This window comes from Phaseolus vulgaris, chromosome 10 (genome assembly GCF_000499845.2).
Source record: "Phaseolus vulgaris cultivar G19833 chromosome 10, P. vulgaris v2.0, whole genome shotgun sequence".
In the NCBI taxonomy this organism is placed as follows: domain Eukaryota; kingdom Viridiplantae; phylum Streptophyta; class Magnoliopsida; order Fabales; family Fabaceae; genus Phaseolus; species Phaseolus vulgaris.
The window spans coordinates 3,593,478-3,723,906 of record NC_023750.2 but is presented as its reverse complement, the minus strand read 5'-3'; the positions used below and the strand labels follow the sequence as shown (position 1 = coordinate 3,723,906).

The window sequence follows — 130,429 nt, the reverse complement described above, 5'->3', positions numbered from 1 at the left end:
TTATCCTCCTCTCCCTTGCAAACTCATGGTTCGGATGGTACCTGCAAAAGACACTTCGACGCTCAAGTAAGATCTCGGTATTCGGTGTTCGGTGCAATTAATGCGTGATGATGACGTACCCTTTTCTTGAAATCTGTGACTATTTATATGATTATCATGAGCCATTTTTTATTGTCAGATTAGGGTTTTGGATCATAATTAAGAGTGTATTACCTATTACTTAATCATTGTTTGGTCTTGTTAACCTTCCGACCGATACACTTGCCCTCAAGGCTCGAGGGGTTTGAACCCGAAGAGTCTATTTGTGACGGTTATGCTTTCCGATGCGAGATGTGACGTTGGCGGAGCCGAATGCTTGACGTGATGTGCGTAATCATTACTTAGGTTTTTTGGCGCCAATCGATGGGGACCGTTTGATCAAGGAACGTTCATTATTCCTCTCTCCTCGAAGGCTATAAATAGTGGTTCCCCCTGCCTCTTGCTTGCACTGACTTCCGAAACCTTATCATCCTGGCAAGGTGTTTTCCATTTATTCGAAGAGGTTAGTTATGTCTTCTTCTAGCTCTTCCACTTCTACTTCGTCTCCCTCTTCTTCCTCTTCTTCTAGCTCGTCCTCGACCAAGACTTTTTCGGTCGGGGCGCTTCAAACCTTTCCCCCATGACTCATGAGGTGGTTTCTCCCATATCCAACTCGGTTATGGGTAATGATCCGGCCACAGTTGTCGACCGATCAAACCCTGCCGAGGAGTCATCCCACCGTGTGGGATTTGACTAGGTTGACCCTAAAGTAGCCAGGTACACTTCTTTGTTTATAGATTTTGCTTCTATATCCTATTTTATAGATAAGTTTAGCCTTTTGAAACCTGATGTCGCCGATGGTATTCTAGCCATCCACTCGTGTCACCCTGCCGATACCATATGTATTAGTCAGGCTCCTTCCGAGACCCTTTTTCTTTGCCTACTCTTGCTTCTTTTCTGATTTGCAGATAGCCCTTCCTTTCGATGATTTCACCATTGGCATCCTTCGGCCGCTCAATGTATCCATTTCCCAGCTTCATCGTAATACATGGGCCTCTCTCCAAGCCTTTCGACTTGTGTGTGATATGTTTCGTCTTTCACCATCCCCTACAACTTTTCTTCATTACTACATGTCACACGTGGCCAACCATGTGAGTTGGCTATCACTCATTACTCGATCGGGTAACGTCATTTTCGCCGTTATACCACCTCGTACAAAAACATCAAGGGAAAATATTTTAAGATTTTCATCGAGTCTGAGGGTATGGAGTTCTTCAATGATGGAAATGGTTGGTCCAAATTTTCTCTGTATTGGACTAAGATCCCCATCGATTTAAATAGTGGCCTCGTTCGGCCTCGAACGTCGAGGAGTTATAGGTATATGCTGTTTTTGATAACCTACTCAGAAGGCTCCCTACCTGAAAGCTTTTAAACGTATATAAATTGTCCCATCAATTGAGTGATTTTCATGGTATGTCTGCTTTGTTCTTTATCTCAGTGGGCCTATACTTTCTGATTAACTTGTTTTTATTTGGTATAGGTATAATGACTCAAGCAGCTCCCCAATCTAGTGACATTCAGGTTGCATTTCGTGCCAAGGCCCTTCCTAAGGGCAAGGGGCAACTTCGAAATGGTTGTCGCGGGAAAACCCTCTGTCATCGGGGCACCTGATCCTGGGCTTGTTGAACCAAGTGGTGTTCAAGCTTTGAAGAATCCAAACCCTTTGAAGGATGTTGAAGGCTAGGCTGTGCTTGCTGTTGCTAAGCTGTCTTAGATAGGATCTGGGGTAGATTGAGTTTTGTAATCCACTCATTGATTGAATCCAAAGCATAGGCATTCTCAATCTTTTAACAAAGAAAAGTGTTTTTCAAACTAAGTGAAAAACAACCGATTGTTTTATACTTAGGAGATTTTAGAAAAGGTTGAAAACTGTTTTTCAAATGGTTGAGCTGTTAAAACCAAAACAACCGATTGATTCGAAGAAACAACCGATTGTTTGTTTTGGTACCATAACGGAAAAATGGTTTGTGCTTTGACTGAGCATTAAATGATTTTCTAACTGTTTACGCTCCAGTTTTTAATGCTTTGACCAATCTTTAAAGGCAATGAATAGTTTGTTAAGATTTGATAAGAAAAAACAAATTTGATATATACAGAAAAACAGATTTTGAGTTTTGAAAGAGTTGAGATTGCTTAAAGATTGAGATTGATAAAAGAGTGTGAGCTAGGATTTTCTCTTGTATTGATTTCAGATTTGCTTCTGTAACAAGTGTAATCCTTGTATCTGTTGAAAGAAACCTTTGTGTGTTTGCTGAGAAGTGTTGTGTGTTCTTAAGGGGATCAAGATCAACATTCTTAGTGTTGGTGTGTTGACCAAGAGAAGTGTGTGTCTTGAGGGGATTAAGGTCACTATCTTGGTTGTGTTGTAAGTGATCTAGGTTTGATTGCTTAGTGGAATTCCTCAGTGGTTTCTGAGAATACTGGATGTAGCTCTGGCTTTAGAGTGAACCAGTATAAACTTCTGTGTGCATTCTTGGCTTAAAAGTTTACGAAAACCCTCTTTAAACAATTCACCCCCCCCCCTCTAGTTTAAAGCCATCCATTCTAACAATTGACATCAAGAGCTTGGTTCTTGAAATTTATTCAAGTGTGATCCTAAAATTTTTTTAATGGCTGATAGACTACCTTTTGGGGAAAGTGCTTCAATCAACAGACCACCTCTGTTTTGTGGTTTGAACTACCAATTTTGGAAAGTGAGAATGAAAATCTTTGTAGAATCACTTGACAAAGGAATTTGGGATGCAATTGAAAATGGTCCTTTTGTCCCAAAGTTTGAAAAAGATGGATCTTCCATTGAAAAGCCTTGGTCTCAATGGATTGATTCAGAAAGAAAGAAGGCTAAATTTGATTGCGTTGCTAAAAACATAATAACCTCTGCTTTGAATTCAGATGAGTTTTTCAGGGTCTCTCAATGCAAATCTGCAAAAGAAATGTGGGATACCTTGAAGGTAACTCATGAAGGTAAAAATGAGGTAAAAAGAGCTAGGAAGCATACTAATCCAAGAGTATGAGATGTTCAGAATGCTCAAAGGTGAAACAATTGCTGAAGTGCAGAAAAGATTCACACACTTCATCAATCATCTCATGAGCCTTGACAAGACCTTTGAAAAGGAAGAGCTAAACATCAAGATTTAAAAATGTCTTGATAGAGTATGGCAACCTAAGGTAACTGCTATATCCGAATCTAAAGACCTAACATCCTTGAGTATGGCTTCTTTGTTTGGCAAGCTTAAGGAACATGAGTTAGGGATGAATCGACTCAATGTTCAAGAAAGCGAAGACAAGCACATAAGGAGCATAGCCTTAAAAGCTTCCAAGCACAAAGGCAAACAAGAATCCAACGATGAGTGATGAGGAAAACCTTAGCTTGCTGTCAAGAAAGTTTAGCAAATTCTTGAAGAGGAACCGCAACAAGGACAACAACAAAGATAGGTATGGAAACAAGAAATCTAATGATTTTAATTCAAATAACTATACTTGTTTTGGTTGTGGTGAGCAAGGTCACATAAAGGCAGATTGCCCAAACAAAAGCAAGGAGAAGAAGTCTAGCAACAAGGAAAAGAAGAACAAGACAAAGAGAGCCTACATAGCTTGGGATGAAAATGAAGTATCATCATCAAGCTCTTCATCAAGTGAAGATGAGAAAGCAAACATCTGTTTGATTGCAGAAGATGATGATGAATCTTGCAGCTCAAGTGAAGTAAGTTCTTGTGCTTCTTTAAATGAACAAAATTATAGTGAATTGCTTGGAGCTTTTCAAGAAACTCACGATGAAGCTAATCGATTGGTGCTTTCAAACAACCGATTAAAAGAACTTAACAGCTGGCTGGAAAAGAGAGTGAAATCACTTGAAGATGAGATTGAAAAATCTAAAAATAATTTCAAAAATTCTTCTTGCAAGTGTGACACTCTCATTTGCGAAAATTGTGAAAATCTTGAGAAAAATGTGCATTATCTTGTTAACACTGTGGACAAGCTTTCAAAAGGAAAATCTAACTTTGAGAATGTCTTGGCATCTCAAAGTTGTGTTTTTGGAAAGGCTGGTTTAGGCTTTAATCCACAAAACAAACAAGATAATTTTTCAAAAAAAAAATTAAGAAAGCCAGTAAAACAACCGATTGTTAAGTCGAAACAACCGGTTGTTACATGCTTTTATTGCATGAAAAAGGGTCATTCAGTTAGATTCTGTAAAATAAGAAAGTTTTTTGTTCCCAGGGGCTACATGAAATGGATTCCTAAAGGATGTGAGGTTCCAAATAAGAAAAAGAAATCAATTGGACCCACATTTGTGAAAGGGCCAAATCTTGTTGCTTGAACTCATGTTTATGTAGGAAATCTAAAGAAGTATGAAGGACTGAGTCATCTGATCAAGTTTTTGGAAGAAAAAGACTAACACTGAAGCTGAATCAATGTTCTGCATCTGTCCAAAAGCCCTCAACAGTTAAAATAAGGCTTCTTGATCACAAAGCACATGGCTCATTGAAAGAACAACACAAAGGATAAGACTTTCCTTATCTCTGTTCTTAATTCATGTTTTTAAGTTCATTTTCATGGTTAAATATCCTCTTTAAAATGTTTATCTTCATCTGCTTTGAACCCTTTCTGCTCATGGTTAAAATTCAAAATCAGTTTTTAACTGCTGTAGAAAAACAACCGATTGTTTTGAGTCTGACAGCACCGTGAAGAAATCAATTTAATTTCTATTTTGAATTTCTATTCGTTGCAGATCAAATTAAAGAGAGAATCCTTGGTCAATGAATTTGTGTTGAAAGCTGATCATGCTCAAAAGGAAGTTACAACAGTCATAAAGGAATATATTCCACAATCTTGGAAATTCAAGAGCTTTTAATGACTAGTCAAAGATCACATGTGAAGACCATGTGATTTTCTGCTTTTTCTGACATTTTCAGTGCAGGACATGGTCAAGTCCTCTCTCTCTGAAAATCTGATACCCACTCATGTCATAGAATGCTTTATGGTTCTGTTTATGCTATAAAATCTGTTGCAGCTGATCTCTTCCACAAGAACAACCAATTGCAACATCTCTTGCAAAATCTGTGAGTGAGCTTTTCTCTATTTTCTTCTCTGCCATCATGGACTCAACTCCTCCCACCTCAAGAAGAGTCAAATCCAGAGCAGTAAGGTCTGGAGGAAGGCTTGAAGGATGGTTTTCTGGTGATAATGATCTTATTGAGAGATATAAATTTGAGACTAGCACCAAAGTGATAAACAACCCTAAAGTTGTTTGCTTTGATTGGCTGAAAAGCCAAAAGCTGGACAATGTCAAAAGGCTCCTCAAAGATCATTCCCTTAGAAAGTTCTTGGAGATGAAAGGGAATATCTATCCAGATTTGATAATAGTTTCTACACAAATCTCAAGTTTTAGGGAAACAACCTTGTTTCTCATGTAAAAGGTGTAGATATGGAGATTACACATGCAGTGTGGGCTGTTGTAGCTGGTCTAAAGTACTCAGGCCTCAGAATTAACAAGGGGAACCTTGGAGTAGTGGAGGACTTCAACAAAGTTCAATACTACAAGAGCTGCTTGAAGAACCAAAATGCACAAGTTAGGACTTGCTCGGTTGGTGGCTTAAAGCTTGATGAAAGGTTGCTAGCCCTCATTGTGACTTAGATTCTAACTCCAAGGGGGAGCAATCATTCTGTTCTTACAGAGGAGGATCTAGTGTACATCTTCTGCATTATGAAGAAGATCAGAATTAATTGGATCCACATCATCAAAGAGCACATGCAAAAGGCAATGAGGTTAAGTGACTATCACTATCCATATGCTGTTTTGGTTTCTAAATTTCTACTCTATTTTGAAGTGAACCTAGAGGATGAAACATCTGAGTTGGTCAAGTCAACTCAAGAGTTGAACAATGGATCTCTCAGCAAAATGGGTTTCACCAAAGTAGGTGGGAAATGGATTAGCAAAGATGGTGACTTTGGAGCCTTATCTAGTGCTATTGTTGATCATGAACAAGATGAACCTGCTGCAGATATGGATTTTCAACATGAAGATCTACCTGAAGTACATCAAGATGTTGGACCTAGTGTTGGTGCTGGAAATCAAGAAGAAGGAATGCAAACCATGTCTCCTTTTGAGAGACTCATGGTTAATAGGCTTGATAGCTTTGCGGAGAATCAAAGAAATCTCCATAATCTTTGTGTCAGCAATTTCCAGAAGATTGATAACAGGTTTGACAGCATGGATGCACATTTCATGACTCTAGATGAACAGATTGAGGCAATACATAACCAAATCTTTGATCTTCGATATGCCGATGATGATGAATGAAGACAAAAACAACCGGTTGATGTATCGAAACAACCGATTGTTTTTTGTGGTTGTATCAGTTTTTCTATTTTTCTGCTTTTGTTGTTTTAAATCTGATGTATTAAGAACATTTATCTTTTTAATATCTTCTCTTTGTCTATTTATGTAGACAAATAGGGGGAGATGTATGTATGTTGTGTTTGGTTTTAGTTTTTATTTTCTGCAAAACAGTTTATATGAGTGAAACCTCATAGGTTTTTGCTCGAATATTTGTTTGTTGTTTGCTCTGATATTATGTTCTGAAGTTCTATATTTGTTTCTGTGCTAACCAAATATCAGAAGTTCTATGTTTTGCTTAAAACTGTGCTTTGCAGGAACTGCTTCAGATTCAATCAGGTACAACACAAGCATCAGGGATTTGTCTTCATCAAATAGGGGGAGATTGTTGAACCAAGTGGTGTTCAAGCTTTGAAGAATCCAAACCCTTTGAAGGATGTTGAAGGCTAAGCTGTGCTTGCTGTTGCTGAGCTGTCTTAGATAGGATCTGGGGTAGATTGAGTTTTGTAATCCACTCATTGATTGAATCCAAAGCATAGGCATTCTCAATCTTTTTAAAAAGAAAAGTGTTTTTCAAACTAAGTGAAAAACAACCGATTGTTTTGCCAAAACAACTGATTGTTTTATACTTAGGAGTTTTTAGAAAAGGTTGAAAACTGTTTTTCAAATGGTTGAGCTGTTAAAACCAAAACAACCGATTGATTCGAGGAAACAACCGATTGTTTGTTTTGGTACCATAACAGAAAAATGGTTTGTGCTTTGACTGAGCATTAAATGATTTTCTAACTGTTTACGCTCCAGTTTTTAATGCTTTGACCAATCTTTAAAAGCAATGAATAGTTTGTTAAGATTTGATAACAAACAACAACTTTAATATATACAGAAAAACAGATTTGAGTTTTTCATTGATTTTGAGTTTTGAAAGAGTTGAGATTGCTTAGAGATTGAGATTGATAAAAGAGTGTGAGCTAGAATTTTCTCTTGTATTGATTTCAGATTTGCTTCTGTAACAAGTGTAATCCTTGTATATGTTGAAAGAAACCTTTGTGTGTTTGCTGAGAAGTGTTGTGTGTTCTTGAGGGGATCAAGATCAGCATTCTTAGTGTTGGTGTGTTGACCAAGAGAAGTGTGTGTCTTGAGGGGATTAAGGTCACTATCTTGGTTGTGTTGTAAGTGATCTAGGTTTGATTGCTTAGTGGAATTCCTCAGTGGTTTCTGAGAATACTGGATGTAGCTCTGGGTTTAGAGTGAACTAGTATAAACTTCTGTGTGCATTCTCTCTCTCCTTAATCTCTTTAAATTCAGTTTTAATATTTGTAAACTGGTATAAACAGCCGATTGTTTCTACGAAACAACCGATTGTTTTTCTGGTGCTGTTGTTTTTGCTTTGTGTTTTGGCAAACTGAATTTCTTATCATTTGTTTCTTGAAGAAATTTCATTCTTGGCTTAAAAGTTTGTGAAAATCCTCTTTAAACAATTCACCCCCCCTCTAGTTTAAAGCCATCCATTCTAACAGGGCTTGCTTCTGCTGAATGGAGCAAAAAGAAAAAGAGGAAGACGACTGCTCGAAACACCATCTATGGTCGGTACTACCAGTGCCCTTCTATCACTTATTGGGGGAAACGCCCAATTTTCCAAAGGCGTGCAGGTCTTTCTGACGTTGAGTAAGGAAAACATGTTGACGACCATCCCTTGCCATGATTTGTTATCGGCTGCGGTCGAAATGCAGGCTCGAGCCCTGGTATTGACCAGGCTTGCTGCCGATGAGGGCAACCAACAATTGGCCAAAGAAATTTCCCGACTCAAGCATGAGCTGGGCGAGGCTTCTAGCTCTCTAAAGTCATCGCTGGAAGTGGTGTCGACTTTTGAGTCTTGAATGGCCAAAGCTAATGCTGAGCTCAAGTTGAGCAACATGTGACGCGCCGAGCTCGAGGTAGGGGAGAGGAAAAAGGTGGCCGAGAAAGAGGGTTGGATGGAGAAGCAGATGAAGGAGATTGGGGAGTTGAAGGGAAGAACACAAGGCCTTGGAGGCGAAGAAGACTTCGGTTGGATTCGAGCTTGACCAACTCCAAGACAATGTCTTGGTGATGTGTGGTGAAAGCTTCAACCAGGCCGTTCGGAAACCACACCTACTCTACAATGGGCCATCCGTTGAAGGTGACTTCGACGTCAATAAAGACGTGTACGAGGGCCTCATAGTGGCCTTTGACAAGGTTGTGGCTCTTCGGAACTCAACACCAAGGGCTTACTTGTATGCCATTGAAGAGGAAGACGATTAGGTTTTACATTTTAATGTTTTTTGTTCCCTCGAGGCCAGGGTGTGGCCTCCCCTTTTTTTTTTATCAATGAATCATTCAATTTTCTACATTCCTGTTTTAATAAAAATGAACAAGTAATGATAAAGAAGATACGTCGAGAGTATAATACCAGTCTTTGGTCGGTTATAACTGCGAATTTTTTACTTAGTTGCTCTACGTCTGTGGGTCTCAGGAGGGATTACTAGTTAAGGTAAACGTCCTTGGTCGAGCTGAATCTTCGGGTCTTGAGAGGGATTACCGGTTATGGTAAGCGTTCTTAGTCGAGCCGAATCTTTGGGTCTCGGGAAGGATTATCGGTTAAGGTAAGCCTCCTTATCCGAGTTTAGTCTTTGGGTCTCTGAGGGATTGCCGGTTAAGGTAAGGGTACTTAGTCGAGTTGAGTCTTTGGGTCTTGGGAGGGATAACGTATTTAGGTAAGCACCCTTAGCAGAGCTAAGTCTTGAGATTTAAGCATTGTGCGTTTAAGCTTTAACTTGTATTTAAATGAACAATTTAAAAATTGCCTCGTTAAAACCTTCCTGACCGAAAACCCTCCTTAGGGATAAAGCGGTCGGGTGAGGAAAGAATGCATAAATTTATTTATTCATCTGTAATAAAATTTGAGGTGCGTGACATTCAACGTCCTCCATACAAATTTGTCTGACAACAATTCTATGTAATATGCCCGCCCAACCACTACGTCTCAGAATCAAAAGGAGCCTGATAAATGTCTAATTTCAGTAATATTTCATATTAAAATATAAACATTTATGAGTATTAATTGCTAATTTACATATATAATAATCCCTAATTTATGAATTTATACTTTTTCACATTTTTTATGATCTTTATTTGAATAAGAGTATTTTATTACAAAAATTAGTGTTAATTGCAGGTTTTTAGGGAATAATGGAGATTTGGATTAAAGAGGAATGATTTGAGCTAAGAAGAGGTAGCTTGATGGTCTCAAAATGCATAAAAACGCTGAAAAAGCCAACTTTGCAACAAGGATTCTCGCTCAAGCGAGAATGCTCCAATAACATTTTTGGAAATCACCGCCTTTCTCGCTTCATTGAGATATTCTCGCTCAAGCGAAAACGCGTCAGACAAATTGGGTTATTTTTCTGTTTTATCAAGACCAATTAGCACGACGCAGGAAGTCACCTAACCCTAGTAAATTAGGTTAAATAGGGTGCTAGAGGCACAAACATTGAGTGAAATGTAACCCAATTGGGAGAATGAAAGGTGCTAGAAGTATGCGTGACTAATTTTACCTTTTAGGATTGGGAGTGATCTGCTCGAACTCTTATGTATTAAAGTGATATTTAATATGATATAATATTATGTTCTTGATTGATTATTGGTATTGTTGTTTTATTTCTAAATTTCTGTGACAAATTAAGAATCTTAAATCTAACTGAGAGGTATTTTTAGGGTTGTGACGTAAACAACAATACTTAACATATTTGAGTGCTAGAGATAGACTTGAAATGTTAATTTCCATTAACGTCTGAGTGTGCTTCTAAGTTGTTTTTATAAGTATGCGAGAGATCAATATTTAGGAAACATTTTTAAAAATTTTACATGCGAGAGATCGATATAAATGAATTTTCTACGGGCATCAATTTCAATCAAAGAACTTAATATTGACATGTTAATCAAAATACATAGGAGTGAGGATGATGAAACCTAATCCCTATTTTACCAACTTGAAGCAACCAATTCTTTGTTTGTTTTCTTATTGATCACTGCCAACACAATCACCATCAACACTCTTTTAATTGTTTTGTTTATATTTAGCAAACATTGTACTTGATAATTCATTGTTCCTTGTGGGATCGATATCCGTCCTTAGGGACAAATTATTACTTCTGACAATGCGGTGCACTTGTCGTAGAAAGTCGCCAAGTTTTTTACGCCTTTGCCAGAGACCAGGTTTGATTTATTGAGTATAACTTTCTAAGTATTGTGAATATTTTTATTGTTTTGCTTTGTTTTTAATGTGTTTATTTTATTTTTAGATTGTTACTCTATTTTTATTACTTTCTTAATTATTTTATTTGCTGGATTTGTCTATTTATTTTCTGATTTACTTTGGATTCTCTTTTATTGTTACAATTTAATTTTCTGTTATTTTGTTTTAACTTTTTTCTTTTATTTATTTTATTATTTAAATTTTGGTTTATTTTTAAAATTTTTGAAAAAACAAACAAACTATAAAATAATTTTTTTTTTCGGACTACTTGTGAATTTTTCTTTCTAACCCTTGCATTAGCTGCTTTTATATGATATTGAAAGGTCGTATTCCAAAGATCAATTGTTATTTGAAGCGAAAATTGAGAAGGTAGCTAGAAGGAACCAGAAATCAAAGGCAAAAGAGAAGCAAGAGGACACTAGAGAGGACTCTTCAACAACTTGTCCTTTTTTCATTCATCTTTTTCAGGAGGATAACAACATGGCGGAGGAGGAAACACCACCTCCTAGGAGGACTTTCGGAGACTATGCCATACATCAAGGGCCTAGACACTTTTCTAGCATTGCAATACCTGCTACTAATAGGGCCTTGGAGATGAAGCCAAAATTCATCACCCTCATTAGTACCAATCAACTCACAACAATGGACCATGAGGATCCCCACACACTTGGCTACATTTTAAAAATTGGTGGGAACTATGGGTTTTCAATCATGTAATATTAACAATGTGTATATGCGTTTGTTTCCCTTTTCTTTGGAAAGGAAAGCAAAGGAGTGGCTTAAATCACATTCTAATAAGAGCTTAACTAGATGGAAGGATGTGGAGGAAAAATTTCTACAGAGATTTTTTCCAATTTCTCATTATATTAAAGCTAAGTCTGAAATTTCTATGTTCAGACAAAGAGCAAAGTAATCTTTCTATGAGACATGGGAGAGATTCAAGATGATGCTAAGAAGATGCCCTAATCATGGGTTTGCAAAAATTTCTCAACTTAGCATATTCATTAATGGTCTCAGATCTGATACGAAGATGCTCCTAGATGCCGCAGTTGGTGGCACGATGATGGCCGTTGATGTAGAACAAGCAACGAGAATTATTGATGCTTTGGCCACAACTGATTATGAAGCCCAACATGATAGACTAGGTCATCAAAAGAGGGGATTATTAGAATTGAACACTATAGATGCATTGCTGGCTCAAAATAAGATTCTGACACAGCAGATTGAGCAACTGACCGCACAAATGGCCAAACTACCCCAAAGTTGCATGTGGTTCACTCATCCCAAAGTCAGAATATACCTATCAGGTGTGATTTTGTGTAGGTGAGGTTGTCCGAGATGGCACATGGTAAGACGATCTAAGTTGGAGCATGTGTAGCTACTCGAGTATAGGCGCCCTATGAGACAAGTTAACTTAGAACATGTGTAGCAACCTGAGGTGGCACGTGGTAAGACGACCTAACTCAGAACGAATATAGTTACCCGAGTATGGGCGCACTATGGAATTATTTGACTTGAAAACAGGTGTAGTTATCCGAACTAGCACATGGTAAGATGACCTAGCTCAGAGTAGATACAACTGTCCGAGGAGGCGCCTTGTGAGGTAGGTTAACTTGGAGCAAATGTTATAGTCACGCGGTATGACTTCCCAGCTCGGGGGTGAATACTGTCGAAGTTCATCATCTGGCCAAGCCGGAGTGTGAATTACCCGAACAAAGTTTATGATGTCATACCCTTTGGATGACTCGTGGAATGAACAGTGTTGAAAATGTCCAAACAAACGATGGATTGGTTAGGTCGAAGTGGTATACAACTCAGCCAACCAGAAAGGTATCGATCGTCAAAAGGTTAGCCAATTAGTTAAGAACTAATTTCGTTTATATATTTCATCCCACCCCTATTAGCAAGGTCATATTACGTTAATCTGGCATTAGTATATTAAGGGTGTAAAATTGGGTCAGTTCGATTGGCAAAGTTCGATTCGCTAGAATGTTCGTACATTCGTATACTATAAGTAAAGAACTTTTGATTTCAAAATAATGAACATCTTAGGGTTCAAAATTCTTAATAAATGTCGATGAGGAGTTTAAACGTTAAATAGGTTCAACAATTAAAAGTAAATAGTAAATACAGTCCATAAAAATTTTGAACTAAGGATCCTCACTAGCTTTCCATCAATCACGTTTTTGCTTGGATCTAGCTCTGAGAAGTCAACAATAGGGTGGACAACAGTTGCCTGTTCCAATACAGCTTCAAACCCAACAAGGTAGGATTGGGTGGCGTTCTTCATTGCGCGTCATTTCTTTCTTTAAGTCTTCAATCTCAATTGAGAGTTTGCTTTTCTCTTCGGCCAAGACAAGTCTCTCTTGGGTCTTGTTGGCCAATGCCACGCCCAAATGGTTAACTTCAGGTCGGAGGCGTTCGACTTCTTGATGGAGTTCTATATTCTCTTTAAACCTTTGGTCTTCAGCTCTTTTCCGATCCTTTGCCTTGACGTTGACTAGGAAAACCAGGGAAAATGCTTGGCCAAGAAGTTTCTCGGTGTTGTGACGGAGGTGATCTTCATCATGAGCCATCAATCTGGTCTTATCTTCGTCAAGCAAGTAGCATGACTCGCCATGTGCTGGAATGTCAAATCAGGATTCCATAAGCTTTTCCTTTGAGAACTTTCTGCCTCGCATTCCTGAATAGTTATGACCTCTTAGTTAAGAGCTCGACCATTCGAGTGTGAGTGCTTGATAGGAGGAGCTGCCACTGATCTCTTCCTCTTAAAGACAGGTTCCAAGGTGGTATGCTCGTCTTGATCGGATTGGACTTGAGCGGCATCAGTTGGAGTTTTCCTCTTTTGTAACAAAGAGTCATTGTTCATGCTCGCAGCCACCCTCATTTTCCTGGCACGCTCGGACAACTCAGTTTTGCTAATGTTAGAAAGCATGTTATCTGCAAAAACAAACAAATACTCAGAAGTCATGGATTATGTTCTCCTTTCAAGGATGAGAAAGGAGATATACCGATGTAGGCTTTAAGAGCACCAGGGAGGTATTCTTTATTCAAGAGGGTTGGCATGTCGAAGACGACCTTGAGACCTTCCAGGAATTCACAAATACCTTGTTCCCTTGGGGACAGGTCTTTCAGGCGCCAAGCACACTAAAATCGGAGTTTGGGTGTCCAGTATAAAGGAAAGTCGTCCACTAGGGACGAATCTCCTGCCGAGGCACAAACGTTGATAAATGGATTTTTGAAATTTTTATTGAATGACTAGAAGAGGGTAAGCAGACCTTTCCTAGGGGTACCATTTAGAGAAACCCAAAACTGGCGACTAGAATGTTTGAGTTCGAAGAAATAGTTCCACAGTTGGCGAAATGTCGAGCTGGGAACACAAAATTATGAAACCTCGGATGAATGACCAGCTATTCGGATGTGGCTGGGCGGGTGCCACGTTCAACTCGGTTAATAGCTCTTTTTCTAAGATTGACAAGGGAAGGCGAAGTAGGACCTTGGTGAAAAATGTGGCGTAGAAAAAGCAAAATGGTCTGTTAGGGTCCGAGGACTCGTTACTACATATAGGCTCCCCTTCCCTACACTCTACTACTTTCACTAAACTCTCATACTTTTTGCTTAAACCCCCCGATTTTCTTAGCTTTCTAATTTTTAAACGGGTAGTAAAGACGGAGGTTTCTCTAAGCAGTTCCTTTTTAGCCCAAGGATAAGCAAAACTATAATCCATCTTCAAAGACAACAAAGACATAAACAGAGATAGAATGCAAACGAAGTTCAGGGGAAAGCACATACAGAATGAGTCGAATCAACGTATACCAAGGTGCATTATTGAAATCAATGGAAAGATTATAGTCACCAGATAAAGTTAAACGAATGAAACATACTTGTTTTACCAGTGGAAGATGGCGGTGTGAAGTGGTGCGACGAAGGGAGGGAAGTGCTTGTTGGCATAGAGAAAGAAGCAAAGAGTGTTAGGTTCAAAGAAGAAAAGGGTTATGTATGGAGGAAATGAACTCAAAACGAAAGGATTGCCTCACCGTTGATTTATGTTCCACGTGTACACACCACATTAAGTATGGTGGGATGTCTTTCTGAAAGACGCTTAAGAATCTGTGTCCCAGCTACCCTTTAACAAAAGCGTCGTGTCAACCACCAATACAAGTAAGCCTCTTCGCCTCCTCAAGCTCGGCTTGAACGTGGGGCCAGTGTACTAGTCTGACGTGCTCGGGACCTCGATCCCGAATACTTCAGTGTGATAACTCGGTTGGTCGGACCCATTTGGAAAATACCTAGCTTGATCTGGGATAAAATATAAGCCTCATAATGTCTTATGAGGTCAACCCAAACAGTTGGCAGTCCATGTTAAAATATAATTATAGTAAAATGGCTTAACTAAATTAGTTAGGCGTATATATTTTCAATGTAAATAAAAGCTGATAAAAATAAAAGTTGCATGCACTCGTAAAATGAAGCCAAATCTTAACAGAATATTCTTGTTGATGAAATTGTTGAAGGAAAGTCTATAAAAAGGGTATGAGACCCTGAGCAAAGGTATGTTTTTCTGAGGATTTTACACTAATACAAATTTTTCATTGAGATATCATAGTTTGAATGCTCTCACTGACTTGATTTTCAAAGTGTGATCAAGAAGTGGAGCTTCCCTCGTCACAAAGCACCAGGGTCTAGGTTCAACAACATCAAGCAAAATTGATTGAACTTGGAGTCTACTACCGAGGTCCGACCAAAGTCAGCAGACGAGAACAATTCTCATATAATCTCCCAATTTCCATACAAGATTTTCCTCTTGTCATTGTCAGGACGAATAAGAAAATTTAAGAAAAAAGAGGTAAGGTGGGATGAAAGTATATTCATATTTTTTTAGTGCTAGCAAATGTCAAGTTTGATTTTAAATCTAATCACATTACTTTGATGTTATCATGGTTTGTCACTTCAACAGGTTTGTAACAAAGAATAACAACGAAAACTAAAATATTTTTAAAATTATACGATGAAAAATAAGAATAAACTACATGCATAAAAGTATAAATAAAAAAAGTTAGGGGAAAAAATATTTAACCGTAAATAGGGTTTTAATATAGAGGTGACAAGCGCAATGGTTACGAGTGCAAGATGCATCTGAAATGTATTATAAAATTTTCAGTAATTGCTTTGGCCTCACTGTAAATAATTGTTTACACCAAGTTATGATTAAATTAGTAAAAATCAAGAATTGTTTAGACTTTTTGCTAATGTAATATTTTTTTCTTATCTTCACGTGCGCACGACTATAAAGAACATTAATGTTCCGCCTACTTTGAATGGTTGTGTCTGAACAGATCACCCTTTTGACTGTGTTGCATTATTGCTTCTCTTCTAAACACTTCATCCACTCACCAATTCCTTCCATGGAATTGGAATCTTCATCGCCCAAACTCCCACGGATGTACGATGTGCTCATCCACTTTAATGGAGAAGACATCCAAAGGAAATTTGTTTCTCATCTCGATTCTGCCCTCTCTGCTGTTGGCTTCACCACTTTCCTTCACCACCCCAATGCACTCAACCCAATTCACATCCAACAACCTATTCTCAATCTCTGTCGAGTAGCAATTGTTGTTTTCACCAAAACCTATTCTCAATCTGCTTGGTGTCTTCATCAACTCCAACAAATCCTTAAATGGCACCAAACTTACTGCCGACATGTTCTGCCTGTTTATTACGAAATTGAGCCATCTGATGTACGTCTTCAGAAGGGTGATTTCGGAAAAGCCTTGCAAGCAACTGCACACCAAACGTTTTCAGGACGAGAACTGGAGCATGGCATGTCTAGGTGGAGCCACGCACTCACCAAAGCTGCAAATTTCTTTGGATGGAATGAGAGCAATTACAGGTAAATCACTTACTCAATAAGCATATTTTAAGCTTGTCCTTCAATTTTGGCAACTTGTTCTATAATTGTTATTGAACTTGAAGGAGTGATGCAGAACTAGTGGACAAAATTGTTAAGAGCGTTCTTAATTTACCAGTCTTGTCTGCTACTAAATTTCCAGTTGGATTACAATCCCGTGTGGAAGATGTGATTCTAACCATAAAAAACAAATCCACGCAAGTTTGTACCATAGGGATATGTGGAATGGATGGATCTGGTAAAACCACCCTTGCCAAAGCCATCTACCGTCAAATTCATGGTTTATTCACGGAGAAAAGTTTCGTCGAAGATATTGCACAAGTTAGTCGAACGAGAGGGGAAGTCCATTTACAAGGACAACTTCTTTCAGATGTCCTGAAAACAAAGGTCGAGATAGATAGCGTTGAGATGGGAAGAAGTATGATTTTGGAAAGACTTTCTGGGAAAAGGGTGCTCATTGTACTTGACGAAGTGGATCTCTATTGTCCATTATTATTAGACCTATGGGAAAGTCGAGCATGGTTCGGTGAAGGAACTGTAATAATCATTACAACCAGAGATGAAGGCCTACTGAAGATACATCAAGTTGATTCTGTTGTTCGTATAAAGCTGAACGAGAACGAGTCCCTTGAGCTTCTTAGTTGGCACGCATTTAGAGAACCAAAACCAAAAGAAGAATACAATTTCCTTGCAAGAAGAGTAGTTGCTTATTGTGGAGAACTACCTCTTGCTCTTGAAGTCATTGGAACTTATTTATATGAAAGGACGGAAAAAGAATGGAACATAGTATTGTCAAGATTAGAGAAAATTCCCCGCTATGAATTTAGACTGATGTTGAAAATAAGCTTCGACGGTTTAGATAGACAAATGGAAAAAGATTTATTCCTTGATGTATGTTGTTTCTTTGTTGGCAAAGACAGAGACTATGTTACCAATATCCTAAATGACCGTGGAGTAGACGCTGATAGTGGAATAAGAGTTCTGATAGAGCGTAGCTTCATACAAGTTAAAAAGAGCAACAAATTGGGAATACATCCTTTGCTACGAGAATTGGGAAGAGAAATTATTGAAATATCAAGAAAGGAATCTGATGAGAATGGGGAATATGTATTGACAGATAATACAGTAAGAACATTCTCTATATATGGTTTTGAAAGTTCTTTTGGAGTGTTTGCTTCCTCATGTGCAATACATTCATTTGGTTTATTTTGCTCCTTTCATCACAGGGGACAGAAGCCATAGACGGATTGTTTGTGAAACTGCGTTCATCCAGAAGAGATTACTCCGAAGCTTATCCTTTAGAGATAAGAGACGGATCAACACTGGTGCAACCAGATCAAATACAACTCCCTGGGCATTATGAGTATCGTTCTAAGAATCTGAGATGGATGAGTTTGCACGGGTTTCATTCAGAATACCTACCTAACGACTTTTATCCGCATGATGCAATAGCGATCGATTTAAAACACAGTCTTCTTCGATTCGTCTGGAAAGAACCCAAGGTTTTTATTACGTGCCATTTTCTGTTAAAATACAAAGCTTAATAACTGAAACAAAAATAATAACCTGCTACTGCTGTTTCATTTTATTTTGGTATTTAATATTTTTCACAAAAACTATCTCAATGCAGGTTTTGAGGTGGCTAAAAGTTCTTAATCTTAGTCACTCTGTGTACTTGACAGAAACCCCTGACTTTTCCACACTACCAAGTCTTGAACAGCTCATCCTCAAAGATTGTCCAGCATTGGTGGAAGTACACCCATCTATTGGATGTCTCTCCTATCTTACATTGCTAAATTTGAAGAACTGTACAAGTCTAAGCAATCTCCCAAGAGAGATATATAAGTTAGAATCTTTAAATACTCTCATTCTCTCTGGCTGTTTGAAAATTGACCTATTGGAAGAAGATATAATGCAAATGGAAACCTTGATAACACTAATTGCTGAAAACACAGCTGTGAAACAAGTGCCTTTTTCAGTTGTAAGCTCAAAAAGCGTTGGATATATTTCCCTACGTGGATTTAAGGGATTATCTCGTAATCTTTTTCCTTCTATCATTCGGTCTTGGATGTCACCAACAATGAATCCCTTATCTTATATTCATTCATTTTACACGGATATGGAGGATAATAACTGGGGTTATATTGCGCCATTGCTTAGCACCCTTCCAAATCTTCGAAGTGTTTTGGTGCAATGTGACTTCCAGATTCAACTATATAAGCAAGTAGAAACTATTCTGGTCGAATATGATCTAAATACTACAGAACCAGGAATTTTGAAGCATAACTTCAGGTCTTCTTTGATTGGTGTTGGAACATACAATGAATTCTTCAATACTATCAGCAATAACATATCTGAGGTTCTTTTCTAGCTTTCCCTTTATTTATTGTCTTCACCATCATTTAACTATTAATTAAAGGAACATAAAATAATCCTATAGAAGTATCTGACAGAAAGTCAGTACTAAACTTTTAACACCCTTCTCTTCTATTGCCTCACAACTTCATCTAAAAGTTTCTGATTTTAACAATCAGCTAACCAAGTCATTATGCTTATACTTAGTACTAAACAATTGCTTTCCACTTTCTTGTTTTACTTGCTTCATGATTGTTTATTGCCAGTGATCGTAGAAATATAAACTGAAAGAGATGAAAACTGAGATGCATATGATGGTGATTTACAGACAACAAAACTATTAACCAGATTTGCTTAGATTAAAAATGCCCGTTTTGTAATTTTCAGTGATAAAATAATGATTGCAGAAGACAATTGGAAAAGCAAAAATTAGATAAATAATTATTTTTTTTTTATTCCATGGTACAGACATTGGGAAGGAGTGACTCTAGTGATGTTGCACTCCCGGGTGACAATGATCCTTATTGGTTGAGCCATAAGAGTGAGGGGCATTCTGTTTCTTTCACTGTAGCTCAAGATCGTGACATGAAGGGAATGGCTTTGTGGGTTGCTTATTTATCAAATTCTGAAATCATTGAACCTGAATGTCTTGCTAGTGTCTTGATTGTTAATTACACAAAGTGCACATGCCAGATACACAACCGAGGGACAGTAGTTTCCTTTAATGATGAAGATTGGCATGGCATAATGTCAAATTTAGGATATGGAGACAAGGTGGAGATTTTTGTGAGTTTTGGTCATGGATTGGTGGTCAAGAACACAACTCTCTATTTGATATATGGAGAATCAAATGACTTTGAAAGAGAGCCCGCCAAAGAAAAATTACTCCATTAGATTGAAAAAGAAAATTGTAATGTGAATTTTGGTAAGTCATATATCTTCTTTGAAACAGCAGGATCCCTTTAGTTATCGAATTAATCCCTTTCTTTCTCTGTTTTTCCCTGTTTCTAACTCTTCACTGTGCTTCCTGGGCTTTACTTTATCTCTTTATTGGATTTGTTTCTCGTTGTTACTTTGGCAATTCTTTTCATTAAGAAAGTCTCTTGGAAAGAGACATTGCATTATGAAATAAACACAGCTGTTGTTCGATATTTTGTTGTGTTTAGTTTTGCTATCTGCTAGGTAGCCTCTGTTTCAACATACTAAGCACCGTAGCCTCATTCCTTTTATTTAAGACTAAATGCAACGAATTTTAATTATCAATTTCTTTTGCAATTTTCATTTATAGCTTTCATTATAGTTTTCAGTTTAGGTTTCCATTATATGTAATTTTCAAGTTTTCAACTAGGTTTTTCCAAATATGGTCACGATCTTAAAAGAAATATCGAACCATTTGTTTAAAAAAACTTATTTCTGCTTATTTATTGATTCTTTATTTATTGTTGATAAAAAAACATAATAATATAAAATAGCAGCTATCTATATCATAATGAATGTCTTTCTTTAAAGATGATTTCTTAAAGAAATATTATATGCTGAAAGGGAAAAGAATCGACAAAACTAACCACAAGAAAACAAATACAATAAACAGGTAAAGTAATGCCAAGAAGCACAATGTGAGGACTGAGAACAGTGTAAATAAACATTAATTTCTTAACTATAAGTTATACTCCAAAGAGAAACAAGGAAAGGATGGGAAATAAATAGATTGCAATGAAGGACACAAGTATTAATTCCATAACTAAAGGGATCCTGCTGTTCACAAAGAGGTAGATAAATGACTTACCAGAGAAGTCACATTACTAATTTTCTTTATAAATCTAATAAGAGAATTTTTCTTTGACGCAGGCTCCTTTTCTATTTCTAAGTCATTTGATTCACTACATATCAGATAAACAGCTGTGTTCTTGACTACCAATCCATTACCAAAACTTACAAAAATCTCCACCTTGTCTCCTGATCCTAAATTTGACATTATACCTTGCCAATCTACATCATTAAAGGAAATTACTGTCCCATGGTTGTGTATGTGCAATGTGCACTTTGTGTAATTAACAATTAAGACACTTCTAAAACATTCAGTTGCCACGATTTCATGGGTTGATAAATAACCGACACACAAAACCATTCCCTTCATGTCACGATCTGGAGGCACACTGAAAGAAACAGAATGTCCCTCGTCCATATGGGCCAACCAATGAGGATGATTATCACCTGGGAGAGAAACATCACATGTCTCACTGCTTGCCAATACCTGTACCATGCGCTAAAAAGCTTAGTCATTTATCTAATTTTCCTATTCAAATTGTCTTCTGCAAACAATAAATCTGGTTAGTAGTTTTGTTGTGTTATGTCACCAAAGGGATTCAGAATGCATTTCTGTTGTCGTCTCTTTCAGTTTATATTTCTGCCATCATTTGGAATAAAAACAATCAGAAAGCTAGTAAAGCAAGAAAGAGAAAATAATCACTTCGTCAGTTGATTAATAAAATAAGATACTTTTGTATGAAGTTGTGTGGCAGTAGAAGGTAAGGGTGCTAAAAGTTTAGAATTGTAGTTTCTACACTTTTTTTAGATTATTTTTATGTTGGCTTAACTAACAGCTAAAGTGAAGGTTATAAACAAAGGAAAAGATAGAGAAGAACCTTAGATATGTTATCGCTGGCAGCACTTAAGAATTCTTGGTACGCTCCAAAACCAATCAAAGAAGACTTGAAGTGATGCTTTGAACTTCCTGATTCTATAATATATGCAAAATATTGGACCAGAATATTTTTCACTTGCTCAGATAGTTGAAACTCAGTTTCACATTCCACCAGAACACTTCGAAGAATTGCCAGGCTACTAAGCAATGGAGCAATATCATCCCAACTATTATGCTCCATATCCATGCAAAACGAATGATTATAAGATATGGGATTCATTTTTGGAGACATCCAAGACCGAATGATAGAAGGAAAAAGATTAGGTGGCAATCTCTCAAATCCACGTAGGGATATGTATCCAATGCCTTTTGAACTTATAATTGAAAAAGGCACTTGTTCCACAGTTGTATTTTCTGTAATTAGAGTTATGAGGGATTCCATTTGCACTATATCTTTTTCCAATGGATGAATCTTCGAACAAGCAGAGAGAATGAGAGTTTTTAAGGATTTCAACTTATATATCTTTCTCGGCAGATTGCTTAGACTTGTGCAGTCCTTCAAATTTAGCAGTGTAAGATTGGAGAGACATCCAATAGATTGGTGTACTTGGCGCAATCCTGGACAATTTTTGAGAATGAGCTGTTCAAGACTTGGTAGTCCGGAAAAGTCAGGGGTTTCCATTAAATACATGGAGTGACTAAGATTAAGGACTTTCAGCCACCTCAAAACCTACACCGTGAGAGTTTTTTTCACAAGTATCAGAGAAGAAAATCAAAATGAAACAGCAGTATGCATATCACATGGGTTTGAGGGATTTATGCAGGTTTATGGTTATGCTCTTTTTATAGCAACTCAAACTTTTTTGTTGTTATGCCTGTAAATTGCTGTTTGGGTTGTCTATGTCTTGTGAATGTTGGTTCTTGTATAAGATTGGGACACCATAAAGTATCTCCTTTTAATATATTGTTTATTGTTAATAAATAAAAAAATGAAACAGGTTACTGTTTTTGTTTTAGTTTTAGTTTAGCTTTGTGTTTTATTAGAAAATGGCAAGTAATAAAAACCTGGGGTTCTTTCCAGACGAGTCGAAGAAGACTGTGTTTTATGTCAATCGCTATTGCATCATGCAGAGGAAAATTGATATATGGGTATTCTAAAAAAGACCCTTGCAAACTGATCCATCTCAGTTTATTAGAAGTGTACTCAGAATTTCCATCGAGTTTCAGCAGTCTTGATGGTTCTCTTCTGGCTGAACGCAGTTTCACAGGCACTGCCCAAGAGTCTGTCCCCTGTGAAAAGAGCAAAGAAAAACAAATGTACTAAAAATGAGAAAGGAAACACTTCAAAGAGAAGTTTTGAAAACCACATATAAAGAATAATCTTACTGAATTATCTGTCAATACATATTCTCCATCGACAAACCGCACTTGCCTCTCCATCTCTGAAATGTTACGAATAATTTCTCTTCCCATTTCTTGTATCAAAGGATGCATTCCAATTTTGTTGTTCCTTTTAACTTTTATGAGGCTACGTTTTATGAGAACTCTTATTCCACTATCAGCGTCTACCCCACAGCCATTTAGGATATTGGTAACATAGGCTCTGCCTTTACCAACAAAGAAAGAACATACATCAAGGAATAAATCTTGTTCCATTTCACTATGTAAACCGTGGAAGCTTATTTTCAATATCTGTGGAACTTCATTCAGGGCAATACTTTCTAATCTTAACAATATTCTGTTCCATTCTTCTTTCGTCCTTTCATATAAATAAGTTCCAATGACTTCAAGAACAAGAGGTAGTCCTCTACAGTAAGCAACTACTATTCTTGCAAGGACGAAATAGTATTCTTCTTTTAGTCTTGCTTCTCTAAATGCGTGCCAACTAAGAAGCTCAAGGGACTCGTTTTCGTTCAGCTTTATTCGAAAAACAGAATCAACTTGATGTATCTTCAGTAAGCCTTCATCTCTGGTTGTAATGATTATTACAGTTCCTTCACCGAACCATGCTCGACTTTCCCATAGGTCTATTAATAATGGACAATAGAGATCCACTTCGTCAAGTACAATGAGCACCCTTTTCCCAGAAAGTCTTTTCCGAATCATACTTGTTCCCATCTCAACGCTATCTATCTCTACCTTTGTTTTTAGGACATCTGAAAGAAGTTGTTCTTTTAATTGGACACCCCCTCTCGTTCGACTAACTTGTGCAATATCTTCCATGAAACTTTTCTCCGTGAATGAACCATGAATTTGACGGTAGATGGCTTTGGCAAGGGTGGTTTTACCAGAACCATCCATTCCATATATCGCTATGGTACAAACTTGCGAGGATTTATTTTTGATGGTTCGAATCACATCTTCCACACGGGATTGTAATCCAACTGGAAATTTAGTAGCAGTCAAGACTTGTAAATTAAGAACGCTCTTAACAATTTTGTCCACTAGTTCAGCATCACTCCTTCAAAGTCAATAACAATATTATAGAACAAGTCATGTATTACCAAAATTGAAGTACAAGCTTAGTGAGTGAGTGATTTACCTGTAATTGCTCTCATCCCATCCAAAGAAATTTGCAGCTTTGGTGAGTGCGTGGCTCCACCTAGACATACCATGCTCCAGTTTTCGTCCTGAAAACGTTTGGTGTGCAGTTGCTTTGAAGGCTTTTCCAAAATCACCCTTCTGAAGACGTACATCAGATGGCTCAATTTCGTAATAAACGGGCAGAAGATGTCGGCAATAAGTTTCTTGCCATCTAATGATTTGTTGAAGCTGGTGAAGACACCAAGCCGATTGAGAATAGGATTTTGTGAAAACAACAATTGCTACACGAGAGAGATTGAGACTAGGTTGTTGGATGTGAATTGGGTTGTCTGCATTCTGGTGATGAAGGAAGGTGGTGAGGCCAACAGCAGAGAGGGCAGAATCGAGATGAGAAACAAATTTCCTTTGGATGTCTTCTCCATTAAAGTTTATGACCACATCATACATCGGTGGCAGATTTGATGATGAAGAGGCCAATTCCATGGAAGGAATTGATGAGTAGATGAAATGTTTAGAATAGAAAGCATTAATGCAAAAGAGTGAAAGAAATGATTTGTAGAGATACAAACTCATTTAAAGTACTCATTTAATATTGGATGAAGCGCGTTAACACACCATTGCATAACCTTTTTTACTTTAGCCAGTCAACAAATTAGACCAACGGCTACTTAGAATCACAAAATAATCAACTCTCCCGTTCTTAAATATTTCTTTTGACACTTTTAAAGAGAATAACGTTCACCTAACAACCCACTTTAATAATATAATAATGTATATTAAAATTTTAACTTAAAAAATAAAACAAATATTATTAGAATATAATATTTAGGAGTATTAAAGTGGATGATTTTATTCTGTGAATATTATTGTACCGGTGTATGGCCGAGACCGATCCTTGGTCTTCCTGACCGAGATCCACCTGGCTGACCGAGACCTGGTCTACCTGGTTGAGACCTTAAAGACTTAGTCGAGACGACCGAGACCAGGGAAACCTGGCTGAGACCTAAGAGACTTGGCCGAGACGACCAAAACCTGGTCTACCTGTTCGAGACCTTGGAGACTTGGCCGAGACAACCGAGACCAAGAGAACCTGGTCGACGGCCGACCCATACTACCGCTAATGCTCAAGCCAAGGTCAGTGAAGTTAATCCGTTATTAGGAATTAGGTAATACAACCCTAAGCTAGGTCCACTCCGATAAACAGGCCCAACAAGGTAGGCCTATAATAATATAAATAGCACACATCCCAAGGAGAAAGGTACGTCATTTATTATCGTTCACCTACCAAAACACCATCACCCGCTTTACTGACTTGAGCGTCGGAGTGCCTTCGCAAGTACTCCCACCATCCGGTAGTCACCCGAGACCGAGTGCCGAAGGAGAAGCAGGAGGACGAGAAGAATCCCAGTTCATCACCTAGCAACCTGACCAACCGAAGGAAGGAGAAGAAGACTTCAATAGTTCTCTAAGTTCCCTCTCCCTATTAGGAACAATTATAGTATCATCACCCAAAAACATATATTACACTAATAACTACGAAAGTTTTTAAGTTTTTTAAAAATTACATATTAACTTTATACACTTTCATTTTGAAAACATACATAGAGTCTGGTTTTATTTTCTGCAAATATTAAAGTTTTAAAAGCTTATAATATTATCATTTATGCAAATGTTAAAGGATCAATATCTAGAATTTGGGAAGGGGTGTGGATTGCAATTGTTGGTAAAATTTGAAAATATCAGAATAGGTGTGTCTTTAAGAATGCGAGAGTTGATTATTTTGGAGGTGTTTGTCGTGGCACAAAGAAAAGTTTGGACTTGGATTACTAGTAAAGAAAAAGATGCAAAGTTATCTTATTCTGACTGGTGCTTGAAACCTACAATATGTATGAATTTTGTTAATTAGTATTGTCTTCTTTACTTTGGTATGTATTTGTAATTCTTTCTTTTAGGAAGGAAGAACTTGTGTTTTTAGAAGACTGTTATAAGCATGTTGTCTCTCTAGTTGGAGTAAGGGGATATTATGCAATAGGAGCATCTCTTTCTCACATTATAAAAAAGAGACTCCATGCAAAAGTGGCGTGCAAAGGATTACGAGTTTTTTTGTTGTGTTCATGGTATTCTAAGGTGTTGTACTTTTTGTAAAGTTTTTTTTTCTTAAAAAAAGGCTCTAATATTTTTGGAGGTTGGTGTTTGGTGGTTTGTTTATGTCTTTATGTATTTCAGTGTTTGATGTGTTGTTATTTCCTAGTTGTTGCCAAGGGTGGGCTTCTTTGGTTAGTTTTGTTGTAAGGAATAGGTAGTAGTTTTTGTTGAGAGTTTGGAATAAGTTGGTATGTGAGGTCCTATCTTATCTTCTTCTTAATTCTTGTACAAGAGTTTGGTCACCCCTTAAGTGATCCATATTTATTTATTATTTCTTGCTGATAAAAAAAAGTGACAATTACTTGATATCTCTAAATGATCATACTACTACGTGGTTCATTACACAAGAAGTCACTCGTGTATCTGAAGCAAATAGTCAACTAGTAATTAAATTATTAACTTTTTTTTATCGGCAAAAGATTAAATTATTAACTTACATCATTTTATTACTTAAATGTTTCCTAACATGTGTTTTTTATTATGTAGCTCATATAATGGATATAACATTTTGAGAGGTTGACCATGTTTAAAGTCTCAAAAGCTTACATGGTTGCACCTAAAGGTTATTTGTAATTTTTATTAATTAGTTTCCTATCTTCTTCTTTTTTTGAAATAAATAGCATTAATTTTCAATTTAGTGCAATAAACAATCGAGAGGGTATGATTATGGCTATTATATAATACAATAAATGACTACCATTGTACGAGCTGACATTGACAAAGGTTGAGACTAGGTAATCACATTTAACTAATTCTTTATATAAAATAATCTCTACTTTATGGACCAATTTCAACTTATTCTATCTTGCAGTATGTTATGGATGTGTCACCACTCGATTTTGAATTAATGGATTATATGAGGAATTTTTTGGCGACATATTTTCTCCACTTCTACAATTTTACAATTTTAGGATTGATGATGATATTTGATTAATTAAATCTTAGGTTGTATAATATTTGTTTCAATTTATGTTTCAGTGTATAGACATTTTTAGTGTATAATTTTTTTAAAACATAATTGATTACTTTGTGTAAAGAAATTTGATTACTTTAAATATTTTGTTCTTTTATGAGTATTTTATAGTATTTATATTTTTTATTGTCATAATTATGCATCTGGTGTGGTTTACTCAATTACATGTTAATAAAGAGGAAGAAATGAACTAAACAAAATATACTAAAAAAATTCATAATATAAACTATGGTTCAGACCAAAATTGTAGTCTATATCACTGTATAGACAACTATTATAGCAAGAAACCATCATCTATATGGTCTCCTAATTCTTTTTTTTAATCTATGACACATTAGGTAATGATTATATCCACGGTTTATTTTTGTTGCCCAGAGATATAAACTATGATTTCTCTAAAAAGTTAGTTTATAAGTATAACTATAGGCCACGATTGTCAATCATCGTCTATGTGAAAATTGTAATCATCGTCTATGTGAAAATTGTAGACCACGACTTAAGTCGTCGTCTATAACGTGTATGTTTAGACGATGAATCTATAGACGAATGCTCTAAATACGTCATCGTACAGCTCCAATAATCATCGTCTTTGAACCTTTTTACAATACTGGTTAAAGTAGTTTAGCATCGACCAAAATACCGCTAATGCATTTTTTAAATTTTATTTACTTCATCATTTAAATGAAATATTTTTTTTTATTTAGTTTGTGTTGGTGTGACCGAAACTAATAATAATAATTTTGTTTAAAAAAATCTTCCTCGTAAGTGTCTTGTAATCTTTAACAAAAGTAATTTTTTTTTAAAAAAAAAGGTATACAAAACAAAAAAGAAACACATGAATTGCCTGTATTTTAATCTTTAACAAAAGTAAACTTACACACAAAAAGGTATACAAAACAAAAAAAAAAACACATGAATTGAATTTAAAGAGTTTCATGCAAAAAAAAAAAAAAAGAGTAGACAAAACATAAGCACCTTTGCCTTGTTTTTTGTATTGTGATAGACATTGCTTAAATGATAGTGAATAAAAGTTGAGAGAGAAATGAGTTTTATGTAGATAAAAATAAAAGAGATAAGTGTGGATAAAATGATGAGTATGAGGAAATTTGTGTAGAATACTGAGAGAAAAATTCTATGTTTTGATTTAAAACTAAAGTCACATGAATTACCACATTTTTGTCATCTAAGAATTATCTACTCTTTCTATTCTATGCTACAAAGACATACACATAATAAAATCAGTATCAACTTAATTAACACTAACTTAAATAAATATTAAAAATATATTATATTAATATTGACCTAATTAACATTAATTTAAATAAATATTAAAATAAATAAATTTAACACTAATCTAGTTGACTTTACCATAACACTAACTTTATTTATTTTTAATATTTATTTGAATTTTATATCTATAAAAAAAAAATTAAAAAATCATAAAAAAAAATTAATAAAAAAGATATTTCAAAAATACTTTAATCCTTATAAAAAAAACTATAAATAAATCCTACAACAAATGCCCTAAAAAACTAAACAAACTCTAATGTAAACTTGACCTTAAATCCTATAGCAAGGCTCATAAACCCTAAACCCTTAAAAGTGGTATTCTTCCTCACCATGTACCCAGAAATCAACATAGGTTGAACCAATTATGTAGCAAAACAGCAAGGCTCATGTTTGCCCGAATTTGAGCTGCATAAAATAGTGTTGCACTTAAAAAAAATCTTTAAATAAAAATTAATTTTAAAAATCAAAATAATTAGTTATTATTTGACTAAATTAGACATCATCTTATAAACTAAAAAAAAGATAGTATCTAAAGTAGTTTGAATTATTAATAAAAATTTATAAAAGTTTTCAAATTGGTATCTAATCTTTAACTATCAAAATTTTAGGTACTTATTACTTTATTTTTAAATTAGTCTGTACAGATTAATTTAGAATATAAAATATTAGTAGCTAAAATTTTGGTAGTTACTTTAAATATAAATTTAGAAACTATTTTATAAATTTATATTAATAATATAAACAATTTTCGATACTAATAATTTTTTAGTTTATAAAATAGTATCTAATTTAGTCAATATAGTGATTAATTATTTTTAGTCTCTAAATTAATTACTATTTAGTGATTTTCTTGTAGTGTTGGTTAAGCTACACAATTTTTATATGATAAACTTTTTTATTATAATTTTTTAGATTTTTTAACTTCATAAAAATAAATTATTTACTTAGATTCAATTTTATGGCAACACTTTTCTATAGAAGTTAATTCATTATTATTTTATAGTGACATATTTGTTTGTTCATCTTTTACGATCCACATTTGGACGGAAGTTTGTATTTCTTTATTTTATAACATCCATTATTGCGTGATGCAGTGGATATGAGCTTGTTCTATGTAAATTTTCAAGTAAAACTGAAGCTTTGACCATATTTTGTGATAGAAATTAAAATTTTCGTTTTTCTTGTAACTTTTTCTAAGAATATTTTGTATATACTTTAAAAATTCAAAAAATTATTTCTTATACAAAATTTTATATAAAATATAAGATATAACCAATGAACATATAACATTCTATAATAGATTAATTTAAAATATAGTTTAAATTAAAATATATATATATATATATATTTACATGAAAAATAAAATAAAATAAATGAAGTGGAAGTTAAGGATTTGTCGAAAATTAAGTATAATTTTAAAAATAAAAGAAATACAACATAAAATTGTCATGAACAGTTCTATAAAAATCAGAAACTCACCTTTTTTAATAAAAAATAAATTATAAAAATATATTTCTTCATTGTTAGGAATGAAATTTGATTGTAAATTTCTAAATAAAAAGCCAATTTTAGTATGATATTACAGAAACTAATTATTTGAACATTTTTCATATTTTAATTAATATAATAACACGCCACATTAAATTTAGGCAATAGTACTTGAGAGAGAGAAAAAAAGACAGTTTATGAAGAGACATTGTGTGCTTATGTCAAAGACCTAGTTATTTCTTTTTCACTAAGGAACTTTTATTGAAATTTTCTTTTCTTTCCATCCCTTTTTCATTTAGATCTAACATTTCAGGAGTCTGATTATACTACTGTTAACTATAAGTAAAACAAATACAATCAGTGCAAAACGGGAAATGAGATTAAAATTTATTTCATTTAGTCTTTAAGGGATGAGGCTACGGTGCTTGTAATGATGAAACAAAATCAGAGACTGCATATTAGATACCAAAGCAAAACACATAACAATATCGAACCATTTGTTTAAAATAAATTATTTAAGCTTATTTATTGATTCTTTATTGTTGTTGATAAAGAAAACATAACAATATAAAATAGAAGCTATCTATATCATAATGAATGTAAAAAAGATGATTTCTTAAAGAAATAGTATATGCTGAAAGGGAAAAAAATTGACAAAACTAACCACAAGAAAACAAATACAATAAACAGGTGAAGTAAAGCCAAGAAGCACAATGTGAGGACCGAGAACAGGGTAAATAAACATTAATTTCTTAACTATAAACTATATACTCCAAAGAAAAACAAGGAAAGGATGAAAAAATTTTTTTGCAATAAACGACAACAGGATTAATTAATTCCATAACTAAAGGGATCTGCTGTTCACAAAGAAGTAGATAAATAACTTACCAGTGAAGTCACATTACAATTTTCTTTATGAATCTAACGAGGGGATTTTTCTTTAGCGCAGGCTTCTTTTCTAAGTCATTTGATTCACTACATATCAGATAAATAACTGTGTTCTTGACTACCAATCCATGACCAAAACTTATAAAAATCTCCACCTTGTCTCCTGATCCTAAATTTGACATTATACCTTGCCAATCTACATCATTAAAGGAAATTACTGTCCCATGGTTGTGTATGTGCAATGTGCACTTTGTGTAATTAACAATTAAGACACTTCTAAAACATTCAGTTGCCACGATTTCATGGGTTGATAAATAACCGACACACAAAACCATTCCCTTCATGCCACGATCTGGAGGCACACTGAAAGAAACAGAATGTCCCTCATCCATATGGGCCAACCAATGAGGATGATTGTCACCTGGGAGAGAAACATCACATGTCTCACTGCTTGCCAATACCTGTACCATGCGCTAGAAAGCTTAGTCATTTATCTAATTTTGTTATTCAAATTGTCTTCTGCAAACAATAAATCTGGTCAGTAGTTTTGTTGTGTTATATCACCAAGGGATTTAGAATGCATTTCTGTTTTCGTTTCTTTCAGTTTATATTTCTGCGATCATTTGGAATAAAACAACCAAAAAGCTAGTAAAGCAACAAGAAAGAGAAAATAATCACTTAGTCAGTTGATTAATAAAATCAGATACTTTTGTATGAAGTTGTGTGGCTGTAGAAGCTAAGGGTGCTAAAAGTTTAGAATTGTAGTTTCTACACTTTTTTCAGATTATTTTTATGTTGGTTTAATTAACATCTAAACGTGAAGGTTATAAACAAAGGGAAAGATGGAGAAGAACCTTAGATATGTTATCGCTGGCAGCACTTAAGAATTCATGGTACACTCCAGCACCAATGAAAGAAGACCTGAAGTGCTGCTTTGAAATTCCTGATTCTGTAATATGCGCAAAATGGTCGACCAGAATATTTTTCACTTGCTCAGATAGTTGAAACTCGGAGTCACATTGCACCAAAACACTTCGAAGATTTGGAAGGGTGCTAAGCAGTGGCGCAATATAATTCCAATTATTCTCCAACATATCCGTGCAAAATGAATGAGTATAAGATACGGTATTCATTGTTGATGACATCCAAGACCGAATGATAGAAGGAAAAAGATTACGAGACAATCCCTTAAATCCACGTAGGGAAATATATCCAATGCTTTTTGAGCTTACAACTGAAAAAGGCACATGTTTCACAGCTGTGTTTTCAGCAATTAGTGTTATCAAGGTTTCCATTTGCATTATATCTTTTTCCAACAGGTCAATTTTCGAACAGCCAGAGAGAATGAGAGTATTTAAAGATTCTAACTTGTATGTCTTTCTGGGGAGATTGCTTAGACTTATGCAGTTCTTCAGATTTAGCAATGTAAGATAGCAGAGACAACCAATAGATGGGTGTACTTGGACCAATCTTGGACAATCTTTGAGAATGAGCTGTTCAAGACTTGGTAGTGTGGAAAAGTCAGGGGTTTCTGTCAAGTACACGGAGTGACTAAGATTAAGAACTTTTAGCCACCTCAAAACCTGCATACAGATAGTCTTTTTGAGAAATATTAAATACGAAAATCAAAATGAAGCAGTAGTAGTAGGTTACTATTTTTGTTTTAGTTAAGCTTTATATTTTAATAGAAAATGGCACGTAATAAAAACCTTGGGTTCTTTCCAAACGAATCGAAGAAGACTGTGTTTTAAATCGATCGCTATTGCATCATGCAGATAAAAGTCATTAGGTAGGTATTTTGAACAAAACCCGTGCAAACTCATCCATCTCAGATTCTTAGAACGATACTCATAATTTCCAGTGAGCTGTATTTGATCTGGTTGCAGCAGTGTTGATCTGTATCTTTTCTTTAAAAGATAATCTCTTCTGGATGAATGCAGTTTCGCAAACAATCCGTCAATGGCTTCTATCCCCTGTGATGAAAGGAGCAAAGTAAAACAAATGAATGTATTACACATGAGGAAGCAAACACTTCCAAAAGAATTTTCAAAACCATATATAGAGAATGTTCTTACTGTATTATCTGTCAATACATATTCCCCATCCTCATCAATGAACCGTGGACTGCTCTTCACAGATTCCTTTCTTGAAATTTCATCAATAATTTCTCTTCCCATTTCTCGTAACGAAGGATGCATTCCCAATTTGTTGTTCTTTTTAACTTGTATGAGGCTACGCTCTATCAGAACTCTTATTCCACTGTCAGCGTATAATACTCCACCGTTATTTAGGATATTGGTAACATAGTCTCTGGCCTTATCAACAAAGAAACAACATACATCAAGGAATAAATCTTTTTCCATTTGAGTATCTAAACCGTCGAAGCTTATTTTCAATATCTGTGAAACTTCATTCAGGGGAATACTGTTTAATCTTAACACTACTTTGTTCCATTCTTCTTTGGTCCTTTCATATAAATAACTTCCAATGACTTCAAGAGCAAGAGGTAGTCCTCCACAATAAGCTCAAGGAGATGGTATTCTTCTTTGTGTTTTGGTTCTCTAAATGCGTGCCAACTAAGAAGCTCAAGGGACTCATTTTCGTTCATTGGCTTTATACTATAAACAGAATCAACTTGATGTATCCTCAGTAGGTCTTCATCTCTGGTTGTAATGATTATTACAGTTCCTTCACCGGACCATGCACGACTTTCCCTTAGGTCGAATAATAATGGACAATAGAGATCCACTTCGTCAAGTACAATAAGCACCCTTTTCCCAGAAAGTCTTTCCCGAATCATACTTCTTCCCATGTCAACGTTATGTATCTCCACCTTTGTTTTTAGCACATCTGAAAGAAGTTGTCCTTGTAAATGAATGTCCCCTCTCGTTCGACTAATTTGTGCAATATCTTCAATGAAACTCTTATCCTTGAATGAATCATGAATTTGATGGTAGATGGCTTTGGCAAGGGTGGTTTTACCAGATCCTTCCATTCCACATATCGCTATGGTACAAACTTGAGTGGATTTACTTTTTATTGTTTGAATCACATCTTCCACACGGGGTTGTAATCCAACTGGAAATTTAGTAGCAGACAAGACTTGTAAATTAAGAACGGTCTTAACAATTTTGTCCACTAGTTCAGCATCACTCCTTCAAGTTCAATACCAATCATATAGAAGAAATCATGTAGTACCAAAATTAAATGAGAAGCTTAAAATATGGTGATTGAGTGAGTGATTTACCTGTGATTGCTCTCATCCCATCCAAATAAATTTGCAGCTTTGGTGAGTGCGTGGCTCCACCTGGACATGCCATGCTCCAGTTCTTGTCCTGCGGTTGCTTTGAAGGCTTTTCCAAAATCACCCTTCTGAAGACGTACATCAGATGGCAGAATTTCGTAATAAACGGGCAGAAGATGTCGGCAATAAGTTTCTTGCCATCTAATGATTTGTTGAAGCTGATGAAGACACCAAGAAGATTGAGAATAGGATTTGGTGAAAACAACAATTGCTACACGAGAGAGATTGAGAATAGGTTGTTGGATGTGAATTGGGTGGAGTGCATTGGGGTGGTGAAGGAAAGTGGTGAAGCCAACAGCAGAGAGGGCAGAATCGAGATGAGAAACAAATTTCCTTTGAACGTCTTCTCCATTAAAGTTGATGAGCACATCGTACATCCATGGGAGTTTGGATGATGAAGACGCCATTCCATGGAAGGAATTGATGAGGTTAACTGTTAGAAGAAGAGAAAGCAATAATGCAACACAGTGAAAGAGATGATCTGTACAGACACAAAAGCAATGAAAGTACTTCCTTAGTAGTCATGGAAGCGCGTTAACACCATCGCCGAATCTTTTTATTTTATGCAAATATCGCTTAAAGTTTTAAAAGCTTTGATATCATTTCTCACATAAGAGGTTAATGTTGTAATGGAAAAAAGTAAAAGGTATAAATACAGTTTAGAAAAACATCACGACAGCTCAATTTATTTGTAATCAGTTTATAACATTATTTCAATATCATTTTTGTCAAAATCATCGAAAAAACATTAAACAATATTTAATAAGTTTAAAAACGTTTTGTTAAACCTCTATTTTAAACCTTGTTAACTATTTTCCCTCCTAGCTATATTTTTATTTTTGTTCCATGCCTTTTATTCGTATCTCTTCGTTCTGTACTTTTAAAAAGTTGTTTTTTAGTTTCTGTTAAATTTTTTTGAAGTGACTGACGATAATTACATGAAACTAATGTGGTTGGATTTAAAATAAAAATTGACATATACATAAGTACTATATTGGCATGAACTAAAAAATACATGGACTGAAGGTAAAAAAAACTATTGTGTATTGCGGAGGAACAAAAATATTAATAACTTTTCTCTTACACGAGTGAAGATGCTCTTATAATCTTTCTTTTTTATAATTTATGTTTTGTTGGACCTTTAGTTTTCTTATGTACTTTTCTATATGCTTCCTCTTTTATGATGCCAAGTGCTTCTCTCCTTTGTATTTTATATAAAATTTTACTGGTGTGTATTTTATATAAAACTTTATTGGTGTGTATACATGCATAATGACATGAATACAAAGTTTCATGTTGTTTTTCCTTTCTTCTTAAATCCATGAAATCCTTTATGATATCAAAGCGGGTTAAACCCGCTTTGACATGTGTCACTTTGATATCCCTTCTTTTTGTTCTTGTGTCTTCTTGTTTCTATCTTTTACCATGACTACCGATGACTCCCACAAGATGTAGTAAGTCTCTACTATTTTACTTCGGAGAGAATCCGCGAGCCGTGTTGGTTTCGTCTCAACTTGATGGTAGTAACTATTATTTATGGAGTCGTGCGATGAAAAGGGTTCTGCTCTCGAGGAACAAATTCAAATTTGTCAATGGAGAGATTGCAACGTTATCGTGTTTTCTTGGATAACTCGAAGTCTTGTCACTCAAAATCGCTCAAATAACCATTTTTATCGATAACGCAAGAGATATATGGGAAGGAGAGATTTTCCAAAAGCAACCATTTCCGCACATTTTTCCTTCTTCAAGAAATAAACTCGATCAAGTAGGGAGAGAGGAGCATCTCTGAGTATTACACAGTTTCCAAAATATTGTGGGAAGAACTAGATTCACTTTGATCCGTCCCTACGTGCGTTTGTAGTGTCAAGTGTGTCTATAGATAGTCCAAGACCATACTTGAGTTCAAAAAATTAGAGAGAGTTATGTATTTTCTTAAAGTTGATGCAATCCAAGGAGATGCATTGGAGTGGCAGCGAAATGGTTGAAGGTTTGTAACGAGATTGAGAGTGAATTGGTGAAGTTTGCGAGTGATTTAGGTGTGAGGAGGTAGAAAGAGGTAAGGCCAACTTTTTATGGTTTTCACTAGGCCAAGAAGGCTCTCTAGAAAAGGGAGATTTAGGAGAGAAAATGAGTTTCAATTATGAATACTTTGTTCAATTAGTGCAAATCTAAATACGGTGTGCATTTGAGTTCTTTATAAATGAAGAGTATGAAGGTAACTTGCTCCTTAAGTTACCATAACTCTAGTTAAGCAAACTTAACTAGAGTGAGGTTTAGTGGCTTAAGTAAGTGTCGTTAACTAAAATGAGATTTAGCAGCTTAAAAAAATATTGTCTAGTGTAGATTTTTTAAAGATGCTCAAGAGACACTTGATTATATGACAAATGAGTATTCTTTCTCACTATGTACCCAAAAATCATGCAGCAAAACAGGATCGATATGTTTGCCCGAATTTGAGCGGCATAAAAAAGTGTTGGTTAAGCTACACAATTTTTGCATAATAAATTTTTTTATTATAATTTTAGATTTTTTAACTTCATAAAAATAAATCATTTACATAGATTCAATTTTATGGCAACACTTTTCTTTAGAAGTTAATAGTCACATTTGTTTTAGCGTTTGTTTGTTCATCTTTTACTATTCACATTACGGAAGTTTGTATTTCTTTATTTTATAACATTCATTATTGTGTGATGCAGTGGATGTGAGCTTGTTGTATGTAAATTTTCATGTAAAACTGAAGCTTTGACCATTTGTGATAGAAATTAAAATTTTCGTTTTTCTTGTAACTTTTTCTAAGAATATTTTGTATATACTTTAAAAATTCAAAAAATTATTTATTATATAAAATATAAGATATGACCAATGAACATATAACATTCTATAAAAATATGATTACATGTCATAGTTTAAATTAAAAAAAAAATGTTTACATGACAAATAAAATAAATTATAACAAATTTTATCCGTGAAGTGCAAGTTAAGGATTTGCAGAAAATTAAGTATAATTTTAAAAATGAAAGAAATACAACATAAAATTGTCATGAACAGTAAATAATATAAAAATCAGAAACTCACTTTTTTAATAAAAAAATAAATTATAAAAATATATTTCTTCATTGCTAGGAGTTTTCTTTGGGTTTGGGGGCAGTGATCAAAAGTGTATATCCTGGGTTAAATGGGAGATTGTGTGTAAGCCCATGAAGGAAGGAGGATTAGAGATAAAAGATATTCAAAAGTTTAATCATACACTTTTAGTGAAATGGAAATGGAGACTTCTGATCGAGGAAAAAGGGAAGTGGAAAGACATTCGTGTCTCTAAATATGATAACAAAACAAGAAGAAATCAAGTCTTTACAAAATATCACTCAAGCTGGTGGCCAGACTTGAATAAGGTATGTGGTGAGGATGAAGGAGAGGGATGGGTTCATGAAAAGATAGCTTGAAAAATTGGTTCAGGGGACAAAGTTAGATTGTGAGAGGATGCGTGGGTGGAAAACAGCTATAAACTCAGCTTCTTATATCCTAGGTTTTATTTCGTATCTTTGGACCAAGGGAAGAAGGTGGGGGAGGTAGGTTTTTGGGGGTTTCTAGATGGATATGGCGGTTAAGTTGGAGGAAGGTGAGGTTTGATTGGGAATTCATTATGGAGGGAGAAATGCTTAATCTCATTAGTAGAGGAAACATGGATAAGGAAAAGATGGATCAGATTGTATGGAAAGGGGACCCGACAGGAGTATTCTCTGTGAAATCTGCCTATACGAGCTTGAGTAACCATCCTAGAGGCTTTACAGACAATGTGTTTAACCTCTTATGGCAAGCAAAAGCGATGCCTAAGGCTTTAATCACAGCGTAGAGGATTTTGCTTGACAGACTACCAACTAGTAATAACCTTATTAGGAGAGGTATGGTGGGTATATCTCCAGTATGTGTGCTCTGTAAAGCAGCAAAAGAATCTTCACACCACTTGTTTCTTGATTGTATTTATGCACAACGAGTGTGGTATCCCTGTTATAAATGGATTGGTATCTTGTTTGTACAACATAATGATATCAAACATCATTTTGAGAACTTTCACTCAGTATTCTTGTCTTCCAATCAGAATACGATTTGGAAGAGAATGTGGATAACCATTGTTCGGTATATTTGGAAACAGAGAAATGTAGTAGTTTTTAAGCAGGGGTCCGATGCTAAGGAAACTTTTCACTCAGCTCAGATATCGTCTTGGCTAAGGTTGAAGCACAGGATATCTTCCTTTAATTTTGCTCTCTCGGATTGGCTTATGAACTCCAGCCTCTGTTTACAAAGCTGCTGAAAGTGATGACTTTTGGTGAGGAATAAGTAGGAAGCAGTGGAAGATGGGTGTAGGAGGAGCGGTTGTGTGGGAAAGTTTATCAGAAGTTCTGTTTGAATATAGGTGGTAATATGGTTTGTGGTTTATTTGCTGAAAAATTAATGTAAGAGTTAACTTTCATGGGTCTTGTGCTGTCATATGGGGTAGGGGCTGCTGTATTTTGGTTCTTTCTGCTGCAGAATTTTCTGCATAATCTTGCAGCAACCTTGTAGCAAACTTTTTGTTGTTTTTCTTTGATTCTGTTTTGGCTTAATTGTCTTTTTTTCTTTCGTAGTTTTATAAGAATTGGGATACTTGTTTAATTTTAATTCATTCTTTATTGATAAAAAAAAATTGATTTTAAATTACTAAATAAAAATCCAATTTTAGTATGATATTACAGAAATTAATTATTTGAACATTTTTCATCTCTTAATTAATATAATGACACGTCACATTTAATTCAATTGAAATCCATTAAATTTAGGCAATAGTACTTGAGAAAAAAAAATAAAATAAAACGAGAGACAGTTTATGAAGGGATATTATGTGCTTAAAATGGAAAAAGCCTTTTCAAAGACCTAGTTATTTTCTTTTCACTAAGAAAATTTTATTGAATTTTTTTTTTCATTCCCATTTAGAAACTAAAATAATTAGTTACTATTTCATTAAATTAAAAATTATTTTATAAATTAAAAAAATTATAGATATTAAAAGTAATTTATATTATTAATAAAAATTTATAAAATATTTTCTAAATTAGTATATAACCATTAACTATCAAAGTTTGAATTATTTACTACTTTATATTTTATATTAGTTTCTATTAATTTTTTATAAACTAGTTTAGAATATATTAGTAGTTAAATTCTTAATAGTTAATTTAAATACAAATTTAAAAACTATTTTATAAACTAGTTCCAAGGTTTTACTCAAAACAACAAAGAAGAGAAGCTCAGAGATAAAAGGTTACTCTATGGGGTATGCTGCATTTAAACTCTAATTGCAGACAACATTATCTCAGTCCTTGAAGGTTTGTGGAAGAAGAAGATTGCACAACACACATCTTTTCAGGTAAACACAAATCACATCCTCTTCTTTTCTTTTCATCACTTTTCTTTTGAAATTTTTCCATCCCTGTCTTCATTTGCAATTACGATTTAAATTTTAAGGTTTTGAAGGGTGCAACGGTATTATCATTGCAATTATGGCATTTCTTTGAAATTGTTTCTAACATCAAAATTTCAAATTACAGACTTCAAAACCATGATCAGTGTGATCCATTTAAACTTAGTTATCCATTTACACATTATATATATAAGAAACTCATATGTTAACAAGAACGATACATAAGTAGACTATACACATTCATAAAGAATTCTAAGAACAGAATAGATGGAAGCCTATTATACCAATGAAATGATTCTCTATCTATAAATTCTAAATTAGCCAACTTATCAGCACATGCATTCCCTTCACGAAAAACATGAGTAACTCTAAACATGATTTTCCTACAGTAATTAAGATAAGTATTTCATCGATTACGAAGCATCCACAAAACATTTGTCCTAGCAGTAAGCGCAGCACAAACCAAGACATAATCACATTCCAGCCAAACATTAGTAAGCCCCATCTTTTAAGCTTCTTTCATAGCTTGTATAACTCCATAAAACTCAACAACCAAAACAGTTTGAACTTCAAGAAACGCAGAGAAGGCTCCAATAAATTCCCCCATACTCCCACGGAAAATACCTCCACAAGTAGAAAGACCAAGATATCCCCTAGCAGCCTCATCAGTGTTAATTTTAACCCAACCTAGTGAAGGAAACTCCCATCTAACAGGAGAAGGACAGAGAACTTTACCAATACAAGTATTTATATCAAAAAACTTAATTACACCGAAATCCAACACACCATTCTTCATTGAAGCTTTAGATGAATTTTCCTAGACAAGTTAAATATTTAATAACCGAAATAGCCTCAATCTTATCCTAAAATCGAGCATAATTCATTATACGCCATATCATCCAAATAGAAAAAGTTATCATAGCAAGCTTAATCAATTTAACCAAAGGACTACCATCACTCTGAATAAAATAGAAAAGATCATCCTTATTAGAGAAATGATGAAGTAAGAAAAATTTGTCGAACTCAACTCCAAATATGCAAAACATTAGAACATTTAAAAAATAAATGTTGAATAAATTCCTCGTTCTTTTCACAAAGTGTACACATAAAACAAATATGCAAACCTTTATTCTGAATATGCTGATATGTAGGGAGACAACCATGAAAAACTTTCCAAAGTACAAGAGTTTTGGAAGGCGAAATATATAATGACCAAATAAATCTACCCCAACCACAAGGAACTCCTGGTTCCAAGAAAAAAGTCATAGCCGATTTAAGAGTGAAATGCCCAGACTCATGTAGAATACAATTAGGAATATGATGTTCCTCCCTAACCATGATATGACTAAAAAGATGAGGCATCTGCTGTAAAGATAATGGAATATTCCAATCACATCCTATCTAAAATTGAGAGACGGTATCCGGAATGCTAGCACCATCAGATAACCCTACAATATTTGCTAAAAAAGTAGTAGAACACTTTTATCATTCCAAAAATTAATAAAAGAACATATACCAACAGTGCAAGAAGTATAATAAAGTATAATAAAATAAAACTACTTAATTCCAGGTCAAAGAGATGAGGATCTATAAACCCTTCTAAACTCGTATTTCGATTTAAGAATCCTAGCTTTTAAGAGCAAAGACCAAGGTCTGTTGCTATAAGCAAAGTTCCAAGCAAACTTAAGAAGATATAAATTATTTTCATGGTGAAGGTTAATAATCTTCAACCTCCATTTACAAAAGGAGAACAAATCGTAGCCCAATTAAAGTTAGCTATGCCTTTTTTAGAATATCACCAGTTCAAATAAAATTTTGACACCACTGCTCAACTTGCTTAAGAAGAGAAACATGCCATTTATTCAAATTAAAGTTATAAGTTAGAAGTCCAGTAACCACCGTATTGACCAACTGAATTCGACTCATCATGTTAAGAGATTTACCTTTCCAAGATGTTAGCTTCAATTTGACTTTATCAGTCAAAGGTTGAAGAAATCGACACTTTGGAGCACCAACAAAGATAGACACTCCTAAATAAGTGAAAGGCAAATAACCATGACTACAAGAAAGAATACGCTATATTTTGGTGACAAATCTTGCAGAATTATCCATGGTAAAAAAAACCTACTCTTAGAATTATTAACATATTGAACCGAAAAATCACCATATGTTTTAAGAAAAATACTTAAATTTCTAAGAGACTTATTATCCGCCCTACAAAAAACAAAAATGTCATCAGCATATAAAATATGAGAGGTAGTGAGAAAATCTTGCGGACTAGCCATATGTAAAATCTTTTTATCATTCACAAGCTTAGAGAAACCTCTACTAAGAACTTCCTCTACAAGACAGAAAAGTAGAGGAGACAAAGGGTCACCTTGTCTGGCACCTCTAGTACAAGGAAAAAAACCGACCAAACTGCCATTTATTCTGATAGAAAGCATAGCTGAGCAGAGAATTGTTCTAATCCAACCGAAAAAACAAAGGGTGAAAACACAAGTACATAGGGTTGAATTGTATTTTAAGACTTTTTGAAACTTTTGCACAAAGCTTAGTACTGAAAAATGAAGTTTATACTTGATAGATGATCTATTAAACTGTATTTTCTAAAGGATATTGTCTTGTGAAGATTGTCAAACGTACTTGTAGGTTTGATAGGCGCACTGTCAAAAATCCATTTTAAAGCTACACTACAAGGAAATCATTAAATAGAAACAAATTTTAGAGACAAAAATAATTAGTTGCTATATTGACAAATTAGATACTATTTTAGAGACTAAAAAACTTATTGGTATCTAAATTAGCTTTTATTATTGATAAATAGTTTCTAAATTGGTATCTAATTAGGTACCAAGGTTTTAGATACCAAATTTAGAATCTAAATAATTGGTAGCTAAAACTTAGGTAGCTAATTAGGTACCAATTTAGAAACTATTTATCAATAATAGAAACTAATTTAAAAACTAATTTAGATACCAATAATTCTTTTAGTCTATAAAATAGTATCTAATTTAGTCACTATAGAACTAATAATTTTTTGTCTCTAAAATTGGTTTATAATTAATGATTTCTAGTAGTGCTTGTTTTTAGCAAGACTCCCATCTTAAGTTAGATAAATATTAATAACATGCAATTTAAGAAAATTTGAGATGAGAATGATTTATCCAACATACTTTTATATTGGTTCATCCGTAAATAACAAACTATGTCCAATTTCCAATTAACTAATTTAGTTTCACTAAACAAACTAATGTTGCAAAAATACAAATAAGTATTATTTGGAACTCAACCACTCCCAACTGAAACAACCTAAGTATTATTTGAAAATATTCACTCCGGACTAAAAGCCCTAGTATTATTTGGAACAGAACCTCTCCCAACTAGAAACTCAAGTATTGTTTGAACCTTAACCACTCCTAGTGAACCATTAAGTATTTTTTTGGAATACAATTACTCCTAGATAAAATCAAGTATTGTTTGGAACATAGATCCTTCTAACTAAAATAAAGTATTTTTTTTTAGAACATAACCACTTTTGGGTAGGACTCTAGGTATTCATTAGATCATAATCACATTTGGCTAAACACGAGTATTATTTGGAAAACATCTACTTCTAACTAAGGATTTGGTAAAAGATTGGAGTGATCTAAAAGATCACAAAGACTTTTCTTATTAGAAGGAGGTGTCATCTTACTATAGATACAAGATTTAATCACTCTATTGTTATTTGAACATGAATAATGTTCACGTGAAGATCTAGGCAATTAGAGTTTTGAGTAATAAAACTGATAGCATTTTGTAGTTTTGATCACTTGTTTAATTCTTCTACAACTAGAAATATTCCTTTAGATACTAAGTTGAGAAAAGATTCGTTAAAGTCTTTTTTATGCCAGTTGAGAGTTTTCACTTTAAATTTTCATCTTCATAGTTTTGTATGTTAACGCGGCATGAGCATAATGATGCATTGAATAAAATCCACACAACATTAAATACTAAATATTTTCTTTAAGAAACATTATGATAGCTAGAATGACTTAGCAAACAACTGTCACGGTTTTGCGTTTCATAAACAAAAGTGTGATCAAGATTTATAATTTGTTGTTTTAATAATACTTCATAAAAATAGGATCTAATAAAAAAAAAATCTAATTGCGAGAATCTATAGTAGAAATGTTTTTTTTTTATCAGCAAAGAATTAAATAAATTAAAGGGGCCACTTTAGGGGTGTCTCAACCCTTATACATAACCATCAACAACAAGTTTAAAAAACAATTAAAACAGAAAAATAAAAATGCATGATACACCCGGAATAACCAACAAGGCAAGCCTAATCTTTTCATCAAGCTTAGGCTCATAACAATAAGCATGAGTCAGGGTCCATTTCCTCAGCACAGCAGCAAAAAGGCCCCTAAAAAGCAAAACCAGCTCACGTGAATAAATGTACATACAACTTGCACATTCCATCCTTCCCATACACCACCCAAATCAGCACACTCCCACCACTCCAACAACACCGAGCCTACTATTTTAATAATCTTTCCACCTTCGGCAATTGCCTTGGTTGGTTCGGTGTCAAAGTAACATTGCTCAAACAGGGGCTCCATCAGTGCAACCAAACCATCTTTCTTGTTATAACCACTTATGAAAAAGTTTAACTTAAGTCTTCTCGTTCCATAAGACTTCCTAACCAAGCATACCCTATTTCATACTTCCTCCAACCGCTAACAACTCCCAAAAGAAAGTCTAGCACCAACATAAGGCTTGTTGCCTAAGACAGACACAACTTGTGAAGGCCAAAGCAGCATTTATATCCCACAAAGACACCAAATAAACAAAACCAAACCAGCACAAGAATACAAAATAATTAGGGGTCCAACCAGCCCCATTTCTTGGTTATCTCCAGCATGACTCTGAATCCTCATAAAATTAGTGTAGCCAGCCAACCGAAACTGATAAAAGAGCATCCTAACCAGGTTCCCCTGCCCATCCTAGTGATAGCACCGTACTTGCAGCAGCACCAAAGCCCAAATAGGACACCCAACGTCACCAACGAACCCAATTCAATTATGGCGTCTTTCTATCAAAAACCCACATGGAGACCCTGCTTGGTTCAGTTTTGATGTGAACAGACCTTCGGAAACCACCTGTTTTGCCATGAATAATCAGCGTACACACAACATGCATTGTATTGGATTTAAGAGCCAATCAGAAAAAGCATATGAGAATGACCCTTCCCTATGTTTCAACCAAAGCCAGGACATAAGTTGAGCTGCTTGAAAGGCTTCCTCATGGTCAGGGACCCCTTGTCTGAAGATCACATTGTTCCTGTGCTCCCATATGTAGCGTAGAATGGCCACCCACACTCCTTTTCAGACCTGGTTCTGCTTCTCGGACATATTAGAAAGATGAAAATTCAGAAAATGGTTGCATATATCCTTATTGTATGCACCTAGAACACCTATCCATGTAGAGCATAGTGTCCAGACACGATAAGCAAAGGTACAATCCAAGAACAGATGCTGGGTAGTTTCTACTGACTGGTTACATAAAACGCACAAAGGAGAATTCACCATAATCCCTCGTACCACAAGATTCTAACGAGTTGGAATTTTGTCCAGGAGGATTCTCCAAGCTATTATTAAAGCTTTTGGGAAAGCTTTGGTATTCCATAAGAGCGTAAAAACATCATTACTTGGTTTGGTTCCTTGGTTAGCTAAAAGGCCATATGCTGATTTTACCGAGAAAAAACCTTTTGGATCCCTATTCCAAGAAATAAAATCCTTAGAATCCTTGTGCATAACACCCCTAGATAACACTTCTGATAATTCATCCTTCAGAATGGATTCCCAATGGAATCTCTCCCTTCTCCAATTTAAGTGCCAATGCCACCCATAACTGTCCCAAAATCCAGTCTCACCCACCTTCATCCCTTGGTTGAGAGAGAGAGAGAATAATCTAGGATTTAACTCCTTGAGACTTTTGTTATTAACCCACAGATCCTCCCAAAAGCGCACTAAGTCCCCAGATCTGACATTCCATGTAACAGCTTGTTGGAACCAGCCTTCCCCATTACCCTCCATACATATTTTTTCTAAATCTCTCCACCACCAAGAATGGTAGCAAGGTCGTGCATGGTCATTACCAGATGTCGCTGAGTATTTGGACTCCAGAATATCTTTCTATTTCCCTTTCTCGTCACTCATCAACCTCCATTTCCATTTCTCCATTAAAGCATAGTTAAACTTCCTGACATCCTTGATTCCAAGACCACCTTCTTCAAGGGGTTTACAAATGTTCCCCCAACTTACCCACGGTATAGATCTATTATCTCTACCCCACGCCCATAAAAAACTTCTTTGGATATTCCTGATTCTCTCTCTAGCACTAACTTTATTGACCATCGGTTCCCAGAATTGTACCTTCCTCGGGTTACCTCTTACTTCTAACCCCAAGTACTTGAAAGGCATCCTCATTGTGTTGCAATTAAGAGTCTTGGCGTAGGTTTCCAAGGTAAACCTATCAACATTTATCTCAGCCAATTTTGATTTGTGGAAGTTGATTTTCAAACCAAAAACTAGTTCGAAGCATCTAAGAATCGTCTTTATAGTGAATACATTAAGGAAAGAATCCTCACATAAGAAGAGAATGTTATCTGCAAATTGAAGCATGCTACATACAATTTCCCTCCTTCCCACCTTCACACCTGTTAGCATATTTTGCTTAGACGCTTGTCTCACTAAACCAGCTAAACCTTCAGCAACCACAAGAAACAAGAAAGGCGCCATAGGATCACCCTGCCTTAATCCTCTTAACGGTTTGAATTCCTCTGTTGGGCTTCCATTAACGAGCACTGAGATGGAGGACGATTCCAAGCATCCTCTAACCCACCTCACCCATTTGCTATGAAAGCCTAGCCTCTGCAACATATCAAATAAGAAGTCCCACCTCACCGAATCGTAAGCCTTCTCGTAGTCCACCTTGAAGCAAAGAGCACTCCTTCGATTCCTCCTAACCTCCTCCACCACCTCATTTGCCATGAGCACGCTGTCTAGCATTCCTCTATTCCTCAGAAAGGCATATTGGTTTTCGTCGATAATCAAATGAAGAACATCATTCATACGGCCAGCTAGGACCTTAGTCACGATCTTATAGAACATACCTACAAGGGATATAGGCCTGAATTGATCCAGTGAAAGAGGGTCACACACTTTAGGTACCAAAGCAAAGAAGGAAGCATTACAGCCTTTTGGTATAACCCCAGTATCTTGGAACGAGTTTACAGCTTCCATAACATCAGATTTAAGGACATCCCAGCAATTCCTAATGAACATAAAGTTGAAACCATCCGACCCTGGACTCTTTGATCTTTCACACTGCCACACAGCTTCTTTCACTTCTTCCTCTGTAAAACTCGAAACCAAGCTTAAGCTGATTTCATGAGGGAGGGATTTGAACTCCACAGAGCCCAAATTTACTCCAAAGTCTCGTGTAGCTGTAAACCTCTTTTCAAACAAAGCCTTAGCTTCCCTGCAAACTACTTTCGGTTCCTCACACCATTTCCCCCCAACCTGCACACCTTTGACTTCGTTTTTAAGTCTTCTCCACGTAATGACCGTATGATAAAATTTGGAATTCATGTCCCCAAACTTGTACCAGTTTGTTCTTGATTTTTGCCTTGTAAGAGAGTCCAACTTATTATCAATCATTCTCAATTGGCTGAGTAATTCCATTCTTCCTATCCGATCGCTCTCCTCTAAATCATCATTATCATCCTTAACATCAAGGATCTCAATATCCTTCAGGATTTGCTTTTGATTTGTCTGCAAACACCCAAACACATTCTTATTCCACACTTTGAGGTCTGCCTTCAAGTATTTTAGTTTTTCCTTAAGGCTAGATATGTTGTCTCCCTGTCCATTATACGACCCCCATTTCTCCTTCACAAACTCCTTGAACCCTGGCTCCATGAACCAAGCATCTATGGAACGGAAGGGTTTAGGGCCCCAATCTTTGGCCCAAGACTTTGCCACAATAGCACAGTGATCGGACACAATTCTTTGTTGCACATATTGCTTATAGAATGGCCAGGTCTGGATCCATTCTTCAGAAACCAGGACTCTATCCAACCTACTTTTAGCGGTTCCATTTGGTTTGAACCATGTATATTTTTTGCCCACACTTGGAATGTCCACCATACTGTTTGCATCGATAAAACAGTTAAATCCACTTATTTCCTTCCTCTGACTAGACCCACCTCTCATCCTCCCTTCTTACAGCATTAAAGTCTCGACAAAAGCATTCAGCCATGTTCTGATAACTCCTCTTCAGTGAAGTTAAAGCTTCCCATAAAGTGATTTTTGCACTATGGTTGTAGGCTGCATAGATATTAACCACAAAGCACATACAACTAGATTTAATGTGTTGACCTACCACCGCAATGAAACCTATCCCGACAACATGCGAATCATAGCAGAATTTATCTTTATGCCACATTGATAACATGCTCCCTGCACCATTATCACCTTCATAATGCACCCAACCTATATTACTATCCCCCCAAAGAGAGAAACAGCGATTATCAGTAAAAGACACAGTTTTTGTCTCCTGCAAACACACAAATTTCACACCCTCCTTGGCTATACAGTGTTTCAAATAATTAGCTTTAGTGCCCCCCCCCCCAAGCCCCTGATATTAAGATTGAATATGACCATAATTCAGCATGACTAGTACCCTCCTCGACATTCTTCTTAACTTCCTTATCCCTTTCCTCCATACTTTCCAATTCAACTACAATATTCACCTCCTCCCCGGAACACCTCACCCCTAGATGTTTCCCCGCATCCCAAATACGTTCAGATTCAGCTACACAATCCTCAACCCTTAATTTGTTATTGCAGTGTTCAATATCATTATCAGATTCAGCAAAGGAGCCTCGACTTAACCTGGATGATGAATTGACCCCGTAATGCAGCGGCCCTAATCCTCCCTTAGACCTCCACCGCAGGCATGATGGTTTCGTACCTTGTTCCCACAGTCCTCGCAGCCTCCGCACATTCTCCAACGTGATGGGTTCTTCATCCGTAATTGGCAAGGCTTCGTCATTGGTTGGGCCTCTGCTCACCGACGTGGAACTACCCACACTGCTTGGTTCACCATGGGACGCGGTTTGGTTGGGCGTAAGGTTGTACAGAGGTCCTCCTCTAGGCTCGCCATTTCGAATCGTGCCACCTGGATGAGGGGATCCGTAGGTAGGCTCCATGTACCTACCTCCAAAGAAATTAATCGAAGCCTCCATTGTCGGTTCTGATCCTCCACTAGTCGTCATCGTCGGCGTCGTGAACTTCCCTTGCCCCGCCCTTCCATGATCCATTTTCGTAGCAACCCTAGCTCCCTGTTTCGTTAGGCCCAAAACCCCACTATTGTTAATTTGGGCCTTAGAAAGCATGCCCACACTTAATTTGGATAGAGGGGAGTTAAGGTTTCGAGAACAGTGAACTAGGTCAGATAGAGCATTATGTATGAGGAAACATATAGAGTTGACTTTCTCTTGTACAAATAAAGCTGCCCCAATAGCAGAACCCCCTGCTCACGTATTACCTTATTTGTATAAGGTAAACTGTCTTTGCTTTGCCTCCCCCTTTCATACTGAGTAAGTTACCTTAATTGACTCGACTTTGCCTGTGGGGTCATTTCATTGTCTTCCTCATCCTCCTTTCCCAGTCGAGAAGTGCCACCGGCATCAATGTCCCTACATTCCAATGCTTTGTCCGAAAAAACAGATTCCACGATGAAGGTGTCCGATGAAGATATGTTATCCGAGGTAGTATAATTGTGTTCAGGGCAACTGCATACTCGTCCTCCTTGATCGGATTCCCCTTCAATAACACTAATATTGTATATTGGACCATTTATCTGATACCCATTTGTGATTCTGATTCTACTCGTTTTGGTCACCCGTAATTGGATTCGCACATATTCAAGGTTTTCCCACTGCTCAGTTACCTCATCAATGGATACCAGATCTGTCATCTCTCCAATAATCTTAGACAAGCAATCCTTGTTTCATAGAGGTAGAGGAAGGTCGTAACACCTCGCCCATACTAACCTGTGGCTCGTTACAAAAGAGGCAGACCAAGGTTCTAAGTCTTCGAACACTGCACCGGTTGTCATCCAAGGAAGAATTTTTTTATGTGGTTTCAATACATGGACCTTTCCACTGGTCCTGTGGAGATTTCCTAACAACTTCTGCATACGTGTACTTCAAAGTGTGGTCCCTACGTGCGGCCCTCCTCTTTACTTCTCTCCATTCCTCCTCTTCCTTCGATTGCACCTTTCCATGGGAACGTTGATTCTTGCCCTTGTCTCCCACAAGAAGTGTCCCAGCTTGTTGAGAATACTCAGTTCTCCTATATTTTGGCAGATTAACATAGAGTTTCATATTACCAATGAAGATCTTATCCAACTCCTTCTCCAGTTTGGACTCATTTGGGACAGAAAAGAATCTCACGAACCCAAACCGTCTTCCCCACCTGTTTCTACGTCCAGAAATGAATACCTCCTTCACCCTTGTCCAGCTCTGAAAAATCTTCATCATATCGTATTTGCCTTGAGAGCTTGGGAAGTTTGAAAAGAAGAAAGTAGAGACTGAGTTAGAAGACGGTTGAGTAGAACGCAATGTACGTTTTCCCCTCTACTCCTCCCTCCAACCACCTTGGCGCTGACTCCGTTCTCCAAAATGACGCCGTTCACGCCGTTCATTCCGTTCATGCCATTCACGTCGTTCATTCTGTTCATGTCGTTCGCCATTCATGCTCTAGGAGCAAAAGGAGGGTTTTGTAGTATGATTGGTGGCTATGGATGTTTGGTTTCGTTACCCATTAATGGATCTATAGAAGAAATGTTTGAGACTTTGATTTCATGTTTTCTTGTCCATGCGGGTTAGTCTCTTTCATGGTGACATTTTTTGTCGTCTTTAATAAAAACAAGTTGTTCAGAGTGTGTTCAAACGTTATTCAAAAGGAATGGCTACACTTAAATGAAGGTATCTTTTCTTCAATTTATTCATAACTTAACCCAATTTTATTAAATAATAATTTTCTATGTTTCAAAACCCATGTTTACTTTAGAAAATAAATATACAAATTTTCTCAAGTCCTTAAACTAAAATTTTCACCTTTTAGTTTTTTTTTTTAACTTTAGCTAATTTGTCTTTTTCTAATCACAAACTAAGTTGACTCTTCAAACTATCTCTTTTTTACTAAACTAATCTTAATTTTTCTTAAGCGTGTTTATCTCCTTTAAAGCATTTCAGACTTAGTTTTAATATATTTATATTTAAGAAAGATTTCGAGATTTATCATGGAGAATATCGTAAGGACTTTCCTCATCATCTAATTATGATACAAAAAGATCAAAGAGTTTTAAAAACCTTAAAACACACTACAATGATTACCTTGTTCACATTTTTTATTTTAGTAGTTAAATAGAGATATGCATATTACATTGTTCAGATATTCTAAAGTAGCTAGGTAACTCTTTCTGTTTTTGGTTTTATGCTTTTTCTTATAAGAAGGATAACATTCTCATTTTTCATTGGCATTTTTTTGGGGATTTATCGTCCTGAGAGCCATGTCATCATCTAATCACTCACTAAATCATCTAATGAATTTATTCTTTCACTTAATAAGGTTTACATTTGGTTTTTAATAAACTTAGGAATTGTTTGAATGAGTTTCTCCATAAGGATTTTTAGGAAATAAAATTAGAAGAAGAAAAAACGGAAATAAGGTTCTCCATAAAAGAAATAGCTTATGCACCAGTTAAAAATAAAAATTTAGAAAAGTTATATATAAGAGTTTCTTAAATTATATATCCTTTCCTTTCATAGTTTTATTTCTCTTCAATATACTCATGAATGTAACTAAATTATTCACTACAAGAAAATCATTAAATAGAAACCAATTTATAGAAACTAAAATAATTAAAAAGAAATTTGATTTCTAAATGAGTTTCTATTATTTTCTATTATTGTTAAATAATTTCTAAATTGGTATCTAATTAGCAACCAATATTTTTGCTACCAAATTTAGAAACTAAATAATTGGTAGTTAAAACCTTAGTTGCTAATTAGATATCAATTTAGAAACTATTTAACAATAATAGAAACTAATTTAGAAACCAATTTTTTTTTTTAGTTTCTAAAATGGTCTCTATTTTAATTTCTATTGTAACTAATTATTTTGGTCTCTACAAAATTTTTTTTAGTGATGGTTTCAAACAAGGTTCACAACAACCATTGATTTCGAGGTTAGGCTTGGAAACATAGAATTTTCTTCTTTGACAATAAATGATAATATTGTGTTGATCAGTAAGATCACAAAAATAGAAATCAGGGATGTAGTATAACAGTGTGAGGGGTCAAAAAAATGCTGGCACTTATAGTTTCAAATTCAACTTCATTAAAAATAATTGAAAAACTTTAAAATAGGACATTTTCAATTAATTTATCATTTTGAGAGTTTTGGTAAAATAACAGGGGGTTTCATTCATAACTTTGGTTGCCAAAATCCAATAAAATTAGAACACTGTAAACCTATATCTCTAGTGGGACACTTGTAAATTATAACCAAAGTTTTGTCTAACAAAATTAGAAAAGTGCTTCCTAGTATCATAGACGAGTCTCAATCAATTTTCTTTTGGGAAGCATTATTGGGGAACTAAGGGTTGGTAGGATTTCAAATAGTTACTTATGGAATCAATGAAAAAAGTATACTACATTGATGTAAAAGTACTTGCTTATTTATGAATTTTTCATTGCAATTTTACAACGTTCATTATTTGAGAGTATGTGTTTTTTACACGTTATATTTAATATTTCATAGATAATGAAAATTTATTCTAGTCTTATTCATAAAAAAAATATTAATATTTTATTATAAATTAATTTTCATGTGTCGAATTTGATTTAGATGGTGAGCATTGTATCTGATTTAGCAAAGTCAAATTTGGAGAAATTGATTAACGCAACACTGGAACAATCGCGTTATATTTGTTGCTTCACATTTATTACTAGAGAATTTGAAAATGAAAGAAAAAATTTGATACCAAAAAAGGAAACTTTAGAAGAGTATGTTAGAGTGGCAAATAGAAGAAATGATAACATACGAAGAGAAGTCAAAATTTGGCAAAAACAAGTTGAAGACCTTATTGAAGAAGACACCAAAATAAAAATGACATGCTTTTTTGGTAGGTGTCCTAACTTCAAATGGCAGTATAGTAGGGGGAAGGAATTGGAAAGTAAGACAGAAGAGATTAAAAGACTCATGCAATGCAACTTTGAAAATGTTGGAATCATTCGTGATGTTCCAGATATTGAATATCATTCTTCTCAAAATTACATATCTTTTGAAAGTAGAAAGTTAAAATTTGAAGAACTCTTTAATGCATTGACAAATGACAACAACTATATGATCGGATTGCAAGGGATGGGGGGCACAGGTAAAACAACATTAGCAAAAGAGATTGGTAAGAAGCTTAAGAAATCAAAATTTTTTGATCAAGTCATTGATACTACAGTATCTAATACCCCTGATACAAAGAAGATTCAGGATGATATTGCAGGACCATTAGGACTACCATTGAAGGATTATACTGAATCAGAGAGACCTAGAAGGTTGTGGGATAGATTGACCAATGGTGAGAAAATTCTTGTAGTTCTAGATGATGTGTGGGGGGATATCAATTTTGAAGAAATAGGTATTCCATTTAAGGACAACCACAATGGTTGCAAAATTCTTGTAACAACTCGCAATATGAGCATATGCCATAAAATGGAATGTGAAAAGATAATTCAACTAGATATCTTACCAGAGGAAGAGGGGTGGATATTGTTCCAAAAGCATGCTGGTTTAAGTGATACTTCCTCTAAAAGTGTTCTAAATAAAGGTCATAAAATTTCCAAAGAATGTAAAGGATTGCCAATTGCAATTGCAGTTATCGCTGGTAGTTTAAAGGGCCAAACACGTCCAAAAGAATGGGATGTGGCCTTAAAATCCTTGCAAAAGTCCATGCTCGTACGTGATGATGATGAAAATTGGAGTAAAGTTTATGCATGTCTGAAGTATAGTTATGACAATATCAAGAATAAAACAGCTAAGAAATTGTTCCTTTTGTGTTCTGTGTTTCAAGAAGATGAAGAAATATCTGAAGTACTTTTAGTCAGGCTTGCCATAGGAGCAGGTCTCATTGAGAAAAATGTTGATGATTACAATTATGATGCATGTCGTAATGAAGTTATTGCAGCAACATATAAACTCATAGATTCATGTTTATTATTGAATGGAGAATTTGGAGGTGTGAAAATGCATGACTTGGTTCGTGAAGTGGCTTTATCAATAGCTAACAAGGAGATTTTGGCAATGAATACATCTAACAAGAATGAAATGACAATGGTTGAAAAGGGGAAGAACATCAAATATTTGTTGTGTGAAGGCAAGAGCACGGATGTGTTTTCCTTCAAATTTGATGGATCTAAACTTGATATTCTTATTGTCTACTTAAATGAATATGGTTATGTGGAAGTACCAAATTCATTCTTTGAAAATATAGCAGGGCTTCAAGTTTTGTACTTATCAAATACCCATATATATGGAGAAGCAACTTTGTTATTACCACAATCAATTCAATTGTTAACCAATATTCGATCTTTATACCTTGAAGGATTCACCTTGGGTAACATATCTATGCTTGGAATCCTAAAGGACCTTCAGACTCTTGATTTGGTTAGGTGTTCAATGGATGAATTGCCTAGAGAGATTTCAAAATTGGTGAAACTTAAATTATTGAACTTGAAACTTAATAATTTTGAATGGAACAATCCATATGAAGTGATTGAAAGTTGCACTTCATTGGAAGAATTGTATTTGATTGGTAATTTCATTTCAATGAGTCCTCACAATGTAAAGCTTCCTAACTATCAAAGGTTTTGTATATTTGACCCTAGTGGCTACTCCATTTCGAAGGAAAGCCTTGTAAGAAATGTCCTGGATCTTTCCATGGCTGATGAAACCTTTTCTAAAGATACATTCAAGAATCTAATGCAAAAAGTAGAATTACTTCATTTAAGGCAACTTCGAGGAGTATGGAAAAACCTCATACCTGAGATTATTTTTCCTGATGATGAAGGTGCGACTAATCTAGTTGAGATTGGTTTATTTAATATTTCACAACTCAGATGCCTAATTGACAATACTGATTCTCGTGTGCAAAATGCCTTATCTAAGTTGGTCGTACTTGAACTTGTACAAATGAAGAATTTGAAAGAAATATGTAGTGGACCCCTTCCCTTTGATCTTCTGAAGAGTTTAGAAAAATTCATTCTATGTTATTGTATAAATTTTGAAGGCGCATTGTTAAAGAGCAAGATATCCTTCTGCAATCTTCAATGCTTGACTATACGGGGATGCCCAATGTTGACATCTCTGTTTGAGTTGTCGACCACACAAAGTCTACTATTGTTGGAGAACTTGTGGATAGATGATTGTGAAAAACTCAAAAGTATAGTTAGAGAGGAAAACGAAAGGAAAAATTTAGAGGAAGAAATAGTTTATGATCATAATCATAACAAGAATTTTACTTCAACCTTTCCAAATTTAACCACTCTTTGTATCAACAAATGTCCCCAATTAATCTTTATACTTCCAATTGCTATTGCTCAAAATGTTCCAAGACTTGAATGTATGGATATAAGGGAGTGTACTGGGCTAAAATACTTATTTGGCTCATACCAACATAAGTATAATGAGGAAGATTTACATCATGAGTTAAAAGATGTCATATTCACTACTCTAAGTCAAGTTTATCTAGAAGACTTGCCTAATTTTGAGGACATTTTTTCAGAATGTAATGAGTCTATGTGTTCATCACTGAAGAGGTCATTTTCCAGAGATGAGTTCAAGGCACAAATAGAATCAAACTCCATGAAATGTAAGATTTTACATTGGATCCATAAATATAAAAACAAATGGAGAACTACCAAAATTCCTTTGGATTCCAATGATCAATTGCAAGACTCTTCTCTCTCAATGGTATGTTTCTCACCCCTTCTTATCTTACATGTTTTCTATTTTTTTTTATGCATGTAACTTATAATGTAAAGGTTAGCATTTGTATATAGTTATGAACAATCATATAACAATCACATCTCAAATTAGATTAACTGTTAATTTAAAACATTTGGATTTAGAATTCAAAACATTTTTTTATAAATAAATTACTGTTAATTTGATATTTTGTAGCTTGATATTATTAACAATAGGTAAACTATAATCTATAATAACAGAAATTTGGAAAATTCACTTGTTTATTGATAAAAAAAATTCGGTGGAGGAACTAAAGTTTCAAGTTATTTAATAATTAATATCTAAATGGGTGCATGACACATTTTTTTTGGCTATGGTGAATCACTTGTAGGTGAATGACTCCAATGAAAATGATTTGATTGGACAAACTATGGATGTATCTTTGAAAAACATAGCATTGAATAATACGCCTCAAACACCTGTGAGCTCCAAGATTTTTTTTACTCTACAAAACGTTACAGTGTTAGTAATTGAGGACTATGGAAATGCTGAAGTAATATTTTGTGCGTCTATGTTGGAATGCTTACCATATTTGCATACACTTGTCATATCTGGATGCAATGAATTAAAACAGATAATTGGTGAGGATACAAAGAATCAGAGAAAGCCATTTTTTCCAAGGCTAAAAGCACTTTTGCTAGAAGAATGCAACAAATTGAAATGTGTCTTTCCCATTTCAACTTCCAAAATGCTACCTAAGTTAGAAGTTCTGATAATCATAAAAGCATGTATGCTAGAGGAAGTATTCCAAGGGAACAGTGATGAAAAAGTTGAGATTCCAAATTTGGAAACTGCAGTATTTGTTGAACTTCCAAGCCTTTGTCAGAAGACTGAATTTCTTACTGTAAAAGATTGTTGGGTGAAGAATTGTCCAAAACTCTCCTCCTTGTCTTCATCCCTTCAAAGTTTCCAAGATATTTTTAATTCTATCGAAGGTACTATATACACATTAAGCATTTTTGCATCAGTTTTATGTAATAATTTCACATGTGAAGAGTCTAAATGTTATTAGTCTATTCATTAAGGAATAATCTAAATAATCTAGAAATATAACTCATGCAAGAATTTTAATTATCATTATTTAAAAGACAACATATATATGTTTCTAGTTTGAACTTGAAAATTGTGATTCATAAGCATACATATTTTGTTATTATTGTGAGTTACTTTTTATAGAGGATATTAATATTTACTATATGATCTTCGTAAGTAGAATCATGTGTCTCCGATGTATTACGTCCATCGCTTTGTGATCTTCTTGAAGCCGAAGAGATTTGCAATCAGAATCCAACTACAGAATGTACAAAAGACTTATTAATTGGGACTGAAGTTGAAGCAGCATCATTCGATGGAAGTGAGTTAACTTCATCACAGAACAATGCAAACCAATCTATTCATGCTAAGATTCATGAAGACAACCAACATGAAGATGACGTTGAATCGAAGAAGTTGGAGGATGTAGTAAAACAAAGCAAAGAAAATGTGGAAGAAGAACAACAAATTGTTGAAAAAGCTCCTGGTTTTGGGATACCATCAATGGCAATATCAGCAACAGATACCACTCTACATAAAAGACATTCATTAGTAAGTATTTTGTATTTGATGCCTTCAATTTTTTGATTTATATAGTAGTAGTTCAATGAACAATTACCATAAAAAATTTTAGGCCTTAACTCCCAATTTGTATCTCAAAAACCCTCAGGCCCCACTCTTTAGTCTTCCTCAGGCATCACATATCCCCATAGAGAACATCTTGTAACTATTCGTTTGCACTTAGCGTTTGTTAAAATGCATTACAGCAACATAAATGAAGCATTTCATAGAAATTACAGGTAATACACAATTTATATCATCATAGCTACACATGCTAGCATGTTTCTCAGTAGTCAGGAAAAATAGCATAATACACTTCTTACATCCTACTGCACTTGTTGCCCTGACAATGTAAGCTCTTAGCCCCCAAACTGTATCTCAATAACCCTCATGCCTCCACTCTGTTCGTGTTTCCCAGACATCACAGATCCACCTTTTTTTTAAAGTAACAACTTTACAAAATTGTCAAACTCTACCTTTGCATAGATACAAAAACAAAGAATTAATTAAGATTACACACACCTCCAGTTCTTGAATCTACTATTAGTCCTTCCCTTCTTTCTTAACATTTATCTGCCACTTGGATATTTATGATAGTGATTTTATGCATTGTAATGGGCATAAATACTAATCCGACTAAGAGAATGTCACCTTTGAAAAATTATATTTCATCTAGACACATATTTATCTAGGCAAAAAAAAAAAAGACTTCTTCTGCATATTCCGGATGATGACTATCAACATATCCATCCAAATCTTATTCCCATTCACATAGAGTTCCATTAGACTAAATTGTTAGAAATGAACTTGACTAATGTGTACAGGTTGGGATATCCCTGAAGTGTCTCATCTTAGTTGTGATAGATTGTGCTTACTCCTACCCGTCTATCATATATATTTCACACTCTTACAACAATTTTATTTTATGAAACCAAACTTTCAATAATGCCCTTATACCTTAGAGTAATTTTGTAGGTTTTTGTTCATTATTGCATTTGAAAAAAATCAAGAATATTATAAATTTTGCCAAAATAAAAAAGAAGTTGAGGTACTTAAACTCAAACTAAAGAACAAATAATTTTTTTATGAATAATATGATATGTCTCTTACAATCACAATTGGTTTTTTCCTGGAAATTGCACCCAAACTCAAGTGAAAATATTTAATTGATGAGATTTGAATACTAATCTTTGCCGTTATTTACACTTTCTATTCCTCTAACATTTAAACTTACTAATAAAACATGTATTAGTAATGGATACAACTAATTCTGAACATTAATAACCTAAAAGACGATGGTTCACTGAATCTATGCAGAAATATGAAGAAGGAGAAATGGTGATACCTTATTCAAATCTTAAGATGGAGCCTGCTACAACCAAAGATGTTAATGATAGAGATTTGCAGGGAACATCTAACTCAATGGTTACCCATTCTCAAAATACTAATTCTACAGGTATAATGACTCTCTTTTCTATTTATTTTCTTTACCTAATGGGTTTGAGTTGGGTAGGAATTGCAAATTTTGGTATTGACTAAACACTACAAGAAAATTATCAAATAGAAACCGATTTTTAGAGACCAAAATAATTAGTTGCAATGGTAATTAAATTAGAGATCACTTTAGAAACTAAAAATAAAATAGTTTCTAAATTAGTTTCTTCTATTATTGTTAAATAGTTTCTAAATTGGTATATAATTAGCTACCAAGGTTTTAACTACCAATTATTTAGTTTATAAATTTGGTAGCAAAAATCTTGGTTGCTAATTAAATACCAATTTGGAAACGATTTAACAATAATATAAACTAATTTAGAAATTAAAAATTTATTTAATCCCTAAAATGGTCTCTAATTAGGCAGTATAACAACTAATTATTTTTTGTTTCTAAAAATTGATTTTTATGTAATGATTTTCTTGTAGTAAAAATTGAAACTAGCTCACCCAAATTGAACCCATCATAAGTCAAACTAACTCATTAACTTGTGATCATATAAATTAAAAGGAAATACATTACCGGAGTCTAATAATAGCCCAAAACAATTAAAAAAAATGAGTGAGAGAAATATACACAACACACAGCTTCTTGTTATCCTATCAGGTAATCCTTCTCCCTTACTTCTTTTCTCTCAGAATTAAAATCTCTTATGTTACTTTTTTCTTCTCTATTCTAGGGTTTCCGATTTTGGGTTATAATTGTCTATTTGAAGTTTAAGTTGTAAAATGAGTACGTTGAATTCACTTTTGAAATTATTAAATGTTATTTAGAATTATCATTTAATCTTTGTGTTTCTTATGGATATTAATATAATATTTACAATTAGTGTTTACAAGTATCATTTATGGTAATTTGGATAGAGGAAATAAGTACAAAAGTAAAGAGAGAGAAAAAAAATGAATGGAAGAAAATAAACAAAAGAAGCTTAGAATTTTTTTACAAAGTATTTCTAAATATTTTTGTTTCGGGATGAAAAAAAAATTAGAGAAAGGTAAACAAATGCTCTTATACTTTTTAACTATAAAAATGTTATTTAAAAATAAAACAACACATTTTTAATCTTGTGAATTACTTTCTGAAAGGTGTTTAATTTTGATTATAGGGTCAGAACTGAGAAATCAGCTTACAAAGAACATATTACTAGAGATGTCGGATGATGTTGATGAAGACTCTGAAGGCAGAGAAATCAGCAATCATAATGAAATGGCAAAAGCCACTGAAGACTTTCGAATTGGGACTAAAGCTGAAGTAGCATCAGGGAGTGAGTTGACTTCATTGCAGGTCAGCACAAATCAATCTATTTTCGTAAACATATCTAAATGCAAATGACACTGAATCAAATACTAAATCTAAATAGGAGATATAGACCAAACAATGATTAGGGCCTCAACAAGAATTTCTTAATTAATGTTGGAGTTAATTGCTTTACTCTATCGAACAGTCAACAACCAGATGAGAAAACAAAAGTTCTTCCATAAATCCTTCTTAAAATAATGTCACACTATTAGATTATGCATGTTGTAAGAATAATACTATATTGGAATAGGATTCCTTAATCATATAATGAAACGTGAATAATGATTAAATAATACCTGGTAGATCCGTGATCGTATGGCTGAGGGACGAAGACATGATCTTGTCGGGTTCCCCTTTAGGGTGTATTGCTTAGAATGAAATTATGTGAGTAGAGAGACAAAGAGATGAGAGGCTCGAAAATCCCTTTAGGGAATTAGTTTCGGCCGTGTGATGTTAGAATATGAGGGTGTCTCTTTAGTTGTCTGGTAATCTCTATTTATAATACACCTAAGGGGAAACCCTAATTATTTATGGTAAGAGTAATTAAATTAAGTCCATCAAGTAATTACCAATAATATAATAGGATAAATATGGTAATTGATCAATTAATAAGATAAATAATCGTGAGGTGCCACATAATATTCTTACATTCTCCCACTTGGCCAAAGGATTATTTATTATGAGCATTAGATAAGTCTGGCCAGATTTTAATACCCATTTTAGTCCTAAACTGTAATTGTAGCAGAGAAATACAGTCTTTGAATCTGTATTCAACTCAAGACCCAAATTAATCATACTTACAAATTTAAAACTTAAGTAAATTTTAGGATCAATTGATAAGTAAGCCCTTTAGACTTTGATTTGTACAGTTAGTGTCTATGTATATTTAGGCATGCATAAACATATTTAACGACACACAAATCAAGGTAAATGAGGAAATTTTATTAAACATAAGTAAGTACAAATATGCTAATTATAAGGTCTTTAGATAATCCCATCTTCGAAACATGTTCTTCGAATACTTTAGGTGGGAGACCTTTAGTCATCGGATCTGCAAGCATATTTTTAGTACTAATATACTCAACACAAAGCTTATTTTCCTCAACTCACTCACGTACGAACAAGCACTTTGTATCAAGATAAAATCTAGCGCCACTCGAACTATTATTGTTCGAAAAACTAACAACAACTGAGTTATCACAATAAAGCTTCAATGGCCTGGAAATGGAGTTAATGACTTTGAGTCCAATGATAAGATTTCGCAACAACATTCCATGACAAGTTGCATTGTACACTGCAACATATTCTTGCCATCATTGTTGAGGTTGTTGTTAATTGCTGCTTATGACTCTTCCATGAGATAGGCCCGCCTGCTAACATAAAGATATACCCAGAAGTGGATTTCTTGTCATCTTTGCATTTTGCAAAATCAGAGTCAAAATAACCCACCACTTCTAAACTTTCACTTCTCCTATAGGTCAACTTATAGTCTTTTGTGCCTTGTAGATATCGAAGTACTTTCTTAGCTGTTTTCCAGTGATCTAGACCAGGATTAGATTGATACTGGCCTAACATTCCAGCAATGTATGCGATATCCGGACGAGTACAGACTTGAGCATACATAATGCTTCCAACTACAGATGCATAAGGTATCATCGCCATTTTCTCTTTTTCAGCCTCTGTTTTCGGTCATTGAAAAGAATCGAAAACATCTCCCTTAATTACTGGAGCCACAGAGGGAGAGCAATGTTGCATGTTATAACGAGTGAGGACAAGGTCAAGGTAGGCCCTTTGGGATAATCCAAAAATCCCATTAGCTCTATCTCGGTATATTTCGATGCCAATAACATAAGCGGCCTCTCCGAGATCCTTCATGTCAAAATTATGCGAAAGTATGCGCTTTGACTCATGCAACATGTCTATACTATTACTTGTCAATAGAATGTCATCTACGTAAAGGACAAGTATAGTAAAGTTGCTCCCACTCATCTTGAGGTAGGTGCATTGATCCACTTGATTCTTAAGGAAACCTTGTTTCTTCATGACTTCATCAAACTTTATGTACCACTAGTGTCGTGAGGCTTGCTTCAGCCTATAAATGGATTTCTTCAGCTTGCAGACTAAGTGTTCTTGACCTTCAGGTTTAAAACCTTCTGGTTGTTGCATGTACACGTCTTCATACAAGTCGTCGTTAAGGAAAGCGGTCTTGACGTCCATCTGATGTAGCTTTAGATCAAATTGAGCTACGAGGGCCATTACGATCCTTAAGGAATCTTTTCATCAAGAGACAGGTGAAAAGGTCTCTTGATAATCAATTCCCTCTTTCTGAGTGAACCCTTTTGCAACCAATCTTGTTTTGAAGCGTTCAATGTTTCCATTCTGATCTAGCTTGGTTTTGAACACCCATTTAGATCCTACGGGTTTTACTCCGTCGGGTAATTCTACTAGATCCCAAACATTGTTTTTCTTCATGGAGTCAAGCTCATCGAGCATGGCATTATTCCATTTAGAAGACTGATCACTAGTAATGGCTTCATTGTAAGAGGTAGGATCAGTATACCTTCCGGCATCCATTTCTGCTTCAGTCAGGTAGGTTACATAATCATCAAAATTAGTAGCAATTTTAGTTCTAGATGACCTCCTGAGCTGATTAGCGAGTTCTGCATTGTACTGATGTTTGTCGTTCAGGGTGCCTTCATTCTCGGATGGATTCAAAGTAGCATCAAGGTCTGAGCGTGGAGTAGGTGGTGCAGTGACGCGCGGAATGGTTACAAGAGGAGTGATCAAAGGCAAATTAGTAGTCGATGTAGATCTCCCCCCGCCTCTTGTACTTCTAGTAAATCCAGGTAAGGATTGTCACTGCTCCCACTGATCTTGAAGTCCTCTAGGAAATGAGCATGCTTGGTTTCTACAATGCGGGTGACGTGGGAAGGACAATAAAATCTATAACCCTTTGAGTGATCGGGATACCCAATGAGGTGACAAGTTACTGCTTTCATTTCAAGCTTCTTTAAGAAAGGGTTATAAACTTTAGCTTCAGCAAGGCAGCCCCATACTTTCATATATCTAAGACTCGGTTTCCTTCCAATCCAAAGTTCATAAGGAGTTTTAGGGACAGATTTGGAAGGAACTCTATTGAGTATATGAACTGGCTAACATACTACGCACCATGTTCATTAGGGTCTTGTTTCTCCTTTCAGCAACACCGTTTTGTTGAGGAGTACCGGGCATGGTGTATTGGTTCACAATTCCCTGGCTTTTACAAAACTCATAAAATGGACTAGGGGCTTGTCCCAAATCAGTATGTCTACCATAGTATTCACCTCCTCTATCTGATCGCACAACTTTTATTTGAAGATCAAGTTGTTTTTCAACTTCAGTTTTATAATCTTTAAAAGTTGTAAGTGATTCAGATTTTTCCTTAATGAAATACAAGTACATGTAACGAGAATAATCATCTATAAAAGTGATAAATGAATTATGTCCTGTTATTCCAATGATGCTGTAAGGGCCACTAATGTCAGTATGAATAAGTTCTAATAATTTTGAACTCCTAGTGGCACCTTTCTTCGTCGTAGATGTCATTTTGTCTTTGAGGCATTTGACACATGTTCCAAAATCAGTGAAATCGAGATATGGTAAGACTTCATCCTTCACAAATCGAGATAAGCGATCTCGTGAAATGTGGCCTAAACGTTGATGCCACAACATTGATGAAGTTTCTAAGTCTTGTTTTCTCTTGGTCTTTGTTAAGTTCTCATTAATATTATATGATAACAAAGATTTGGAGAAGTTATCATCTAGTTCTAACTTATAGAGACCGTTATCCAGAAAACCAGTACCAAACAATTGAGAATTTAAACAAATAGTAAGTTTGCCATGACCATGGGAAACATAAAAACCATCAATGTCTAACTTTGGTCCTGATACAAGATTTCGAGTAATCTCGGGAATATATAAGGTATCATAAAGTTTAATACATTTTCCAGTTTTCATAAGTAATTCTAAGGTTCCCACAGCTTCGACAAATAGTTCTTGTCCATTCCACATCTTAAGTGTTCTTTGGTTTCTTTCCAGCTTCCGGATTGTAAGGAATCCCTGGATTGAATTGGTCACATGAACCATAGAACCAGAGTCAAACCACCAAGTATTAGTTGGAACATTTAAATTAAAGGACTCAATTATCATATTTAGATGATTACCTTTCTTAGCCAGCCACCTTAAAGCTTGAGCACTCAGACTGCTTATGTCCTACCTTGCGGCAGAACTTGCAGTAGGACTTGCTAGTGGATTTGTTAGAGCTGGAGGGTGCACTTGCATCAGTTTTAGGGACCTTATTAGATTCCTTTTTATGGAATTTTCCCTTCCGCTTCTTCGATTCAGCAGCCATGAGGTAAGCAACATCTGGTTTCTCCAGCTTCAGGCGCTCTTCTTCTTGAACAGTCATAGCAATCAACTCACTCATGGACCATTTGTCCTTCTGAGTATTATAGTTGACTTTGAAGGCTTCAAACGCAGAAGGAAGAGAAGTCATAATGAAGTGGACTAGGAAACCTTCATTGATCTCCATGGCTAATCCCTTAAGTTTGCGGGCCATGTCGCTCATCATCAGGATGTGCTCGCGAATGCCGGTGCGCCCGTCATATTTTGTAGTCACCAACTTCAAGATAAGAGTACTAGCATGCACCTTAGAGGTTCCTTGAAATTGTTCCTCCACAGAAGCTAGATAAGTCTTAGCGTTAGGTGAATCAGGAATGCCTCCTCTGATGATTGGGCTGATGGAATTCTTGATAAGCATAAGACACATCTTGTTACTCCTTTGCCATTTCTCATAAGCCATCTTATCTTCAGGAGTGCTCTTATCAGTGAGGGCAAGAGGAGCAGCTTCAATTAGTGCATGATCAAAATCCAGCATCCCAAGAGTCAGCATCAAGGAATCTTTCCAAGAAGAATGATTTTGACCAATCAAGGTCTCAATTCCCATATTAGGGGCTGGTTAAACGACGAATTAAGATACTTAGGCTAAGGAAAAAGTTAGAGTGACATAGGGAAACTTAGATCTAAAGCAGGCATAAGTAAGAACCATTATGATAATGAAGCTGTGATAAAATCTATTATAACATCAAAATAATATACTAGATTAGGTTCTACTTAAACAATCAGCTTTCACTTTGGTTAATTACCAATTATTTAAGCATAATGAACAATTATAAGTAAGGTATGTGCAATAAGAATGTGACACATCATCTTTGGACAGAAGTGAACATTTAAGCTTATGCACATATTAAGTTTGCAAAACACAAGTGCAACAAACATAGTTGGACAGAATAGAAATAATTGTGTTTTTAGGCAAATGTCATGTGAATATTTAATAATTAAGTGTACTCACAAGTAAGTGAAGGTGCTTAATTAGACTCAAATAACAAGACATAACCCATCATCGTTGGACAGAAGGGAGACTCTCCTGTTATTGAGTTTAAGCAAAAAATTTAATTTTAATTTTGTCAAACTTAATATTTTTTTTTTAAACATAATTACGGTAACATGAGATTTACCATATTTAATTCGATAAATAAAAGGAAACACGTAAATATGTTACTCATAAACCCGATAAGGTGAGTAGCGGAATATTAAGGATTTGACTTTAGATTTGGTCTTCAAAATTTTAATTAGATTGATATGTTTCCAAGTTTGACACGACTGCTATTTTTGAAAATAGTAATAATAATACCGAAAATTAATAAGGCAAGAATATATTATCCTAAATAAGGAAAAACTTGGAGACTAAGATATCAATTTTTTTATTTTATTTTTTTAGGAAAACACAATCAAATCAAATCCATTCTTAATTAAGGGAATCAATTTGTATTTCGAAAATTTTAATTAAGAAAAATATTATTTTCGAAATTTCCTAATTAAGGGAATAATTAATTTCCGAAAATTCTTTATTCCTAATTTTCGAAAATTCATATGAACAAAAAATAATGATGATGAACATAGAATCAAAATTAATTCCATTCCTAATAAGGGAATACTCACGAAAATTATGAAGAACATTCATATTAAATTTTAATTTTCAAAATCTTAAAATAATTATGGATCTCGAAAAAATTAGAATTTATTTTATGATATCAATGTGGATTTTCGAAAATGAGTGGTTCAATAATATATCAAAATAAAAACATCGAAAATCAATAGGTTGAATCAAAATCCTCGTTTCTTCCAAATTTAGGGAAAACGAAAGAAGAATCGATTAAGCAACATAACCTGACTCTGATACCAAATATTGGATTAGGATTCCTTAATCATATAATGAAACGTGAATAATGATTAAATAATACCTGGTAGACCCGTGATCGTATGGCTGAGGGACGAAGACATGATCTTGATCGGGTTCCCCTTTAGGGTGTATCGCTTAGAATGAAATTATGTGAGTAGAGAGACAAAGAGATGAGAGGCTTGAAAATCCCTTTAGGAAATTAGTTTCAGCAATGTGATGTTAGAATATGAGGATGTCTCTTTAGTTGTCTGGTAATCTCTATTTATAATACACCTAAGAGGAAACCCTAATTATTTATAGTAAGAGTAATTGCGTTCATCTAGTAATTACCAATAATATAATAAAATAAATATAATAATTATCAATTAATAAGATAAATAATCGTGAGGTGTCACATAATATTCTTACATACTATAAAAATATCAAATACTAGTTTAAATGATCAAGAGGATTCCATGTCAGACAAATCCTTGACAGAAACTCTTTCCATTTATCCAAAAACAAAGGAAACATGAAGAAGTTTTACTCTACCACAGAAGGCAGTCTTCAGTTATTTTTTTTCCTTTTATTATATGAAAATAAGTATAGTCCACACTTTGATATCTTATTTATTTTATACAGGAAATAAAGAGAAGTTTTCAAGAAGGAACTACATCAACATATGCAAAGACAATAGCATTATCAACAGATTCTGAATCAGTAATTAGTTCATTATTTTGCTTATCAGTTACTTCTGAATGTAGTAAAATATAGATAAATAACTTCCCATACTAAAAAGTAATGTTGCACGTTTTCTTTTCATAAAATATAAATACATAAACCCATATTTTCTAAAGCAAGAAGAAATCAGATAATTATGTTTAAACTAAAACTAAGATTTTATGAACATGTGATATGGTATATTGCATTAAGAATTGAAAATAAAAAAGTTGTCTCTAGTTATGGTTGATGAAGATTCTCTTTCTAGATATTTTCTCCCACTATAAAACCTAGTTCATCCAAACTGAAACATACAATGAATATGGTGACCTTGAACTTACACATAACATAGGCCTTGAAGCTGATGTTATCATGGATTGATTGAATCTGTGTAGGAACATGGTGAAGGTCAAATATACGTACCTTTTTCAATTATGAATATAGAACTTGAAACCACTAATGATGTTGGTGTTGGAGACATTCAAGAAGCTTCTAAGTCCATGATTGCCCTTTCTGAGACTAAAAGTTCTCCAGGTTAAGACTCTTGTGTTTTTTTATCATTTGAATCTGTTTTTATTACTTTTGGATGACATAATTAGTTGCTTTTTCCTTCCTTTTCAGATAAACTTTCTTAGATCATTGAAGATTCAAGTTTTGCTTGTACTGTAACAAAGGAGTTTGAGCAACTTGTGTCTAACAAGCATTTGGGTTTAGAGAGGGTCTGTTAAGTAATTTCCTTGTGAAGCATCCTTGTGTTGGTTTAACAGACAATGCACTGAGTGATAGAGACAAAGGCTTTGCCTACACTTGTGAATTTATTGAGTTCTTACGAGATTTGCTTAATCTTGGTTTCAATAAGATGATGTTGAAAAACTCAAAGTGCTTTGATTCAGCATTTGGAAGATCTTAAGAATTCCACGTATTGATAAATGTTGGTTGTGTTGACACTTTGGTCTTTGCATATAGTTTCAAGAACTTTTCATGTTTAATAAAACCAACTAAACCATCATTATTTGTTTATTTTACTTTTTTAATGCATTTGTGTCTTCGGATACAGATGATGAAGTATTCATTTATTCTATTATCTGTGGTAATTAGTTATTATGATTTTGTTGTTTATTTTAATTTTTAAGCTAAGGAAATTACCATTGAATATATTATGAAATAGAAACTAATTTTTATAACAAAAAATAATTAGTTGTTATAATTACTAAATTAGAGACTAAAAAAAATTGGTTTATAAATTAGTTTCTATTATTGTTAAATAGTTTCTAAATTGGTATCTAGTTAGCTACCAAGATTTTAACTATCAATTATTTAGATTCTAAATTTGGTAGCAACCCTCATACAAAGAGATGTATACAAAATGTACTCTCCTATGTCCATAAACAAAATTACTATTCCTCACCTCACCACCAATCTTTATATTTTTTTTATGGATCTCAAGACACCGATCAAAATAAGAGAAACATGCTGACGTATCTTCGATGTCACCTAAGACTAAGCCTTCAACTGCGTCATTGAATCTCCGAGTGATCTATATACTTATTACTGAAGATCTATTTTTATGCTTCCACAATTCTCTTATAACTATTATCCACACATTCAACCAAATCCTCTTATAACTATTATCCACACATTCAACCAAATCCGCTTAATGAATTTAAGTTATATTCTTTTATACCGAAGTAGTAATAATGATCATGAACCACTTTATTTAAAATTAATTTTAAATTCAAACAAGATCCTGAAAGTGTAATATAACTTTTGTTTAACAAAATTGATAAAATCATTAATTGCAACTTTCAAATGAAGTCTTTTTCCACCTAAATGTTACCACTCTAATTTACGAAAAGAATTACACTTTACAAAAACCTATTATAACTTCGTCTTTTAGCTGATTCATTGGTTGCCCATAGGTCGCTTGATGTGTGTGTCGGTCAAAAGACAACACCTTAACCAGGTCTAATGAGATTACATTCTGTTACGGAAATTTTAAAGTACTTAACTAACAACTGTAACTTTGGATCTTGTAACTCGTTTTTTAGTACTTAAATTGATCCCTGTTACTAAGAAAATGAATCCCTATAAATGTAATAGGTTCTAAATAACAGAGTTCAACTTATTGGCTTACAACAATACCAAATAGAATCGTGCTATGCGGTTCTTATTTTGCTTCCTCGTAAAAACCGAAAACCAAGAAAAACATGTTGGACTTGTGGTGATGTCCTTCGATAACATCGTTGTGGTTTCGTTAATATATACCAAAACGAAACAACATGCTTTTTCACTCTTACAGACTCGCTCGTTTTTCATCCAACTCAGTCAATGCCGTCTTATTCTTCATCATCATCATCCTTCTCAAAATCAAAATCAAAATCAAAGTCAAAATCAAAACCCCAATGGAGATACGATGTGTTCATCAGTTTCCGGGGGAAAGACACTCGGAGGAATTTCGTTTCCCATCTCTATTCTGCCCTCACAGACGCCGGAGTGAACGCTTTTCGGGACGATGAGAAGCTTGACAAGGGAGAAGAGCAGAAATCAGAACTGTTGCATGCAATAGAAGGGTCTCAAATAACCATCGTTGTTTTCTCCCAAAACTACATTCGCTCTGAATGGTGTCTTGATGAACTCCTCAAAATCATGGAATGCCATGCTTTTAGAGGACAAGTGGTTCTCACAGTATTTTATGATATTGTGCCGTCAGTTTTACGTGACAACCAACATATTTCTTTCGAAGTCGTTTCTGACCAACCGAACACGATCAAACTATGGAGGAGAGCACTCACAGAAGCAGCAAATTTATCAGGTTGGGATTTGAGAAATTACAGGTATGCAATCTATTCTGTTTTATTATTACTACCATTATTTGTTCAGCACCAGCACTGAAAGAAGTAATATCTGAGTGCATTTTTCCCGAGTCAGTGTTTGCATGAGAAGAATGATTGTGTAGAAGTAGAGAGACAGCATACAAGAGGATTTTATGACCTACTTATATCATTCACTTAAAAGCTACTTATATTGAAAGGTATACAAGTATGTTGGAGCATGAGTGTAGTGAAGGTTTTAAATATCAATAATTTTGATCTCTTAAACTAATTTGCATTTAATGATTTTTTTACTATATACCACTAAAATGTCATGCTAAACCTTGTCATTTACTATATTCCTTTAACCATTTGTGTCCATGTCATTTTGGGTTATCTTTTCATGCAGAAATGAAAATGATGCTATGAAGAATATTGTAGGTGAAGTTTTGAAGAGACTAGATAGAACGTACTTGCCTATCACAAACTTTCCAGTTAGACTACAATCCCAAGTGCAGAAGGGTATTGACTTGATTAGAAATAAAAAAATAGGAAGCTGTATATTAGGGATTTGGGGAATGGGAGGGATTGGCAAAACAACCATAGCCAAATCCATTTGCAATGAAATTCGTCATGAATTCAAGTATAAAAGTTATCTTGCAAATATCAGAGAAGCTTGGGGAGGAGGTCGTGGCCCAGTTGATTTGCAAGAACAGCTTCTTTCAGATATCCTTAAAACAAAAAATAAGGTGCATAGCACTGATTGGGGAAAAGGCAAGATCAAGGAAATGCTTTGCACAAAAAAAGTACTTGTTCTTCTTGATGATGTGAGTTCCGTAGAACAGTTAAATGATTTATGTGGAAATCGTGATGCAATTGGTGAAGGAAGTGTCATAATCATCACCACCAGAAACGTACGTCTACTGAGGGAGATTGGTGTTGATTGTGTGCATCGAGTGGAGAAAATGAATGAACTTGAGTCCCTTGAGCTTTTTAGTTGGCATGCTTTGAGGAGAGCCGATCCATGCAGAGACTTGTTTGAACTCTCACAAGAAGTAGTCACATACTGTGGAGGGCTACCACTAGCTCTTGAAGTTCTTGGATCTTACTTGTACAAGAGAAGAAAAGAAGAGTGGGAAAGTGTGTTATCAAAACTAAAAGAAATACCAAATGATAAGATACAAGAGAAATTAAGAATAAGCTATGATGGTTTAGAAGATGATCAGCAGAAGGGCATATTCCTTGACATATGCTGCTTCTTTATTGGTAAGGACAGAGCCTATGTCACAGAAATACTCAAAGGTTGTGGACTTTATGCTGAAATCGAATTAACAGTCCTGGTAGAAAGGAGCCTCATCAAAGTTGAAAAGAATAACAAGCTCGGAACTCATGATTTACTACGAGACATGGGAAGAGAAATTGTTCGTCAAAGTTCAGCGCTACCACAACATCGCAGTCGATTGTGTTTTCATAATCACGTACTTGATGTATTGACAGAACATACCGTAAGAACTTTCTCTAACTATTTTGAACTTTCAGTATGATCTTTATCAGGACCATAATAACACATTCTGTTTTAATCTTCCCAATCATATTGTTTTTCTTAACTTGTTGGTTGAAAGCCACGTATACTCACACAACATGGAAACTTAGACATGTGTAATCTCCAAAACATAGAAAAAAAACACGTATGAGTTATATGATAGGAGATCAATTGAAAACACTTTAGTTCAAATTCATTTAGAGGAAAATTAACAAAGTTCACATTATTGGAAGAAGATAAGATAGAATTTGTTCTTTATTTTTATAATCATAACACAGACTTATATAATAAGTTTAGATTTAAAAAAAATCATTATAACTCTCTTAGAATTGTTAGAGATTCAACAAATACGGGTCTTACTACTGTCATATGCAGTTATATGCTTAGGCTACAGTTTTTGTGCATTGCTTATTACGTTTCTGCTGTGAGAACAGCAAAGGGTTTGGTTTATTGAATGCTCAAATTTTCATGTGTTTATTTGATGACAGGGAACAGAAGCCATTCAGGGATTAGCTTTGAAATTGCAAAGAACTAGCAGACTTCAATTCAGTGCCGAAGCATTTGAGAACATGAAAAGCCTAAGGCTTTTGCAATTTGATCATGTCCAACTTGCTGGAGATTATGGCCATCTTTCCAAACGCTTGGCATGGGTGTATTGGGGAGGATTTTCATCAAAATACATACCTCACAACTTCTATCAGGGAAAAGTAGTTGCTATTGACATGAAACACAGCAATCTCAAGGTAGTATGGAAGGAGCCCCAGCAACAGGTATATCTTTGTTAAAACTTTCTATGGCCACCATGCTAATTACTTCCTCCATCTACTTTGCTAATACTCTTCTCAAAAATATCTCTTGCAGTTGCTGGAAAACCTAAAGTTTCTCAATCTCAGTCATTCCAAGTTCTTATCAAAGACCCCTGACTTTTCAAAACTACCAAATCTTGAGAGACTCATTCTCAAAGATTGTCCAAACTTGTCTGAGGTGCACCCTTCCATTGGAGATCTGCGTAATCTTCTTCATTTAAATTTGAAGGACTGTGCATGCCTTCAGAATCTCCCAGTGATAATCTATAAATTGAAGTCTTTAAGGGCACTCATCCTTTCTGGTTGTTCAAAGATTGACAAGTTAGAAGAAGACATAGTGCAGATGGAATCATTAACAACTCTAGTTGCAGACAATACTAGTCTAAAACAAGTGCCCTTTTCTATAGTAAGATTCAAAAGGATTGGATTTATATCTCTCTGTGGATTTGAAGGATTAGCAAGTGATTTATTTCCTTCTATCATATGGTCTTGGACTTCGCCAACAACAGGTCTTGTATCCTCTGTTCAATCATTTGGAAGCACGTCAACATCTTTAGTCTCTGTGTATATAAAGGATGACAATTTGGGTAACCTACTATCAAAGCTTAGTGAATTTTTAAAACTTCGAAGTATTTGTGTGCAATGTAACTCAGATCTTCAACTAAGTCAAGAATTAAGAAGGATGGTGGATGACTTCTGCAAAGTACATTTTGCAATGGAAACAACAAATGCACCACAAATTTCAGAAAAATCTGTGGTATCTCATTTGATTGGAATGGGAAGTTACAACCAAGTCATTGATATGCTTAGCAGTAATATCACAGAGGTTCATTCTATCTCTCTAATCTCTAGCCTCTCATATTATTTATTTGCTACTACTCAAATATAGGAATTGACATAATGAGGGATCTATGTCTATGCTTCACTATTTTGGCATTTAGTTTGGTAGGGAGAACTACTCTATCACTTCTATTACAAAGTGAATCTAATAATAAAATTGTGAGAAGAGAAATCTCAAATGAGGCAAAATTTACTTTGATGCTGACTTTTCTTATTATAAGAGGAGCAAAATGTTTTTTTATGTAAGACACATCAAAATCTCTCTAATTTATTTTTTATTAGAAAAGTTAAGAGAAGAAAAATAGTTTTCCCTTTAAGGTTATGCTTCTTGTTGTTTTTCCTAATTCCAAGAAAAGGTATTATTGTTTTCTCATTGGAGGTAGGGAGAAGGGTATTGTAATTTTATTTCCATTAGTAATATTATATTATTGTATATTGTCTATTTTGTTCATCTTTTTTTTTTATTGTAGTTGTGAGTTGTTATGTTGTTACTCTACTACCCAATAGTATTAGAGCTTGGTTCTGGAGTATTTGAGTAAAGATTGGCAATAATTAGAATTATTTTATCCTTGTGTGCTACATTTGATTTACATCTTGAGCAATTGGATGTAAAAGTTGTTTTCTTCAGGGAGAACTTGAAGAGGAAATATATATGATCTAACCAAAATCTATGTACATTTTAAAGCATGCGCCTAAGTATTGGTATAAGAGATTTGATTCCTTTATTATTAGCCTCAGTTATAACAGACTGAGTTCAGACCATTGTACTAAGTTTGATGAGAATGATTTTATGATCTTACTATTGTATGTAGATAACATGTTGGTGGTAGGCCCCAACAAAGCTTAACTCCAAGAATTGAAGACAAAATTGGTTAAGGAGTTTGATATGAAGAACTTGCGATCAACAAACAAGATTTTAGGGATGCAAATTTACTGAGAGATAAAAGATAGAAAGATTTGGCTTACTTAGAATAATCTTAATTAAATTCTTGCAGGCCTACAACATGCAAGATTTCAAGCAAAATGTTATCCCGTTACCAATCAATTGAAAGTAATCCTCAGGTATGAGTCCTAGCAATGAAGTAGAGAGGATGAAAATTTCTAGAGTACCATATGCCTCAACAGTGAGAAACCTTATGTATGTTGTGATTTATATAAGACCAAACATTGCACAAGCAATGAGAATGGTTAGTAGGTTCATGACAAATAGTACTAGAGAGCATTGGAAAGCTATTAGGAGGGTCCTTATACATCAAGGGAACCTCAAGTGTTACTATGTTTCGAAGGATCAAAATTAGTTGTCAAAGGCTATGTTGATTTAAATTTTGTAGGTGATCTTGATAAAAGAAAATCAACTATGTCTATATGTTTAGACTTACATGAAGGGCAATAAGTTGGTTTTATCCAAGTTACAAAGTATTGTAGCTTTGTCTACTACAAAAGCTAAGTACATGACAAATACTCAAGCATCCAAGGAAACTATTTGGATTCAAAAGTTAATGGAGGAACTCGAAGTCAAGCAACAAAAACTTGTATATTGTGACAGTCAAAGTGTCTTGCACATTGTAAGGAATCCTATCTTACATTTTAAGACAAAGCACATAGGCATATGTTATCACTTTGTTCAAGAAGTAGTAGAGGAAGCAAGTGTAGATATGCAAAAGAATCACACCAATAAAAACCTAGCATATGTTATGACAAAGCCAGTTAATTAGCATTAACAAGTTTATATGAGCTCAATCCTATTATGGCCTATCGAAAAAATAAGCAACATAATGACAAAATATAAAGCATGGTGTAAAGATTTTATTAATTTCATCAAAATCTTCAAGTGGAAGAATGTGAGAAGAGAAGTTCTACGTCAAGAAAAAATTATTTTGGTGCTTACTTATCTTATTATAAAAGAAGTAAATTGGTCTTTTAGTAAGACACATCAAAAATCTCTTTTTCAGTAATACACACAAAAAATCTCTTCTTTTTATTTTCTACATGCTTAGTGCTTGACATAAAAATTAAGAGAAAAAAAATAGTTTCTCCTTTTAAGTTCTTCTTATACTTGTTCTTCCTATTTTCAAGAGAATATGTTATTGTTTCCTCCTTGAAGTTTGAGAGAAGGATATTTAATTTTTTTTCCCTTCAGTAAAATTATTTTACTCTCTATTGTCTATTTTGTTTTTCTTTTGAAATTTTATTTTAGTTGTGAGTTCTTATATTTATCTAGTACCAACAAAAATCTCTTATATTGTTTTTCCATATGGGATTTATGATTTTCAAGAATTGCATTTTGAAATGGTTGGTGATGAAATCTTAAAACTCAACACACTAGTGTATTACCTTGAATAACTTTATGATTTAAGATGATCAAACTTTATCGCAAGTGGGTGTCATACAGATCAAATAGAAATCTCACCTTGACTGAATTCATTTCAATCCATTTCCTTATCTATTTTTCATGCTGTAAACTTTTGTTCTTAAACAGCAACTATAATGGCACAAATTATCCACTTGTATTGAATAGCATAATTACATAAATAGTAAATAAATGACTAAGGTTTAGTTCATGATACAGGTCTTGAAAACCCATGGTTCCAGTGATGTTCACCTTCCAGGGGACAAATATCCTTATTAGTTAGCCTATACAGGGGAAGGATATTCAGTACCTTTCCAAGTGCCTGATGTGAGTGATAGCCCAATGAAGGGGATGATTTTGTGTGTTGTTTATTCATCAACAACCCCTGAAAACATGGCAAGTGAAAAAAGTCTAGCAATTGTATTCATCTTTAATAACACTAAGAACACCATTCAGATGTACAAGCAAACAGCAACCATGTCTTTTACTGATGAAGATTGGGTAGGTATAACATCAAATGTAGAACCTGGAGACAATGTAGAGATTTCTGTAGTTTTTGGGCAAGGAGTGACAGTTAAGAAAGCAGGTGTGTATCTGATATATAGTGAGTCAATTGTAACAGAAATGGCATCACCTGAAGTGAGCACACAGCCATCAGGAGAAGGGAGTGAGCAATCATCACTTGAAGTAGAAATGGAGCCATCTCTTAGTGTTCAAATGGAGCCATCTCTTGGTGTCCAAATGAAGCTACCAAAGAAGCCAAAGAAAAAAAAGTTTTCAAAAATTTCCAAGAAAATGAAAGCATGTTTATGCTTAAACTAGAACTTCTTTTTAATGGACATTCAATGGTCATTATGGAGGATTAAAGTGTTTCTGGTCTTTTTTTTTTCTTGAAATATAAGAAAAAAAAACAACATTCACTACATCAAATAGAAACCAGTTTTAGAAAGAAAAAAAAATAGTTGTTATATTAACTAAACTAGAGATATTTTTAGGGGTAAATTATTTTTTTCTATATTAGTTTTTATTATTATTAAATAGTTTCTAATTTGGTATCTAATTAGTTATCAAGGTTTTAACTACTAATTATTTAGATTCTAAATTTGATAGTAAAAACTTTTGTCGCTAATTAAATGTGAATTTAGAAACTATTTAACAATAATAGAAACTAATTTAGGAACCATTTAATGATTTTCTTTTAGTGATTGTTTTAATATATATATATATATAAAAGAAAATAATCAAATTACACTATATAACTTTAATTTACATCGTTTAATCTATTAAATCATGTTTTTTCTAAACTCATAATTAGATTGAAAGTTCTTTTTACAAATTATATACACATAATTTTATATTAAAATTATCTGATATTTCACTAATATAAATTAAATCAAAATCAATGTAATGTATACTTTTTTAAAATTTATTAAAATGTGCATAATTTGGCATTTTAACAAAAAATTGATATAAACAATCATTATTAGTATTGTTCAAATTTAATCTGAATAATCATGATTATGTTTGTTCAAATTTAACAAAATTTATAATGATACAAATTATAAATTAACAATTATATCAACAAAATTCCTTTTTTTATAAAGTTAGTTACCGTATAACATTTAACAAAAACTATCCTTATGTAATTTGAAGTTTTTTTATATTCAATCAAGATCTCAAAAATACACTAGGCCTAACCTGTTCATTTGAGGACGCCTCTGGTTGGATGAGTTAAGATCAACACAGATGGTGTTGTTAGAGGATGTCATGGACATGTTGCTTGTGATGGTATTTTCGACGAGAGTCAAGGGGAACACAAGAGGTTTCTATTCTTATTTGGGTATCAACAAATATTTTTATGTGAAACTTATAGTTATTATCATGGCTATAGAAAATGTTAGAATTTATTGTCATAAATGTTTGTAGTTGGAATGTAATTCTACTATGGTTATGGTTTGTGAAGATTTTCCTCGTCCTTAGTCTATTCTCAAGGTTATTAGAAGAAGATGGATGAAATGTATGAAAAGTTGCAGACCTATGCACTTTCAAATTCACATGTTTTTGTTTAGTGAAGGCAATGTTTGATCATCTTTCCAAATTTGGAATTGATAATAAATTGGTCTTTCTTGGTTTAAGGTGTTCTTCCTTTTTTTTATTAGTCTAAGATTCTTTTCGTAATAGGTATCAACTCACATTTTTGTTTTGTATTTTTCATTTGTGAGAGTTTGGTTGTATGTGAGCATGAGTTGGTTTAGTCCCATATTTTTGTGTTTGTTTTTCCTTTTCCTTTTTCTTTGATGCAAATTTTTATATGATTGTTCAACTTTGAAATAATGATGCGGTAAATGTCAACTTTTAATAAAAGATTAAACTCCTATGTAAATCTCACTAATTATTCACGAGTTAAGAGGGTTAGGAAATCAGACTCTTGTTCTTGAGAAACAATGACAACTTTTAGTCATTAAAACTTTCAACAAGTGGTAGGAGTCAAGCACAATTACAAAGAGAAAGAATAGCATACTTATTTCTCTCTGTTAAAAAATGCCTATACCAAATAAATAATGAATGTTGTAACAATATTTTGAGACATACAAGGTGTAAATTTGATTCCTTGGGCACATCTCCTGGGATGTTGAAGAAACATAAACTAATAAAAACTAATATCGATTCCAGTAGGTTCTTCGTCTGAACTTGTTGTAATCAGGCAAACGTTGAATAGGTCCCATAGCAGCAATTGCAATATCCTGCAAGGCCAAATGTAATGTGAGTGCTGAGAGAAGCTGACGGAACAAAATGCCTAGAAAATGAACTGGCGTTTGTGTTATTGAAAGATTAATAAGATTGGTTCACACAAAACCTTGTCATAAATAAATCGGTTAGCAACACGTTTTATTGTGCTTGCATCCACAGCATCAATTCTAGCAAACAATTCTGCAAATGGTATTCTTCTGTTGTAGGTGAGTAACTGGAATGATGACCACATAAAAAGTAATAAGAATAGGAACTATCAAATGGTAGCAACAAAACATTGTATTGTATAGATTCAATTATTTGCATAGGGTAAACAACAAGGAAATTTCAGCATGAAAAGCTTATTGACCATTGAAATGACATCTTATAAATTTTAGACAAAAGTTATGAGCCTAAATAAAAGAAGGTTCTATACACAATCTCTTGCCAAAACTGTTAAATAGTATGTAAACATAAAAAAGTATCAGGTTTTCTGCTTCGGAATCTCGTTGTACTATTATTATCTTTTATTTAATCATCATATTCCTAGTTGAAAATGGGAATCTTTTTCTTTCACAACTCACGCACCCACAACACTCAGCAACATTACATCACATTGTTTGAGTTTGTGTTTGGGCCTGGGATCTCTAAAGTGAATAGGCATGAAAAATAGTAGGCCTCTCTTTTCTATTAAGCTGTCATCTACAAGTCTTGGCTTCAAGTTATGACTTGCTTTTTGAAAAGAAAGTAATAAGTCACGGGTGAACTTTGCGCCAAACAGGTAATAGTTTTCTAATTGTAGTAGTGTTAAATAATTTTATTTACACATTTTTTCTTTGGTCATGAAAGTTGTTTTGAGTTAAGATTTATTGTACCTGGCGCCCAATATCTTCAGCTACTGGACTTGTTCCATCTATGTGGAGCAGGAGTGAAGATTTCAACTGTGAAAAACACAATTTTAAGTAGCTACCAATGAACAGAATACAGAAATAAATGGAGCACCACTAATCTAACATATCTTGCATGCAAAAGAAAAATTCCTATTTTCACATTAAATTAGCAGGGTAAAGAAACTGTGCAAAATAGGAGCAATGGTACACACCTGATTACGAGCTCGAGTGACATCATCTTCTGAAACCTTATAAGCCAACTTGGTTGTCTCATGCATTATTGCATAGCTTAAGTCATCCAAGCAATCCTTCTAAAGAACAAATTAAAAATGCATCTTCATTACATAAAAATGTAAAGATTATTGTAGAGCCAGAGGTTGCGGAAGACAATGTATTTTGTATGCAACTTGTGCATAATGTTCTTTAAAAAAATAAAATGTTCATGCACTGCTTGAAATAAAGCAATTCATGTACATTACACACAGTTAAGATTAGCATAGCCACCCACAACACTCCAGATTCTAATAGGTTTATATAGATAAAACAATATATATTCTAATAGATTTATATAGTTCTTTCGAGTTCACAAATAAATTATAGAATTCACAATGCCAAAAGAATCTAATGTGTGTTAAATACCACATGTGGAAGGATCAGGAAGATGATTTTGCACCATACAAAATACATACTTCCAACTTTTATTGGGTTTATTGCATTAGGCCCTCATGTTTCAGTATAGTCAAGTGGGTTTTTTCTAGCTAATTATAAATTATTAGTTGTCTAAATCAAAGTATAGCTTCCAGGAGAGTGGGCATGAGCCATTTCTTTTATAATCTGATTTGCTTTGATCTGCCTAAGTTATTTTACTCTATTTAGCTATTTAAATTTTTATATTGAACATTATATATGATTTATATGTTATATTTGAAGTATCTTTTCATTATATTTGAATTTTATGATTCAAAACAAAATTAGGAAAGAAATGTTGAAAAATCAAAGAGGATTAGAAGCATCCAAGAGGGCTAAAAGTTGGTATGTGTGTGGAGATACATGGTGCTTGTATTCAAATCTACATGTAACACAATAAACAAATGCATTGTGAATCTAAGAATGTACACAATGACTCACCTTAGCAACAGCATAAACACCAAAGAGACCTGTATCCTTATAATTAGTATTGAAGGCCATCATGCTTTCTGCAACTTCATTAATGCCAACTCGTTGCGCCAACTCAGAACTGTAACAAGGAAAATTTACTGTGTTATGTGATCATGAGGAGGCAGAGCAGCTAGTTTTTTTTATTTTGGGGGTTAAAAAAGTGCCCAAGTGGCGTACCCCATGTGCTTTCCACCTCCTGTGGATTTATTCCAAGAACCCAACATAGCTTGCATGACCATCAGAGCAATGGAATCAGGATCTGTCCATGCAGCACCTTCAAAAGCTACAGCAAATTGTGCAAGGGGAATATCATCATCCAAAATTCTAACCTGTTTTTAAAAACATATTAAAGTAGTTATTAATTTTCACTACAAAACAAGACAGTTTTTTATGCACTCAACGTGTTTATTCTAATGATCTTGCCTCGGAACCAGTAAAGTTGGCTGGTTCTTTTGCAACTAATTGAGAAGCTGTGGTGGGATCTGTTGACAACTTGGTAAACAACGTTTTTACTTGCTCTACAATTTCTTCATGCTTGACAGCTCCAGATGCGGCAACCACCTAAGAAATCAGACCCAAACCACACAGTCATGAGGACATTTTGTCTTATTTAGGAATTGAAAGATACACTGTATGAAATGTCACAGAATAACAATGTAGTAAGAATATTATCAGAAGGTCAATAATTTCTGCATACCATTCTAGGAGCTGTGTAGTGTGTCTGAATGTAGTTTTGCAGATGATCTTTAGTGATTGTCCTGATATTCTGAGCAGGTCCAAGAATTGTTCGACCAAGTGGACTGTACTGGAAAGCAGTTGCATGTAAATGGTCAAAGATTACTTCTTCCATTTGTCCCTCAACCTAAAAGCAGTTGCACATTATGAGAATATTACTGTGTTAGCCTTTCATAAACCAAATCATGAAAGAAACAGGAAGACAGAAAGGAATTAAATAAACTCAAATAAGTAAAAGTGATATTGCATAGCAATGCACTTGACACGCGCAGACATATATGCACACTTAACATTAAAAATCTTCTTAATTGTTCTCATCATATAGACACAAAAACAAAATGGCGAGACTATTATAGTTCTACAAGTAGATAATATGGGATCAAGTGATTATCTTGCAAGTAAGGACGTATAAAAAAAAATTACAACCGAATTCTAAATCAAAATAAAACCTCGTGCTATTCAGAAACCGAACTAATAAAAAAAAGTTAACAATCGATCCAAATGACCGATGACCGATGCAATGCTTTCTGATTTTTTTTTTATAAAAAAATCATCCAAAAGACCAAAATGCAATGCTTTCTTTTAATGAAGAAATCTTAATAAATAAATAAATAATTCAATTCAATTTTAAATACTACTGTTCATCAACTCTCTCACTTCCCATTTAAGCCAGAAAACACCTCTACACCCAATTTTCCCGAAAAGAATACCTTTATGACTAACACCAAATAGAGAAACAAAGAAAAGTATATAGAAATCACTAAATATAAATAAACTTGCAATTCAAATCCCCCCATTGATATTACCTTTTCCATTTCCCACAAAGCAAAAAAACAAAGCGATGGCAACAATATCTTCAAAAGATTAACAAAAAATGGAACGACAAAAAAACATTGAAACCATAGGAAGGAAAAAATGTGTAATTCAAATCTGCTCCATTTTCCCTTCTATTTCCAATAATGCAAAGCAGGAAGAAAAAACACCCAATTGCAACAACAAAATAATCACTCCGATATTACCACAAAATGAAAAGGACAAACGAAAATCATAACAATTTAACAGAAGTGCACTTCGGATTCTCATGGAATAGTCATCTCCTTCATTTCCCATAATAAAACAAAAAAAAAAAACACCTCCACACCCAATTGCACCAAAACAACAACACATTCAAAATCAACACACACAAAAATAAGGAAAAAAACATCATCTCCTCCATTTCCCACAATTCAAGGCAAACAAGAAACCTCAATCACATCAAAACAATCAACACATTCAATGTTAACACAAAAATAAATAACAAAATAAAACACAAGCATCATCCCCTCCATTTCCCACAATTCAAAGCAAACACACACACACGATCGCTTAAAAAACCAACATTCAAAATCAACACAAAATAAACAAGATGAAAAAAAATCACATTAACCATTTACCTCCTCCATTTCCCTCAGAATCACATCACGCTCACGGATGATCCTATTATCATCGAACTTCGAATTCTGCAAGATATCAGCCAGAATATCAAGAGCCTTGGGAACATCCTTGTTCGTCACCTTAGCGTAGTACGTGGTCTGTTCGCGTGAGGTGTACGCATTGAGGTGCCCTCCCATGTTCTCGATCTCCTCCTCGAGCTCCTTCACGGTGCGCTTCGCGGTGCCCTTGAAGATCATGTGTTCGAGGAAATGCGCGGTGCCGTTGCTTTCCTCGGTCTCGAACCGCGACCCGGCGTCGATCCAAACGCCGACGGTGGCAGTGCGTGCGGCGAGGGAGGACTCGGTAGCCACGCGAAGGCCGCTGGGGAGCGTGGTCACGCGGGTTTGGGGAGCGCCGAGGAAGCGCGTGTGGTCGGTGTCGGAGGGCACCGGGCTGCCGTGCTTGAGGAAGCGGGGGTCGGGATGGTCGAGGCGGCGGATTTTGGCACTGGTGGCGGAGGCGAGGCGGTCGTAGAGCATTGCGTCGGGTGGGGGCGGGGCGGGGCGGGCGGAGATCGTCGAGGCGGCTGAGAAGGGGCGGGCGGAGGTGGGGTGACGGAGGCGGCGGGTGAGGGTGAGGGTGAGAAGGCGGTTGGAGGCCATGGCGGGTGGGTCCGATGGAGGTTTGGACCTTACCGGGTTGAGTTTGTGGGTTCGATCACAGTGAGGATATGAGATGTTGGAAAAAGAACAAAAAGAAGAAAAAGAGTGTGAATGTGTTTGTGAGAAACTCACTGTTCCACCTTCAGCAGCATCTCATTCGGAATTAATTTGACCAATGCCAAACACGTACTTAGTTTGTTTCTTTTCTAAGGGTCACTGTTAGTTAGTTAGTTAGTTAGTTAGTTAGTTAGTGACTCATATCTCCCCATTTTCTATTCAAATTTCTGATTTGGTATTATTTATGAGAAATTTCTGTGAAGGCATAAGGAAAGTGTATAAAAGAATATGATGACTTCAATCTAATATGTATATGTAAGGATTGTTCACAAAGTTCTAAAAGGGATAGTAGTATGAGTATGATAAGTACTTCTTTAATATACTAATTTCCTTTTCCACAAATGTATTTGAAAAGAAAGTGAAAAACAAAAACAAGATGTAAAACATGAATAACTAGAAAAATATTAAATATTAAACTTTTCGGATTGAAAAGAGTAGATTTTTTATGAAATTATATATCTAATATATATAATTGATACGCATGTAAATAAAAATAAAATATTTACAACATGATGAATTATTAATATATTTTTATATTATAATATTTATATCTTGTATTATAAATATTTTGTAAAGTGAAGTTCACTAATTAGTAATTTTGATTAACAGGTTATTACAACAAAGTGAGGTGTAATCACTAAATCATATAAGATGCAAATACTTTATTTTGATAAATAATAAAATGTGTTACCGTTTTTGTTTCGTATGATAAGTAAAGTTTTCATTAGACGATAAACATATAGTTTTTATAGTGTATGTTGTATATCTTAACAAAAATATATTGAAGCTTATGTTGTGTTGTAATGGTTGTTTTTGTCTTCTGTCTATCAAGATGATTCGCGCAAGCACATGTCAATATTAAGATCTCTTTTTCTTTTCTTCATGTACACTCTCTTTTTCTTTTTCCTCTCCTTCTTCTCCCTTACACTCATTTTTTCTTTCCTCATGTTTTTTCTCCTCACCAATAATCAAATTGTAATCAATCCCCTCTCCTATAACTATTCCAATTCTAGTAGTAATTGACTTACATTGATCCTTGGATTTTGTCTATGTGTTGGTTATAGATTGACTATTCTAGGAGTCATCCAATTATTTTGCTATTTGTCCCACTTGTGTCTTCAAACTTCGAATAGAAGTGTCAATATTCTTTTGGTTGGACAATGATGCTTGCATAAACAAGGTATCCTCCAATTTACTTGTCCTCTTCTGAGGTAAAGGATATAGTGGTTGTTATTGTTGAAAGGGGCCTTGCTTACTAGATGGACCAACATCTTGTTTCCATCCAAAACTTTGATTTTGATTGCTTCCCAAATAATGGACATCTTCTTCAGATGGATTTATTTGAAAAGAACAGTGACCATTTGGATGATCACCTCCACAAAAATCAGACTTCATGGATTGAATCTGGCTCTGATAAGAATGTACAACTTGTAATTTTTGCGGCAGCTTAGATATCTGCTTTGCTAATGCTTCCATCTACTATGTTATAATTTTTTTTCTGAGCCAAGAGTGCATTTGAAGTATTATGGTCCAAGATCCCTTTCTTTGACTCAATTTGTCTATCATGTTGGACTTCATAATCTGTTGATGTCAATGCATCAATAACCTTTGTCGCATCAACAACCATCATTGTGCCACCAGCTACAAGATCTAGAAGCATTTTGATATTAGATCTGAGACTATTATGAAAAATACTAAATTGGGCAATGTCTTCAAACCCATTATTTGGGCACTTTCTCAGCATCACTTGAATCTCTCCCATGTTTTATAGAAGGTTTCATCTTATCCTTGGCTGAACATACAAATATCAGACTTTGCTTTATAGTAGCAAGATAATGGAAAAAATCTTTGTAAAATTTTTTCCTCTACATCCCTCCAACTAGTAAGGCTCTGATTTGGATGTGATTTGAGTCATTCCTTAGCTTTTCCTGCCAATGAGAAAATAAACAAACGCAGATAAACATTTTCAATATCACTTGATTAAAACCAATTGTTTCCACCAATTTCCTAGAATGTAGATAAATGTGTATATGGATCCTCATGGTCCATTGTTGTAAATTGATGGGTACTGATGAGACTGAGAATGCAGGTTTCATCTCCAAGACCTTAGTTGTAGAAGGTATTGCGATACTAGAAAAATGTCTTGGTCCCTATTGCATAACAAAATCTATAAGTGTTTTTCTAGGTTGTGGTGGTTGGTGCTTTCTTGAAAAAAATTCAATGAGAAGGGAAGAAGTAGTTGAAGATTGTTCTCTAATTTCTCCTTTTTTTTCTTTTCTCTTCTTAATCCTATTCTTCCGAGCTGCCTTTTCAATCTTTGATTCAAATTGTAATTGATCTTTGGAAATTTGTCCTCTTAATATCATATAAGACAACTCACTCAAGGGTTAGTACAATGAGTAACTAGCAATAAAAATAAAATTATAAAATTTAAAACAAATATAAAAAAATAATAAAGAATTAAAAACAAGAAACAAAAAAAAATCACAATATTCAGGAATTTTTTGTAGTGAGAATTAAAACTGTTCCCCAGAAATGACGCAAAAACTTGATGACTATTTTACGATAAATGTACCGTGGTAGAAGTAATAAATTTTTCCCTAAGAACGGATATCGAACCCACAAGGAACAGTTGAATTCTCGAGTATAATATTCACTAAATATAAGATAATATGTAAAAGTTTGTTGGAAAAAGTTGTTTGTATGGTGAATTTGCAAGAAATTAAATAAAGTAAAATAAAGGATTTGTGATATGAATCCAAATAGAAATGACAATAAAATTGAGAATTTAGGGTTACGGAACGAAATAAATTCAAAACAGTAACAATAGAAACCTGGATAAAGGAAGGCGCCACAAACAAAGTTTGATAAGCCTAAGGATGATCGCCACAAGAATTGGTGGATTCTTGATAAGATCGCAAGATATAGGGAAAAACCCTAGCAGAGAAACACTCTAAAATTGTCAAAATATTCGTTTGCCTAATCTGAGTTTCAACAGTGTATAAATTACAAAGGTCTTTTCTTGTTTGTAAGAAAATAAGACGATACTACAATCCTTATATTTCAAGAATGATCATTTGTCCCAGTGGTTAGGTTGATACTCAAACCTTTGCTCTGATACCAACTGATATGAATCCAAATAGAAATGACAATAAAATTGGGAATTTAGGGTTATAGAACAGAATAAATTCAAAACAGTAACAATAGAAACCGGATAAAGGAAGACACCACAAACAAAGTTTGATAAGCCTAAGGATGATCGCCACAAGAATTGGTGGGTTCTTGATAAGATCGCAAGATACAGGGAAAAACCCTAGCAGAGAAACACTCTCTAAAATTGTCAAAATATTCGTTCGCCTAATCTGAGTGTCAACAGTGTATAAATAACAAAGGTTTTTTCTTGTTTGTAAGAAAATAAGACGATACTACAATCCTTATATTTCAAGAATGATCATTTGTCCCAGTGGTTAGGTTGATACTCTGTACTTGGTCCTGAGTTTAAATCCTAACTCCAAATAGAAGGCATAAGGCATAATCCTAAACATTAGGGAGAATAGAGATAGATACAAAACCTTAGAGGAGGCAACCGTCAAGGAGTGATCTTTCTTGGACGAGTATTGAGTGAGTTTCCAATGAAATATTACTGAAATATGACACTTATCATGAATTCCATTTTTCTTTCTCTTTCTTCATAAGAGAAGAAAACTTGAGGCGTGATGGTCTGATTAGGGGTTTTTTAAACAAGTGAGAGGTTTTGTCTTCATCAGCTTAGATGACCTCTTTACCTTTTTTACATGTTATAAGGTAAGCACTTATGAGGACGACCCATTGCTACATAAAACTTTGTTTTGTGATTGATGCTTGGATGCACAAACCCAAACACAAAGAAGGTTTTGTTAGCATGTTGCTGATAGAGCTTTATAACATTGTAGCATTTATGACTCTCTTATATAAGTAACTAGCACGTTATATGAAGCTCAAATAGATCAACATAACCTTTCCATTCTTCATGTTCCTCACTTTGCTCGAGATGGACATGATCAATCTCATATGGGATTGGATTGTATGTTGAATTTGAATGATGGATCCATGGTAGGAGCATATTAGTCTCAAAGCCTACAACAATCATATCTATCAAACTTAGTGAAGCGTAGAAAGGAACATTTTCATCAGCATATGCATCCAGTTCCCATATGTTTGCCTTTGGTGGGAAAGTCCTTTGATACGAAGAAATATGCACCATGATCAGATCAAATTATGTGAAAAAGATGAACTCTCAAATAACAATTTGTTGAAGTGTTTGAATGAACATCATTTCCATCCATGAAAGGTTAAACTCTTTATTCCTTTGCAAGCTAGTTGAACAAAATTAACACTTTACAAATTATAGTCAAAGTTAGTTTTGTCCAAGCTAATTAGGGTGTACCTTGAGTTTTCCATTTGTCGTATGTTGTGATGAAGTCTTCTAAACCTGTGTTTGTCACCTGTCTCTAGAACAGATGATTGAGTTATGTCAGGAAAAATCAAAGAAGGAACAATCCATAAATACTCATCCACTAGGACATAGTCTGGATTGTGAAACATATGTATCCACTCCTCTGGAAACAATATGTGAATGAGAGAATATTTTTTAGGAGTAGAAGCCTCATCATCCTCAAAAGCATATTCTATCTCAACAAAACCATAATGTACAACACCATCAAAATGTTTTTGAATAGCTTATGGAACTGAAGACAAAATGACCATTGTTTGTACTTCATTCATTTCTTCATCTATGTAGGAGTCATTATAGAAAAAGGTTGTGCATTAATGACCATACCATCATAGGCCACATTATTTGCATCTATAAAAGTGTCTTCATCAGAAGAAGACATAGGTAAAACATTATTTTGTTGATGTTTTTTATTTCGGAATAGGTGATCCAAAAAAACTCTGGATTTTATAATTCATAATGGGTTTCTTTAAAAAAAAATACATTTCAGATTATGGAATCCAAAAGGTATTTTTGGGTTATAGAATTTGAAAGGTATTTTCATATATGAGAATACCTTTTAGATTTTGTAGTCCAAAATGTATTTTAAAAAAAATATTCCAAACTGTAGAATCTGGAAAGTATTTCTGTATCTTCCGGATTCTACAATCTAAGAGGTGTAAATAAAAAAAATACATTTTCAAATTTTACAACCCAAAATGTATTATTTTAAGGATAAAATAGTCTTTTGTCTAACTTGGACTTGTGGGTGTTAGGAGAAACTATGGAGGTGCAGGAAGAAAGAACCCTCTCAATTTGTGGTGGTTAGTGGGCTTTTCTTATAAATGAAGTTACAAGAAACACTTTTCTTTTTTCCCTCTACCTTAACTTTCGTTTTTACATTATTTTAAATTTCAATTTTATCTTTAATTTTTTTAAGACATTTATTATATTAAAACTATAACTATAGATTACACAATTTAAAATATACTTTTTAGAATTATTTATAATAATATATAATAAAGATTCTTTCATTATATATATATATATATATATATATTATTCTTCTTTTATTTTTAATTATATTTTTAAATTATGATATTTTAAATTACATAATTATTTTTTTATGAAACACAACAATAAATAAGATAAAAATATTAATAATGAATATAAATTACCCATCCACCCACTGATATACAGATTTCAATTATTTCACAAAATAATTATCTTTCTTTTTTCTTTCACACAAAATTGTAATTTATATTACTTCTTCAACATTATTTTCATTCAAATTATAAACTATACATATATAAAATAAAAAATAGTAAAAAGTATTATACTTGAATAAATTTATTACATTTTAAAAAATAAATATTAAATTTAACTATCAAAATACACAAGTATTTCTACCAGTAAAAAATTATGTAAAATATTTTTTATCATTATTATGCAATGGTTTTAGCAAGATATTCCACTTTATTATGACATACACAATCTTGAAATGTGTTATGCATTATAAAACATCCCAAAACTCTTATTTTTTGCTTCATGAAATCTGTAATCCAGAAGTTCTTAAATACATTTTGGATAATATTTTTGGGAATGTATCAAAGATTTTAAAAGAGTACATTTATATATCAAATATATCAATCAAAATATACTAATCTAGATGTTTGAAGAAAATCATGGAGCAGAAGAAGATCCATTTCAAAGAATGAGACAATTCTTAGGATTCTGCAGTAGGCATTGACATCTTCATTGGTATTCAAACCTCCCTCTTTTTAGACAAAACCCTAAAATAACTTTAGCAAAAATAAGTTTTCATTGTGTAATTAATTCTACATACAATTTTTTTTTTAAAGTAGTCAAATTAATTATGATACAAATGATTTTTATAATTAAAATTGAATTATGTACACTGCAGGTTACCTTTGTTAATAGTAATTGAATTAATTATTGCACAAATGATCTCTTTTAACAGTGATCAAATATACTACAAAATGAATCAAATTATTTTAATTGCATGATAATGAACTAATGAATCAAGGGAATTTTGAATTTAGAAAACTGTTTTATTAAGAATGAATAGAGAATGATCAGTAAAATGTTGGGAGTTCAAATAGTAACTTGGGAAGTGCCAATAGCATGGCCCAAGAATGACTTGTTTGATGGTCCTTATACATTTTTATTTTTGAGAAATAACAAACCTTAAGGGTATAGTCAAAAAAACAAATAAAACAATAGCTCATTTAAATCACATCCCATTTAGTAATTACACTATATTTAATTGTGTTAATGAACATAATTAATTTAAATCACAAAACTCCCTCGTCAAAAATTTATTTGTGTTTCTACTTTCACATGTTCAATTACTTGAAATTAAACCCTTAATGTCACATAATCGTAATCGAAAGAAGAGACATTACTTAAAAAATAATCAAGTTTTTTTTTCTGTTTCTTCGTATTAATAAAAAAAAGGGTTAGTGTATTTTCACTGAATTTTTTTATTTTCTTATTTTAATGTTGAACTTTTATTATTATAAGAAAACAATAGAAGCAGTTTCGAAAAGTTCAAGATCTGAGTAACAAAACAACATCAACAGCAACCCATGGTTTTGCCAAATTCTGCTGGCAGACAAGGCACCGACATACGTATTATAATAATAATCATTATTATTATAATAATTACTTTATTTTAGTGATGATATATAATATATAACTAATGAATAGTGACAAGCAAAAGTGCAAAGCCAAGAGAATATTTATTTATTTATTCTATATTATAGTTTATAGATTCCTAGTGCTTATCAATACTTTCGACATCTATACGTATCCTTTTGTATTCATCGTAAGAGACTACAATGGAAGAAAATGATCAGACAAAATAATTATTATGAAAATTAAAAGTGTATAAAAAAGAGAGAAAATATTTATTACGAAATTAAAAGTGTATAAAAAGAGAAAATATTAATTATGAAAATTAAAAGTGTATAAAAAAGAGAAAATATTTATTTTGAAAATTAAAAGTGTATAAAATTTATATTATTTTAGGCTAAACTCAATAACAATTTCGCATTAAGGTGGAGTCATTTGAGTAGTATTTCAATCTGATCATTAACAAAAATAATTATTTATTAAACTTTACTTATCTTTAAGTTGAATAAGATTAGTATAAGATGTAGTCTTAAAATACTAATAAACTATGTTGAATAACAACTTCACATAAAACACTCAATAATGTAGTTGTTTCTTAACTATTACTTCTAATCATGTATTTGTAGTTAATTCTTCTTAATGATATTTAATTAAATGAATTCAATAATAGTCTTCAATAGGAAAAAGTAATGTCATGATTGTTTTCATCTTCTAAAAAACTGAAGAAGATAAGACAATGAACCATTTTTATGCATGGTTTTATTCGAGACAAGGATGAAAATTCTGACGTACAACAATTTAATAAGGACAATTCAGTACTACGATATAACAAAAATAATAATGCATTTTTATGACACTACTCGTGGATTTTTCCACTTATTTTTCATTTTCGAATACTTCTCTATTTTTCAAACATATAAAATATATATGCAATTCTAACTTTTCTCTTTCAATTATTAAAAGAATCTTATAAACTTAAATATCTTTTTATCTCTCCTGTGATTTCTACTTTTGTTTTTATTTTCAGATAGCTTCCATATGGATTGTTTGTCCATTTTTTTATTGGAGAATAATAAATTAAATAAAATATTTAAGAAATTGTATTAGTACGGTCTGACATACACTTCGATTCGGTCATTAACACAAATCATCTGATCGTTTGTTTACGATAACGGGGTCTATAAGTCTGTATGCGATCGATCGACCCACTTTGACGAGTCATGGGTTCACCAAGTCAACAAGGTTAACTATGCAACCTTAAACATGAATCAATCCCCTAATCCGACTCACTAACAGAGGTGCATTAAGGTAATATAAATAGTGCATATTCCAAAAATCAGTACTCTGACAACAGAGAGTTGAGTCCCTTACTGACTTGATCGTCGGAATGCCTTCTACAGGTACATTCGAACCTGTGTCCCCGGACGACTATGAGAGAAGACGAGAGACGAAAGGAAAGTAGCAAGAGAAGAGGATCGAAGACATAAGTGACCGACCGACAAATGCATCCAACAATCGTTCTCCAGACCTCAACAATACCGAACAAGACCATAAATGTTTCAATAAAGTAAATTTAATAGTATTGTATGTTATAATATTTAATAAAAAAATATGAATAATCATCCTTATAAGTCGAAATTTTTTAAAAATTACAAATTAGTATAATTATCAACACGATATTTAATCACAGGTTTAAACTATAAGCTATGATGAGAAAAAGTATGTTTTTACTTCTTAATTTTTTTAAACTTAAATTTAATATTTCTCGTGTTTTTAAATTGACGAAATTATCTTTACCTTTTATAAGAAGATGAGTTTATTTTTTTCTGTAAAAAAAAAAATAATTAGAAGAAGACTTTAAGATAGAAATTAATCATGAACAAACACTAATAAATACTTTGTACCAAGTAATATTTTATGTCTGACACAGTTAAAAGAAAACCAATTCATAGTTTGAAAATTGAAGGAAGTAAAAGCATTATAAGCATATATTATTTTCCATAGCATTGCTTTCTGTGAGAGCTGGATTTTGATTGGTGTCACATTGTAGTTGGAAAATATATAATAGTTTATGAATGAACATTCGAATAAATTTCAAGAGTTTGAAAACAGAAACATTTAAAAACGAATAAGTACGTTATACTAAATTCAAGTTGAGTTGTAACTCATTGATGGAAAGCCAAACAATGCCTTCGTCAGCACTGTATATTTTTTTCGTGATTAAAATATAAATAAAAATACTTTTTTAATCTTGGAAAGAAAAATAATATTTTAATTGAGCAGAATATAAAGGAAAGATACTTAAGTTACTAACTACCCCACTCTAACATTAAAAAAGTAAGACTAATTTGTTTATTAGGGTTTGGTGATGAGGAATAAAAACAAAGGATAGATTAATGTGTATTTTCTATTATATACATTTGAAAGAAAAAAAAATACAAATAGTAAAAGAAAGTTTCTTTCATAGTTAACAATACAAACTAGTATTTTTATAGTGTTCATTCTAAAAAGAGATTTATTTGATGTATTATTAATATTTGTACTAAATATTTAAATATGTAAACTGTATTATAATTAATATTTGTATGATAGGATTATTTTTGTTGAGATTTTTCACAAAATGATAGAAATCTTTGAACATGGATGATTTTCATGCAGGTATAAAGTTATAAAAATAAGTTTAGTATCAGGGTATGACTTGAAAATTTCGCAAAATAAATAAATTTCAAAAAGTTTACAAAATATATGAGATCAAGTTAAAAAATTTGTAACTTAAATTGAATCGGATCATTTTTTTTCCATTCTGTTTCATCAATAATTTAAATAAACTTAAGTCAGATTGATACATACAATTTTATGAACTAATTCACTTTATAAATTAATAATTATATTTAAAAAATGATATTATTTTTTAAAATACATACATATATTATAATTTATATTTATTTACATCAACTTATTGTTGTAACTCCTCGAAACAATCTCTCTAAATGTGTCTCTCCCTCACACTTTCTCTTATCTCTTTTTATTTTTTTTCTTCAATTTTCATCTATTTCAAAATCTCATCACTCTCTAGGAGCTAAGAAGTCATGAACATTTCTACTCGATCAAATTTTCAAACAATTCATTTTTACTCTAAAGATCACTTATTCTATGTTTTCTCTATGATTTAATCATCAATCTTAGTATGGCTAGTTAAGAAAATGTTTCTCTCAACTTGATTAAGCTCATCCTAAAATTTGGTAATGTTTGGATAACTTGTTTTAGGTCTTTAGATTTTAGAGTGATCCCCCTTCTTGAACATGAATTTTCTCATTATAAGAAATTATATGTAAGAGAGAAGTTATCTTTTTTTTTGTAGAACCATAGTTGATTTAGATAATAAGTTAATATAGTAACTGGATTATGCATGCTAAGGTATAAAGTTACTTAAATTGAATTTGATTATGGATTGGCGAGTTTATGAGTTTGAATAGTTGAAATTGTACTGAAATGTCCGAAGTGAATGATGAAATGTGTATGAAATTGAGATATGTGATTGATTTGAGAAATCTTAAATAATGTATGAGTGATTGATATGCATTATATGTGAATGATATGCATCGTATAAGGACAATGAAATTATATAAGATTGAGATCATAGATTTGAGATAATGTATGAGTTGTTGATTTTTGTAGCATTAAGTATTGACATTTATGTTTTAACATAGATCATCTCGCTTCATTTATGATCTAAGTCACGTATACTAAGATATTAGTAAGTGAGAAACTGATGAGGGATTTCATACACACCATGACCGCTTGTAATCACACGGTATTGGGTGTTTGAACTTAACTTTATCCTTACTCTTGTATTCGCTTGTAAATCTATGTTTTGGGTATTGGATAAGATGTTAGTATCTGGTAGAGCCCACTTAATACGAATCTTCCAGAAGATGTCTGATGAATATTGTTGGTATATGGATCCATGTGTTGACTATATGATTGTTGTTGATGATAATATTTGAATGAAGTTGGATTATGGTAATTGACTATTAAGTATTATATGATTATGATTGATAAATAAATAAATGAAATGAAATTACATATTTAAATAATTAATCTAACTTATTCTTTTTACTTATATTTTTGTATGTTAAAATTTTATTTTCGATAGTTTACCCTTGCATGTGTTGTTTGTGTAAGAATTGCGACTAGTGTACTATGTACGCGGGTAGATATATGTGGAGGTAGAGGGGCTTAGGGAAAAAAGTGGAGAATGATGTTTTATTTTAATCATTTTTGTAAGATTTCTGTACATTTTAGGGTGTTACAATTATAACTAAAATTTAAATTTAAATTTAAATTCAGTAATATAATTTAAATTTTAAGAATTTATATTAGATTTTTAACTTGTATTTAAATCTATTTATTTTTTATTTATTTTTTAAAAAACAGGTCAAAATAATCCATTAGTCCAACTTTTAATGTAGTCAAATAAAAAAGTTATAATCTTATTTGAAAAATTAGTCAAGTTAAATGAATATGATTGTTTTAATGAACTATTTAATCTATTATTTTCATTGGATTGTGATGATGGTGAAAAGATAAACAAAGAAGGAGAAAATAAGTATAAATGAGATTATTTAGATTAGAAAAGAGTAAATGTAAATGAATGGAAGGTTTTGTGGTGGATCTGATTGATGTAGAAGAAGAAATTAAATCAATTGTATTATATAATCATTACCAAAATTCAATTTGTTAAAAATTAAGAAGAAATAATATATATTGAATTTAAAAAAATATTTGTTATGAAGTAATTTATTTATAAAATTGCAAATACTATTTAATATTTTTATTAATAATTTTTTATAAAATTACATGGATTTAAAGAATAATTAATTTTTAATATAATTTAATATTTATAGAAAATTTTAATTTAGTTTATTAATATTTATTTTACAAGAAAACAAAATCAAAATCACTAATATCAAATTAATATTTAATTAACTTTTTCTTTGTTTCAATTCAAATAAAAAAAATCAAAGTGATTAAAAAATCTACAATTTTTCATAAAATATTTTTATGTATCACACTTATTATTATATTTAATTTTTATATTAAAGAAAGAAAAATTATTATATATATATATATTATTAGTAGATATGCGTTTTGTATATGAGCATTCTTATTAATCAAAATAAATTACTAGTATGTAATAATGTATACATAGCTGTTAAAACTAATTTACCTTTCGTTGCAAAGTTATTAATGCACAATTTAATTTAACATGTTCAACACAATTAAAGCAATTTTCCACTTTTGGCACCAACAAAAATCCTTCAAATATCTGACTAAAGCATTCATAATTTCTCTTTTTTAGTTTGCTACCTATTCGGATATTCCAAAAGCAAATGTGAACCTATTGAAAGTTATATATTATTTCATTTGTGTACGCATTTTTCATGCACAAATACAATCATGGATCTTTAAAAAATCGTAATAAAATATTAAAAATGTAATAATAATAAGTTATAATAAAATTTCCTCTTTCTAGTTGTCAATTATTTTTTTAATGAAATATTTGATCTATTGATGTATGAGTTGAGTTGTGGAATGGCGCCCCAATGTATAAGTCACTAAATCAACTAGAGAATATTAAGAAAAAAATAAACATAATGAATAAATAAAAATATTTAAGGAATACTTCACAAAAGCTACATGAATAGTACCATAAAAAATATTCTCATACAAATAACTTCAATGGAATCTAAATGGATCCAGAGAAATAAAAGTTGGATTAGATACAACAAAAAAACCTCTAAGTTAGGATAATACTAAGTGTTATATTTCAGTAATATTTCTATTAAAATACAAACACTTATGTACATTCATTTATAAAATAACTATAACATAATTCCTAATTTATGAATTTAATTTATTTTACATATTTTGTGACTATAATATGAATAAGAACGAGTTATTCCCAAATTTGTGTTAATTTCAGGATTTTAGGAAAAAAATGGAGATGAAAGGGCAAAAGGAGAATATACAAGATAAAAAGGGAAAGCTAGAATGCTCTAAACACTTGTCCAAACTTGCCTAAGGTAGAAGCTTCTAGAGGATCTTGTCCAAGCGAGCTTAGTCACGCCCAGGCGAGATCATTCCAGAGACGTTGGGCTTGTTTTCATCCAACTCGTCCAGGCAAGCCCAATCATGCCCAAACGAGAAGTCACTTAGCCTAAGTCCAACTAAGTTAAATATGAGGCGTGAGGCACAATCCTATACATGAAATGGGAGAATAGTGGGTGATAGAAAACCCTCGAGGAGGCAACCGTCAAGAAGGAACATCTTGGATCTTCTTTTCTTACTTTCCATGCTTGTAATAACCAACATGAGTGGCTAATTCTACCCTTTGGGATTGGGAGTAATCTATTTAAACTCTTACGTATTGAGGTGATATTTAAATATAATATTTTGTTCTTGATTGATGATTGGTATTGTCATTTTATTTGTAATGCTTGTTTATCATGATTTAGATCCTTAGATTTGATTGAAAAGCATATCTAAGTTTCTGACCCAAATGATAATGCTTAACATATTTGAATGCTAGGAATAAATTTGAAATGTTAATTGTTTTCAACATCTAGTCGTAATGATAAAAAGTTTTTATAAATATGCGGGGAATCAATATTTAGGAGACTCTCTTTATAATTTTATATGCGAAAATCGATATAAATGAATTTAATATAGGCATCAACATCAATCAAAGGATAGAATATTACTATGTTTTTCAAAATACAAAAGAGTAAGAAGGATGAACCTTAATCCCAATTTTGCCAATTGGACCAACAAACTCTTTAACTTGCTTTCTTTACCATTCTTGTAATCATAAACAACAAACTTCCAACAAACTCTTTAACTTGCTTTCTTTACAATTCTTGTAATCATAAACAACAAACTTCCAACAAACTTTATTATTTTGTTTTCTATTTAGTGAATCTTATACTTGATAATTCAAATGTTTCTTGTGGGTTCAATATCCGTTCTCAGGGACAAATTATTACTTCTGACGTAATACACTTGCCGTAAAAATTTCATCAGATACCAAGGCCTTTTACCTTATTTAACACAATGCATCATGCCATCTTCCAAAAATACTATAAATATGCATCATATGTGCCTTGCAACTGCATAGACTGTGGCATTTTGCAGGGTTACCACCTAGGGACCTTGAATATAGATTTATATTCAATAACATCACTCTTAAACTGCAAATGTAACATTGTTCCGAGATGGGAACTGAAAATAGTTTCATGCTTCCACAAGTCAACTTTTTAGCCTTTTCGCTTCTTCTTTAATAACCCGAGTAGTTTTCACTGTGCAATTTCCATTTGGTCATTCTTATCCTCAACTTGTTCTTGTTAACATAAAAAAAGGAAAGTTTGTAGATTGCTCTGTTGTTATGCCTCCATGTACTTGAGCCTCCACCTTGTCCTTGTGTGTGTTGTTTCTCCTGCAAAAAAGTCACGACACTCATCCTGGCATCTAACTAAAATCAAGTGATAAGCATTAAAATTGAGAGACAAAGTGATAAAGATGTTCAACTACTAATCATGTTATCCTATTTACAATTTTTCAGAGATCTCATGCAAGTGATGTTTGTATATCATAATGTGATCCCAATACAAGAGGACTCCTATATCATCAAGGGAGGGATTACTTCAAGGCTCAAGAAAGAAGAAATAAAGAAGAGGACTTTATAAAATATATCAAGATTATGGAGGAAGACATACAAAGACAATGTAGAAGAAATTTAAAGAAAATATTAAAAATATTTTTCTTAATAATTCTTTTAATTTATTTATAAATAAAAATATATTGTAGATATTTTTTAATCTTTCTATAGTTATCTAAATATAGCTTGAATCAAATCATGAAACCAGATTATTGCTTAAACAACAATTAAAAAAAAAAGACAAAATGCATTAAAATGCAAAAAAAAAAAAAACTACATTAAATCCTAATAATTCAAGAGATTAAAAATCAATCACCTAATATACATTCAACAAATCTAAATTTAAAAACTACAAATAATTTTCTCAAATCAAAATTTATTGATTAAATTCTCTAGTACTTAAGATTTTACACTAAAAAAACACACACAAAAAAATGTAACATTTTGAAAATAATATATCATAGAACATTATATTATTATTGAGCTGCTTCTTGAAATCTATAAATAGGGTAGTCGAGTAGATCACTTTCACAAAACTTCAATCTTTCTACCACCATTATTTATGAGTTTTCTTAAGATAATTACACTAAGACTTTGTCGATTTGTTGATCCGGAAATAAGAAACAGAAAAAGAAAAGAGAAATTCTACTTGATTAGATTGGTGAACGGTTAAGTCTAAGTTTATTTATTCTTAAGAGTTTCTCTAGGAAGGGTTTCAACTTTCTGAGGAATTTTCTAATTAGATTAAGTTCATGTGGTAATGTTATCGAGGATTCTGAGATAAATGGGAGCTAAGGTATGACTGACAATATTCCTATTTAAGAAAAAGAACCAATAAAATCCAAGTTAGGGAAGTTAACATTCAAAGATAGTAATTAGGATGAACTGTATGCAATTCTCATATTGATTGTTAATATGTTATGTTTGTTGAAAACCTTGTTTTGGATATTGTTTGGTTGTTTGTTGATGATCTGAAAGGTGAGAAACTTGTTTGTTGAGGGTGAAAATGGAAATTTCATCCATAAGAATCTTTACCTTGGATCTATTTTTGCTCAAGTGAAGCCTTTTTCACTTAAGTAAAAAATGATATGATCCAAAGTGGTGCAATGTTTGCTTAAATGAAACCTTTTTCTTTACTCAAACAAAAGTGTGACGATGTTGATATGACCTGAGAAAGCGATATTTTTTCTTGAGCAAAAGTTCTAGTGGTGCAAATTTTTCTCAAACAAAATTAGTAATGGAACTTCACTCTAATAATAAAATTTTCGCTTTAGGAACATAATTTTTGGTCAAACAAAAATAAAGTACAAAACCACTTTACTTTTGGATCTATTTTACTCAAATGATTTTGAGGTAAGCTGTGAGTCCCAATAGTAATATTACTTTGAATTGTTATTTTTGAATCTTAATTTACTCTGCGTTTGCTAATTATTTGACATGCTATATAATGTCATTCTGCATGTGCACAAATGTTTTGACATGTAATTTTTTTTTTAAATCTTAAAAATAAACTAGAAAAAAGATTTATATATATATATATATATTATATGTACATTTTTATCCATCAATGTAAATTACTATATATCATAACGATTTTTAAAAGTGATTAAAAATATTTAAATGTTTCAAAACCAAATAAAAAAGCATAAAAAATGCAAGGAACATGCTTTTCAATGTTTTTAATGTTTTTTTTATGTATCTAAATTAAAGACTTATTACACTACTGTCATTGATAAGACACTAATCCTAATTTATTTATTTTTCTTTCAAACGTGCTTACAAGAACTTCTCAAAGTAACTGAATTTCACGTGCTTCATTTCAACTCCCATTTTGGAAATTCAAACTTCATTTCAAAGTCATAAATTGTCGATTCCTCCATGCATGTTTATATTGAACTTAATGTCAAAGAGTCTCCAATGTACAAGTTGTCAAAATTTACGTGTCGTTGCAAAGCAATTAATACACGATCGACCACCAAAAAGAACAATTTAATTTAACGTATTCAACACAATTAAACCAAATTTCAAGTTTTGGCACCAACAAAAATCCTTCAAATATCTGACTAAAGCATTCATAATTTCTTTTTTTAGTTTGCTATCTATTCGGATATTCCAAAAGGAAATGTGAAAGTATTAAAAGTTATAAATGCACCTTCAAATATAATCATGGATTTTGAAAAAAATCGTAATGTAAAAATGTAATGATAATAATAAGTTATAATAGGATTCCCTCTTTCTACTTGTCAAATTATTGTTATTTTTTTCAAATTTGAAGTTAGCATTAATTTTTCATTAACTTATATTGATGTGTTTATTATGGTGTAGATATATACAAAAAATACCTATTTTATTAGCATAATTTTTTAATATATTTTGAATTTATACCTGAATTTTTTTAAAGGAAACGAATAATATGAAATGAGTATTAAAATTGTGTTAAAATTTTATGAAAAATAACAATAAATTGTATTAATAACATATATTTTTATTAAAAAAATTCTTCTTCCTAATCTACCTAGAATTATTATTATTATTAATGTTTCTGTAAAGCAATGGTTTGAGTGGTGTGAAATATGTCATCTCACTTTAAGAAAATATATTAATATGCATTTAGTTTTTGTATATTAAATTCATTATTTTTATTTTTGTTTTTCTCAAACAGTAAATATTTTAGGTCAGATTTTTAATGAAAATATTTTATCTCTTGATGTATGAGTTGAGTTGTGGACAACTTTGAAGAATGTTACAAAATCTAATGAATGTTCCTGTGGAGATAAAAGAGTATTCGCACTATAAAAAAAATTATTAAATACAAACTAATTTTAGAGATAAAAAATAATTAATTATTATATTGATTAAATTAGATATTATTTTAGATGGTAAAAAATTATTGACATTTAAACTAGTTTATACTATTAATAAATAGTTTTTAAATTGATATTTAATTAGCTATCAACTTTATAATCTAAAGAATTGGTAGCTAATTAGATACCAATTTAGAAACTATTTATCAATAATAGAAACTAGTTTAGATACCAATAATTTTGTTACTCTCTACAATAGTATCTAATTTAGTTAATATAGCAATTATTTATTTATTTTCTTTAAAGTTAGTTTGTATTTAATGATTTTCTAGTAGAATGAACAAAAATGTAAATATAAGTATAGTGAGATTTTGTGTTATGAAGGTGTTTGTATATAATGATGTGATCCTAATACCAAAAAGAAACATTACTACAAGGCTCAAGAAAAAAAAAAATTAAGAATAAGAGTTTATAACGAATCAAAGATTATGGAAAAAAGACAAGTTTTAAAAGAATATTAGAAATTTTTTTCTTAATAATTCTTCTAATTTCCTTGTAAATAAAAATATAAAAAATAAAAATATAGTAGTTTGATTGACTTAGAAAAACAAAGGCCTTGGTTACTTAGGATTTGATAACCAATTAAATGAGGCTTGGACTCTTGATCATTTTTTGGAAGGAATAACGGATGAATTTTTTTATTATAAGTATATTAAGTCAGAAGTAATAATTTGTCCTTAAGGACGAAAATCGAAACCGCAAGAAACACTTATTTAAAATCCTAATCATAGCCTTCACTAAGTATAAGAATATGTACAATAATTTGATTTGAAAGATATTAACATAAGTTTGCATGAAAATTAAATGAAAACAAAATAAATGATTTGTATGAGTCAATTGGGAAAATTAGGATTGAGGTTCATCCTTCTCACTCACTTGTATTTCAAAAACATATAATATTCCATCTTGATTGATATTGATGCACATATAAAAATCATTCATATATTTCTCTCATACAAAATTATTAAAAGAGTCTCATAAATATTGATTCCTTGCATATTAATAAAAACTCCTTATGATTATGAACAAAATTTATAAAGTAATTAACATTTCAAATCTATTCATAGCATTCAAATATGTTAAGCATTATCATTTAGGTAAGATGATTTAAAGTACTTTCCAGTCAAATCTAAGGATCAAAATCATGAATAATTCAAGCTTTGAGAATAAAATGATAATACCAATCATCAATCTATAATTTATGGCCTTAAACAAGAGGGGGTGAATTGTTTATAAACAATTTTCACAAACTTTGAAAGTATAATGAAATCCAATGATGAATCACAGAGAAATAAATCAAGGAAGCCAAAGAACAAAACTTATTAAGTTGATTTCCAAAAAATCAATCGGTTGTTTTTTCGATTCAACCGGTTGTTTTTATCAGCATTGAATAAAAACAACTTAAAACAGATATTAAAGAGTTCAGGGAAAGAAATAAGCACACAAACATATTTATACTTATCCCAAGAGCTACATCTAGTTCCCAGAAACCACTAGGTATCCACTATGCAATCAATCATAGATTACAATCCACCAAAGAAGTGATATTGATCCCCTAAAAAACACACACTTCCTTTGGCACACCACAATTACACCACAGGTCATAACACCCTCTGACTTTGTGAACACCAGTACTTACAGATTAAAAATCAAGAAGAAATAGGATTGATCACACTTGGTACAAATCAAATCAAAGTACACAACAAGTCCTACTTCACTCTTAGAAAAAAATCCAAAGCCTTAAGCATTCTTGGAGAAAACTTGATTTCACAAAATGATCTTATAAGTTAATGTTAGGAGCATAAAACAAAACATATATACTCCAATTAGAAGTTGAAAACATTTATTATAAAAGCCAAATCAGTTTCAAATCATTTAAAGCAGATTTAACCAAATTAACATAATTATGTTAAGGCAGTTAAAAAAACAGTCGGTTATTTTATTGAAACAATCGATTGAATTGGTTTGACAACAAAGTTAACCAAATTCAAATCTACCAAAACCAGTTTAAAAAACCTTAAGTATGAAACAACTGATTGAAACGATAAAACAACAGGGTTGAGGTTGTATATTTTGAGGGGTACAGTGACAAATCTATCCATGAACTTACGAAGGGATTGACGGTCTCTTTGTTTGATGATTTATAAGGAAACCAATGTTGCTTCGTGAGGTCTACTGGTTGTAAAAGAAGCTTTAAACTTCTAAGAAAAACAATTCAAAAAAAATATGTGATGTTTGTTTATAATGTGGAATACCATTATAGGGAAACTCCTTTAAGTATTACATAAAACACTCCATAAAAGATTAAATTGTTGCTTGAGTATAAGTAAATTTGAGTTACATATGTATTCATGAGTTTATTAATATTAATGGAACCATTTTACCTATATATGAATAGAGGTTTCCATCCCAATGGTAAAGATATGCTCATAATGCCATTATTGAGATGACGATGACATTTTCATTTTATGGGTCATAGTGACTATAAGTGAATTTAATGTACTATAAATTAAAAATAAACTTGAGATTCTACAAATGAGTAAATGACTATTATAAATGACTAATGAGAAATTATATTGATTTCTTATCAAAATCATAAACTTGTGAGGTCTTAAGAAAATTTTATCAATATCTTATAATAAACAATAAAATGCTATTATTGAATATTGAACATCTTTAAGTCAAAATTTTAATAAAGTAAAATCTCTTTATACATACCTCGAGAACATACTAAGATGTAAAAATATCATTAAAAAATATCAACTTACATGAATAATAAATATGAATACTTATAAAATAAACATCCTACTAAAAAATATTCTTATAAAACTTTTATAACATAACTTTTTAGTTAATAATATAATTATATTAAATTTTATGCTATTATTATAAGTTAATATGAAATATATATATATATATATTAAAAGATAAATGAGTTATTAAATTTTATCTTTTAAATAATTATTAATTAATTTATTAATAATAACTTAATTATAAATATTTAAATTGTATTTCTAGCATATCAAATACAATTAGGTGGAATTCTACTTGTTAAAAAATTCCAATTATCAAATAACTTTTTCTTATATTTCATTTTTTTTAGTTTTTTAATATGTTGATTTCATCTGATATTTCATGAAAATTATAATAATTTTTTATTTTTAAGATAAAGTATCATTCTGACACATGATCATGATTCTATCTCCGCCGTAAAGCATCTAGGGTTACGGCCTATCATGCTGAATTCATTGATGTATGCGCCAATCGACACGTCGTTTTCTTATTCTAAATTTATTGCATAAACAAACACTATGTGTATAAAAACATGCATGATAAATCCACTAAATTACGAAATATTTCGTATTATTATAACATAGATTCACTTATAAATTTAAGTAATATTTATAATACTTTAAAAAAATATCAATTAAAAATCATTTTGGTGACTAGAGAGGATTAGATCATAATTTTATTTCAATAAATTGTTTGATGTAGTAGTATAATATATAATATTTTTTGTCTTGTTGTTTAATATGTTTTGTTACTGAAATATATTTTTTAACTCTATTATTAACATCACTGTTTTTATTGTCATTTTCTTTATTATATTTTGTTATCATTATATTACTATTATCACAAAGTTTTATTATATTATTATTATTACCAGTTTTATTATTATTATTATTATCAGTTTTATCATTTGTATCCTCAATATTATTGTTTTATTAAAAAATTATTATTACTATTATCATTATTGTTTTTTATTATTTATTATCATTTTATCATTGCAATCAATATGACCATACTTACTATTATTATCACCATACTAACCTATTAATATTGAATTTTTATTAATACATATCAAACATGCATAAAATTAATTATTATGTTATTCTTATTGTATCATTCATATTTTTTTACATATTATCTCATCATATATTTAGCAACTAAATGAGTTCTAAACGTTTAAAATATATTTATTTTAGCTCGGGTATAAACTTATCAAAAATTAAAGAACACCCTATACAATATATATTAGTTTTGTTCTTAACATATTTGGATTCTTAGCATGATTTTCTTGCCCTTATAACACTGTATTTACCAAAATTAGAATATAATATAACTAATAGTATAGATATACTCCCCCATCCCAAATTATTTGTAGTATAAGGTTACAGTTTTACTATATGGTCTAATTCCCTCATAAAACACACCCTTGGACATGATTGTTGGAAACAAAAACACAGAGAATCAACATGGACTTTGCACTAAAAATTCACTAGGATTAAGATAAGTTTATATGTGAGGGCAAATTTAAAAACATTTAGACCGCACTTAAAAACAAACTAATATATTTAGAAATAAACTTTAGACTTAATTCAATTCATCTATTTATATATTATGAAATATTGATGTTAGATCTCTAACACATCTCCTCACGTTAAGGTTGTCAATTCATATGAGACTATATAACGAGTGATCCAATAGCGGTACAATAGTGAGTAGTCTGATCATCTCAATCAACTTTCGCTAGAACAACTATTAATGAATATGGTACCATGTTAGAAGGTGAACTTTAAAAATTAATTTAATACTATAAAATTAGTTTATAAAATAAAGTTTATTATCACATATATATTATAAAATGTGAATTTATTGAATGTCAAATTTTAAACATAATAATAAATATATTTTATATTGCGAAATATGAATTAATTTGAAATAAATTAGGAATATTATTAAAAGTAGATATAATTGGAAAGAGATGGGGAACATTTTTTTATGCTAAAAGAAGTGTATATCCACGTTAACCTATAAAACAATTAATGTTGCTAGGCACAGAAATGAGTGTAATAAAGAGGATTGGTATAACTTTACATGAACAGTGCCGTGTAAATGTTGGACTTGGACTGAAATGGTCTAAAAGTAGTACACTGCACATTTGATGTCACCAATTTAATGTTGTGAACATATTTATTCATTTATAAGATAAGATAAGGTGTTAGGCACGTAAAGGGAAAAATATTAAATGGTCTACACCAATTAACGCACGCCAAATAAATGTAAAGAAAATTCTTTTTTTTTTATTTTAAAAAAATTGGTACAAAAACTATTGAGGGGATGGTATTATATTATTTATTGAAATCGCTTTCATTTATTAATTGCAAATGTTTTTTAGTCAAAATATGTGTTTTTGATTTGGTAGATATTAGTAATGTTAATCTAACTTCTTCAATGGAAAATAAATTTAAAAGCTGTTAAGTTAACTATAGATTAAGTTATTTTCTGTTTATGAAAAAATTACTTAAAATATTTTTATCATCAGAAACCTTGTTTTTTTTTAAATATAAAGTTATATGTTATGCATCATGGAATCTCACATCTTAATTAGGTTTTTCAAATTCTAACTATTATACATTATTATATGAAAAATATCATAAAAAAATTACAAATAAACATGGGTGACTAAAACAAAACTCATCGAGAAAATAAAAGCTCCCACAACTAAACAAGGCGAAATATAGGAAGCTTACACTTATTATGAAAAAGTTCAAGAAAATACTAGGAGATAAATTGCTACACCAAACAAATTTCTACCTGTAAAGAAACCTAAAGAGGCAAGTTTTTCAGCATAATGATTGTCTTTTGTATAAATATTAGAAACTTTAAAAACAATTTCTCTATCAAAAGAAAAACATTTATTCCATCTATTCTTGAGAAACTAAGGCACATGAGATCTAGAGAAGAAAACACCACAAACCAAAGAAGAATCACACTCCAACACCAGAGATGTTTATACCCAACTTTTTGGGCTTCCTAAGGAGCAATAATAACTCCCATGAATTATGCCACCAATAAAGATTAAAAGAAGAAAAATCACCAACAAATTCTCCCATGCTACCTCTAAAAATACCTGTATAAGAAGCATGACTTGAAGAACCTCTTGAAGCACCATCCGTAGAAGGAAACTTTCAAACAATTTGAATAGGTTGAAGAATTTTATTGATCCTCGTATTTATTCCTAAAAACTTCAACACAGAAAAGTCTGTGATATCATTATTCATGGATTTATTAGAAACATTTCTAGATAACCTGGTAAAATCTTTAATAGTATCAATAGTCCTGTCTAAGCTGATCTTTTGCTAAAATCAAATATGATTTCTCATTCTTCATATCATCTCGACTGAGAAAGTTGTACCAATCTAATAAACTTAATCAAATGACTCCCAATAGACTTAAAAAAAGAAATAAAATCATCAGAAGAGGAAAAGATCACAATAAGAAAAACTTGTTGAATCCAATCCCAAATATAAGTAGTAGAAGAAAATTCAAAGAAAAAATGTTGAATAGAGTCTTCATAAGTATCACATAAAGCAAAGATAAACATCTCTACACTAAATCTCACTGTTAGTAGGTAACCTACCATGAAGAATCCTCCATAACATAAGAGATTTAGCAGGAGGGATAGAATGAGACCAAATAAGATTACCCCAATCACAACTATTCTCAACATGAGAGAAGAAACTATGAGCTAACTTCATACTAAAAACCCTAGTCCTCCAGAATCCAATTAGGAACATCCTTATCATTATTGAGAATAATGTTTCTAATAAAATGAGAAACCAAAAGATAAGATAGAGAAATAGACCAAGAAGTGTCAGACCAAGCCTAAGAGAGACTTTAGGGGATAGTTTAATTCTTTCATTGCAATGAGAGACAAACATATAAAAGAACACTGATGAACATAATTTTATTAACACTTATTAAATTTAATCATAAATTATTGGAATGTAATAATAAATAAATTTATTGTTTTAATTAATATTCTTCTAATTAGGTTTATTTGGGCCTTAATTATTATTTTTGTTAATTCTGTATTTTTAACCCAAGTTGCTTCTTTTGGATCAAAACAGGAAACAAAATCTGAAATAAAGAATTAGAGAATTAAATCTGCAAATATCTCAAAAAAGGAATTGAATTTAAATTTCTGCATGGATATTCCCTAAAAATCCCGCAATTAAAATTCCTATGCAAAATCCTTCAAAAATAGAGCAAATATACTTTGAAGATACTATTCAAGAAAATCTTCTGCAATATCTCTCACAGTAGTGTTGGAATCAATTCCAATCAATAAATTTAAAGAATACAATACATCTAGAAGAGAAGCAAGAATAAAATTTGAGACTGTTTGAGAATGAAGATATATGTTTAATGATTTGAAACAAGAAAAGAAGCATATAATAATTGTAAAATAATATCATAATGTAGATTTTTAATCTAATTTTGTGCAAGAAAATAAGATTATAAAAAAGACTTCAGAGAAAGGAAGGAGGAATTTATTTAGGGATTGTGTTTCATATAAGTCTTTCCAGTGACCAGGGGAAGCATTAACCACTAAACCAGACAAGTTCTTTGATCATATTATCATTTTTATTATACTTATAGATATTAATATAATTTATACATATTACTATAATTTATACATATTAATATAATTTATACATATTACTATAATTTATACATATTAATATAATTTATACATATTACTATAATTTATACATATTAATATAATTTATACATATTACTATAATTTATACATATTAATATAATTATTATTAATAATAATAATAAAATAAATTATAATTATTAATATTATTCATATTATTAATATTTATTAATATTATTAATATTTATTAATATTATTAATATTTATTAATATTATTAATATTTATTAATATTATTAATATTATTAATATTTATTAATATTATTAATATTTATTAATATTATTAATATTTATTAATATTATTATTAATATTATTAATATTATTATTAATATTATTAATATTATTATTAATATTATTAGTATTAATATTCATATTATTATTAATATTATTAGTATTAATATTCATATTATTAATATTATATTCATATTATCAATATTAATTTTGATATAAATATACATTTAGATATTTATTGTGTGTATAGTAGTTTTATTTGACTTGAGTAATATTACTTTTATCCGGATATAGATAGATAGAGAGAAAAAGGAAGAAATTATATAATATTAATATAACTTTAATACTATAAATACATATATATTGATTAATATATTTTTTTATTTAATCATTAATTTTTTTAAACTCATGGTTAAATTTAAATTTATTTTCATATTATATATATATATATATATTAATATAAAATTATTTGATATCTTATTTTCAAATATAGGTTATTATAGGTAGTTGTGAAGTTTTTGTTAGATGGCTATATAGGTGCTTGTATCTTACACTTTTTTTCTGATTTGAGATTCTTCTATAAGGATTGAAATATCCTTAAAATGTTTCCTTTAATTTTTTTTATTCTTTGTTGATAAAAAAAATCTTATTTTCAAATATTTACTTACATAGATTAAAATTGATATAATGTATAATTTTTAAAATATTTTAAATTATAAATTATTTAATCACTTTGTCATTATGATTTATATATTAGTAGAAAGGGTTATTTAGTAACAACATTTTACATAGATTTATGGAATAATTAATATAGTTTAAACTATAATGATATGCTAACTAGTAATTTGTATTAGAGATTTAATTAATAGTTAATGTAAAAGTCATCATTCTATGTTAAAAGATAATATTGTTTGTTGACAATATTCTTTACTATAACACACAAGTAAAACCAACTACCTATAATGAACTTAATTAAGTCAATATGATCGTAAAATAATAATTAATATGATAGTTGATTTTAATGTAATAGGTAATATGATGACTATGAGTATGACATATATTAAATGTGATTCATACTAATAGACAATATAATAAATTATGTTTAGATTCAAGTAGATTATAGATAAATTAAATGTGATTCATATGTTAATATTGTTAGTATCATTAATATTGTTAGTATGATTATTATTGTTAGTATTATTAATATTGTTAGTATTATTAATATTGTTAATATTGTTAGTATTATTAATATTATTAATATTGTTAATATTGTTAGTATTATTAATATTATTAATATTGTTAGTATTATTAATATTATTAATATTGTTAGTATTATTAATATTATTAATATTGTTAGTATTATTAATATTATTAATATTGTTAGTATTATTAATAATAATAAGTATAATAAAAATCATAATAAATTTATAGAATTTGCTTGGTGTAGTGGTTAAATTTTCTTTAGTTGCTGAAGGATTGCTGAATTAGATTAACGCATGTTCAATCTGGTTTAGCTTTGTGTGAGAATTAAAGGATGATAATCTTTAGATATCCTATGAAGAATTCATATGTGAAAGAACTTGCGGATCAACCACTTTTTTATTTGCTATTTTAATCTATTTTAATTATTGTTATTGCCAACTTTTATTGCTTGCAGATAAATTCTAAACACTTATTTACTAATTTCACTATTGGAGTTGTTGGGAGACAACTTGAGGTCATCAAACCACTATTATACTATCATCTCTCTAGCATTAAACAACTCTATACTAGAATGATTTTAATTTGACAACAAAACGACAGGTATCAAACCACCATAAATCTTTCCAAAAGTTTCATATAAATAAAGAAATCAGTTATTTAAGTTTATTTTTAAAATAGTCATCATTTATCTAGAAAACCTTTTTCTTTCTTCCTCTTCCTTCTCTATTGATTTCTATAACCATAATCCTTCATTATTTTGGTTATCGAAGGTCGCCTTTGGACTCTTAGTAGTGAGTAAAGTAAATATGTTCGCATAGAATTTTGTTTAGAGTAAGTTCCTTTTTTCTAATTTTTTCTTTAAGTTAGTTTTAAGTTTTTTGTTCACCTAGGTAGACATGTTTTGCATGTAATGTCTATGTCTTTAGAATTAGTCTCGGTTAGTTCACGATCCTAGTGATATGTTCAAATATTTTATTAGAGCTTTATGGTGCACCTTAAACTATCCCTGATTTCTTTAGAAGTTGAAGCTTTTTGTGAGTACTCATACTTCTAATCAGGTAAGGGAAGCTAGATTTATCTTTCAATAAAACTTTATCCTAGAGGATTTGGATGTGAACGTGACATGGTTATAAGTGCCATAATTCAGTCCAAAGAAACTCGCTCAAGACTCGTCCAAGGCTCACTTAAACAAATTCACTCTAGTGAAGTTGGGTTTTTTCTCTTCAAACTCGCTTAAGCAAGAAATATCTCTCTTGAGCAAGATGTCACTTAGCCCAAACCCAATTAGGTTATATAGAAAGTGTGAGGCATAACCTTAGCCATCATTTGGGATGATATTGAGAGATATAAAACCCTAGAGGAGGCAATTGTCAAGAAGAAACACCCTGGATCTTCTTTTCTTACTTTCCATGTAATGACCAATATGAGTGGCTAATTCTTTCCTTTGGAAATATGAGTAATATGTTCAAAATTTTATGTATTGAGGTGATATTTATTTATAATATTTTGTTCTAAATTGATAATTGGTATTGTTATTTTATTATTAAAGTTTTAATCTTTATTCATTATTTTGGTCCTTAGATTTGATTGGAAAGTACTTTTATGCATCTGACCTAAATGATAATGCTTAACATATTTGAATTGTAGGAATATATTTCAAATGTAAATTGCTTTATAACATCTGTTAATATGCGAAGAATCGATATTCATGAAACATTCTTAATAATTTTGTATGCGAGAAATAAATATGAAAGATTTTTATATGTGCATCAATGTCAATCAAGATGGAATGTTATATGTTTTTATTCATTGAAAATACAAACGAGTAGGAAGGATGAACTTCAATCTCAATTTTTCCAATTGACTCATACAAATCATTTACTTTGCTTTTATTTAATTTCTTAAAACATCATGATACAAACAACCTTTCAAACAAACTTTTAAACATTGTCTTATATTTAATGAATTTTATACTTGAGTTTAGAACTGTTCCTTGTGGGTTCGATATTCGAACTTAGGACAATTTATTACTTTTGACTCAGTACACTTGTCGTAAAATAGTCATCACGTGGTCACAAGTTCCAAAATTCTCTTGTAAGGTTTGTTTTGTTAAGTAAAATAGATGTTATTTGATGAAAATGGTTTGAACTTAAACAAATTCATAAGTGATTGACTGTTTAGATTGATTGTAAGATGTATTTTAAAATTTAATTCTTGAATTTACTTGTCAAATTTTGATTTAAATGAGATATACTTGTTCTCTGCCTCAAATACGATCAACGCCAATTCTCTATGCTCAAGCAGATTGAGACACAATTTTGGAGATGTTCTCTGCCTCAAGTCCACTTAAGACCAACTTGTTGTGCTCAAGCGAATTAAGATACAATTTTTAGGGTGTTATTTGCCTCAAACCTACTTAGCACCAGTTCCTTCCACTTAAGCAAATTTAGATATAATTTTTGGGGTTGTTTTTTGCCTCAAATCCGCTTAACACTAACTCCTTGCGCTCAACAACAACTTCTTGGGATCAAGCTCCAGCTCCCTGAGCTCAAGCCAATTTCTCAACACTAGTTATTTTCGTTCAGCTACCTCTTGTTTCTTTTTTTATATGTCATGAAATTTAATTAAATCTTTTGAAAATTTATCATTTTTGTAAATTATAAATTATTATTACTTTCATAGGCCAATATTTGATTAAATTTATGCAACTAAAGTATTTAAAACAAGTAAATCTAACATTTATCCAAATAAATACTAGTTATATATTCAATTGATTTGTGAAATTTGAAATGTTATGTGATTAATGTTGATGAGTGAGATTAACTATGAATCATGTAGAAATGTGATCGAGACATAATATTTTCAGAAAAGGAAATACCATGTTGAGATTGTTAGGATGTGCATTGATTAGGGATTCGTCTAGAAGGAGATGCCCTGACTTTACTTGGATATTGGAATCATATAGATGAATATTATCAGGTGGTGAGAGTCAAAGAAGGTTCATATGATTGAGTCTATGGTTTGAAAAACAACTGGTAAGAGCATATCATATGGATTAACCCTATCATACGGGTTGGATTGGTTCATATGTTTATGTGGTTGTGTAGAGAGATATCATAGGAGGAGTACCATCACATGTGCAGATCTCTGAGTCTGAACCAATGCTTAAGTCTTTCAAAAGTAGAATCAATTATTTGTTGTAGTATGCCAGTGAATTTCTGACATAAATGGTGAATGTGAGAATAAACACTTGATTGTTTAGTACATTGGAATGGATGAAGTATCATGATTCATGAGTTGTGATGGTATTACGTGATATGAAAATTGAGAACAGATACTTGATTGTTGTGTAATGTGTTGTGATATAAATTAAGAGATATAAGAAATTTTTTGAATGGTTATAAGTTATAAAATTTTATTGAAACTTTTAAAAATACTAACTTACCATACTTTCTGGTTTGTGTTTATTTTTTTAAAAAAATATATGATGTTACATGTTTTTACATGGAAGGAAAAATTACAGATAATGAATCTCAACAGTAAGGAACAGAGGAGTTAACAAAGAAAATTGAAAAAATCATTTCTTTAAAAATCCCTATAAACTTCTTATTAACCCAAAAAGATTAACGATAATACATATAATTTTAAAAAGAAAAAGTAAAGTAAAGTACAGTGTTATTTAAACTTCTTTCAAGGTTTAGTATAATTTATTTATCTTTTTTTAACGAATATCCTACAAGCCTATTAACACAACAAAGACTAACCTTGAGATTCGACATAATTAGTTAGGAAAAGTCATCAATTATATTAATCAATAGTTACAAAGTTTACTGATATGGAAAAATCACCATTTACAAAGTTCACAGTCTTTACTTTGTGGGTAATAGTAGTAGGTTGACCCGTGCAACGCACGTGACTTTTTCGAAATTTTTATATTTAAATATTAATATTAAAAATAATAAATTTATTTAGATATATATAAATTATTAATTTGATGAAATGAAATTAAATATATTGCAATAGTATAAATTTATATAATTTTAGTATATTAATGAATTTAAATAATGTAACATAATTAAAAATTCATGAATATATTTTGGCCATAATAAATACATTACAATATCAATACAATAAAATATTTTGAACAAATAGATTATTATATAAACAATTATCTAATACTATGTATCCATTTTGAAGTCCTCTCATTTTGAAGTCCTCTTCACCAACCTCATGCTATCTTCAACCTGTAATTTAATCTGCAAAAAAACTCTCCAAAAAATCTTTGCAATTAAAAAATAGAATAAACTCTCCAAAAAATGTTTACAATTAAAAAATAGAATTCAGGAGATTATACCAAGTACAATTATTACAAAAAAACTCTCAGTAAATGTGTGTTTCTTCAAGAAACAGATTGTAAGCAAAATCATATTAAATTATGAATTCACCTTTTATGATCTAAATTAAATTAAAATGTAATGTAATATAATACAACTAAAACATAATGAAATACTATTATATAAATAACTAAAGATCTTAAAAACCATACAACAATAATAAACATATATACATCATCATGTTTCTATATAAAAAAAAAGCAACAATTAATACTTGAATGACTAATTAATAATAGACAATATACAAAGAATAAAACGAATATAAGCATTCTCTAATATTAACACAAAATATATATAATAAAAAATATGATAAAAGATTTTTCTGACTTTAATATACTGGCAATTGTTATAGTGTTAAGCATATGTAATAATGCCAACCTATTATAAATATACCAGATAATGAAACAAATTTATAAATAAACAGATGAACAAATAGAATATGAACAATACTAAACAGAAACATATAGTGAATATAATATAAACATAAAGAGTACCTAACTGTTCAGTTTTCCAAAAAAGTCCAAGCAGAAACATAAATATGTATGAGCTTTCTTAGTCCTTGGTAACTATTATGCTATGAGAATAATAACCGAAATTATGCAGGATAACTTAAACTGTGAATAGAAGTAAGTAACAAAACCCTGATATGAGAAGAAGGATTTCTCGTATCACATTCGAAGATTATCTTGTCTCCTTCACGATAAGAATGAAGACTACAGAAATTCTTCCACCCTTTTCCAAGTTTAATCCGTCTAAAAGGAGGCTTCCCTTTCAAGATCTTGCATTCCACATTCATTAGTAGACCATGCAGAGTAACCTTGTTGAATCTCCCTTGTCGAATATATTGTGAAAATTTAGCAGGAAGATCCTACAACAATATCGAAATAATAAGAAAATAGAAATAAAGTAGAATAAAATAAAGAGCATTTTGAAATAAATCAATTTTATACTAACCAGATAACTGAGTTGGATACTTGATCGAGACAACTTTATTGAAAAATGATCAAAGGGACCAATGCTTAAGGGTTCCTTCCCTTCAATTTCTTCCAAATAACGATCTACTCCACTCTGAGGGACGTCATCCATATAAACAGTTATATGGAAGGTGTTGTGACCCACATAACGGAATAAAATGTAGTTATCATCTATGAAACCATAAAAATCAAATAAATTAAACCATCCACTCAATATTTCCGGCGACAATAAATTTTCGTTATATTCCACTATATGGACGTTTCCTTCTGAATCAGCCAGTGTCCACTCTTTTCCCAGTTCTTTTTGAAACTCGATGGCGAAAGCCCGATCTACATAACCAAGCTATTTTTTATGAAATAAAGAAAAAAAAAAGGTCAGGAAATGAAGACAATGTTGAAAAGAAGAAATTTTGGAAAAAAAAAAAAATATACATACTTCACCACGGCTGTTCATGCACCAAAAGACTCCTCTTGTTGGAAGTCTAATGATTTCTTCAGCACTGGGCGCCATTAAATGAGTAGTGGAGAAAACACCAAGAACTCAGTAGAAGAGAAAAAGAGTAATAGAGAAACCACCAGAAACAAAGTAGTAGAGCACCAGAAAAAAAGTAGGGTTAAGGATATTTTATAGAAGATTTGGTAGAAATGAGTACGGTTGTTGGGAAGCGAAATATTTAATGTTTAATGTTGAAATGATTATCTATATCTACCAAATCTGATAGGGAAGAGGAATCAATATTTTGAGAAATGTGTAAGAGAGATTACATTAGCCACGTGTATCTGTAAAAATACAAAATCAAGCAAGTCAGACTAAATTAAAAAAAGTACAATCTGAAAAATTGTGAGTTGATTGCTATCAGATACATGGAAAGCACACATTTATCAATAAATAAAGCCTTTAAATATCTTTTTTGATTTTAAAAAATTGTTTGATTTAATAAATATTTTTGAATAATGAATTTGTTCATTTTTAAGAAGTTTGATGATGAGAAATATAACATAAAAAGAATTCGTCCCAGAAAAAAAATCAATTCTCACAACATATAATGATTTGACATAAATAATAATAATAATAAGCATGTAAATCCAACGGTTAAAATTTAAATAATTTATAAAATAAATGATTGTTTAAAAAAATAAATTTTGAAATCCTTAAATTTGGAAATTGGGATGAAATGATTACCTGCTTCACAAACTCTGCATAGGAAAAAACAATTAAATTTCGAAAAAAGTTTTGCATAGGAAAAAGCAAATAAATTTCGAAAAAAGTGTATCAGGAAAATAAAAAGGGCACACTCTATCTCAAAAAGAATAAAATAAATTATTGACTTAATTAGTCTGATAGCTATTTAATGCAACCATTTATCAATAAACAAAAAGCTTGAAAATAAGAAATGATCTACCTTTTATCTTGTGGACCATAATGTTGATATAATATGAGCACAGTAACTTATATAATCATTTAAGGTATAAGTTATGATTTAAGATATAATTTGAGCACAGTAACACATTACACAAAGAAATTAAAAGTGTCCAAATAGTAAAAACGCTAAAAATTAATAAAACACATAGTTATTACTAATAAAACAAACTATTAAAATGTACACAAAAATGATGACAATACCTGTAAAGGTTCTTGAAACAAATAACTCACCTGAAATATTCTAGATAAAAAAAAATTATATCAGTTATAAAAAAAAAATACTGATTAAAATAAGATAATAATAAAAATTTATATATATAATATATAAACGTATTGAAATTTAAGAAATTGTTTTAACTCTAATATTAACAGTACCTGAAACATTGTGTCCTGTGGTGGGACCAAAACATTATACAAAGAAATGTGCAATAGTAATTCTACAAATCATCAAAATATAGTGTGAATATAAATTAAATAATAAGCAGAGAGTAACGAATATACTGCAAAACTGTCCAAGCAGTGCTAATACTACATCAAATTTCTTCATTAAAATTACTTCCTTTTGAATCAATGTTGATAGTTGTCCTTAATATCTTGAATGAGATATGATCATCCAGTACGCAACCCTCAATAGAATTTGACTCCATAAATCAAGAATTTCACATTGCCTTTCAAGAGCCTGAATAAAAGATTAAGTACACAAATAGGTACACGATATTTGTAATAGTAATAATAAATTATGTAATTAATAATTTAAGTAAACATACGTCACCAAGTGCTTTACAGATTCATCATTTCTGAACTTTAATTTTACAAAACTGTTACTTCTTATAAGTAATTCCTGTAAAACATTAATTAAATTAAGCAAACTTGACAAAGATATGTCAAAATAAAAGATACGTACCATACTTTCAAGATGACCATGAATAATTGTGTCAAACAAAAGCATTGATCAAAACCTATAAGAGATAGTGTATATCAGTTCTTAAATTGTTGTTCATATATTACAAAAAAATATGATAAATAAAAATATATTTCAAATAAATAAAGAAATTTCATACCTCATTTGTAACGCTGTAAGTTAATACTTCAAACATTTTCGAATATTTCTTTGTAAACCACGTTAGTAGTGAAATTTGTGGGAATACCATTATCATCCAAAATCAATATCTTCAACCCTTTCTTAGATTTGTGAAATGCTTTGACCAATCTTTGAAAAGTATAAATGGTTTGTTTATGTTTTAAAACAAACAAGAGAGACAAATTTAAGTTTTAGTTGAGAAAAAGATTGCTTTCAAGTTTTTGAACATTCACATCAAGCTTTGGGTTTTCTCAAGAAGGAGTGGAATAGGATTAAATATGTATTGATTTCAGATTATTCTGTAGACAAGTGTAATTCGTTATGAATCTTCTGTAAATTTTGGTGTTGTAGCCAAAAAGTATTGTGTGTGTTCTTGAGGTGGTCAAGATCAACATTCTTGGTGTGTGTTGTGCCAAAGTGGGTGTGTTTCTTGAAGGGTTCAAGGTCACTACTTTAGTGGTTTGTGTGTAATCTGTGTTGATTGCTTAGTGGATTACCCAGTGTCTTCTGGGGACTGGATGTAGCTCTTGGTTTAAGAGTGAACCAGTATAAATTGTTTGTGTATCTCTTTCTTCCCTTAAACTCATTTAAATTCAGTTATTGTTTTACTGGTATAAACAACCAATTGTTTTGCAGAAACAACCGATTTTTTTCTGGTGCTTTGCTGTTTTATGCTTAAATTCTTGGCTAACTGAAATTCTGATTTGGATTCACACAAAGGATTTTGTTCAAGCTGAAAAAGTTTTCAAAAATCCCTTTTAAACAATTCACACCCCCCCCCCCTCTCGTTTAAGGCTATATATTCTAACATAAACAAATTGCAACTGGAGATTTAGTTTAGTTGTTAGAGATAAAGAAGTAAACACTAGACACATTGTTGGAGATCCCACATCGACTAGAGATGAGGACAATTCATTGTATATAGTGAATGCAAACCTCACCCCATGAGCCGATTTTTTGGGATTGAGTTAGTTAAAATCACACCATCTTTCCAACCCAGCTATCTTCAATTTCTAAAACTAACCTCAACCCTTGAATTTTCTAAAGAAGTTGGCTCTCCAAATTCTTTCTCATTCAAAAAATCTCCTTCTCCAAGATAAATTCCACTCCCAAACACCGTTATTCCAATCCCCACACTCAAACAACTTAGAATCAGAGGACAAACTCAAGAACACAACCTCGGAAAATTGTTTCTTCAAGGCACCACAACCCACCCAATTATCTTCTCAAAAGAGATTTCCTTCCCATTCCCAACCTTCCAACTTTTTTTTATCAGCAAAGAATAAAATTAATTAAAACGGGGACACTTCAGGAGTGTCCCACCCGTATACAAGAACAAAATACCTTCACCATCTATAGGCAAAGTTTCCCACAATATAACAGCCCAAACTGCACCAATAGTGTTGCTGCCATGACAACACAACATACTTGCAACAAACAACAATTCATAGCTTCCCACCTAACAATTTTAACCATGATAGTACATTCCTAACCATTATGGCATGATAATTTGGCACTGCAAACACATACTCGCCCACACAATTTGGTCAAAAACTACATCCAAGTTGCATTTTACACTAGAAAAAGCTACATATAAAGATGGTTCTTTATAAACTGCATAATCCTCTGCACCTTTGAAACAACAAGCTTGCATAACAACACATTTTCCATAATTATTACTCATGAAACCGCAATTGCCCTGCCCCTCCAATCACCTAGTTTTTTCACAGTTATGTGTCTTCCATCCAGGAGATTACCCTATTTCCCATAACCAATTTTGGCTTTTGAACAAGATTTGGACAAGATTAGATTCTCTCATATAAGATGTGCAACATAATAATGCTCCTTTCAGAGTACCCTTCCATTCATCAATTCCAGCCATTGGACCTGAATTCTGCATTGAGGGATCTGCATAATTCCATTAAGAAGGCCAACAACTTCCATGTTAAGGTCGTCCTTGCACCTTCAACCAATTCTACACCTTCAATCTTCACCTGTAGTGGATTTGGTGCACCACACAGCTGCTGCATTGGATCAAGCATCCAGACTAGACACAAAACAACTACTACTTGAATCAGACACACCTCCCTTAGAAAAACCAATGAGCAAGACCATTGATGGAAGAGGGCCAAGCACCAACCCAAGGAGAGCCAAACATGAAGACATATTGGGCCAACTACAAGGGCCATGGCTAAAAGGCTTGAAGAGGACTGGAACACTGCTACTGGTGGCAGAGAAACTTACCTCTACATGTTCCAAGAGGTCCAATTCAAGCGTAGCATAGTCTTTAAATTCTTGTCAAAGTAGCATAGGAATTTTCTTTTGTAAAATTGTTTAATTGTAATTAGGTTGAATATTGGCTTCTAAAAACCAACCTAAGTTAGATTAGGGTTTCTAGAAACACCTAATCTAACTAAGGCCGGCCATTTAGACCTAATTGCATCACATGAAGCACACCTTGTCACACTGCCATGTGAGCTACATTAGGCGCGAACTTTCAACCATTAGGATTTGAATTTCCCACCATTTGCCTTGGCCATTTCCGGTCCTCCTTGGCTATAAAGGAGGAGCCTACCTCATGTATTTTCAAGATTAATTCATTAGTGAAATGCTGCCAATTTTGTGCCATTCTCACTCTTTGCCTAAAACCTCTTAGGATTAGGCTCTTCCAACCGTCACCTTCCAGTGAGATGGCCTCACCACTCACTCTTCATACTTAGCATGCACCTTCAAGGAGTCCAGCTCTCTACGTGAGATCCTTGTTCCACCTTCAATCCATGGAGCTTCTGCAATCACCTTCAAAACCACAAAGAAGAAGACACAAATCCATCATTTGGTATCATGAGCTATGGTTCTACAAGAGTTAAGTGTCTTCTTCCATTTTAATTTGTGTTTTCTTCTTATTTCCATGTTGTTCTTCACTTCTTCATGTTGTCTTGCTGTTTTTTGCATTTTAATTTGATTTAGGTGTTGTTTAAGAAATTCAATCGGTGCATTGTGTTCAATTGTTCTTGAGCTTCTAATTTTCACATTTGTGTAGGAATCTATATAGAATTGTGTTGCTGTTTGTTTTAGTTTGTTTGAGTCTTGTTTGCATTCTATTTGGTTCATTATTGTGTCTTGAGTCATTTTAATTTCTTGATCCTTTATGTTTTGTCTAAGTCATGTTTTCCTAATTTGTCATCATCCCATGTAGTGCTGAATTTGTTGATAATTTGGTTTCTTGATTTGATTTGAGTCCAGATTTATAATTCTGTGTTTGTTGATCCTTTGGTGCATTTTCTTTTGTTTGAGTTCATATTGTATGTTTAGATCCATAGAAATTCATATACATCACTCCATTGTATTTTTGAGTTTATCATCTGTTTTTAAATTCTAGAATTAGGATTACTCTGTTTTAATTCTGTGCTGGCTGTTTTTTGTTATGAATCAAATCGTTGAGAAAACTATGAAATATAGATCTATACATTTTGATGTGTTAGAAATCAAGAAAAAAGAATCAAAGCAAAAGACAAAATAGAGAAAAAATTATAAATAAACAAAAAAAAGTGTGCATCCTGGTGCCAAATATACGGTAGTTGGACAATAATTTTGAAAGATTTATCACAATTATTTGGTGCGATTCCAACGCCAAAAGTTTGCCAAGACCTTGAATCGTTTATGGTTAAAATTTCAGAATCCAATTCAAATAGCCAGCTCAGCATAAATATTTTAATCACGCTTTGTGACCTAATTTTACCAGTAGTGCTATTTTGGTTTTTCTAATCAATTATGTGCATTTCTTTAGGTTCCTTTTGTGTGCTATCATTTGTTGAGTGCCTATTTTTATTGCTTGTCCAATATCATTCAAACTCTTTCTAAGTTGTGTCATTAATTCAAATCCATTTGTTGTTGTCCTGTTTAAAATTTGAATTGTTTCTTGCTTTCTTTTCTTGACCTCTAAATTGTTGGTGGATAAATTCAATTGGTGCTTGTTAAGTGGATTGACCTTGTGGTGAGTCTATCTCTACTTAGTAGGTACTGTTTTCAAGAATTTAATTGGCTAACCATAAGAGGTAAGGCAAGGAGCTGCAGCAATACAAATACATACACTTTCTAGAACACCAACAAGGAAGATCAACCACAAGCTAAGGAGTGCATAGTATAAGAAATCTGAATTTTATTTTTTGTAATTCAATTTCTTTGTATTTATTTGAGTTGTAATTACATTTAACCTTGATTAATTATGGATTATCACATGTAGACGGTGAGTGTGTCTTCAATGGCTCCAGTGTCTAGAAGCCTCACCTTAGGATTCGTCTAGTTTAAGCTTGTAGTTAACAATCTTTATTTGTGCTTAGTTAATTGCTTTGCTTAATTACTTGTTTGTATTGTTAACTTGTTTTGCATTGTTTAATTTCTTTGCATTGTTTTCCTTTGCATAAAAATTGACTTTTCATTCCTAATTGTGATCTAAGTAATTTACTTAGAAAAAGAATTGTGTGAAGTTTTTGAGGGATAGATTTTGGCAAGGAAAGACTTGGTACTTAAGAGATCCTAGTGATCCACCTCTCTTTCCTGGGAAAGCTACCTTCATTACTTTCCTTTTCTTTCTTGAGGTAAAATACTTGTAACACAAAGTTTTAGTCATGTCAACTCACTCTTCTAATCTAGTGAAAGTGATATAAAGTCCATTAAACTCTTTTAAAACAATTAGCCAGGACTTTCATCTTCCCATATAGACAATTGGACATGAGGTACAAATCAAAGAGTTGAAAATGGCTAAAGAAAGGATGAAAGCTATAAAAAATCTAAAAATATATTCAATGCATCTAGTTCTCACAATCATGAATCTTTGGGGAAGAAAGTCTTAGGATAAATGAATATTATCAACCACCCCCTAGGAGAACTAGAAGAGAAAGAAAAGAACAAGAAAGCACTAAGGAGGTTAGGGTAGATCTACCTTATTTCCATGGGAAAGAAATGTAGAAACCTATCTAGATTGGGAAATGAAGGTAGAACAATTGTTTGCTTGTCATAGAGTATGTGAGGAAAGAAAGGTACCCTTAGCTATCTTAAGTTTTCAAGGAAATGCTATGAATTGGTGGATTGCCCTAAAAAAAGAGGAGACATCTCCACAAGGACCCTCCCATTACATATTGGAATGACCTTAGGGCAGCCTTGAGATGTCGCCATATTCCCTCATCCTACAAAAGGAAGTCAATGGGCAAACTCCAAGGACTTCATCAAAAAATCTAAGTGTAGAAGAATATTGGCAAAGATGGCGATATATATAAAACGGCAAGGATTAACGAAGACAACATACCACCACAGCTAGATTCTAAGCGGGCTAATCTTGAGATAAGAGATAGAGTTGAACTCTTACCTTATCAAGACTTGAATGACTTGGTTCAACTATGTATCAAAGTTGAACAGCAAAATTTAAGGAAAACTTCAAGTCGTAAGGAAGGTTCATACTCTAACTCCTATCCAAAAAGAGATTTTAAGAGGGAGAGTACATCCAAAGAAAAACCAAAAGAGACTCCCAAACCCATAGGAAAAGATATGCTCACTCCACCCATTCACACTAGGGATGTTAAATGCTTTAAATGCTTTGGAAGAGGACATGTGCAAGCTCAATGTCCAAACCAAAGAACCTTGTTTTTTGAAAGGAATAGGTGAGTATACTAGTTGTGAAGAAGAACCTAGTGAAAAAGAAGAAGGGGAGAAGATGAAAGAGTGTATCCTTTAAAGGGGGATTATTGATGATTAGAAGGACCCTCAACAACCAAACTAGTGTAACCATAGAAACACAAGAGAGAACATCTTTCACTTGTTCTCTCATTGTGGATAGTGGTTCATGTTGCAATTGTTGTAGCACTAGGTTGGTTGAAAAGTGAAATCTACAAGTAGTCCCTCATCCTAAACCTTACAAACTTCAATGGATAAATGAAGATGGGGAACTAACTGTAGATAAACAAGTGAAAGTCGAGTTTTCTAAAGGTAACTACCAAGACAATGTTTTATGTGATGTAGTTCCTATGGAAGCTTGCCACTCTTATTGGGTAGACCAAGGCAATTTGACAAGAAAACCTTGCACATGGTCTAACCAACGAGATTACCTTCACCCACAAGAAAAAGAAGTTTGTACTTAATCCTTTACCACATTCCCAAGTGTAGGAGATCAAATACAAATGAAACAAAGAGGGATGAGGAGAAAAAAAAACAAAAATAGAAAAAGAGAAAATCCTTAGGGAACAAAAGCGTGGGAGAAGAGTGTTCCTTCCCACAAGGTCATTCAACAAGACAAAGTAATTGAAAATACCTTTGAAAATATGCTTCTTGTTGAACAACCTAGCCTTATCTTTTGTAAAGGAACACTTACATGCACTGCCACAAATCTTGAGACTATGACTCTACTTCCTCAAGTCAAAGATCTTTTAAACGAATTTGATGATATATTCTCTAAAGAGGGACCCATAGGACTTCCTCCTTTTAGAGGTATAGAACATCAAATTGATTTGGTTTTGGGGGCTAGTCTACCAAATAGACCAGCCTATAGAACTAATCCTGAGGAAACAAAGGAGATAGAATCTCAAGTACAAGATTTGTTGGAGAAGGGTTGGGAGCAAAAGAGCCTAAGCCCTTGTGTTGTACCTGTCTTGTTGGTGCCTAAAAAAGATGGAAAATGGAGAATGTGCTGTGATTGTAGAGCCATCAACAACATCACCATCAAGTATAGGCATCCAATCCCAAGACTTGATGATATGCTTGATGAATACATGGGTCAATTATATTTTCCAAATTGATCTTAAAAGTGGTTATCACCAAATTAGAATCAAGGAGGGTGATGAGTGGAAAACCGCTTTTAAAACCAAATTTGGACTATATGAATGGTTGGTGATGCCTTTTGGTCTCACTAACGCACCTAGTACCTTCATGAGGCTCATGAATCATGTCTTGAGAGATTGCATAGGTAAATATGTAGTAGTTTATTTTCATGATATCTTAGTTTATAGTCAAAACCTATATGACCACCTAAGACACCTTAGGGAAGTTTTTCTAGTGCTTAGAAATAATAGTTTGTTTGCAATAGTGATAAGTGTAGTTTTTGTGTTGATAGCATAGTTTTTCTTGGTTTTGTAGTAAACAAAAAGGGGGTACATGTTGACCCCGAAAAAATCAAAGCCATCCAAGAATGGCCAACTCCACAAAATGTAGGAGAGGTTAGGAGTTTTCATGGTTTGGCTAACTTCTATAGATGCTTTGTGCCTAACTTTTCAAGTCTAGCTTCACCAGTCAATGAGTTAGTGAAGAAAGACACTACATTTTGCTGGAATGAAAAGCAGGAACAAGCCTTCAAAAGGCTAAAGGCTCAACTTACTAATGCACCCATTCTAGCTTTACCAAATTTTGCTAAAACTTTTGAGCTAGAGTGTGATGCATCGGGGGTTGGCATAGGTGCGGTTTTGTTACAGGGAGGGCATCCAATTGCTTATTTAGTGAAAAACTTCAAGGAGCCACCCTTAACTACCCCACGTATGACAAAGAGCTCTATGCACTTGTGAGGGCCTTAAAGACTTGGGAACACTATCTTGTTTCTAAAGAATTTGTTACACATAGAGACCATGAGTCTTTAAAATATTTGAAAGGCCAACACAAGCTCAATAAACGTCATGCAAATGGATGAAATTTCTTGAACAATTTCCTTATGTCATCAAATACAAGAATGGAAGCACAAATATAGTGGCAGATGCTCTCTCAAGGAGACATGTGCTCTTTTTAAAACTTGGTGCTCAAATTCTTGGATTTGACAACATAAGAGAACTTTATCAAGAAGACCAAGACTTTGCATTCATCTTTGCTAAATGTGAACGTAGAGCACAAGAAGGATACTATGTGTCCGAGGGGTATCTTTTTAAAGAAAGCAAACTTTGTATTCCCCAAGGTACACATAGAAAACTTCTTGTAAAGGAATCACATGAAGGGGGTCTCATGGGCCATTTTGGAGTTGACAAAACTCTTGACCTTTTAAAAGGAAAATTCTTTTGGCCACACATGAGAAGAGATGTCCAAAGACATTGCTTTAGGTGTATCTCATGTTTAAAAGCTAAAGCTAAAACAATGCCTCATGGACTTTATACCCCTCTACCGATTGCAAATGCTCCATGGGAAGATATTAGCATGGATTTCATCTTAGGACTTCCTAGGACTGCAAGAGGTTATGACTCCATCTTTGTGGTAGTGGATCATTTTAGTAAAATGGCACATTTTATTCCTTGCCACAAAGTGGATGATGCTCAAAATATTTCTAAACTCTTCTTTAGAGAAGTGGTAAGACTTCATGGTTTACCAAGGAGTATAGTATCTGATAGAGATCCAAAGTTTATAAGCCATTTTTGGAAAACACTTTGGGAAAAACTTGGCACTAGACTACAATTTTCTACATCATGTCATCCTCAAACGGATGGACAAACCGAAGTAGTCAATAGATCTCTTGGTACTATGCTTAGGGCAATCATGAAGGGTAGCTACAAATCTTGGGATGAGTACCCTCCCCATATTGAATTTTCTTACAATAGAGTAGTTCACAAAACTACTAATGCATCTCCTTTTAAAGTTGTATATGGTTTTAACCCTCTTACTCCTTTAGATTTGCTACCCCTTCCTAATCCACAAGATTTTGGGCATAAGGAAGGAGCTATCAAAGCTGAATTTGTTAAGAAAATGCATGAGAAGGTTAAATGCAAATACAACAACAAACTAAGAAGTATGTCAAATACAACAATAAGGGGAAAAGAGAAATCATTTTTGAGGAGGGAGACTTAGTTTGGCTTCATCTTAGGAATGATAGATTTCCAACTAAGAGAAAGTCCAAACTTAGTCCCCGTGGTGATGGACCCTTTCAAATCCTCAAGAAAGTTAATAATAATGCTTACAAATTAGATTTACCTGCTGAATATGGAGTACATGATACTTTTAATATCATTGACTTATCCCCTTTCGTAGGTACCAATGAAGAAGATGACGCCTTGGATTTGAGGACCAATCCTTTCCAAGGGGGAGGGGATGATGGAAGAGGGCCAAGCACCAACCCAAAGGAGAGCCAAACATCAAGACATATTGAGCCAACTACAAGGGCCATGGCTAAGAGGCTTGAAGAGGACTGGAACACTACTACTTATGGCAGAGAAACTTACCCCTATATGTTCCAAGAGGTCCAAATTCAAGCGTAGCATAGTCTTTAAATTCTTGTCAAAGTAGCATAGGAATTTTCTTTTGTAAAATTGTTTAATTGTAATTAGGTTGAATATTGGCTTCTAAAAACCAACCTAAGTTAGATTAGGGTTTCTAGAAACACCTAATCTAACTAAGCAGGTCATTTAGACCTAATTGCATCACATGAAGCACACCTTGTCACACTTGCCATGTGAGCTACAATTAGGCGCGAACTTTCAAACCATTAGGATTTGAATTTCCCACCATTTGCCTTGGCCATTTCCGGTCCTCCTTGGCAATAAAAGGAGGAGCCTACCTCATGTATTTTCAAGATTAATTCATTAGTAAAATGCTGCCAAATTCCCACTCTTTGCCTAAAACCTCTTAGGATTAGGCTTTTAATCTTCCAAACGTCACCTTCCAAGTGAGATGGCCTCGCCACTCACTCTTCATACTTAGCATGCACTTTCAAGGAGTCCAGCTCTCTATGTGAGATCTTTGTTCCACCTTCATCCATGGAGCTTCCGCAATCACCTTCAAAACCGCAAGAAGAAGACACAAATCCATCAACCATTGAGCATAATCTTCTCCCAATAAGTTAGCATGCCTTCCAGTGTTTGTTCTACAGTATGCAGCTATGTTGTCTTGCAACTCTGACTTTTTCACCCGAGCCTGTTTCCTTTGCAATTTCCATCTAATCTTCATAAGTACATGTAGTTGCTACCTTATTCCAACTGAAGCAATCTTCAAACCTCCTTCCCCATCCTGAAAATCTCAGACCTTCTTCAAATCTTTCTACTAGAGAGACGCCTTAGATTTATTAACGCGCACTCTCAGACTTCTCCACCCTCTGTATTTTGATTCCATAATCTTCTTTTACAAGCCGCCCTTGTTCTTCCCAGACGCCAAATCCATTTTCCTAATAAACCTACATTAAAATCCCTAAATCAATGATTCCAAGACTACTAGCCTCACAAATCTTTTTCCAAGAAGGCCAAGCAATCTTCCTCCCTTTATTCCCCCACCCCCAAAGAAATTCCTCTGAATTCTCACTATCTCCTTTAACACCACAGAATGGCATTTTGTATAAAGAAAAATAAAATAACAGAATAGAATAAAGAACATACTTAATCAGACAAATACTCTCGGTCATTGGAAAAAGCCTACCTTTCCACCTGCCCAGTCTATTCTTCAATCGTTCAAACACACCATCCCAAAAGACACATCTCTCATGACACCCCCTACCAGCAACTCCAAGTACTCAAATAAAGTTTTCATCACATCACAATTAAGAATAGCCGCCAAACGCTAATCATAGTTTGGTTGATCCCCAACCCACCAATTCTACTCTTCAAGAAATTCACCTTAAGACCAGAAGATAATTCAAAATAATTCAAGTCGCCTTAATGGATGCTTATACAAAATTGTGGCAAAAATCTATCTCTCAAGATGAAAAAAGTGACACACAAGGTAATAAATTCCAAACAATCTGCGTTCCTGAAGGGTAGAGGAATTCTGGATAGCGTTTAGTAGCAAATGAAGTGATGGAAGAAGTGAAGAGGAAAAAGAGCAGTTGTGTGTTCTTTAAGGTCGACTATGAGAAGGCGTATGACAAAGTAGTTTGGGAGTTTATCTACTACATGTGGGGAGGCTTGGTTTCTGTGACAAGTAGATTGGCTGGATAAGATTTTGTCTTGTGTCTGCATCGGTGTCCGTGTTAGTTAATGGGAGTCCTACTAAGAAGTTCAAACCAAGGAAAGGGTTGAGACAAGGAGACCCCTTAGCACCGTTCCTCTTCCTAATTTGGCAGAAGGCTTAGCTGGAGCAGTTAGGGAGGCGGTCGACAAAGATATGTTAAAAAGTGTGGAAATTGGAGGTAGGTTCATAAAAGTTAATATGCTACGATACGCAGACGACACGTTGTTCTTTTGCAAGGCACAAGCACAAAGTGTGTTGGTTATCAAGGCTATTCTAAATTGCTTTGAATGGCCTCTGGCCTGAAGGTCAACTTTCAAAAGAGCAGTGTCGGAGGGGTAGGCTGCAGTCCTCTGCTAGTTCAACAGTTCAAACTATTTTGGAATTGTGAGAAGATGAAGATCCCTTTTATTTATCTGGGTTTGCCGGTAGGTGGATGCCACAAAAGAAGTAAATTGTGGGAAGATAGTGGTTGGAAAAATTGAAAAGAAGGTTAAGCAAATGGAAAGGTAAGTTTATTTTGATGGCAGGTAGACTTTGTTTGATTAAATCGGTGTTGTCTTGCCCTCCCTCTGTTCTTCTTGTCTCTTTTTAAAATGTCGGCTATGTGATGAAGGATATAGAGAGGTTGCAGAGGAACTTTTTGTGGGGATGGGACTCGGAAGGAAGGAAAATTTCTTGGGTTTCATGGAAAAAGGTTTATGAGTCAAAAGAGGATGGAGGGCTCGGTGTGATAAGTTTAAGGCGTTTTAACTTTGCTTTGTTGGGCAAGTGGATCTGGCGTTTAGGATCCGAGAACACGGGTTTGTGGAAAGAAGTTCTAGATTCAAAATATGGTGGTTAGAGGGATCTTCGGAGTCGAAGAAAAAGCATAACAGATTCTCTTTGGTGGAAGGATTTGAAGGAGGTTTGGTCTCTTGACGAGTGGGAAAACAGTTTTGAGGATACTTTTTCTTTTTTAGGTAGGGAATGGGATGGAGATAAGGTTTTGGGAGGATAAATGGGTAGGCAACCTGAATCTCAAGGACACCTTTCCGAGACTTTTCACCATCAGCTCCAACAAGGATTTGTCTGTTTGGCAAGCGGGGCAAATGTCACAAAAATTAGAATGGAAGTGGAAGATCGAATGGAGAAGGAATATGTTTGAATGGGAACGGACTCAAGAACATTAGTTGATGCAAGTATTGGGGGAAAGTTGGATAAGGAGAATTCTTGGGTTTGGAAAGACAAAGGGTCAGCAGTGTTCACGGTAAAATCAACGTACAAAGTTCAATGATGATGTTCTTGGGATTGAAAGGGAGTTGTATGGAGATTTATGGAGGTTGAAGGCACAACCATCTTCACATCTCACAACATGGAGGGTTCTGGAAGACAAAATAGCGTCTAAATCAAACTTGGTTAGAAGGGGGTTATGCATGAATACCATTTTGTATTGTCTGTGCGGGGAGGAAGAGGAAACCACGTCCCATCTTTTCTGCACATGTAGAGTAGCTTGGCTCGTGTGGTCTAAGTTTTACGAGTGGATGAGATTGGCAGCAACAGATCATAGGGAGCCAAAAAACCATTTTAAAAGCTTCAGGATTAGTGGTGTCAAGGAAAGTGTAAATCAAATTTTGGGGCGGCGTGTGGATAGTAGTTGTAGGAGAAGGTTAACATAGTTATAAGAGGATTTTCAAAGGAGGCAAGGTAGATCACTTTGAAATTTTCACTATGGCTCAAATGAATATTTGTTCTTGGATTACGTCTAAAGTGCGCAGTGTAAAGTTTTTCATA

At 32.8% G+C, this 130,429-nt stretch overlaps 9 protein-coding genes and 1 pseudogene across 12 annotated transcripts in view; 5 read left to right on the top strand and 5 right to left on the bottom strand.

Annotated features, from left to right (window-relative positions):
• Window positions 1–11,554: 11,554 nt before the first annotated feature.
• Window positions 11,555–11,660, bottom strand: LOC137819903 (small nucleolar RNA R71; annotated as a pseudogene).
• A 4,327-nt stretch (window positions 11,661–15,987) lies between these two features.
• On the top strand, window positions 15,988–19,944 carry LOC137812487 (disease resistance protein RUN1-like). Of its 2 annotated transcripts, none has more exons than XM_068614481.1 (5): window positions 15,988–16,575; window positions 16,659–17,718; window positions 17,820–18,095; window positions 18,224–18,952; window positions 19,417–19,944. In XM_068614481.1, exons 1-5 carry the CDS (start codon window positions 16,004–16,006, stop codon window positions 19,840–19,842), a joined length of 3,063 nt encoding a protein of 1,020 aa, XP_068470582.1. In that variant the 5' UTR covers window positions 15,988–16,003; the 3' UTR covers window positions 19,843–19,944. The 2 variants fall into 2 exon arrangements, with proteins under 2 accessions (XP_068470582.1, XP_068470590.1); XM_068614489.1 differs by having other exon boundaries at window positions 16,002–16,575; window positions 16,736–17,718.
• Window positions 19,945–20,569: 625 nt separating this feature from the next.
• LOC137812478 (disease resistance protein RUN1-like) lies at window positions 20,570–24,734 on the bottom strand. The gene is made up of 5 exons (XM_068614469.1): window positions 24,135–24,734; window positions 22,979–24,053; window positions 22,658–22,882; window positions 21,594–22,322; window positions 20,570–21,202 (listed from the first exon to the last, which is right to left on the bottom strand). The coding sequence occupies exons 1-5, from the start codon at window positions 24,707–24,709 to the stop codon at window positions 20,708–20,710; spliced, it is 3,099 nt and encodes a 1,032-aa protein (XP_068470570.1). The 5' UTR covers window positions 24,710–24,734; the 3' UTR covers window positions 20,570–20,707.
• A 6,096-nt stretch (window positions 24,735–30,830) lies between these two features.
• Window positions 30,831–34,782, bottom strand: LOC137812459 (disease resistance protein RPV1-like). Of its 3 annotated transcripts, none has more exons than XM_068614457.1 (5): window positions 34,168–34,782; window positions 32,996–33,998; window positions 32,630–32,893; window positions 31,775–32,503; window positions 30,831–31,381 (listed from the first exon to the last, which is right to left on the bottom strand). In XM_068614457.1, the coding sequence occupies exons 2-5, from the start codon at window positions 33,281–33,283 to the stop codon at window positions 30,929–30,931; spliced, it is 1,734 nt and encodes a 577-aa protein (XP_068470558.1). In that variant the 5' UTR covers window positions 33,284–33,998; window positions 34,168–34,782; the 3' UTR covers window positions 30,831–30,928. The 3 variants fall into 3 exon arrangements, with proteins under 3 accessions (XP_068470558.1, XP_068470550.1, XP_068470541.1); XM_068614449.1 differs by having other exon boundaries at window positions 32,996–34,075; window positions 34,168–34,717; XM_068614440.1 differs by having other exon boundaries at window positions 32,996–34,760.
• LOC137819165 (disease resistance protein RUN1-like) lies at window positions 33,361–34,631 on the bottom strand. The gene is made up of 2 exons (XM_068622934.1): window positions 34,168–34,631; window positions 33,361–34,075 (listed from the first exon to the last, which is right to left on the bottom strand). The coding sequence occupies exons 1-2, from the start codon at window positions 34,629–34,631 to the stop codon at window positions 33,361–33,363; spliced, it is 1,179 nt and encodes a 392-aa protein (XP_068479035.1).
• A 17,871-nt stretch (window positions 34,783–52,653) lies between the features above and the next one.
• LOC137819161 (disease resistance protein SUMM2-like) lies at window positions 52,654–55,172 on the top strand. Its single transcript, XM_068622930.1, has 2 exons — window positions 52,654–54,965; window positions 55,088–55,172. Exons 1-2 carry the CDS (start codon window positions 52,654–52,656, stop codon window positions 55,170–55,172), a joined length of 2,397 nt encoding a protein of 798 aa, XP_068479031.1.
• Window positions 55,173–56,059: 887 nt separating this feature from the next.
• Window positions 56,060–68,210, top strand: LOC137818797 (probable GPI-anchored adhesin-like protein PGA55). Its single transcript, XM_068622406.1, has 7 exons — window positions 56,060–56,759; window positions 57,038–57,408; window positions 58,735–58,873; window positions 60,018–60,196; window positions 67,113–67,190; window positions 67,586–67,724; window positions 67,812–68,210. The coding sequence occupies exons 1-7, from the start codon at window positions 56,195–56,197 to the stop codon at window positions 67,823–67,825; spliced, it is 1,485 nt and encodes a 494-aa protein (XP_068478507.1). The 5' UTR covers window positions 56,060–56,194; the 3' UTR covers window positions 67,826–68,210.
• A 1,308-nt stretch (window positions 68,211–69,518) lies between these two features.
• Window positions 69,519–76,406, top strand: LOC137819160 (disease resistance protein RUN1-like). Its single transcript, XM_068622928.1, has 5 exons — window positions 69,519–70,024; window positions 70,410–71,505; window positions 72,032–72,313; window positions 72,405–73,175; window positions 75,759–76,406. Exons 1-5 carry the CDS (start codon window positions 69,519–69,521, stop codon window positions 75,816–75,818), a joined length of 2,715 nt encoding a protein of 904 aa, XP_068479029.1. The 3' UTR covers window positions 75,819–76,406.
• Window positions 76,407–77,967: 1,561 nt separating this feature from the next.
• LOC137819302 (probable mitochondrial-processing peptidase subunit beta, mitochondrial) lies at window positions 77,968–83,464 on the bottom strand. Its single transcript, XM_068623103.1, has 9 exons — window positions 82,486–83,464; window positions 81,015–81,179; window positions 80,741–80,878; window positions 80,495–80,646; window positions 80,288–80,396; window positions 79,372–79,470; window positions 79,145–79,210; window positions 78,397–78,504; window positions 77,968–78,283 (listed from the first exon to the last, which is right to left on the bottom strand). The coding sequence occupies exons 1-9, from the start codon at window positions 83,125–83,127 to the stop codon at window positions 78,197–78,199; spliced, it is 1,566 nt and encodes a 521-aa protein (XP_068479204.1). The 5' UTR covers window positions 83,128–83,464; the 3' UTR covers window positions 77,968–78,196.
• Window positions 83,465–129,266: 45,802 nt separating this feature from the next.
• Window positions 129,267–130,429, top strand: part of LOC137819155 (DNA repair protein RAD4-like) — an 18,716-nt gene continuing 17,553 nt past the window's right edge. Inside the window, 1 exon segment of the mRNA XM_068622918.1 lies at window positions 129,267–129,495. Coding sequence (XP_068479019.1) covers window positions 129,267–129,495 — 229 coding nt within the window.

What these genes read in the sequence shown, in the direction of transcription:
- LOC137812487 (XM_068614481.1), top strand. Translation starts at nt 16,004, where the DNA reads ATGGTTGTGTCTGAACAGATCACCCTTTTGACTGTGTTGCATTATTGC. An exon ending in TGGAATGAGAGCAATTACAG is followed by an intron (nt 16,576 to 16,658) that starts GTAAATCACTTA and finishes TTGAACTTGAAG; the next exon opens with GAGTGATGCAGAACTAGTGG. An exon ending in ATGTATTGACAGATAATACA is followed by an intron (nt 17,719 to 17,819) that starts GTAAGAACATTC and finishes CTTTCATCACAG; the next exon opens with GGGACAGAAGCCATAGACGG.
- LOC137812478 (XM_068614469.1), bottom strand. Translation starts at nt 24,709, where the DNA reads ATGAGTTTGTATCTCTACAAATCATTTCTTTCACTCTTTTGCATTAAT. An exon ending in ATGTATTGACAGATAATTCA is followed by an intron (nt 22,883 to 22,978) that starts GTAAGATTATTC and finishes CTCTTTTCACAG; the next exon opens with GGGACAGACTCTTGGGCAGT. An exon ending in CCAGCGATAACATATCTAAG is followed by an intron (nt 21,203 to 21,593) that starts GTTCTTCTCTAT and finishes CGCATGGTACAG; the next exon opens with GTATTGGCAAGCAGTGAGAC.
- LOC137812459 (XM_068614457.1), bottom strand. Translation starts at nt 33,283, where the DNA reads ATGGAAAAAGATTTATTCCTTGATGTATGTTGTTTCTTTGTTGATAAG. An exon ending in TCGTTTGGAAAGAACCCAAG is followed by an intron (nt 32,504 to 32,629) that starts GTTTTTATTACG and finishes ATCTGTATGCAG; the next exon opens with GTTTTGAGGTGGCTAAAAGT. An exon ending in CCAGCGATAACATATCTAAG is followed by an intron (nt 31,382 to 31,774) that starts GTTCTTCTCCAT and finishes CGCATGGTACAG; the next exon opens with GTATTGGCAAGCAGTGAGAC.
- LOC137819165 (XM_068622934.1), bottom strand. Translation starts at nt 34,631, where the DNA reads ATGGCGTCTTCATCATCCAAACTCCCATGGATGTACGATGTGCTCATC. An exon ending in TGGGATGAGAGCAATCACAG is followed by an intron (nt 34,076 to 34,167) that starts GTAAATCACTCA and finishes TTGAACTTGAAG; the next exon opens with GAGTGATGCTGAACTAGTGG.
- LOC137819161 (XM_068622930.1), top strand. Translation starts at nt 52,654, where the DNA reads ATGGTGAGCATTGTATCTGATTTAGCAAAGTCAAATTTGGAGAAATTG. An exon ending in GTGCAAAATGCCTTATCTAA is followed by an intron (nt 54,966 to 55,087) that starts GTTGGTCGTACT and finishes TAAATTTTGAAG; the next exon opens with GCGCATTGTTAAAGAGCAAG.
- LOC137818797 (XM_068622406.1), top strand. Translation starts at nt 56,195, where the DNA reads ATGGATGTATCTTTGAAAAACATAGCATTGAATAATACGCCTCAAACA. An exon ending in TACATAAAAGACATTCATTA is followed by an intron (nt 57,409 to 58,734) that starts GTAAGTATTTTG and finishes GAATCTATGCAG; the next exon opens with AAATATGAAGAAGGAGAAAT. An exon ending in GTGAGTTGACTTCATTGCAG is followed by an intron (nt 60,197 to 67,112) that starts GTCAGCACAAAT and finishes TATTTTATACAG; the next exon opens with GAAATAAAGAGAAGTTTTCA.
- LOC137819160 (XM_068622928.1), top strand. Translation starts at nt 69,519, where the DNA reads ATGCCGTCTTATTCTTCATCATCATCATCCTTCTCAAAATCAAAATCA. An exon ending in ATGTATTGACAGAACATACC is followed by an intron (nt 71,506 to 72,031) that starts GTAAGAACTTTC and finishes ATTTGATGACAG; the next exon opens with GGAACAGAAGCCATTCAGGG. An exon ending in GGAAGGAGCCCCAGCAACAG is followed by an intron (nt 72,314 to 72,404) that starts GTATATCTTTGT and finishes TATCTCTTGCAG; the next exon opens with TTGCTGGAAAACCTAAAGTT.
- LOC137819302 (XM_068623103.1), bottom strand. Translation starts at nt 83,127, where the DNA reads ATGGCCTCCAACCGCCTTCTCACCCTCACCCTCACCCGCCGCCTCCGT. An exon ending in CCAACTTTACTGGTTCCGAG is followed by an intron (nt 80,647 to 80,740) that starts GCAAGATCATTA and finishes TTTTAAAAACAG; the next exon opens with GTTAGAATTTTGGATGATGA. An exon ending in GTGTTTATGCTGTTGCTAAG is followed by an intron (nt 79,471 to 80,287) that starts GTGAGTCATTGT and finishes TTTGTTCTTTAG; the next exon opens with AAGGATTGCTTGGATGACTT.